This window comes from Lygodium microphyllum, chromosome 13 (genome assembly GCF_053477565.2).
Source record: "Lygodium microphyllum isolate KBCC chromosome 13, Lygodium_microphyllum_v1.1.10, whole genome shotgun sequence".
Lineage (NCBI taxonomy): Eukaryota > Viridiplantae > Streptophyta > Polypodiopsida > Schizaeales > Lygodiaceae > Lygodium > Lygodium microphyllum.
The window spans coordinates 111,733,069-111,877,247 of record NC_141147.1 but is presented as its reverse complement, the minus strand read 5'-3'; the positions used below and the strand labels follow the sequence as shown (position 1 = coordinate 111,877,247).

The following is a 144,179-nucleotide window of genomic DNA, read 5'->3' as shown; positions in this document are numbered from 1 at the left end:
CGGAAAGAAAGAAAGCCTCCTCCAAAGCCTCCTTCATCGGGTATGGAGGAGTCTTGACTGCACTCATCTAGGAGGCAGTAAAGGAAGCACAAGAGGTAGAAGAGGGAGAAGGAGAAACGCCAGAGAGGTCGCCTCCTCACCAGGACAAAGATAGGTCCACCGATAGAACTGAAACAGAAGAAGAAGGGGAGGGACAGAGACTAGCAAAAAGACAATCAAGAAAACCAAGAAGAAGACGATGCAGAGGAAGAAGAAGGATGATGAAGGCAGAAAGAAGAAGAGAAAAGACTTGGAAAGGGTGAAGAAGGAGTCCCTAAAAGAAGCAAAGGAGAGAGAGAGGACGAAGAGATAGGAGGAGGAGAAGGAAAAAGAAGAATTACAGAAAGCAAAGAAGGCGTCGAAATAAGAAACAGAAGAGAAGAAAAGGAGGGAAAAATAAGAAAAAGGGAAAAAGAAGGAAGAGCAGAGAAAAGCGGAGGAGGAAAGGAAGAGAAAAGCGGATGAGGAAGAGGAAGAGGATCTGGCGGAAGCCACCCGCCGGTCTATCGAGCAACAGAGCCGAGCAGATGAACTGAGGAGCCTGAGCCCGCGTAGAGAAGAGGGGCCAGGGTCTAGCACGCAAGTGCCAGAGTTTGTGCCACCTCCAGTCCTTGAGGGCAAGGGTAAGGCCCCGATCCATCTGATTCCTACCCTCCTGGTGCCTTCCGCTGAACCCACCACCATCACCCCCAGCATCTCGACCAGTGCAAACTTGTCAAACTTCGTGGCATGGATGCATTATTTCATCAACAAAGAGATGGTCCATGGACAGAGCACAGAAACCACGGCCATAGGACAGAAGAGTCCAGGCAAGAGCCCAAAAAGCAGAAAGTCGAAGCCTCAACCTCGCGCATCCACACAACGATGACGCCATCGGCTAATTACGATGAATATGTCACCGAGCTACTCTCCCAATTGGAGAAAGCTAAGGAGGAACACAAGATAGTAGTGGCTGAGTTGGCAGCCGAGAAGGAATCAGTGGCCGCCTTCCAGTTAGATAAAACAAGAATGATAGCCTTGCAGTAGAGGGAGATCGCAGATCTCAGACAAGAAATGAAGGCTAAGGATGAGAGGGAGGAGCACTAGAGGCAGGAGCTTGAAAATGAGACACAGGAGCTAGTAAAAATGCAAAGAGAGCACAAGCTCCTAATAGTGCAATACCAGGAGCTTGCTGCAAAATCTGCTCAGATTGATGCACTTGTGGCTTAGCTAAATGCCAGGGACAAATAAAAAAAACAAGGCATGAAGAAACAGCAGGAGGAAATCGAGCACCTGACAGACCAGCTAACCTCTGAAAAAGAAGAGCAAGAGAGGCTAGTCAGGGAATTGGAAGACTATGAGCAAAAACTTATGATGCTAACCCTAAAATAGGGAGAGAGCTTGGAGGTGATGAACAAAAGAGTAGAGGAGTGGGCTGCGCACAATAAAAAGAGGGTGAAGACACTAGCGCGCCGCCTTGCTCTGGCAGAAAAGGAGAAAATCATCGCAGAGAGCAAGGCAGAAGCGGCCCAAGTGGCCTTCAGCACTCAACAGAAGGCCTTCCTCAACATCATCTTGAACGCCACCCACACAGTGCAAGGAGAGCCATTGGAGGTGATGCAGAGAAAGCTCAGCATGGCACGAAGAGCCCTACATGCGCTGGATTGCAGATGCCACCCTTACTTGCGGAGGTTAGGCTGAGCTTGGATGAGCAACGAAAATACCTATTGCTGGCCGGCCTAACCCCCAGGAGATCGACGCCCTCGGATTCGAGGAAGAAGTAGCACACGCAAGACGGCAGGGGGAGGAAGCAGAACTGGAAATCGATATGAATCGATTCAGGAAGAATGTAGTCCCACAACCCCCCTCGTCGCAGTCTCAAAGAGCCACCACAAGAGAACCCATCTGCAGAAAGAAAAGTCGCCTCTAGGGAAAGACGCAAAAAGCTGGTGGAGGAAGCCAGGAAAAAGCTGAGAGCCAAGCCAACTGTGCTACCATCTGCACCTCTCCCACCATGCCTTGATGATCTTCCCGTAGGATTCCATGTAGGACTGGTGTTGTGGGAGATACAAGAACTAGGAAAGGATCCATTCCCCTTTAGTTTCCTCCTACCCAACAGTCTGTGGAGGGTCCTGCCGCTCAAGGTGATGGACAAGGTAATCACGGTTGGTGGCCGGTTGGGGCAAAGATGGCTGGAAGAGCGGGAAAAGACCCCGACCTCTTGGGACACAGAAGCGGCCGACTACGGGCAAAATAAAGTTTTGGAAGTCCCACACACTGTACAGGGCTACAAAAGCCAACCCCTGTGGAGGAGGCGAGTATGCGACATCAGCATGCTCGTCTAGATGGCGTTTTGTAACACCCTGCCATTCGAGCGGAACAACCCTACCTACATGGCGTACCCTTGAAGGGTAGGGGTAGATTTTGATGCCATCCTCCACGGGTGGTACGACTTCCCTATTATTTATAACTCCACTGTAGTATCCTTCGAGCATGCCCTTCTTTTTGCCGCTGAAAGCCTAGATGAGTCTATGATGCGCTTTCTTGTGGATTTCTCCTCATGTCCTGACCCCACTTTTGTAACAACTTGTAATTATCTTAGGTTACTTAGGCTACTTCTTAAGCAGGACCCGACTCCACAAGAGCGCGGCCTACCTCCCCTATTCTTTGATCCTAACGCTGTAGACAACTGCGCCATGGCTTGTCTTATGATGAGAGCTAGTCTCCTTCCCTCTTTTTGCCTAGCCCTCCTAGAAGATATGAATGACAGCCAATTCACTAGGTGCAATCACCCTTTCCTCTCCACCACTTCTCTTCATGTCCGCATGAATCTGAAAGATTACATGCAAAGTTGCCAGTTTTTTAGCAAATCTATCCGACCCCCTTCTCCTCCTCATTCCGATGAAGACAATTAGGCCTATTTATCTTCTTCTTTTTTTAAGAGGCGAAAAAGAAAGAAGAGAAATGCACCACAGTCATTGCACCTAGGGTTTTCCCTAGCCCCCTCCACACTTCACACTTAGGGCACATCAAGGGCAGGACTTTCAGACCTGTCACCCTAAGACTTGCACCGCACCTCCAACAACGCACGAACTGGGTCCTCAAGTGTGGGACATTACCAAGGGCTTGCCCAAGGTTAGACCCATCCCCCAGTTCCACTGCCACGGGCACCATACACTACACGGAGAGGCAGACACCCCTTAAGGAGTGCACAACTTTTCTTGCAGGTTATGTTCGAGTTTCAAGAACTGGCTACTCAGCTCAAGAGGATCACCCACGGCCTTCTTTAATGACCAAAACTTCTTTCCATGTGCCGGCATCCAGCCATCTACCTGCTAATGGCTACCATGATTGAACCAAGTCCAGATAGATCTACCATTGGCATAGATCTTGGAACCTCATCTTCCAAAGATGCATGCCCAATGCCTCAAGATCTACGGATCGCTTATTGATTCCACAAGCCTGAAGAATTTCAACTCAAAGATGAAGACCTTCAACTCAAAGACAAAGACCTTCAACTCAAAGACGAAGACCTTCAAATCAACGACACAGATTTTCAATACGAAGCCAAACCATATCTTTGTCAAGACAAAGTTCGGGGGGGGCTTCTCTAGAATAAATCCCTCCAATACCATCCTCCTCAAGGATTTCTTATTGCTTCAAGCATTTCTGATGCTCAAGGGACGACGGGCTACATAACAGGCACCACAACTGTGTGAAAGATACCGAGCATCTTCATGGAGCCTAAAGCACGCCAGAACCTCTCCTGGTCATCGTCACTAAACTCCATCAACTCTCATTCACACAACCACCTTGGAAGAGGTGTCATCCACCCACCAGTTCCGCCTCGTAGCAACCCTAACTAGCCACTACTTCCCATCGCAGTGCCATGGGACTGGCACTTGGCTAGGAGGGGGGTAATGTTACCGTGTTTCCCGCAGCACAGAGGAGCAGAAAACGGAAAAAAGGGAAATAGCGAAAAAGACGCCTTGACCGGTAACTAGACCCTGAAAATTTTAAAGGTTTGGGCACGACCCTCAGAAAGTCTCAGTGTCACCCCGAGGCGACAAAAGAGTAAAAGGTGCACCATTAAATATGGAAGCGCTCCCGAATCCTTGTAAAAGAGCGCCAGGCAAATTGTACGCATTAGTTGGGAATAGGATGAAATTAGAGTGGTGGGAAATGGGAAAAATGGCCTAGGCTACAGCCGGCCATGTAAAAAAGGAAAAAAGGGGATGACCGCCCAAAAGGGATTTAGGGTTTTGTATATAAAGTTGAAAAGTGAATGAGAAGCTCATTCTTTGGTGTGTGGCAAAAAGAGTCTTCTTCTTTCTCTCTTCTTCTCTCCTTCTTGCTTGTGTGTGCTCTTGAGAGAGGGAGTGTGAGAGTGTGAGGGAGTGAGTGTGTCTGGAAGTGAGGGATCAAGAGGGTGAAGCTCTTCACCATCTCCTCTCCTCTTCTTCTCTTCTCTTCTCTTCTCTTCTCTTCTCTTCTCTTCTCTTCTCTTCTCTTGCATGCGCGGCTATGGAGGATGGAGCTTGGAGATGGAGGAGGCTTGAGGATGCTTGAGCTAGCATCAAGAATCGTGAGCTACCGGAGTGCAAGAGAGGGAAGGGTACTCGATCAAGTATCAAGGTAAGCTCAATACACTCGTAGGATCGACGGTGCGTCGGCTAGGTGAGAGATAGCCATTAGAGCTCGCTTGGAACGCTTGAAACAATAAGTAGTCCGTGGGTCTTGGTGGTTGAGCGAAAGCTCCCACACACAATAACATAGCCTACAACCTTTCCAAAGAGATCCTTTCGCAACAATGTATACATTAAATCAGCATGCTTTTTATGAAACACGTGAGCAGTCAAATCCGGACGGTCATAAGCACTTTGCCCAGGAAATAAAGCATTAGTTATCTCCAACCACTTTGGATTGCATGTCATTGTTATAAAAAGGTCAAGTTTTCCCTTACATCGCACTATAGCCATGGCATCCTGATATAATTGATACATGTGCCTTGGTCCACCTGTGAATGACGACGATGAAACTATCCTCTTGCCAACAGAGGCACCAACAATCGGCATTGCCCCATTATCGTTTGTGCCCACCATGTCTGCCAAGCCTTTGTAGGCCTCCGATCGTAACACTGATTGATTCTGGCGACACCAAGTTAACCTGCACTGCTCTATACTACAATAAGCATCAACAATAAATTGCTGTAATAGTCGACCAGCACGCAATATGCACACCTCAGTATCTTCGTGCACTTGAAGAAGAAATGCATAAAACTGCATCTAGGTAATACAATTTTTATTGGACAATTCATATATGTTAACAGGAACACTAACATTACTATAGGAAACCTTTACATGCCAACCATCATTCCCCATAGGAAAAAGGAGGACATATAGCATTGGCATATATTCCCTATGCAAGTTTGAAATAGCAACACATCGACCACCCCGAGTGTAAACATGAATATCCCGACGATCAAGAGTACCCTCGTCACCCTGCCCTGGCATGATAGCTGCAACCTCAGTTTGCTGCAGGAGCAGAGTATTGTTTACTGGTTCTTTGAATACCAAAAATACTCATTATTAGTTCCTGTACGGGATTATTTTGCAATTGCAAACCCACTAACCTAAAAGCACATGCATATATGTTGTGTCGATGCATCATACATTGAAGCTTCCCTAGCAAGTTTGGTAATAAATCATGCATAACCCCCAGCCTATTAAGCAACTCATGCTCAGTATCATAAACATACAGTTGTGCAAATCTTGGCCTTTCTTGACACTTTACATCAAGAAGCAAAGTACCTATGTGGTGATAAATAGAGCCATGCACTCTAAAGGTGTAACCATTCCCGATAACATGTAGCTCGTCAACATCAGCTCCGAGTGATACAAATGCAAGAGCGTTATTGTATGCTCGTATGTTGTTTTTAAATATCCTACTCTGAGGGTGCATACCATGCAACAAATCATGCAATGGCTGTGGTGGATGTTGCAATGGTGGCAACATTACTTTTCCATTTCGACAACAGTGTCTTCCAAACAAAATCGACCCTTGAACTCGAGTCTCACATCTCCACAACTTAGTTGAACACCTTTCACACATCACACAAAGACTCCCCATGGAATGCACATCTGGCTCTTGAAATAGTAGTGTTGACATTGCTGGGTGAACATCCGTTTGCAAGCAAAGCATTTAAAATGGAGCACAATCCACCACTTTGGGGATCGAAAACAGCAATATTATGAACACATGACTCATTAGCCCACAGAATTTTCCACATTGTGGTGATTTCCAAAATCTAAACCAACATGTTGCTCAACTGGCTCATTATCCCCATTTACAAATTCAACATGGTGAGACACACTCTCACAAACCACTCCACTAAGATTTCCCCCATGTTGGCACTTAGACATTGAAACATTATTAACATGTGACTTGAAAGTCACATGATTAAGACCATTGCAACCACCCACTGATGGCAAAGCATTCGTCAAATCCACATCAAACTGTCGCAGGGCTTGAAATCCCCTAATGGTTCTATCCGGTGATGGCAAAACATTGGCCACATCTATACCAAACTGTGGTTGGCCTAGTTCACGATGACCACTTAGAATCTCCTCATGGAACGTCAAATTTTCAATGTCTCTTTGAATGGATCTACCATGATCTAAAATCCCTTTTCGAGCCCTAAGTCTAGCAACCTGTCATCGCTCATACCTTGTGGAAGTAAGCATGTCCCTACGAACACGCAACACATAGTCTCTACCAGTTGCTCGATGCGAACACCCCATATTGATCAGTTGGCCACAAAACCTATTATCAACGTATAGACACATGTAATATTTAAATATCTAAATATTAAGATTAAATATCAAGACACAAAACCACTACAACCCAATCAATGTATCTGTCTACAAAGACGATGCGCCCGCCCGTTAGAGAGAGAGAGAGAGAGAGAGAGAGAGAGAGAGAGGCACACACACACACACATAGAGAGAGAGAGAGAGGGAGAGAGAGAGAGAGAGAGAGAGCCTGGTTGCTAAGATAGAAGTAACCTTGGTAATAAACACATGCACAATTAATCCATTTCAATTAATTAACAAAAGAAAGTAAACATACAACTGCAGAAACGACTATCAATACACTTTATCAAAGGCATGGTTTGATTTCTAAACTAAATGTATTGCGTAAATTTAATGTACACAATAAATCAAATCAAAATATACCAATCATCATTGGACTATCAAATCTGCTCCATGTAAATATCAAGAAAGAGACATCACGTCATACACACTCAATACATTTTACTCAAATGTGCTTTGTTATATCAAAAGTGTTACACATATTAGCACTTTCCACATAGGCTTTACAAAAAAGAAGCAAATATTATCATAAAAAGTGCTAGCCCATGCACTTTAAAATACACAAGACAATCTGAACCTATAAGTTCCAACCTAAGCAATTCTTGCATTATACAAAGAGATCCTTCCGCAACACATACACATAGTCTCCTTAGATGCGACCATTCATCTGACGGCTCAATTGTTGCAACAAAGCATTAAACCTACTAACATTCATTTGAAACTGCAAGAAGGGCAATCGACAACCCCTCTGGCAGATCACAAGTTCATGGTCATCTCCAAGCCCCCAAACCGAAGCCCACATATCGTTCACCAGTAGATTCATTAATCTGCTTGTCTCAGAAATAATTGCTGAAAGTGCCCTTACTTCACCACCCAGATCAGTCGACACTTGCTGGAGAACACCCTGTGTGTGCTTTGTCTCGCACACAACACCATGACCTTTAGCCTGTTCATGTAACTCCATTGAGTACATGGCAAGCGCACTATCAACACACGTACATAAACTCGTCTACATTTCCATCAACTCATTCATCTTGGCCTCAAGTTTTTTAAAGTCCGAAGCACCCGAAGTAGCCCTTGTGTTTCTTCGAATCTTTGCAACTCTTGTACATTTAGCAACATGCATCTCTTGTCCCCTTGCCACCTCTTTCATTTTTTGCACATTCATTCTATTAGAGCCCATATGTTGGCTGCAATGAAACATATAAACAATCATCTCTAAAAATATAAATAGTAGCACTTTGATGCAATCACAATTAACAAAACTATCTTCCATACCCATGCAAATAGCTCCAAGCTGGCAAGCGTTGAAGAGATAATGTTGTTGCCATTTTGTTTAATTCAACTGAATCCACTACATTCAATGGAGTTGGTCGGGAATATCTCCTATGGCTTCGCTTTGTTCCATGGCTACACCAACTTTAAAGAGAACATAAGAGTTGCATAACAAATAAATCTCAGACCTATTTGCACACCAAACATCAAGACATAAGTGATAGACACATTCACAATACAAAACCTAAACGCACGAAACAATATATGTACACTATGCATGAGTGCTATCATGCACACATGGCACTCACCAAGTACCAACTACGCATTGCCTTAAGGCCCTGCGAATGGATCTTCATTCAAGTACATCCACACAATCTTCTTGAGAGAAAAGAACATGTCCTATACATGAATGTATCCCCAGTCTCGAAATACTTATTGGTGCCAATTCCACAGGACACACAATAACTTACCAACTCACATTCGCAACCACAAATCCTAAATGCGCGAAAGAATATATGTACGCTACACATGAGTACTATCATGCACACATGGCACTCACCAAGTTCCAGCCACGCATTGCCTAAAGGCCCTGCCAATGGATCTTCATTCATGTACATCTGTACCATCTTGAGAGAAAAGAACATGTCCTATATAGGAAGATATCCCCAGTCTCAAAATACTTATTGGTGTCAATTCCATAGGACACACAATAACTTACCAACTCACATTCGCAACCACAAACCCTAAATGCATGAAATAATATATGTACGCTACACATGAGTGCATCATGCACACATGGCGGTCACCAAGAACCAACCACCCATTGCCTAAAGGCCATGCCATGTCGATCTTCATTCATGTACATTAGCACAATCTTGAGAGAAAAGAACATCTCCTATATAAAAAGGTGTCCCCAATCTTGAAATACTTATTGGTGTCAATCCCATAGGACACACAATAGCTTATCAACTCACATTCGCAACCATAAACCCTAAATGCATGAAAGCACATAAGCCACCTAAGTATGAGAGAGAGAGTGGTGCGCAGATCGGTCGCAGAATGCTGTCCCCAAGAACAATGAACTCTACCTTTTTGCACAAAAAACAATGTAAAAGCATGAACGACAAGAAGCAAGAGACCAATTGGGTTCAATCTCCCCCATGCCTTGTGTGAGCGCTTCACAAAGCATGTATTTTATGTATATTTCCATCTTCATGCTCAATAATAGCCCAATTTACAAAAATATGACAAGCTTTTAGCTTTTGAGTTTGCTTTCTACAAAAATAGGAAAATAAAGCTAGTGGACGGTGCCCATAGAGTCTGGCACGCCCAATCTCAATGTCCAAAATAGAAATAACATATCCGTGCGCATAGGCGCATACAAAATAATAATCAATAATCGATGTCTCAATAGACATAACAAAATATAGGCGTGGCGCCTATCAAAATATAATCCAAAGGTCGAATACTCGCTAGACTCCAATGCTTTCCTCCGCCACTGCTGCTATCTCTACACATCAACTGAAGCATTCACAATCGTTAGTAAAATAATACAATTAAACCCACAAAAGTGAATACCTAGCAGTCTTCAGCTACATAAATAAATCAACTGGTTAGAAATAAATCCTAACCTTAATTTATTACGAGTGCGCACTCTAAACTCATAAATGTTTATTAATTTAATATGCATTTTGCGGAATCACCCGCTATGGAATCACCCATGTACACACTAAATTAATGAAATGCCCGAAAAGGACAGGCATCCCCATCAACTTCTCGCACAAAGAATCCTCTTTTTGTATGAGCCCCGGTCATCTAAGTTTACGGAATCCACCGTAAAACCTCACGGAATCCACCGTGGAATATGCCTCCTGGCATCATATCCCCGGGGTGGGATAGCAATTGACCTCAATTGCTATTAGCTCAATGTGGGGCTAACAGAGTGGGGAAAGCATTTAAGTCTCTAGCGTGCATCCATTGTGCTTCCTCTACATGATGGTTCTTAAATTTTACTAGATATCTAGAATACCTTCGGCCAGTTCTAGTGGTCATGTAGTCAGTGTCTATGATAGCTTCTGGTTCAAGTATTTCAGTCTCTTCCTCTAATAAAGGTGGGTTTTCATAAACAGGGTGGATAGGTAATTGGCCTCTAAATGGTCTCAATAAACTAATGTGAAATGTATTGTGAATTTTCCAATGAGATGGCAATTCTAACTTGAATGCATTATTATTAATCTTATGAATAATTCTAAATGGTCCATAGAATCTAGGAGCTAATTTGACAACTGGATGTCTATCTACACTTTGCAGTCTACGCTTTTCTATTCTAAGCCAAACATAATTATCAACTTTGAAATTCATAGTTTGTCTTTTCTTGTTGGCTTGTTTGGTATATGATTGTTGGGCTTTAGCAATCATATCCTTAACCTCATCAAAAATACTGTTGTGCATAGTAGCAATATCATCAGCACTCTGAATTCTATTAGACAAAGATGCAACAGGTGTAGATAATCTATATCCATAAATGACTTCAAAAGGTGCTTTCTTTGTAGATGTGTGCGGTGTATTGTTGTATGCAAACTGTAATAAATGCAAGTGAGTGTCCCATGTCTGAGGTTTAGAGATAGTATATGCAGGTAAAAGATCTAGAATGGTACTATTGGTAGCTTCTGTTTGTCCATTTGTTTCTGGATGAAATGCAGATGAGAAATCAATCTTTGTGCCTAGATTTGTAAACAGTGTAATCCAAAAAATGTTACAAAATCTAGAATCACGATTTGAAATAATCACTTTTGGCAATCCATGGTTAGTAAAAATAGTTTTCAAAAATAACTGTGCTGCTTGTGATGCTGTTAAAGTTTTCTTACATGCAATGAAATATGCTTGCTTACTAAATCTATCTACAATTGTCCAAATCATGTCATGGTTAGATTTAGTATTTGGTAAACCAGTAATGAAATCCATAGATATATGTTTCCAAGGTTTAGATGGAATAGACAAAGGCATTAGTAATCCATACTGTTTACCATGATGTCTCTTTATTCTTTGACAAATCAAACATTCAGAAACGAAATTAGATACATCTGCATCCATATGCGGCCAATAAAAATCTTCAGTTAACATGCGTAATGTAGATATGATACCTCTATGACCTTGATATGGGGGACAATGAATTTCATTCAAAACAAAAGATCGGAATGGAATAGTAACACACAGTCTCTTTTCAAAAAACATAAATCCATCATTATATGACAATGAATCAACATGAATAAAATTATTTTGAACTAATTTTTGCCAATCAGAATGAAAAGTAATATCCTGGTGATATGTATATTTCATAGCAATCAAAGAATCAAAAGATATGATAGAAATATTATGAATTGCAGGTCTTCTACTCAATGCATCAGCAACTACATTTTCTTTTCCAGGTTGGTATTGAATGATAGGATGAAAACTTTGAATGAAGGAAGCCCATTTGATATGACGGTCAGAAATTTGGGGTTGGCTAAGTAGATGTCTAATGCTTTGCTGGTCAGTCTTTATCATGAATTCTGAACCCATTAAATAGTGTTTCCATTGTTTTAATGCTTGTATAACTGCTAATAATTCTTTGTCATAAGTGGAATATTTGAGCTCAGAAGGTTTCAGCTTAGAACTAGAATATGCTATTGGATGATTGTCTTGCATTAGTACGGCTCCTATTCCTGATCCGCTAGCATCGGTCACAACTAGAAAGAAAGGTCTATTAAAGTCAGGCAATTGTAGAACAGGGGCATTGGTTAATGCACGTTTCAGTAAGTCAAAGGATTTCTGCTGATTTTCAGTCCATTGATAAACAATTCCTTTCTTAAGAAGTTTTGTTAATGGTAAAGCAAGTAATGAAAAATTACGTACAAACTTCCTATAGAAACTAGCAAGACCAAGGAATGAGCGTAATTCATGCACCTTCTTAGGAACAGACCAATGCAATATTGCATCAATTTTCTTAGGATCAACTTTAATTCCTTCTTTTGATACAATATGACCTGAATATTCTATTTCTGTCTTAAAGAATTCACTCTTTTCAGGATTTGCAAACAATTGATTTTCTTTCAGTAATTGAAAAACTAATGATAAATGCTCATAATGCTCTTTTTCACTTTGACTAAACACCAAAATATCATCAAAGAAAACAATCACACAATACTGATATTTCAGAAAGATACGGTTCATCATTCTACTGAAAGTAGCAGGTGCATTAGTCAATCCGAATGGCATGACTAAGAATTCGTAATGGCCAAACTGTGTTCTGAATGCAGTCTTAAATATGTCAGATTTATCTAGCCTCACTTGATGATATCCAGACTTAAGGTCAATTTTACTAAATATAGAAGATCCTTGCAGTTTGTCCATAAGGTCATCAAATCTAGGTATAGGATACCTATTCTTTACAGTGATCTTATTTAATGCTCGGTAGTCAATACACATACGATAGGTATTATTCTTTTTCTTGACTAAGAGTACAGGTGCACCGAATGGAGAACTGCTAGGTCGAATTAAGCCTCTATTTAGTAATTCTTCAACTTGACTCTGGATTTCTTTTTGCTCTATTTGATTGTGCCTATATGGTGCTTTGCAAGGTGGTTGTGTGCCAGGAATTAAATCAATCTTATGGTCTTCTAGACGTGAAGGTGGTAAACCTGGTGGTAGGTCTTCTGCAAAACAGTCCTTAAAATATGCAAGAAATTCCTTATGCCTAGGGTGCATATGATTTTCCTTTGCGTGCAATTCATTCACCCAAATGAGATATGATTTAGTACTCTTGCATAGTGCACGTTTTGCTTGAGTATGCGAAAGCAGTGGAAAAATATTAGATGCATGCATACCATATAATGTAATGGATTTTCCTTGAAAATTAATATTCATTGTGTGCGCGGAATAATCTATATTTGGATTATACTGGTGTCTCCAAGGCATTCCTAAAATAATGTCGCTTGACTGTAATGGAACAACTAAGAAATTTCTTCTTTCAATATATGAACCAATTTGAATTTCTAAATCTTGTACTTCTTGTGTGCCATTGTACCTAGTGCCTAAGAATGTAGCTTTTATGCGATAATGCGTAGGTACAGTCTATAATTTCAATTCCTTTACCAATTTTGCTGAAATAAAGTCATGAGTACTACCGTCATCATGCAAGATAGTTCTTTCCTTTCCATGCACCAAACATTTCATAGTCAATAATGAATGTGGAGTAGGCATACCTGGTAAAGTGTCGGAAGTAGTAGTAGTATCATCCTCATCTTCAGTGAAATCTGGCATATCCTCATGCTCGTCTTCGTCCATGGCTCCAAGATAGTTGATATGTGCTAGTGGCTTCTTTGAATGACAATTTGCTGCGAGATGCCCCGGCTGGTGACATTTATAGCATACTATTGGCTTGGCTTTGGTTACATTATTTGCAATGGCTGGAAGTCTGGGTACATTTGGATTTGCTTGTGGAATAGGCTTAGGATTTGGATTGACATTGGATGGTAATGCAGGTGGTTTAGCCCAAGTCTTGCAAAAAGATGGTGATGAGAAACGACCTGGATTAAACCTTCTAAAATTGAAATTGAATTGTTTAGATCCATAATTACCATTGGCTTGGAATTGCTGTGGTCGTCTGTCTCTTCCGCGTAACTTATCTTCAGTGTCATGAGCTAAGGAGATGGCGTCTTCAAGGGTAGCAGGCTTGAACATGTTCACTTCAGCGTAGTAATGTCCAAGAAGTCCAGACATATACTTCCGCTTATGTGTCGTCTCTGGTACGTCTTCAAACATGCATAGCTGTAGAAGTGCATTCCAAAAACGCTCTGTATAGTGTGGAATAGGCTCATGATCCCGTTGTTGAAGTAAATCCCATTGCTTGATAGCCTTCTCATGAAATTGCGGTGGAAGGAAATTCTGCATGAATTTCTTCTTGAAATCTTTCCAAGTAGCAGGACATTCTGTGCTCTTGCGTACTACAGTCCACCAAAGTGATGCTCTGTCTACCAGATGATTAGTAACACACTTGATTTAATCTTTTTCTGGATAAGTTTCCTCATGGAAATAGTCATCAAACTGGCTAATGAATGATAAAACAATCTTTCCTTCTCGTATGCCATTGAAAGTGCGAAATTTGAAACTTCGTTTACTTATCTTGGATTCCTTGCGAATGGTTTGTGCTTCAAGAGTGGCGTCGATGGTACGTCGAATCAAATCTTCAGCTTGAGGTTCTTCTTTGTCGGTGGACGCTCTTTGTAATTTTGTCAATTGCGCTTGCAATGCTTGCCTAGCCCTTCGCTCTTCTTCCAATTGTGGCACGATTAGATCCAGCTTTTGTTCCATGGTAGGCTCAGGTAGGTCGTCTTCAGTCATAGGATCATCCATATATGGGGTCGTCATCCTGTAAAACTCAATAAACCTTTCTCACTCAAAATCAGGTTAGCAGGATGAGCGTAGCTCAAATTCGGGGTTACAAGGCTATGTATTCTTGGGTATTTCTTTCTCAATTTTCAGAAAATCTGCAATATTTACATCTTCGTTTGCTGAAAGTACTTCAACGAACTTGTAGATAGGTAGAACACCTTGCCACGAACAACTTTCCAGTTCAGAGTTTTTGCGTAGGAACAAGCCTTCTAGGAGTTTTGAGCACTAGTCAGTTCTAACTCCAGTTGACTAGTTTGACTTGCAGAGTTGCAAACTTAGCAGACTTACAGAGTTGCAGACTTGCAGTACTTAGGCCGACTTGATGAACTTGCAGGACTTGATTCCACTTGACTTGCAAAACTTGACTTCTGATGCGTAGGACCCGGAGTTTGGTGACTTTGTTGCCCTGTGTGACTTGCAGAAAGCTTAGCTTGACTTAGGTGATTAAGCTTTAAAAGCTTAAGATGGCTGTCGACTGATTTCGTGGGCGGGGGGGGGGGGGGGGGGCGTTTTCTGTGACGGCGCGAAAAACGCGGGCCTCCTCTGATAGCTCGATGTGAATTTGAAGCTTATTAAGCTTCTTAAGCTTCTTCTAAGCTTAACTTAAGCTTAAACTTATGAGAAATAAGAGATGAAATTTTTGTTTTCTCACTGTATAACCACGACTTGATGAAGGAGATGGATGCGTGGTCCTCCGCCTGCAGAGCCTGGTCCTTCGCGATCTGACAGTAGAAACAGGGGTTCTTGATCGCCAGAAGTCTGCCTGTATCGACGGTTCGCGATGAGATTGACTGTAGAGCCCGATCGTTCCTGGAGCTCCGCCTTCGCCGGAGATTGGTAGCGATTGGAAGCTCTTGATCTCAGCTCTGCTCTAATACCACTAGTGCGCAGATCGGTCGCAGAATGCTCACGTAGTGAATCCCAGAAGGTCCCCAAGAACAATGAACTCTACCTTTTTGCACAAAAAACAATGTAAAAGCATGAACGACAAGAAGCAAGAGACCAATTGGGTTCAATCTCCCCCATGCCTTGTGTGAGCACTTCACAAAGCATGTATTTTATGTATATTTCCATCTTCATGCTCAATAATAGCCCAATTTACAAAAATATAACAAGCTTTTAGCTTTTGAGTTTGCTTTCTACAAAAATAGGAAAATAAAGCTAATGGACGGTGCCCATAGAGTCTGGCACACCCAATCTCAATGTCCAAAATAGAAATAACATATCCGTGCGCATAGGCGCATACAAAATAATAATCAATAATCGATGTCTCAATAGACATAACAAAATATAGGCGTGGCGCCTATCAAAATATAATCCAAAGGTCGAATACTCGCTAGACTCCAATGCTTTCCTCCGCCACTGCTGCTATCTCTACACATCAACTGAAGCATTCACAATCGTTAGTAAAATAATACAATTAAACCGACAAAAGTGAATACCTAGCAGTCTTCAGCTACATAAATAAATCAACTGGTTAGAAATAAATCCTAACCTTAATTTATTACGAGTGCGCACTCTAAACTCATAAACGTTTATTAATTTAATATGCATTTTGCGGAATCACCCGCTATGGAATCACCCATGTACACACTAAATTAATGAAACGCCCGGAAAGGACAGGCGTCCCCATCAACTTCTCGCACAAAGAATCCTCTTTGTGTATGAGCCCCGGTCATCTAAGTTTACGGAATCCACCGTAAAACCTCACGGAATCCACCGTGGAATATGCCTCCTGGCATGAGAGAGAGAGAGAGAGAGAGAGAGAGAGAGAGAGAGAGAGAGAGAGAGAGAGAGAGAGAGAGAGAGAGAGAGAGAGAGAGAGAGAGAGAGAGAGGGGAGGGAGGCAAACTATACAAAATGGCCCAACATATCAAAGCTGCAATCATTCTATGTATCTAATCCAATCTAAGTTACAAAAGTACATTAGCAAAATTGCTTAGTAATCGAGAGAGAAACATAGAGAAACAGAGAGAAAGAGGGACTATTAAAATGGTTTAAAAGTAGTTTTATAATTTGCAAGACACATACGATGTGTTTCAAAATGAAGATTTTCATCAAACAATTCATTTAAGAAGTCTTGCAGGAATTATATATACCAAGCAAACCACGACAAAGAAGCACTGGTTAACATTGCCAAAAACCTATTGTGTACCACTCTTCAAAGATGCAACATTCTCTAGTGCATATCAAGGGCAATGATCTCCAGTGCGCCTGCATAGCGATTCATCTGCGTTAACATTGCTGAAAATCTATTCAGATAAACTTTCAAAGAAGTAAGTTGCACATCAAGAGCAATGTTCTCCGGTGCAACTAAGCTCTCATTCTTGTGTGCAATCAGCTCACATACTCCATCCTTTATACGACTTGCACTATCAAGAATATCTTTCAACTTCTCTTCTTGATCGTTCGAAGATCTAGCACGCGGCCACCAAATTTTCTAGATATGTTCATAAATGTCACCTATATAACCCTTGATCTCTTCTAACTCGCTCTGTATCGTTACTGCATCAGCAAGGTGCCCTTCATATTTCTCATCCAACATTCTCTCAATCCTCTGTAGACGGTCACCAATGTTCTCAGAAATTGAAATTGAAGCTTTTTGATGCTGAAATAGTGTCTTCACTTGCTTTTCAATCTCATCCAAGCGACGAATAAACCTTAAGGAACCAACGGAACTATCATGCCCTGCAACATGCTTAAGTGCATGACAAACGGCCTTTTTCCTTGTGGCCTCCTTTATTTTGCGTGCATTCATTTGCACGTTAGAAGTGCACTATATAATATCTTCTACAGACATATTCTTGTTTGCTATAGAAGCCTCCATACTGGACAAAAAGCACGTGTTAGCCTTGAGAGATATATAAAATATTCTCGAAATTTAAAAACAGCAAAAACTCCCATGTCTAATACTGCCAAAGCTCAACTAACCCTCTCTCTCTGCTTCTCCCTCTCCCTCTCTATACACCTAACCAACCAACCAATGCACTAACTAACCAACCTCTAAACTAAAGTAACCTACCAACTAAACTAACTAAACCAAGTAAGGTAAGCAACTAATCTAAGGTAAAACCTACTAACTTACTAATCAATCATCAATTTGTCTACTAACTTACAAAAAACAAACAACCTATTTAACTCACTTACTATATTTAACTAACTTACTATTTAAACCAATAAATACATCAAAACAAATTTACAACCTTAGAGAGAGAGAGAGAGAGAGAGAGAGAGATCACCGAACTAAAACAAACTAACCCTAAACTATATCTAAAGTAACTAACACAAATAACTAAACTATTCGATAGATAATAAACAAAAATAATTTAAACTAACTAATCTAATAAGCTAACGGATCTAACCAATTTAACCCTAAACTATATCTAAAGTAACTAACACAATCTAAAGTAACTACTAACTACTAACTATCCAAATTAACTAACTAAATAAACTAAATAACTAACTAAATAAACTAACTAAACAACCAAAACTAACTAAACTAATTCTCTCTCTCTCTCTCTCTCTCTCTCTCTCTCTCTCTCTCTCTCTCTCTCTCTCTCTCTCTCTCTCTCTCTCTCTCTCTCTCTCTCTCTCTCTCTCTCTCTCTCTCTCTCTCTCTCTCTTACTAACCCTACCTTCCTAACCCTAAATTATATCTAAAGTAACTACTAACTTACTATTTAACTTATCTAATCAACTAACTAAATAAACTAACTTAAAAAATAAAATAATCGAAACTAACTAAATAACTAATTAAATAAACTAACTAAACAACCAAAACTAACTAAATAACTATATAAAATAACTAAATAAACTAACTAAACTAACTAACCACAAAGAACCAAAACTAAACTCTCTCTCTCTCTCTCTCTCTCTCTCTCTCTCTCTCTCTCTCTCTCTCTCTCTCTCTCTCTCTCTCTCTCTCTCTCTCTCTCTCTCTCTCTCTCAAGTAACTAACATATATATAAACTAAAACAAAAAAACAAACTAACCCTAAACTATATCTAAAGTAACTACTACCTTACTAACCCTAAACTATAACTACCAAACTAAACTAACTAAAGTAAACCAACAAAACTAACAACCTATTTAACTAACTAACTTACTATTTAAACCAATAAATACATAAATACATCAAAACAAATTTAAAACCTGAGAGAGAGAATGAGAGAGACACAATCTAAAGTAACACATAATCTAAAGTAACTAAGCAACTAATCTAATGTAAAACCTACTAACTAACCCATAACACATATATAAACCAAAACAAAAAAACAAACCAACCCTAAACTATATCTAAAGTAACTAACACACAATCTAAAGTAATTACTAACTAAATAACTAAATCCATATATAACACACAAAAATAATTTAAACTAACTTATCTAATCAACTAACTAAACTAAATAACTAACTAAATAACTAAATAAACTAACTAAATAAAATAAACTAAATAAACTAAATAACTAAACTAAATAAACAACCAAAACTAACTAAACTAACTAACCACAAATCTAACCAAACTAACTAACTGATGCCAGGAGGCATATTCCACGGTGGATTCCGTGAGGTTTTACGATGGATTCCGTAAACTTAGATGACCGGGGCTCATACACAAAGAGGATTCTTTGTGCGAGAAGTTGATGGGGACGCCTGTCCTTTTCGGGCGTTTCATTAATTTAGTGTGTACATGGGTGATTCCATAGCGGGTGATTCCGCAAAATGCATATTAAATTAATAAACGTTTATGAGTTTAGAGTGCGCACTCGTAATAAATTAAGGTTAGGATTTATTTCTAACCAGTTGATTTATTTATGTAGCTGAAGACTGCTAGGTATTCACTTTTGTCGGTTTAATTGTGTTATTTTACTAACGATTGTGAATGCTTCAGTTGATGTGTAGAGATAGCAGCAGTGGCGGAGGAAAGCATTGGAGTCTAGCGGGTTTTCGACCTTTCGACTATATTTTGATAGGCGCCACGCCTATATTTTGTTATGTCTATAGAGACATCGATTATTTATTATTATTTTGTATGCCCTTATGCGCCTGGATATGTTATTTCTATTTGGACATTGAGATTGGGCGTGCCAGACACTATGGGCACCGTCCATTAGCTTTATTTTCTTATTTTTGGTAGAAAGCAAACTCAAAAGCTAAAAGCTTGTCATATTTTTGTAATTGGGCTATTTTTGAGCATAAAGATTGGAAATATACATTAAATACATGCTTTGTGAAGCGCTCACACAAGGCATGGGGGAGATTGAACCCAATTTGTCTCTTGTCTCATGTCGTGCTTGCTTTTACATGGGTTTTTGTGCTAAAAAGTAGAGTACTTTGTTCTTGGGGACCTTCCGGGATTCACCACGTGAGCTATCTGCGACCGATCTGCGCACCAGTGGTATCAGAGCGGAGCAGAGATCAAGGGCTTCCAATCGTTACCAATCTCGGGCGAAGGCGGAGCTCCAGGAACAAACGGCCTCTACAGTCAATCTCGTCGCGAACCGTCGATACAGGCACACTTCTGGCGATCAAGAACCCCTATTTCCACTGTCAGATCGCGAAGGACCACTCTCTGTCGGCGGAGGACCACTCATCAATTCTCTTCATCAAGTCATGGGAAACAGAGATAAGATTTCTTCATAATCAAGTTTGTTATTATCTTAAAGCTTAGTCTTAAGCTTAAGAAGCTTTATAAGCTTCAAAACTTCGAAACGATTGGCAAGAAGATCATCCTGAAAATTCCGCGCTGTGAAAAAACGGCCCCCCCCCCCTCACGATCAGAAAACGGCGCCTTCTTTTTCTTCTTAAGCTTAACTAATTAAGCTTAAGTTACTTCAAACTCTGCAAGTCAGTGAAGGCAAACAAGTCTGCAAACTCCGGGTCTCGCACTCCAGAAGACAAGTTCAGTAAGTCACTTGGAATCAAGTCCTGCAAGTTCTGCAAGTCGGCTAAGTCCAGCAAGTCAACAACCCTGCAAGTCTGTTAAGTCTGCAACTCTGCAAGTCAGACTAAATCAGAACTGACTAGTGCTTAAAACTCATAGAAGACTTGTTCGTTTGCAAAAACTCAGAACTGGAAAGTTGTTCGCAGCAAGCTGTTTTACCTATCTGCAAGTTCGTTGAAGTACTTTCAGCAAACGGAGACAGAAATATTTCAGAATTTCTGAAAATTGAAGAAGAAAATACCCAAAAATACATAGCCTTGTAACCCCAAATTTGAGCTACGCTCATCCCGCTAACTGATTTTGAGTGAGAAAGGTTTGTTGAGTTTTACAGGATGACTACCCCACATATGGATGATCCTATGGCTGAAGACGACCTACCCGAGCCTACCATGGAACAAAAGCTGGATCTTATCATGTTACAATTGGACGAAGAGCGAAGAGCTAGGCAAGCCTTGCAAGCGCAATTGACAAAGCTACAAGGAGCGTCCACTGACAAAGAAGAACCTCAAGCTGAAGATTTGATTCGCCGTACCATCGACGCCACTCTTGAAGCACAAACCATTCACAAGGAATCCAAGATAAGTAAACGAAGTTTCAAGTTTCGCACTTTCAATGGCATAAGAGAAGGAAAGACTGTTTTATCATTCATTAGCCAGTTTGATGACTATTTCCATTAGGAAACTTATCCTGAGAAAGATAAAATCAAGTGTGTTACTAATCATCTGATAGATAGAGCATCACTTTGGTGGACTGTCGTCCGCAAGAACATAGAATGTCCTGCTACATGGGAAGATTTCAAGAAGAAGTTCATGCAAAATTTCCTTCCACCGCAATTTCATGAGAAGGCTATCAAGCAATGGGATTTACTTCAACAACGCGACCGTGAGCCTATTCCACAGTATACAGAGCGTTTTTGGAATGCACTCCTACAGCTACGCATGCTTGAAGACGTACCAGAGACGACACATAAGTGGAAGTATATGTCTGGACTTCTTGGACATTACTACGCTGAGGTGAATATGTTCAAGCCTGCTACCCTTGAAGACGCCATCTCCTTAGCTCACGACACTGAAGATAAGTTACGCGGAAGAGATCGACGACCACAGCCATTCCAAGCAAACGGTAATTATGGATCTAAACAATTCAATTCCAATTTTAGAAGATTTAATCCAGGTCGTTTTTCATCACCATCTTTCTGCAAGAATTGGCCTAAACCACCTGCATTACCATCCACTGTCAATCCAAATCCTAAGCCTATCCAACAAGCAAATCCAAATATACCCAGACTCCCAGCCATTGCAAATAATGTGACCAAAGCCAAGCCCATCGTATGCTACAAGTGTCACCAGCCAGGGCATCTCGCAGCAAATTGTCATTCAAAGAAGTCATCAGCACATATCAACTACCTTGGAGCTATGGATGAAGAAGAGCATGAGGATATGCCAGATTTCACTGAAGAAGAAGATGATTCTACTACTACTTCCGACACTTTACCAGGTATGCCTACTTTACATTCATTGTTGACTATGAAATGTATGGTGCATGGAAAAGAAAGAATTATATTGCATGATGACGGTAGTACGCATGACTTTATTTCAGCAAAATTGGTAAAAGAATTGAAATTGCATACAGTACCTACGCACTACCGCATAAAAGCTACATTTTTAGGCACTAGGTACAATGGCACACAAGAAGTTCAAGATTTAGAAATTCAAATTGGTCCATATATTGAAAGAAGAAATTTCTTAGTTGTCCCATTACAGTCTAGCGACATTATTCTAGGAATGCCATGGAGACACCAACATAATCCCAATATAGATTATTCCACACACACATTGAATATTAATTTTCAAGGAAAATCTATTACATTATTTGGTATGCATGCATCTCATATGTTTCCACTGCTTTCGCATACTCAAGCAAAACGTGCACTACGCAAGAACACTAAATCATATCTCATTTGGGTGAATGAATTGCACGCAAAAGAAACTCATATGCACCCTAGGCATAAGGAATTTCTTGCATATTTTAAGGATTGTTTTGCAGAAGACCTACCACCAGGTTTACCTCCATCACGTCCAGAAGACCATAAGATTGACCTAATACCTGGCACACAACCACCTTGCAAAGCCCCATATAGGCACAATCAAATAGAGCAAAAAGAAATCCAGACTCAAGTAGAAGAATTACTAAATAGAGGTTTAATTCGACCTAGCAGTTCTCCATTCGGTGCACCTGTGCTCTTAGTCAAGAAAAAGAATAATACTTATCGGATGTGTATTGACTACCGAGCATTAAACAAGATCACTGTAAAGAATAGGTATCCTATACCTAGAGTTGACGACCTTATGGACAAACTGCAAGGATCTTCTATATTTAGTAAAATTGACCTTAAATCTGGATATCATCAGGTGAGGTTAGATAGATCCGACATATTTAAGACTGCATTCAGGACACAGTTTGGCCATTACGAATTCTTAGTTATGCCATTCGGATTAACTAATGCACCTGCTACTTTCAGTAGAATGATGAATCGTATTTTTCTAAAATATCAATATTGTGTGATTGTTTTCTTTGATGATATTTTAGTATTCAGTCAAAGTGAAAAAGAGCATTATGAGCATTTATCATTAGTTTTTCGATTACTGAAAGAAAATCAACTGTTTGCAAATCCTGACAAGAGTGAATTCTTTAAGACAGAAATAGAATATCTAGGTCATATTGTATCAGAAGAAGGAATAAAAGTTGATCCTAAGAAAATTGATGCAATATTGCATTGGCCTATTCCTAAAAATGTACATGAATTACGCTCATTCCTTGGTCTTGCTAGTTTCTATAGGAAGTTTGTACGTAATTTCTCATTACTTGCTTTACCACTGACCAAACTTCTTAAGAAAGGTATTGTTTATCAATGGACTGAAAACCAGCAGAAATCCTTTGATTTACTTAAACGTGCATTGACCAATGCCCCTGTCCTACAATTGCCTGACTTTAATAGACCATTCTTTTTAGTTGTGACCGATGCTAGCGGATCAGGAATAGGAGCCGTGCTAATGCAAGACAACCATCCAATAGCATATTCTAGTTCTAAGCTGAAACCCTCTGAGCTTAAATATTCCACTTATGACAAGGAACTCTTAGCAGTTGTACAAGCATTGAAACAATGGAAGCATTATTTAATGGGTTCAGAATTCATGATTAAGACCGACCAGCAAAGCATTAGACATCTACTTAGCCAACCCCAAATTTCTGACCGCCATATCAAATGGGCTTCATTCATTCAAAGTTTCCATCCTATCATTCAATACCAACCTGGAAAAGAAAATGTAGTTGCCGATGCATTAAGTAGAAGACCTGCAATTCATAACATTTCTATCATATCTTTTGATTCTTTGATTGCTATGAAAGACACATATCACCAGGATATTACTTTTCATTCTGATTGGCAAAAATTAGTTCAAAATAATTTCATTCCTGTTGATTCATTGTCATATAATGATGGATTCATGTTCTTTGAAAAGAGACTGTGTGTTACTATTCCATTCCGATCTTTTGTTTTGAATGAAATTCATTGTCCCCCATATCAAGGTCATAGAGGTATCATTTCTACATTACGCATGTTAACTGAAGATTTTTATTGGCCGCATATGGATGCAGATGTGTCTAATTTTGTTTCTGAATGTCTGATTTGTCAAAGAATAAAAAGACATCATGGTAAACAGTATGGGTTATTAATGCCTTTATCTATTCCATCTAAACCTTGGGAACATATATCTATGGATTTCATTACTGGCTTACCAAATACTAAATCTAACCATGACATGATTTGGACAATTGTAGATAGATTTAGTAAGCAAGCATATTTCATTGCATGTAAGAAAACTTTATCAGCATCACAAGCAGCACAGTTATTTTTGAAAACTATTTTTACTAACCATGGATTGCCGAAAGTGATTATTTCAGATAGAGATTCTAGATTTTGTAATAATTTCTGGATTACACTGTTTGCAAATCTAGGCACAAAGATTGATTTCTCATCTGTATTTCATCCCGAAACAAATGGACAAACAGAAGCCACAAATAGCACCATTCTAGATCTTTTACGTGCATACACTATCTCTAAACCTCAGACATGGGATACTCATTTACATTTATTACAATTTGCATATAACAATACACCGCACACATCTACAAAGAAAGCACCTTTTGAAGTTATTTATGGACATAGATTATCTACACCTGTTGCATCTTTGTCTAATAGAATACAAAGTGCCGATGATATTGCTGTTATGCATAACACTATTTTTGATGAAGTAAAGGATATGATTGCTAAAGCCCAACAATCATATACCAAACAAGCCAACAAGAAAAGACAAGCCATGAATTTCAAAGTTGATGATTATGTTTGGCTTAGAATAGAAAAGCGTAGACTGCAAAGTGTAGATAGACATCCAGTTGTCAAATTAGCCCCTAGATTCTACGGACCATTTAGAATCATTCATAAGATTAATGACAATGCATTCAAGTTAGAATTGCCATCTCATTGGAAAATTCATAATACATTTCATATTAGTTTATTGAGACCATTTAGAGGACAATTACCTATCCACCCTGTCTATGAAAACCCACCTTTACTAGAAGAAGAGACTGAAATCCTTGAACCAGAAGCCATCATAGACACTGATTACATGACCACTAGAACTGGCCGAAGGTACTCTAGATATCTCGTGAAATTTAAGAACCATCCTGTAGAAGAAGCACAATGGATGCACGCTAGAGACCTAAATGCTTTCCCCACTCTGTTAGCTCCACATTGAGCTAATAGCAATTGAGGTCAATTGCTATCCCATCCCGGGGGTATGATGCCAGGAGGCATATTCCACGGTGGATTCCGTGAGTTTTACGGTGGATTCCGTAAACTTAGATGACCGGGGCTCATACGCAAAGAGGATTCTTTGTGCGAGAAGTTGATGGGGACGCCTGTCCTTTTCGGGCGTTTCATTAATTTAGTGTGTACATGGGTGATTCCATAGCGGGTGATTCCGCAAAATGCATATTAAATTAATAAATGTTTATGAGTTTAGAGTGCGCACTCGTAATAAATTAAGGTTAGGATTTATTTCTAACCAGTTGATTTATTTATGTAGCTGAAGACTGCTAGGTATTCACTTTTGTCGGTTTAATTGTGTTATTTTACTAACGATTGTGAATGCTTCAGTTGATGTGTAGAGATAGCAGCAGTGGCGGAGGAAAGCATTGGAGTCTAGCGGGTTTTCGACCTTTCGACTATATTTTGATAGGCGCCACGCCTATATTTTGTTATGTCTATAGAGACATCGATTATTTATTATTATTTTGTATGCGCTTATGCGCCTGGATATGTTATTTCTATTTGGACATTGAGATTGGGCGTGCCAGACACTATGGGCACCGTCCATTAGCTTTATTTTCTTATTTTTGGTAGAAAGCAAACTCAAAAGCTAAAAGCTTGTCATATTTTTGTAATTGGGCTATTTTTTAGCATAAAGATTGGAAATATACATTAAATACATGCTTTGTGAAGCGCTCACACAAGGCATGGGAGAGATTGAACCCAATTTGTCTCTTGTCTCATGTCGTGCTTGCTTTTACATGGGTTTTTGTGCTAAAAAGTAGAGTACTTTGTTCTTGGGGACCTTCCGGGATTCACCACGTGAGCTATCTGCGACTGATCTGCGCACCACTAACAACCTATTTAACTAACTAACTTACTATATTTAACTAACTTACTATTTAAACCAATAAATACATCAAAAAAATTTTACAACCTGTGAGAGAGAGAGAGAGAGAGAGAGAGAGAGAGAGAGATCACCGACCTGAAATACCAATCCTCACAAACAAACTGCACAAAATAAACCAAAATACCAATAAATTTAACCATACCAAGCAAACCTCTCTCTCTCTCTCTCTCTCAAATAACTAACACATATATAAACTAAAACAAAAAAGCAAACTAACCTTAAACTATGTCTAAAGTAACAACTAACTTACTATTTAACTTATCTAATCAACTAACTAAATAAAATAACCGAAACTTACTAAATAACTAATTAAATAAACTAACTAAACAACCAAAACTAACTAAATAACTATATAAAATAACTAATTAAACTAACTAACCACAAACAACCAAAACTAAACTCTCTCTCTCTCTCTCTCTCTCTCTCTCTCTCTCTCTCTCTCTCTCTCTCTCTCTCTCTCTCTCTCTCTCTCTCTCTCTCTCTCTCTCTCTCTCTCAAGTAACTAACACATATATAAACTAAAACAAAAAAACAAACTAACCCTAAACTATATCTAAAGTAACTACTAACTTACTATTTAACTTATCTAATCAGCTAACTAAATAAACTAACTAAACCAAATAACCACAAACAACCAAAACTAACTAAATAACTAATTAAATAAACTAACAAAACTAAATAAACAACCAAAACTAACTAAACTAACTAACAACCTATTTAACTAACTAACTTACTATTTAAACCAATAAATACATCAAAACAAATTTACAACCTAAGAGAGAGAGAGAGAGAGAGAGATCACCAACCTGAAATACCAATCCTCACAAACAAACTGCACAAAATAAACCAAAATACCAATAAATTAAACCATACCAAGCAATCCAACCTCTCTCTCTCTCTCTCTCTCTCTCTCTCTCTCTCTCTCTCTCTCTCTCTCTCTCTCTCTCTCTCTCTCTCTCTCTCTCTCTCTAAACTAAAATTAAAACAAACAAACAAATATAAACTAAAATAAAAAAGCAAACTGACCCTAAACTATATCTAAAGTAACTACTAACTTTCTATTTAGTAAATTACCAAAACTAACTAAATAACTAAATAAAATAACTAAATAAACTAAATAACTAATTAAATAAACTAACTAACCACAAACAACCAAAACTAAACTCTCTCTCTCTCTCTCTCTCTCTCTCTCTCTCTCTCTCTCTCTCTCTCTCTCTCTCTCTCTCTCTCTCTCTCTCTCTCTCTCTCTCTCTCTCTCTCTCTCTCTCTCTCTCTCTCTCTCTCTCAAGTAACTAACACATATAAACTAAAACAAAAAAACAAACTAACCCTAAACTATATCTAAAGTAACTAACACACAATCTAAAGTAACTACTAACTTACTATTTAACTTATCTAATCAACTAACTAAATAAACTAACTAAACTAAATAACCACAAACAACCAAAACTAACTAAATAACTAATTAAATAAACTAACTAAACTAAATAAACAACCAAAACTAACTAAACTAACTAACTAAACTAACTAAACAACCAAAACTAACTAAATAACTAAACTAACTAAACTCTGAGCTTAATGCCTCTTCGTGGATGCAGCAAAGGAGCTTAATGCCTCTTCATGAGCAACAATGCAAATGTGAACAATGGTCTTCTTAGCACACATGGGAATGCAACAATGCAAATGTGAACTGAAAATTAGTGAGCCTAACGAATTAGATTTTCACTCGTGGTTATTTCACCCGTGGTTATTTCATGAACACAAATTTTTTTCTCAAGTAAACTAACTCAAGCAACTAACTAACTCAAGTATAACTAACTCAAGTAAACTAACTCAAGTATAACTAACTCAAATATAGTTAACTCAAGAAAACTAACTAACTCAAATAAATGCAGGCAAGAGAAAGTGGACAGGAGAGAAGTATATTTACTTTACTTCTCTCTCTCTCTCTCTCTCTCTCTCTCTCTCTCTCTCTCTCTCTCTCTCTCTCTCTCTCTCTCTCTCTCTCTCTCTCTCTCTCTCTCTCTCTCTCTCTGTGTGTGTCACAACAGACGTCAGAGAGAGAGAGAGAAGCACACACCAAAAAATATATTGCAACCAGAGCACCTTCGAAATGTCTGTGGCTTGATGCTAGCCTCTAAACATAAAAAATCTTGCTATAACACAACAATAGGGAAATGTTTTTCCCAACTCCACCACTCAACACGCTTCTCTCTCTCTCTCTCTCTCTCTCTCTCTCTCTCTCTCTCTCTGATGATTTCCATTCCAACAAGTTTCCTATGACCAGAACAATATTTTGGCTCCTCTCTCTCTCACGACGGACGTGAGAGAGAGAGAGAAGCACGCTCTCTCTCTCTCTCTCTCTGATGTAGGGCGGACGTTTCGCGCCTAGGTACACGCAAGATGGACAGACGTTTCGCAGGATGGACGGACGTTTCGCGTGTAACAGGTTTCTCTCTGACATCCAACTCGCAGACTCGCAGGACGCTTCTCTCTCTCTCTCTCTCACGTCCGTCACAGAGAGAGAGAGAGAGAGAGAGAGAGAGAGAGAGAGAGAGAGAGAGAGAGAGAAGTAAACGTGCTTCTCTCTCTCTCTCACGTTCATCAGAGAGAGAGAGAGAAGTAAATACACACTTCTCTCTCTCTCTCTAACGTCTGTCAGAGAGAGAGAGAGAAGTAAATACATGCTTCTCTCTCTCTCTCTCTCTTTGACGTCTGTCAGAGAGAGAGAGAGGAGAAGCGTCTCGTCAGAGAGAAGCACGAGAGGTATATTATACGTCAACATGATTCGAGAGAGAGAGAGAGAAGCGTCTCGTCAGAGAGAAGCACGAGAGGTATATTATACATCAACATGATTCGAAGCTGAAGACGTGTGAACTGAAGATGTTAGAGAGAGAGAGAGAGAGAGAGAGAGAGAGAGAGAGAGAGAGAGAGAGAGAGACAGAGAACACAAAAATGCCCAGAGAGAGAGAGAGAGAAAGAGAGGACTGACATGTTGCCTGCTGCTTGCTGGCCTGCCTCCTCCTGTCCCGTGAGAGTGAGAGTGAGAATGAGAATGAGAGTGAGAGAAGAAGAGAAGGTGGTGGAAGGAGACCACGTTTCCTTCTTTCTGCCCCCAATCATGTGACATAAATGGTCACTTACCTTTCCTTCTGCCCTCAATCATGTGACATTAATGGTCACTTTGGTTTGGTTTGGGAGCTAGGTTTGGGAGCACTATGGTGGTTCGACACTTCCTGAACCTGTAGCTCAAATAATAATGTAGTATAGATAGATGCGGTCTTCTTTTAGGGAAACAAAGGATGAGAGCAACACATTGGACTTAAGATAGAATTGCAATATGTGTTTTTCTAAATTTGTAGAATAGTTGTCATTTATGGTGAAGAAAGTATCATCTTTAAAGAAATCAATTGCTAGGTTCAATGGTTTGTTGACATAAATGGGTCAACGTCTCCGTTCCACTTGAACCCTAATATAGACTTCTTGGAACATATCTTTGTAATTATTCTTATACTTTATTGACTAAATCATCAATAATTATTCTATACTCTACTCACCAAATGTTGAGGGTGCGTAGTAACTATATTACTATCTTCAACATTCTAAAATTATGTTGGTTAGTTCCTTGCCTCCCCCACCTTGCTTGTAGATCAAGTAAGTATTAACAAGGTGATTGATTTCAACAAATAACATCATGCTAAAATGTCAAGATGAGCCATGTATTTTTTAAAAAAAATCGTTTTAATTAGTGCATTGCACATTTTTCTCTAAATTGGCTTGTGAAAAATTTGATGTTTTGAGGGGTATATCTAATAGAGTTTTTCCCTTTCAAATTGACCTTTCTTACTTTCTTTTACTTTCCTTAATGTGTTGAAGATCTCTTCTTTTCCAATTACTTCTTTAGTTGTTGACCCACACATGTGCATATTATCCTACTTTAGCAACCAATTGCATTGGTAGGAGTAGTTCTCATTTGTGTTTACAGATCTCTAGCCTTACTTATGTTGTTGAGAACCACCTTACACTCCCATACTTGAATTCTTCAAGTTTTGCATTTGAAGATGTGTAGTACATGACTTATATTTAGTGCTTTTATGTGTTGGTCCCATTGGATGCATTCATAATTTTAAAAATCCATTCTTTGTGCATCCCTTGATTTTATTATGTTTGGTCATGGTTCATCAAATGCACCTTAATTTAAACGTGGCCAATCAAATAGAGATTTGCACACCTACTTCTAATTTAAGTGAGTAAAACTAAATTTTCTCTTCAATTTCATTTCTCATTGGATGCAAGTCTCTTAGATATTTATGTGTTCTTTTCAAGTAACATGAAGTTTAAATGAAGACCAATGCTCATAACCATTCATGTAAGGAATTGACAAAAACTTGTGCCTTTATCTAGAATGTAATCTTTGAAACATGGTCTAAAGAATTGCTACTATGTATTCTATAAAATGTGTTCTATTTTTCCATTGACAAATTGCTGTAGAGTTGATTAAATGAAGAAGCTTGAAGTTTGTTAAAATATTGCAACACTTCATTAATAACTAATCATTTTTTGCATGTGCAACATGTCATTTACTAAGACTTCTTGGTGAGCAAAGGGAAGTAAATTGTATGATAGCGCAGTCAAAAATGCGAAGTGAGTGAGATGTGGCATCATGAGCTTCACAATGATACCAATTGCATGAGGTGCAGGTGCAACTAGGGGGCTTGGTCAACAAGGTTAGCTAGGCCAACTAGTATCTTTAAAGTTGCTTTTGGTCTCTCCACTAAAGCGAATGAGAGAAGATCATTTCTGTTCTCCCCACCTTGCCACATAGCAGCTGCAAATATTGCCACACCACCATCACACACTCCCCTACACCCAAACCCACGTATACTTTTACACCCACACTCTTCTGCACCCAAACCCACATATATTTCTACACCCACACCACACTCTCTCCTACATTCAAACCCACCCCATACCCACACACACTTACCTTTGTAGTGATTGACCTGTAGCACAAAGCTTGACATTTCTTATCACCTTATACACTTCATATTGTTTGTTATGGATCCTTCATATTATTCTAATCATAACCCTTATATCTTATAAATCATATTGTTCATTGTGATGCATTTCATGCACAAAATCATGCTTTGCTTATGGTCCCCCCTCCTTCATATAAAACATTGTACCATATCATATGCTATATTGGAATAGATGGATATGAGTTGCAATAGTCAAGGCACTTTTGACCTGGTCAAATTTTTTCTATTTGTGTATTACATGCATATCTAATACATCTCTCACATTCATATCAATATTTGTGTAAAAGTACATTTAAGCTACTGTGCAATGATGCTAGGATGATTATCCTTTGCTTTGAGTGGACTTGCCCATGTAAGAAGCTTTGAGATCATGGTTGGTCTTTGTAGCATCAAACTTAATAATCCTTGTAGCTATGGGCCTTTTTAGCTTGTGTTTGTTCTAACAACCATTGTATACATTTGGAAATTGCTTCAATCAAAATAAGAGTTTCTCTATGGCATCCCCACCCACATGAATGATTATCATACTATTTTGGGACTTGTGACACGTGCACATTTGTTGGAAAACTTGTACCTACTTTATATTTAAGTATGTATATAATTTTGAGAACTCATTGTTGCTAAGTGCAATATACTCACATTTGCGTTTGTATGTTTAACTTCATTTCCAATGTTATTAGTTCTTGGGAGCTCTTCTCATAATATATGTAGTATCCATTCCATTTGCCTATACAAACTTGTGCATATAAGAAGTCTTCAAAACAATTATTTGTAAAAATACATGCTTAAGAAATGAGCTTAACTCTCCAAATAATTTATGTGTTGCCCTTAGTCAATTGGACTAAATTGAACAACACATATGCCACAAGAAGTGCTTTGAGCGTTACAACACTCCAATGTCCTCTATTCAAGTAGACAGAAAATGGGTACTTCAAACATCACACCATTCTTTCTCCCTAGCCATAAACACATTTAACTTTCATACATAGCCACCATACTCCATTTCGTACACCTACAAAGAAAATGCCCTAACATGGATTGGCACCACACACCTAACCCATTACCTGTTACACAAATAAGGAAACACGTAATTGGATATTCTTTCACTCTCTACACCTCCACTACACTCTTCTCTATCCAATCATGAATCAACATCCAAGCGTAAATGCTTGACCAATGATCGTGCACTCAATTTCTTTCTAGCTCTTTCTTGTTAAAGGGAAGATCAAAATCAATACTAATGCAACATCTTGCTAATAGTTGGAAGTTAACATTAGGTAGCATTTGGAAAGGGCGGCTTGGTCTTAAAGGAGATCACTCTTTACTCATTGTATAGTCTTCTAAAGCTACATTCTACAATTATTTTATTCCTATGAATGAGAATCCAACTTTGTCTTTATGTTGATGGAAGAGGGATCGTATAGGTATATGGATATTTGGGATGGTGTTGCACATTGTTTTAAGTCTAAAGAGAGAACTATAAGGGAGTTATATCTCAATGTTGAAGTGGTTGACTATCTTTGGCAAACTTAATGAGGATTGGCCATCCTCCTTTGCTATTTTTGAAGATAACCCCCTTGCACATTGGGTCAATCACAGGAGGAAACCCTTAGTAAAGCTAAAGGATAGAAGGGACTTTGCATCGAGAAATCCTAAGTGGTTTGCCATGGCTATAAAGTACTGGAACAAATATTCTCCCAAAGACACTAGAAGGTATTGAGGGCAACCCCTCCAACAAAACTTAATCTCTTCATGTGGAGGATATTGATGAACAAGTTACTAGTCAAAGTAAAAGGTATTGAGGGCAACTCCTTCAATAAAACTTAATCTCTTCATGTGGAGGATATTGATGGCCAAGTTACTAGTAAAGTGAAATCGAAGCATAAGTTTATCTCTCCTCCCTTTTGCAAAAGGAGAGATCATGCACATGTTTAGGGTGTATCCTGAAGTGAAACCAATCTAGTCTAGCTTGAGGAAAGCGTTGCATCATGTATTGTAAGTTGTTGTTCTTTAATTAATGTACTAGAAAATACAGTCATGATAGTCCCAACTTTGATCATGATTGTAATTGTGCAAAAAATTGAACATATGAGATAAGAAGTTGAATTTCTCGATAATTGTGGCCAATATAAATCTCAAATATTGACCTTATATATTTATATAATTGGCTTTTATTGTTTCCAAAACAATAATCCATTGGTTTTCCTTATGTTTCTCCATATAGTTTGCATTTAGAAGTTGTACCTTAAGTGCAGAATATCACTTGACCATTCAATGCTTTAACTTTTCCGTGGCCATTCAATCTTCTTTCCTTAAAGTATTGAGTGGAATTGTGGAGGGTTCAAATCTTCTATCTTGCCTTACTAGGGGCAAGTATTGAAAGGGGAGAGAGAGAATTAGGCTCTGTCACATATACTTGTCATTTGGCCATTAATTACAATTGCTTGGCATGTGAAAGGAGCTTTAATGTTACTTCCAATCGATGTTTCCGGTCATATAACATAACACAATGGGTGGATGAAAGCCCTATGTGGCTAGTGCTCACTAAAAACATTTTTTGCAATACATACAAAAACCTCTACTTAAACTTTTGGAGGGATTTTTGAATCAAATTACAGATATTTGCACTTTATCATTGAAACGTTTGGAAATTCTAAGATTCTAAACGGTCATGTATTAACAATTTGCATATCTTTCTACACATGAAAGGATATTGCATTACTTGAATCTCGAGGTTTACATCAATACTTTTTGATGAGGGGTGCATAATAACCTTGATAATCAAGTGAACATTTCCACCATTATGACCAAGTAGGAGGAGCAAATGCACATTCTGATGCCCTTGAAGGTGGCCTCATGGGCTGCCCATGTTAAGAAAGTTCAACCTTGGGTTCAACATACATCCTCACTCTAGCGTGCAAGTAGCCGAGAGGACCTAAAACATATGCCCATTTCACATCACATAATTTATTATAGATTAGAAGGCGTTGTGCTTCGACTTGAGCTAGTGAGTCTTGGTGGTTATCTGTTTCGTTTTTAATTAAACCTCGGTTTGTCGTAAACACTCTATTGGGCTCTTCGTGACATCATAGACCTCGTTCACGTGATAGGGCCGGGGCCTGTGGGGTGGCAGAAGCGCGATCAGCAGAGACCAAAGCCGATCAACAGAGACCAATATCCTTCCAACTCTTTGCTGATCATGTAATTGTCAAGCCGATCAACAGAGACCAAAGCTTGAGATGCAGAAATGATGGCCTGGGAAAATGTTCGGAGCTCGAGATTCGAGAGAGGCATGCACGCAGAGCTGCCTGTCGTAGAGAGAGAGAGCGCGATCAGCATCCTACAGGAGTGCAGGCAAAAGAAGGACCTAGAGCAGGTCCGGAGCCTCCATGCCTACCTGTGCCAGCGTAACCTCGAGTCACACTCACTCCTTGGTAACCACATCGTCCCCGCGCTCGCGGAGTGTGGCAACTTGCCCGATGCTCAAGCCGTCTTCGATAGGCTGCCCCATCGGAGCGAGCATTCTTGGACCTCCCTCATCTCTGGCTACTGCAATTGCGGCGACCTGCAGCATGCATTCCATCTCTTGCGTAAGATGAGGGACAATTTTGCCTTGCCCAGCAGCTACACCTTCGTGACTGTGCTGAATGCTTGCGCTAGAATGAAAGACATTGATAAAGGCAGAGAATTACATGTTGAAACATTGAAACGGGGCTTGGAAAAGGAGCCTCATGTGGGGAGCGCATTGGTGGATATGTATGGTAAATGTGGTTTGCTCACAGAAGCACACAAGGTGCTTAACCAGCTTCCAGTTCGCAATTCTATCTCTTGGACTGCGCTCCTTGCAGGATATGCTGAACAAGGCCTTGGTGAGGAAGTGCTGAATTGTTACAAACAGATGCAATTAGAAGATGTGGCTATGGATGCTGCTACTTTTGTTCTTTGCTTAAAAGCTTGTGGTATTATAAGGGCCCTAGAAACAGGCCAAGAACTACACTATAAGATCACTGAAAGGGGATGGGAAAGAGAACTTAATGTTGGAAATACATTGGTTGATATGTATGCCAAATGTGGCTCACTTGGGGAGGCCCGACAAGTTTTTGACAAGTTGGCCATTCAAGATATGGTTTCATGGACTGCATTGCTTGCAGGATATGCAGAGCAAGGGACTTTTGCTGAAGTGTTGAATTGTTTTAAGGAGATGCAGGTGGCAGATATCCTTCTCGATGCTGTGACACTTCTCTTGTGTTTGAAATCTTGTGGTTCTATGGGCTCTCTGGAAACGGGCAGGTCAATACATACTGATATTGTTACAATGGGATATGAAACAGAACTTCTTGTAGGCAACACACTTGTGGACATGTATGGCAAATGTGGTGCACTTGTAGAATCACATCGAGTGTTCAATGATCTCTCATCACGAACTGCAATTTCATGGACTGCATTGATTGCAGGATATGCCGATAATGGGTTTGGTATGCAAGCACTGGCTTGCTACAAACAGATGCAATTGGATGGTGTGTTAGCAGATGCTGTCACATATGTTCTTTGCTTGAAAGCCTGTGCCATCGGGGGAGCCTTGGAGATGGGCCAAGAAATTCATGCAGAGGTGAGAAAAACAGGCTTAGAAACAGATCTATCTTTAGGCAAGATGTTGATAGAGATGTATGGAAAATGTGGTGCAATTGCAGAAGCGCGAGCAGTGTTTGATGAGCTTCCTGTTTGGGATGTTGAATCATGGACGGCAATAATAAAGGCTTATGGCGAGAACCATGAGGGCAACATGGCTGTGCGATGCTTCGAGAAAATGCAGCAGCAAGGCATCAAACCACATTCTATCACATTTATCTGTGTTCTTGCTGCATGTAGCCATGCTAGTCTGGTGGACAAGGGCCAAGGGTATTTCAAGTCAATGAGAGATGATTATCACATTGAACCAACAGTGGATCATTATGCATGTATGGTGGACCTTTTTGCAAGATCAGGATTCGTTTTTGAAGCAGAGAGATTCCTTGCAGCAGCGCGGTGTGCTTCATCAACAATGGTCCTGACAGCTCTTTTGAGCGCTTGTAAGATCTATGGTAAAGTGGATCTGGGAGAGAGGTACTTTGAGGAGCTTGTGGAGGTGGATCAAGCAGATTCTGCTCCATATTTGCTGATGATAGACATCTATGCAAGTGCTGGCATGTGGAATGATGCAGAGAGTGTGAGAGAGCTCAGGAAGTTAGCTAGGGCAGAGAAAAAACCTGGCAGTGCATCCATTGAGGTGGATAAGCAGCTGCATGAATTTCTTGTCCATGAAAGTCACAGAGAGTACATTTTCAGTTCATGCTGGAAGCGTGCAGGGTATATTCCATATTCAGAAATTAATTGATCTTGCCTTATGAACAGCTGGTATGTTAGAACAAGAGGACTCTTCAGTTAAAGCTTCTAATGATTTTTTGGAGCAGATTGATTATTGAAATAACCTGCTCCAATGGATGCTTTCTAAGAGTGTTTAATTGGCTCTATTTTCCAGGCTATGTCACATCTGCCAATATCCTACCTCTATCCTGAATGTGTGCCTATGAAGAATTAGCAGAATATGATTTCCGAGTACTAAAGTCCTTTGAAAGCACTCTGCCATAAGGTAAAGAGGACTCTTCAGTTAAAGCTTGTAATGATATGTTGGAGCAGATTGATTACTGAAATGACTTGCTCCAATGAATGCTTTCTAAGAGTGTTAAATGGCCTTTCGGTCTACTTTTCCAGGCCATGTCACATCAGCCAATACCTTACTTCTATGCTGAATGTGTGCCTATGAAAAACCAGTGGAATATGCTTTGCGAGTACTAAAATCACTCTGCCATAGGGTAAAGAACTATTTGAATATGGGTATGCTAGACTAGCAAACATTGAGTATTAGGCATGTAAATCTCTTTAGTAGAGGCTAAGTATGTAAATTGCTTTACTATATGAAAGAGGTCTCGATCATGCTATCAGCTGTATGTTTAGGGGTTGCTGTGCATTCTCATGGCTATAGTCTATCGTTGGTGGATTATACACATATGCTACTTAGTAAATTTGGGTATTGCGGACCATCTATATGCCACACCAACTGCATGTTAACTATTCAGAGGTTTGTATATTCCTTCTTAACTGCCCCCACGCTCCTGCATTCCTTTGTGTTGACATGTTAAAAAGCATCCCCAGCAGCCCACCTCCATATACACTCATTCATCTAAACAATATAAAATATCTCCTTGTATCCTTTTGGTTGCTGACACTTCTCATGTCTTAACAAACTTATGTGCCATTTTGCACCTTTATTGGATGTTTTTGACCGTTGCTTCTGCGTTGTCCCCAATTTTTTGGCATAGGAGACTTACACTTGCTTATGTAAAGCTTGCCAGTCATTTGGAGCTTTTTTTCTATCTTAAGTTTATTATTGCAACCTTGAAGGATGATGATATATTCAAGTGTATAGGAAAAGCCGACAACAATGCCTTGGGCTTTACCAGTAGCCAATCTCTATATAGTAGTGCCATCAGATATCTGTGTATAGCTATTAACAATATGTACTTTTTAAATTACTCAACTAATGTTGTGTACTAGGAATGACCTGTATTCCAGGTGTTGAAGTTTGACTTAGAGTTTGCCTTGGTGTCTATTTTGCAAGAAATAGAAAAGAGGGAGAGCAGTTGGAAACAAACGTTGGTAGATATGAATGTAGATTTTATTCAATCAGTGCCATAGCTCCATGAGGCGGAGAAAGAATACGAGCCTTTATTTGTAGGGGTCAAGATTCTAATTCCCAACTATCAAGAATGTGCACTAGATGACTTTGTTACTGTTAACACATGAGACTGATTTTGATTCTTTATTCGCAACAGAGAATGATAATGGTAAGCAGGTTAAGTAGAGTAAGCAAAATGCCTTGAAACAAACGTCAGGTGAGTGCTGTTGGGGTTATTATCATGTATGGCCGAATGTCCCCAGGACAGGTAATAAGAGTTCACGGCACAGAGAAAAGAAAATCTGTAGATGAAGAAGATAAGAAGCAATAGAAATCTAAGAGACAGGAGAATCCTAATTGTAGAATATATTTCTCGTGTATGAGCTTGAGCTCAATCCCTGTACAGCGTATGCATCTACATAATGACCATAAATCTAAGGCTATGGCTTAGTGAAAACCTAATTTAATTCAGCCCATGTGATTCATGCCTGCCATACATGAGATCAAGCATCAAATAATATATACGAGGCTCAAAACTAGTCCCGAACTTGCATCAGATAGACCAATAATGCCCTATTCTCGAGCAATCCAATCCCAATGTAGCCTAGATAGACCAATAATGCCCTATTCTTGGTCTTTCAAAGACCCTTCTTTCAGCCCAAAAATCTTAGTTTTAATATATAACAGCAACAGAACAAGAATACATCAAAACAGTCCACCAAAAGCCCTATTCAAGACAGCAAAGAGCAATAATCTCCTCTAGAATCAAGGTAGATTCAAGTATTCCCTGTACGAACTCCTGTTTCAAGCATGCACCATCTGCTTTTTGCCTTGCTGAACTTTTTGTGCAATATTTCTCAAATTCAGTCCAAAACTTGCGTTGGATTTTAGGGGGGCAGCCTTTGGAGCATTTACACTGATCAATCTCTTCTCCCACTTGTCTAGGATTACTAGAATGGTCACTTACATGTCTAGGAGCAAGTTTTTGGTACTTGCATTCACATTGAGGTACAAAATTTACTTCCAACTTCATGATAGATGACCATAGACAATGTAAATTTAGCATGAATATTGGTAGAGCAATCCCATAGGCACACATGTAAGATATTGCCACTATCATGTTGAGTTAGTTGCAATGGAGCTTCCATTGCTTGGCATTGGCTGTCATTTACTGTCATACAGTTATTTGCCTGTGAATCATAGCTAGCCGTAGTGACAATCATCTTATGCATATCAAGAAGCTTGAAGGAGCACCAACTTTGCAGTTTGGCAAAAGCAGTGCTATAATATCTTGTTGCAGAAGAAACAGAGCTTTTGTGTAGAGATGTAGGTTGAGAGAGAGAAGAGAGAGAGACTCATGATTTGTGGTATTGAAGAGTGTACCTCAATAATGTTTTTAGATAGGTATATGTACTATGTACAACTTGGCCCTTATGGGCGGACATGGGCGGTATTGCTCTTTATCCCAGCAACCTCCCCCTAAAGGCAATGTGCCCAAAGGTAGAGGAAAAGAATCAGCTAAGTCTAAGTATGTACAAAGCTGAAGAGACCATACCTATCCAATACCCATCATCTGCTGGCAATGAGCAAATCTCTCTGCTGGAAGACCTTTCGTGAGAAGGTCTGTAGGGTTATCATCAGTGTGCACCTTGACCAGCTCAATGCTCTTGCTGTCAAGTACCTCTCTGATGAAATGATACTTCACCTGTATGTGTTTTGTCTTTGCATGAAAGACAGGGTTTCGTGCTAATATGATAGCACTCTAACTATCACAGTGGAGAACAGGAACCTCAGTAATCCCAAGCTTAGCAACCAAACGTGACAACCATAAGGCTTCTTTGCATGCCTCAGTGGTAGCCACATACTCTGCCTCCATAGTAGACAGTGCAACACACTTCTGCAGCTTGGATATCCAAGAGACAGATCCCCCTGTGAATGTAGTGGACTTCCTGTAATCCACACGTCCAGTATAGTCTACATCCGTAAAGCCAATGACAGATGTCTTCTGCTTACCAAAGCAGATCCACAAATCCTTTGTGTCCTTGAGGTATCTCATAATACCTTTCATTGCTTACCAATGCTTCTTGCAAGGGTTTGCCATGTATCTGCTAACCACTCCCATTGCAAAGGCAATCTGAAATAATCACTTTTGGCAATCCATGGTTAGTAAAAATAGTTTTCAAAAATAACTGTGCTGCTTGTGATGCTGTTAAAGTTTTCTTACATGCAATGAAATATGCTTGCTTACTAAATCTATCTACAATTGTCCAAATCATGTCATGGTTAGATTTAGTATTTGGTAAACCAGTAATGAAATCCATAGATATATGTTTCCAAGGTTTAGATGGAATAGACAAAGGCATTAGTAATCCATACTGTTTACCATGATGTCTCTTTATTCTTTGACAAATCAAACATTCAGAAACGAAATTAGATACATCTGCATCCATATGCGGCCAATAAAAATCTTCAGTTAACATGCGTAATGTAGATATGATACCTCTATGACCTTGATATGGGGGACAATGAATTTCATTCAAAACAAAAGATCGGAATGGAATAGTAACACACAGTCTCTTTTCAAAAAACATAAATCCATCATTATATGACAATGAATCAACATGAATAAAATTATTTTGAACTAATTTTTGCCAATCAGAATGAAAAGTAATATCCTGGTGATATGTATATTTCATAGCAATCAAAGAATCAAAAGATATGATAGAAATATTATGAATTGCAGGTCTTCTACTCAATGCATCAGCAACTACATTTTCTTTTCCAGGTTGGTATTGAATGATAGGATGAAAACTTTGAATGAAGGAAGCCCATTTGATATGACGGTCAGAAATTTGGGGTTGGCTAAGTAGATGTCTAATGCTTTGCTGGTCAGTCTTTATCATGAATTCTGAACCCATTAAATAGTGTTTCCATTGTTTTAATGCTTGTATAACTGCTAATAATTCTTTGTCATAAGTGGAATATTTGAGCTCAGAAGGTTTCAGCTTAGAACTAGAATATGCTATTGGATGATTGTCTTGCATTAGTACGGCTCCTATTCCTGATCCGCTAGCATCGGTCACAACTAGAAAGAAAGGTCTATTAAAGTCAGGCAATTGTAGAACAGGGGCATTGGTTAATGCACGTTTCAGTAAGTCAAAGGATTTCTGCTGATTTTCAGTCCATTGATAAACAATTCCTTTCTTAAGAAGTTTTGTTAATGGTAAAGCAAGTAATGAAAAATTACGTACAAACTTCCTATAGAAACTAGCAAGACCAAGGAATGAGCGTAATTCATGCACCTTCTTAGGAACAGACCAATGCAATATTGCATCAATTTTCTTAGGATCAACTTTAATTCCTTCTTTTGATACAATATGACCTGAATATTCTATTTCTGTCTTAAAGAATTCACTCTTTTCAGGATTTGCAAACAATTGATTTTCTTTCAGTAATTGAAAAACTAATGATAAATGCTCATAATGCTCTTTTTCACTTTGACTAAACACCAAAATATCATCAAAGAAAACAATCACACAATACTGATATTTCAGAAAGATACGGTTCATCATTCTACTGAAAGTAGCAGGTGCATTAGTTAATCCGAATGGCATGACTAAGAATTCGTAATGGCCAAACTGTGTCCTGAATGCAGTCTTAAATATGTCAGTTCTATCTAGCCTCACCTGATGATATCTAGACTTAAGGTCAATTTTACTAAATATAGAAGATCCTTGCAGTTTGTCCATAAGGTCATCAACTCTAGGTATAGGATACCTATTCTTTACAGTGATCTTATTTAATGCTCGGTAGTCAATACACATACGATATGTATTATTCTTTTTCTTGACTAAGAGTACAGGTGCACCGAATGGAGAACTGCTAGGTCGAATTAAGCCTCTATTAAGTAGTTCTTCAACTTGACTTTGGATTTCTTTTTGCTCTATTTGATTGTGCCTATATGGTGCTTTGCAAGGTGGTTGTGTGCCAGGAATTAAATCAATCTTATGGTCTTCTGGACGTGATGGTGGTAAACCTGGTGGTAGGTCTTCTGCAAAACAGTCTTTAAAATATGCAAGAAATTCCTTATGCCTAGGGTGCATATGATTTTCCTTTGTGTGCAATTCATTCACCCAAATGAGATATGATTTAGTATTCTTGCGTAGTGCACGTTTTGCTTGAGTATACGAAAGCAGTGGAAAAATACTAGATGCATGCATACCATATAATGTAATAGATTTTCCTTGAAAATTAATATTCATTGTGTGCGTGGAATAATCTATATTTGGATTATGCTGGTGTCTCCAAGGCATTCCTAAAATAATGTCGCTTGACTGTAATGGGACAACTAAGAAATTTCTTCTTTCAATGTATGCACCAATTTGAATTTCTAAATCTTGTACTTTTTGTGTGCCATTGTACCTAGTGCCTAAAAATGCAGCTTTTATGTGATAATGCGTAGGTACTGTAGGTAATTTCAATTCCTTTACCAATTTTGCTGAAATAAAGTCATGAGTACTACCGTCATCATGCACAATAGTTCTTTCCTTTCCATGCACCATACATTTCATAGTCAACAATGAATGTGAAGTAGGCATACCTGGTAAAGTGTCGGAAGTAGTAATAGGATCATCCTCATCTTCAGTGAAATCCGGCATATCCTCATGCTCGTCTTCGTCCATGGCTCCAACCTGCACAAAAAAACCAGGAGGCTGTGAAACATAGATCTCCTCCTCAAGGACTCCATTCAAGAAAGCTGACTTGATGCCCATCTGGTAGACAGGCCAACGGTGGTGAGCTGCAAGAGCCAAAATAACTCGAATGGTAGATATCCGAGCTATAGGAGCGACACGGTACAAGCTTCCAAGTGTGATTTTGCTCGATGGAATCGAGCTCTGCCTACATAGCATGTCTCCAAACATCCTGTGCAAGAGCCTCCTCAACAGTGGAAGGCTCGAAATCCTGAAGAATGTGTGACATAAGAGCATAGTTCACACAGAGTGAACTATCCCGCTGGACCTATAAGCGGGCTGATCTTCATGGACCTGAAGGAGCAGGAAAGTGAATAACACCTAAATCCTGCATGAGCCAACGATACCACAAAGAAATCCTAAGAGACTCTTGCTGTTGCAAGGAAGATAGAGTAGCCTCCAGAACTTACAAAGCACCGGTCTGGGAAAGGGATTCCACCTCTCCAAGAGAAGGGAGATCCTTCTTACCTAACGAAGGCTCCCCATCGGATGGCTGTACATCCCTAGAAGATTCCTGAAGGGAGGTTGTAGGGGTGGATGTACTCGAAGAAGGAGGAAGAGAAGGGGGAGGAACCGATGAAGAAGAAGGGGTGCTAAGAGGCAATCTTGAAGGAAGAGAGGGGAGAGAAGCCGGGAGAGGATCAATCGATGATGAAGAATCACCTATAAGAGAGCCATCAATCGGATCTTCAGAGGCCACAGCCTCATCGAAGATCATATATATAGCCCACGAAGATAAGCTGTCTCGACTTGAGTCGAGCTTCGTCTTCCTCTTCTTCTTGTCCACATGGACAAAAGCATCACATCCAAAGATGTGAAAGTGGGACATGGAAGGCTTCTTCCCAAAGAAAGCCTCATAAGGAGTCATGTCCTATAATGCTGAAGTAGGAGAGCGGTTGCGTATATACACTGCCGTAGCCACCGCCTCACCCCAAAGGGTATGAGGAAGACTCTGATGCTCCAACATGGATCGGACCATTTCCACCATGGTCCGATTCACATGCTCCACCACACCATTTCTGATGGTGTATTCGGATGGGAATACCCCACTTGAATGCCCTGATCCCTGCAAAACTGAGAAAAGAGGTGAGAAGTGAACTCGCCACCATGATCAGCTCGAACGCCACGAAATTTGGAAGTAGTTGGTGTCTCCACAAACACCTTCCACTCGTAGAAACGGGAGTACGCCTTGCTCTTGCACTCGAAGAAGTAAGGCCACACATAAGGACTGAAGTCATCCACAATTAGCATCGGATACTTGGCCTTCCTGAGTGAGGCCGTACCCATAGGTCCACAAAGGTCGGTGTGAACCAAGTCGAGCGGTGAAGAAGCCCGCCTGGATGCAACCTGAGGGTGAGGCTAACTGTGTTGCTTGCCCCTCAAGCAGCTAGTGTGAAGAGGAGGGAAATCTGGAAGTCCCTCCACCACCTTCCTCCGAGAAGCCTGCTGAATCGTATCAAGATTGAGATGCCCATAATGAGCATGCCAAAGCAGCCCAAGCTCGTGGGAAGCCGTCGCAGCTAAGGTTGTGAGCTTATAAAGTTCACCCTCCTGTGTACCTGTTCAAAGAGTATCACTTGTAGAAGCATCCTTCACTGTGACGGCATCCTGGGTAAAAATGACTCAGGTACCTAGCTGAGTAAGACCATACACAGACAAGAGGTTAAAACCCAAATCAGGTACATAAAGAACTTTGGCGAAAGAAGGCTGCCTGTCTGAGAACATAGGTAAAGTCCCCACACCTCAAACAGGAACTGTAGAGTTGTCACCAATGGTGACAGTGCCCCCTCTCGAACGAATGTCCTGAAGCCAATCCTTCCTGAAGGTCATGTGAGAAGATGCTCCACTGTCCACGAGCCAAGGCTTCTCCTTAAGTGGTAGAAGCTAGGGTTGTATCCTCCTCAACAAAGACATGCACAAAAGCAAACTTTGTCGTGGTGGGGGCTGCCTTCGAGTCCTTCTCCTTAGGCTTCAGATGAGGGTACTTTTGCCGACACTTCTTCTCAGGATGAGTGCCCTTCCCACAGTGTGGGCACTTGGGCTTCTTCTCCTTCACATCCTTCTTGTCCTTAGCCTTCTCCTTCTGCTGCTTTTTCTTCTTCCCGCCTCGAGTACTTGCAGTAAAAGCCTTATTGGAGCGAGAGCTAGTAGCACCCACCTCTGTGAGACGATCGTCATGCTCCAAGACAAGCGGAAAAAGCTCCTCCCATAAGAGTTTCTTGTGGGTCCTTGAGGTGATGAGGTTGGTATAGAAGACATCGAACCGGGGTGGTGGCAGCTGCATCAAGAGAATCATCGCCATATCCTCGGAAGAGATCACTTGACCTAGAGAGGCAAGCTTACCTCTCATATCCTCCATCTTCGTGATGTGCTCCTTTATAGAAGAAGAATCATCAAGACTGAGCATCCACAATTTCTTCTCCAAAGAGATCTTGTGGGCAAACGTCTTATGCTGATACAAAGACACAGGCTTTTTTCACACTTCCGCCGTGGTCTTCAACTTGTGAACATGAACAAGAATAGAGTCATGAAGACTCGTAAAGAGAAAGGAACAGGCTCGAGAGTTGAGCCGATCCCATAAGGCTGCATGGTCCATAGAGACCCCATCAGAAGGATCCACCGGGGGATGATCGATAAGTGAAGAAACGAGCTCCCATAGGTCGAATGTGTCGAGGATGCACTCCACCTTGCATGACCAGAGGGAAAAGTTGGAACCATCCAACTTGTCTTCCTTCGGAAAGGAAGGGAGTATGAACACTTGTATCAAGGGAATCAAGGAAGGCATATGGATATCTGAGGCAGTCTTCACCAATGGAACCTTCATGGTAGATGGAACCCTCTGAGATGCATGGACTGAAGAAGGACGGGTACGAGGAGATTCCTCTTGTCGTCGATCACAAAACTCCGAATAATCCCGTCTCCACTTAGAGAAATGATGATAAAGAAGCTCATCCTCTAAGTCATCAAAGCCTGAAAACTGGTAAGTCATGTTCCGAATCTGCAAATACCAAAGAATCTGCAACAAATAGTCACAATTAAGCCGCCAATGCCAGGAAGACACAGGAAGTGTCGTTGCCTGCCAAAAGAGGAGGTAGAAGATGTCGCCTGGCTGCTAGAGGACGCCTAAACTCCATATGTCAAAAAAGGGTGCGTTTGATACAAACACAGGTTGTGGACACCTTGGAGACAGTCGCCTGGCTCCAAATGATGATGCCTCTGCTCCTGATGATGAGGACGACTGCAAAACAACTACATTTGATGCAAACGTAGGCAGATGGCTTCAAACAGACTATCGCCTAGTCCTCCAGGGGTGCAAAACACCAAACATAGGTACAAAAAAAGCTTTGTTTCAGCCTTGGATACATGGCCAGATACTAGAAGAAGTAGATAAAGGCTGCAGTTGATGGTGAACTCCTCTGCAATGGAAGCTCACCTCCATGCTCTCAGTTAGGCTCTGATACCATGTGAGAGTGCGCAACGGAAAAAGAAACACGAATAGAGAGAGAGAGAGAGAGAGTATATTAACGTCTCTAAAAGGCCAATATGGCCTATGAGACCAAAGCAATACATACAATGATGGTGTGTTTCTCATCTGGAACGAGAAAAAGATGAAAAACATGCCTATAAGACTGAAAAAAAAATGAAATAGTGTCCTATAAAAGGGAAACATGTCAATGATCTAAAAGTGAGTAGAAAAAGGAAAACTCTCCATCAATGATATGTCTGTTCTCTAAGGAGGTGTATCTCTGCATGGCTGAGGCGTCTCAGCATCTGTCTCCTGTGGCGCTCAATGATGGCTTTAATTTGTTTGTGGTGTGGATGTCTAGGCCTTCGTCCGGGTGGACGTGGGCGCCTAGACCGGCTAAGTGCCACTGCTCTATCCAAAGGGACACCTACAGAAGATGAGGTCCAATGATGATGTACTCCTATAGGCTGTGTGGCAGTAGTAGTGGTATCTGCCATACTCTGTTGTGTATCAGTGAAAAAGTTAGTGACTGCTCTCTGTCTATGTGAGCCGAGCTGTGGGGGCCTCCTACTCCGTAGAATTGTTGCTCTGCGCCTTTGGAGCTCCAAGAGGAAGAATCCCAAGCATCTCTGATCCTCAAACTGCATGATCTGTCTTAGGGGTTCAAAACCCTCTCGAAACAGACAGTGGTATCTACCTCATATGTCATAATATACAGTGCATCGGCAGATGTAGTGGTCCTCTGTCTCTGGCTCTCTGTGCATAGTGGGCATATGGGTTCTTTTGTCTGTATACCCTCCCATCTACGTGTCTCAATCCTCAGGTGGTGGGATGAGGTGCGGATCTGACCAATAATTGTGCGTAGTCCATGAGGCAGATGTGTGTCCATGTAATTGGTTCGGGTGATGAAACCATCCTCAGATACCTGAAGGAAGTGGGTCTGGTAGTGTGCCATCCTTGTGCCATGGGGAGAGGGGGGTCGCGGACCCAGGTCTTCTCCGTATCTAACTTCAGTATGTCTGCTCTGATCACATGGTTTAGCTCTGATCGGCTTAGGTCAAGTGTAGGGCAATCTAGGCTATAGTCAAAGGGGGGTAGTCTGTCAATCTGCAGCCCATGTAGACTCATCCATATACTCATCTGAGCATACCAACAATGTCTGTCACCATCTGCTGCTAGTTGTCTAGAAGAGGCCAGGGCTAGCCGTGGGTATCTATCTTGGGGGAGCTCCCATAGTCTATGTATGAAAGTCATTGCCTGGACCAAGGCCTCAGCCACCATGGGTGATGCTCCCAACTCAGCTCTGATAATCTCATGTGGGGTCGAGCTCTTCGCTCGTATCATACGTGAGATCATCATGACCAGTGGTCTTTCCATATGCTCCCACCCATCATAGTATTCCTTCTGAGGTCCATCCTGGTCTCCCAAAGGCTGTCTCCTCGTGTGAAAGAGACTCGGACCCCAAATAGCTGCCCCATATAGGAGTGTGGGTGTAACCAGGGTGTCAAAAAGCCACAGTTTGGTGCGTGGCTCATGAAATTGTATGTGAGCACATTGCCTCTCCAATGCACCTAAGGCCGCATATGCTTTTGCCAAACGAGCCTCTAATGTCTCTCTCCAAGAGAACTGTGGTCCCTTCAATGTGACCCCCAAATAGACATACTGCCTAACCATCTTCACTGGCTCTCCATCAAAAGTAAACTGGTGCTTAGCTCTTGTCACCCAAGCAGCTGAAGTGTTAAATACCATAACTTTAGTTTTCCCAAGGTTCACCTTAAGATCTCTATCTCTGCAAAAAGCTGATAATGCATCCAAGTGTCTATTTAGTCCCTCAGGTGAGTCAGATATAAGTACAATATCATCGACATAAAGCAGTAATGGTATCAACACTCCAGCTAGGCTGGCTCCGGCCCCACCAGTCCTAGCCACATATTCTGAAATTTCATCTATTTACAGCCCAAATAGTGTCGGTGAAAGTGGACAGCCTTGTTTCACCCCAATGGTGCTATTGACTGTATCTGAGATGCCCTCAGGTGTTCGTACTCTGCCCGTCACTGTCTCATACAAGGCATAGATACTCCACTGTATCTCTACAGGCACATCAATGTTTTGCATTCTTCTCATGAGTCTAGCACGTGGCACTGTGTCAAAGGCCTTGCGGAAATCCACAAAATAACAGTAGATATTTTTCTTGAATGCCTTGCCTTCTTCGACGATTGCCCTCAATGTAAAGATATGGTCTAGAGTTGTATATCCCCTCCTGAAGCCAGCCTGGCGTTTTGATCTCAGGCCATGCATCTCGGCCCATTCACTCAATGCTTGTTCCATGATAGAGCCATATATCTTGGCCAGCATGTGTTCAATCATGATAGTTCGGTAATTACTAGGTAGCGCGGGGTCTCCACTCTTAAAGAGCGGCACAATAATATGGTCTGACCAACAGGTTGGAAATCCCTCACAAACTGCCCTATTAAAGATGTGAGCCAACGTTGGTGCCAAAATATCACAGGCATGTGCGAAGTGTTAAGCCACTAAACCATCATGATCTTGGGCTTTTCCATTTTTCAGTTTCCATATGGCATTCCTCACTTTTTTTTCTGTGAAAAATCTGCAATTTGCTGGTCTTGAGGTTGAGGGGAGTGGCATAGGCTCTTGGCCAGGAACATCATAGAGTGTGCAAGCATATCCATGCCAATCATCCGGTCTAGTAATTTGTAAGGGTGGTTGGTTCTCATGCATCTTTTTCCATGCTCTCTTGCTGTCCTGCCCCAAGAACATGGAATACATTTCTGTTTCTAGTCTGCTCAGATATTCCTGCTTCTTTTTGCATACCAACCGTCTGAAGAGTGTTCGAGCATGCTTATGTGTACATATGCCAAGTGCCATCTCTCACTGAAAATGTGCTCGTGTCTCTCTGCACTCATCATCATACCAGCCATTCTGTGGGGCATTACCTCGTGGAGGTTTATCTGACGGTGTAGTGTGTGGGAAAGCATATGCTGTTGAAGTGTGTATTATCTCGGCCAACTGTCCTGTAAACTCATCCAGAGAGGCCTGTGTGTCTAGCTCCCTCAATGCATCTCACATAGTAGTGCTATATACGTGTGAGGTCGCTTCCACAAAATCATAGCGTGGTAATTTTGGTATGTGTGGCTGTGCTTCGTGTATATGCCCATATTGCATTGTGAAAGCTAGAATAGCATGGTCTGCTGCTAATCCAATTGGTCTGTCTGAGATTTCAAAGCTTTTTATGTCAGGTAGCAAGTTGGGTGATCCAATCAAATAGTCCACTGTGCTTGACCCTTTCTTGTTATTCCAACATGTGAAACCATTAGATCTTGGCCACTGTGGCAGCCCGTTAAGGATGGCCAAACCATGTGCACTTCCCAAAGCCAGTAGGTGTGTTCCATATTTTGTTATCTCTCTATCTTGGGCTGATCTAACTAATCCCACTTCATCTAATGCAATTTCTCTGAACATCTCATCACTAGTGTCAAAGAAAGCAGATTGGTTGTTTCTTGTGCGTGCATTAAAGTCTCCTGCTAGTAGAACATCCCCAATTCTCATGTATCTCATTATGTCCTCATATAGTGGTGTATACGGGGATGCCTCTTTAGGGGCAAACTTAGAGTATGCAGGGGGAAAATAGCATATGGAAATATACATGTCTCGAGTTCTGCTTGTACGTAACCTGATCCACATGTATCTTGCCTCTACATCTCTATGTACCACTTGGACTGTATCTCGAAGCTCTTCTCTAAATAGAATTGCCACACCTCCTGATCCCCTCGTCCCTCCAGGCCGCCTAGGCTGAGGGCGATATACACTTTCCCATCTATATCCATATACATCAGGTAGACGGCTATCTTTACATTGATGTGTCTTAGTATACATAGCAATGTCTATCCCTTTGAAAGTATCCTCAAAATAACCTGCATTTGTCTTAAGGGGGCCATTGCAATTCCACAGTGTGAACTTCAGGGTCTCATAGGCTGCGCACCATCATGCTGTTCTTTTCTCTGTGATGATGACTCTTCCATCTCTGTATACAGCCCATTTACCTGCTTTCTGTGTCTCTAGAACACGTGGCATATTTTCCCTCCTGTGGGCTAACTGGGCTGGGGTGAGGTCTTCATCTAGGTAGATCTTTTCTCCTTTGAGAGCGATCCTCTTGGAGAGGAAGGCTCTCTTCTTTTCCAAGTCTCCAAACTTCGAGATGAGGACTTTTGTTTTTGTGTCAGCTTTCCTGACTTGCCAAGCCCCAATGATGGGTACATCTGTAGCCCCAATTTTGGTGGCAAGAGCTGTAGCATCTTCAATTGGGGAGCTTTTCTCATCTAGTCCAACCACTCTTACGTGGAGTGCGCGTGCCCGTCTTTTTGCCTCTTCTTCCAAGGTGGCATTCCTAACTTCCACTTTGTTGCCATGCATTCCTTTGTTCTTTTTTGCCACATCTATCCATTCTGCATTTTCTTTGACGGTATTCTCAACATTCTCCATTTTCTTTTGGGTGCCTTCCACCACACTTGCATAGGTGTGCATATCCTTTTTTAAAACATCCATTTCTTTTTGTAGTTTCGGTGTGATTTGTGGTTCCTTTTGTGCGTCCAGTTTCTTTTTGCATTCCTCTAGTTCTTCTTGTAGATTAGAGATCATTGAGTCTTTCTCTGCCATGTGTGCATCCAATGTTTGTTGCATCTCCTTTTTTAGTTCTTCTATCATTTCAGCTCGAACCCGCTCTTGTATATCCTTTTCCATTTTCTTCCTCATGGTACGCATTTCAGCACGGAGTATGGTTAACATCTCCTCATATAGTGTTTCATTAATTTTGCGGGATGTCTTCCCATATCTACTCGACCCTGGAGAGACATTCCAATCTCGGGTTTTACGCCCATAGGTTTTGTATCTCGTGTTCTTTGGCGGTGTATGAAACATTGTCTCCATGGTTGGTTTTGTGATTCCTTCATTATCAGTTTCTTCCATCATGATTATAGTATGTGCTATAGCATAAAACTGTTTACAGTCTGACTAGAGTAGTAAACCAGTAACATAAACTATCACTATAGCATGAACTGTCAGTATATCATAAACTGTTAATGTGACTGCATCATAAGATATGACTGTAGTATGAACTGTCAATGTAGCATAGAACTGTCAATCTCACATAAACTGTCACTGTAGCATGAAATGTTAATGTGCGTCAGTCTGAAATCACGCAGGTCTCCAGTCTACACAACATGCAAGGTTCACATCAGTTTGAGCACATCTGCAATCTTAGTACATTCACACAGGTCTGCATTCACGTCAGTCTGAGAGAGTCTACAGATTTGTTATATAGTCACAATCACGACCCAAAACTGTCCCATCAGTCATTGCGTATCTCTGCAGATACTGTTCACAAGGCCCACCACTGTTTACTGCAGGTACATTCCATCACTGTTCACTTAGTACTCATTCGTCACTGCTGCCACAGTACATTCGTCACTGCTACCGCAGTACTCATTCGTCATTGCTGCCACAGTTCATTTGTCGCAGTACATTCGTCAAACTACATTCGTCAAAGTACATTGCTCTGCCAGACACGTGTGCTAGTGTCACGTCTGTCTTGTCTGTATCCGGCTCGTCACGCCTGTCGCATCAGCATCCGTCCGTCGTGCCCATCACACCAGCGTCACGCTTGTCACGATCCCGTCACACCCGTCTCATCAGCATCATGCCCGTCACGTCCGCCAGCTATGGACTGCTGATCAGTCCCTGCACTGACTGTAATGAATGATGAATACAAAACTATGGACTGCTGATCAGTCCCTGCATGCAACATGAAGCGTTAGTGAGGGTACCAGATTAGGCTAGAGATAATGGCAACACCAATGTCAAAGTGGGAACGAAGGAGTGTGTGCTAGAATCTGTAGAAGAAGTGAAGTAGATGGGGAGCATCTATAAATAGCCCTCCATCATCAAAACAGGCCGGTCTGCCAAAAATTGGCCGACTGTGTCCGACTGCACACAAAACGAGTACAAGAAATGCCAGAGCTCCTCTGTCTCCTGCTAGACTCTGATAGGAGCTCATAACCAGGAGATGATAGACTGGCAAAGAAATAAGACAGGCTAACAAGTTTCACATATGGAGGCAATGGAACTACGATTGCTTTCCCTCCCTCCATATTGAAACGCTGTAAAATCTTGGATACATACTCTTGCTAAGATAGATAGAGTAACCCCTTCGATCTTTCTTTGAGTATCCGCATCCCAAGAATGTGATTGGTATCACCAAGATCCTTCATGTCAAAGTTGCCATGAAGACTTTGCTTCAATGAATCCAAGGCATGAGTATCCATGCTAGTAATCAGCATGTCATCAACATATAGAACCAAGATAATCAGGCTGCCATCTTCTGTCTTCTTGGTGTACAAGCAGTGGTCAACTTGACTTCTCTGAAAGCCCTGAGACTATATGAAAGTATCAAACTTATGATACCATTCTCTGTGTGTGTGTTTCAGCCCATATAAACTCCGTTTCAGTTTACAGACCATCGTCTCTTTGCCTTTAGCAACAAAACCTTTAGGCTGCTGTATATATATATCCTCATATAGATCACCATGTAAGAATGTAGTCTTTACATCCATCTGTATGAGCTCCATATCTTTAGTTGCAGCCAAGCCCAAAATGGTTCTTAGAGTAGTCATCTTGACTACGGGAGAGAAGATCTTGTCAAAGTCAATTCCATGCTCGTGCTTGTACCCCTTTGCAACTAACTGTGCTTTGTACTTTGGCGAAGAACCAGAAGCGACCTTCATCTTGTAAACCCACTTGCATGGAAGAGTTTTCTGCCCTTTAGGCAACTGCACCAAGTCCCAAGTAGCATTCTTTTCAAGAGATTCCATCTCTGACAGCATGGCCTTGAACCACTTCTTGCTGTCTGGTCTAGTCATTGCTTCCTTGAAGCATGACGGTTCACCACAATCCGTCAACATGACATAATCTGTAGCATAGTGCACACTAGGAATAAACCTATTTGGCTGCATTGAAGGTCAGATTGACCTACGCAGCGAAGGTTTTGCATTTGTTGGTTGCTGGACCTGCAAATCTGCATTTACAGTTGCTGTCCTGAAATACGGGCTTGTAATTCTGCATATACAGGTTGCTGTCCTGAAATTCCAGCATGCTGTCCTGACAGTTCAGGCTATCCTAACTGCATGTTTTCAGGCTGAAACTGTGGTGTATCATAGGCAAAACCTTGCTGGTCATTTCCAGCATGATTTCTTGCATTTTCAGGAGTATTTACAGCAGGTATACGCTGCTGTCCACTGAGCACAAATGGCTATCTAAAAGGTACATCCTCCTTGAAAACAACCCTCTTGACTTCCTCAATCTTCTCGGGCTACTTATGCATGCGATCTTCATGGAAGATGACGTCATTGCTGGGAACTATCTTTCTTTTCTCGAGATCCCAAAGTCTACACCCCATCTCACCCTCATCACTGTATCCTAAGAATATACATTTACAGGACTTTGGTTCCAGTTTGCTGCGTTCTTGTTTCTGTATATGCACAAAAGCTTCGTAGCCAAACACTCGCAAATGAGCATAAGAAGATGGCTTGCCCGACCACTCTCCCTAAGGGACTCTCCCCCCCAAAGACCTATTCGGTGACCTGTTAATCAGATGAATGGCTGTTATAACAACCTCTGTCCAAAAACCATGGGGTAATGCAGTATGAGACAGCATCGTACGGACCTTACCCTGTATGGTCTAATTCATGTGCTCTGCAACTCCATTTTGGGGTGGATTATGAGGGCCAGTGAGCTCCCTCTTTATATCCTCGCTGTCACAAAATGCCTGAAAGGCTTTGGACACATACTCCCCATTGTTGTTAGAGCGAAGACACTTAAGTGTCTTATCAGTTTGGTTCTCAACCAATGCCAAGAATTTTTGAAACTTGTCAAGCACTTTGTCCTTGCTACGAATAGGGTAAACCCATACCTTCCAAGTAGCATCATCGACAAATGTGACAAAGTATTTCTTTTCTCCTAGAGATAACCCTGGCATCTGACATACATTGGAATGTACTAATTCTAGAGGCAAAGATTTTAGTGAAAGGGACTTTTTATAAGATGTTTGCACATGCTACCATAAACACAATGATCATAGTGCTTAAAATCAGCATAACGAAGACAAAGCAAGTAACCCAAATGAGAAAGTACTTTCATTCCTGTTTGACTCATATGTCCCAACTGGCCATGCCACAAGGAAACACTTGGCTGCTTGGTCACGGTAACAATATGGTCACACACAATAGATACATGGAGAGGATACAAAGTATCGCTCTTTGAGCCTCTTGTAATAACCCTAGATTCTTTGCAGATCTTCCATTTCCCATGGACAAAGGTGGTATGAAATCCATCGTCATCTAGCTGTCGAGTACTAATCAAGCTCTTCTTGAGCTGCGGTACATGCCTTACATTCTGAAGAGTGAAGACAGATCCATGTTGAAACTGCAGTTGCACACTGCAAATGCGTGCAATGTCACATGCATAATTGTTCCCAAGATGGACAACACCATGCCGATCTCCTGTATAGTGTGTAAACCACTCACGGTGAGGGGTGACATGAAAAGAGGCACTTGAATCCAAAATCCAAGTGTGTATGTCATCATTTGTATCGGTTATCAAAGCATGTGCACTGAAACATGAAGAGACAAAGAGTACATCATTCCCACTGTCGCTCTCATGGCTAACTACATTCACCTCTTCGATGTTTACACTGCTCTTCGTAGTAGGCTAACTATCTTTCTTCTCTTTCTTGCTGTCATCCATCTTCTTGCCCTTCCCTTTCTCTTTCTTCCATTTATAGTAGTCACGTTTGAAGTGACTCTTCTTGCCACAGTGATGGCATTCGACATTCTTACCACGTGATTTATTGCGTCCCTTGCTATCAGATTTGCCTTTCTGATGTGATCTACCTCTAGTATGCAAAGCACTAGAAGACTTACTGGGCGCGTTTGGCTGATTTATTTATTCCATGAGTAGAGCACTCTCTACATCACAATACAAAAGCATAGCATTAGAATCGCTTATAGCAGTCCTGAAGGTATCCTAGCTCTCTGGCAGAGTGCAAAGCAAGAACTAGCTTTGAACTCATCATCAATATTGAACTTCAAAGTGGCAAGCTGGTTGAAAATAGAGTTAAACTCACTAAGGTGAGTAGACATTGCAGTTCACTCTTTAGTACCACAAATCGTGTGTCTCTATCTCTTCTCTCTCTCAACCTGCATCTCTACTTAGAAGCTTCAAAATCCACTCAGTAGTATGTTAGGAATGTCCCCAACTATGTAGCAACAAGAACATACATCAGTTCATTGCCCAAAATGTCTCAAAAGCATTCAATGACAGTAGATATACAAATTTTCTAACAAAAAACAGAGTGCAGTCTTGAAATTCTTGACAATACAGTTCAAGAGTGCAATCCTGAAATTCCTGACAATACAGGTGGCTGTCCTGCAATTTAGGAGTGCAGTCCTGACATTCAGGAAAAATCTGTCCTGAAAATTCAGAACTGAAATAACCTCTCAAACTGACTGAGATTGAGCTTCAAAGATCATGCAAAGCTGCTCAAAACATCACCATAATGTTCTAGCATAGAAACATATCAAATTTCCTGACAGTGAGGTATGTTGTCCTGAATATACAAGAAATCGTCATGAATGTACATCAATAGACATGTAAGTAAAGCTGATCCAAAGTGAGATTTAATCACTGCTCAAATGCATTCCGGAATCAAATACAAGCATGTAACATCAACCATAAGCATGAATATTTGGTTTAGAATGCCCGAGACCAAGTGTAGAAGCAAGACATAATGCATACGCAGTCAAAATGTCATTCAGCCATGTTATTCCAGCAACCAAATCTCTGTCAAAATGAGCCAAATCCTTGCCAAGATTAGCTCAAAATGGCCTCAAGACAATGCCACATGGTTCCCAAAGCATCCAGTATCAAGATACATCCAAATAGCCATCATATGAGCATCAATCTCAAGAGAGCAGGTGCTGCCCTGTTTATTACAGATCTGAATACTATGTATTTCAGACCTAAAGCTGAATGTATATCAGCCCCAAGTGTAATACTACACTTCAATGCTCAATGTTAAGCATTCGATGCAAAGTCTGGAGCACAACCATGATGCCAAATGAAGAGGAGTAGCTGTTGTCGGTCTTAAGTATGCCGAAAGCCAAATCTGCATGCCCATGCTGATGACGCCTTCAGCCTTGCAGAGATTGGAATGCTAGTCCAAGTGTTGGAGATGATGGGGAGGGTCTCCAAGTGGCCAATGATGGCTGCCAACAAGCTCAAATGAAGAGGGAAGCTTCAAGATTCAAGAAGAAGCTTCAAATCTGGCTGTCCTGCCTGCAGACTCTTCACAATGAACTCTTCTTCAACTTCCAGCTCCTGCACCTGAAGAAATGCCAAGCTCCTGATTGCCTGAACCAAGCTCTGAGATGTAGGTTGAGAGAGAGAAGAGATGGAGACACACGATTTGTGGTATTGAAGAGTGTACCTCAATAATGATTTTAGATAGTTATATGTACTATGTACAACGTGACCCTTACAAGCGGAAAGGACACTGCCCTTTATCCCAACATATCAGATTGCTTGTAGGTTTTCAACTACTGGACATAGAACCTCACGACATCCACACCCTCTAAACTTGCACATCCTTTGGCATGTGCCACTTATCTTACTCTTCATCACGAACAAGATCTTTTGCTTCATCTTCATTATCTTCCTCTTTCTTTTCTTCTATGTTGTACTGAGTAGTTTCAACATCACCTTCTTTTTCATAAGTTGAAAAATCTCTTCTCACTTGAATAGTTTGATCCGTTTTTTAGTTATGGGTATCTTCAATTCAATCCCATTCAGCTCACAAAGAGAATATATAGCATTATCATATGCATTTTTCAGAACATAAGACCAAAGCATCTCTTAGAGACCTTCCTGAAGGTACTATGCTGATTATCCAATCTTTTGTCGTACCCAAGTACCCAATCTCCTTCTCCAATAGCTCTAGGTTGAAGTTTGTGCCTCTTATTAAATGTGTCTCTGTTTTTTGGCTTGGCTTTTTTCAGTCTTTTAAACTGCAAGCTCTATATCTTTTGGTTTCCTCTCCAATTGACAAATCCTTAGAGCTAGCAACTCCTCTACTTATCCCGTCATCCTATGGCAATATATTTCATGTAGTAGCTATCTCCTCTCTTGGCATAATTGGCTTCTGCCCATACATTCTGTTGGTCTCCTCTCCATATATTCTGTTGTAGCACTGTGAATAATGCGATTAGACCATAAAGCATATGGAAGTAATTGTGGCCACTCTCGAATCTTTCCTCTGCATAACTTTGCTAATGCCTTGATAATTGGTGGATGCCCATAACGACATATCACATCTTCCAATGAGAACTTGCCTATAGCACTAGTTGCTTTTGTCCTCAAAGCTCAACCCTTCAACTTGATTTGTAAGGTCCTCCCACGCAAGCAAAATATATCTCATTTGCCGTAATCCATAGACATGGTTACTAAATCCACAATCCAGTTATAATGTATAGAGAGAGGGTAAGTAGAATGCAAATCATCACAATGTCTCACAAAAGAATACATCTAACATGTATTGCAAGTCTCAATAAACTATAAGACATCCTTGTACATGGCTTTCCACGGGCATCTCACATTACTATACATGGCTTTCCACTAGTATCTCTCTTTGATCTTTTCGAATGTAGCCTAGACACCTCTATGACCAGCCCATAGACTCTCGTGAAATTCATGGATAATCTACAGGCAGGTGGGTAACCTTTTTACACATTACTTGCAAAGGGGTTCCTCTTTTATGCCTTGGATGCTTCTAAAGAAAGCCATTCTTCAAAAAATAGCCATATGCCTTTCTTTCGATCCTCTTGAACTCATCATTTGTCCATCTATCTCTTCTTGTCAAGGTACTCAAATACTACCTAATTTGTAAGTAGTCCCTATCATATAACTCCTCTATAAAATTTTCTACAGAAAAGATGGAACATTTATGATCAAATGCAACTCATGCAATTTCAGCCTCTACATCATCAGCCATCATATCCTATTCATTTTCATACCTTGCTCTAGGCAACACATTAGCCATAGCGATGTTAGGAGTGGAATAACTTGTTGTGAAGAAAAGTGACGGGATGTTATGCACTCATACCATATTGGAGAGACAAAAATATTTGCAAGGAGAAACACAAAGTGTACGACAAATACTGAGAGAAGAAAAACTCAAAAACTCAGAAGGAGAAGAAGATGAATGATGAACATTGAATCATGCTGAATAAATCAAGCTAATACAATGGAGTAAACGCTTGAAGACGATTGTACTGTTCTGGCTGATTAGGAATAGTATTTGTAGGGAGTCTACACCAGCGAAATGCAACCCTCTAGGCAATAGGGTATTGAGGTAAATGTTGAGTGGTGAAGGAAGGACAACCAGCCATAGAGGGAGCAAAACATAGTCCTCAAGGGCTGTTAGAGTCGAGAAAGAAGATCATCAGCAATAAATGTGAGCTTTGGAGGATGGAAATTAGTAGGGCAGCTTGCCTATCGCCAAAACACAGCCACAGCAAGGTTAGGACTGCAAAACACAGCCTCTTGGGGAATGACTGAGCTGTTGTCAATGCCGAGAAGGAGTATGGTAGCAAAATGCAGCTGGAAAGTTGACTCTAGATAGGCAAAAATTGTTGCCAACAGTGAAGGAGGGTTGCAAGACAGCCAAAGGGATGTTGGCACCTGGACAAGGTGATATGCAATCAGAATGCAGCTTGAGGGGTGAGGAACAGGGCACTTGATAGCAAGGGAGCTTGAACCATGAATCACAATGTCCTCATTGCGGGGTGTGAACAATAGTGGAGGCTGGAGATGAGAGAAGAACAAGGGATGAATGAATGACAGTGTGTGTAATGAGGGGAGTCAATTGCTGTATTTATAGTCATAGGCCGTCTTGCAGTGGTGCTCTAGAATGTGGGCACCTAGCCCTTTTTGAGGCTATAGGTGCAAAAATGGAATGAATTAACGAAAAGAAACATAGTTAATGAATGGGTTTCTCAACACTTGTAATCATCCCAAGAAGAGATAAATGATCTGTTTCCACAATCATTGGTGCTCCAATATTTCAAAGCTGTAACCACTCTTCACAACTCTCTTTTAATATGTGGATATCTTCTTTGTCTCTCATTCAGCACCTTTGCCCCAAATTTGAGTGCATACTTGTTCCCTCGTCATCATCTTGGCCAATAGCCTAACCAATGCCTATAGGGCTCGTATCAACAATGATGATAATGGGTCCTCCACTTGCATAATCAGCTTTTCTCAAAGTAGGTGTGGTCTTCAACAACTCTTTTAATCTTCTCATAGCTTCCGTGTTCATTCTATCCCACTAGAAATTTTGCTCTTTTCTTAATACTTAATAAAAAGCATATATAGTATGCGTGTAATATTTTCACACAATAAAAGTTAGTTGGTTAGTTCAAAAGTTAGTTAGTCAAATAATAAGTTAGTAAGATTACTAACTAAAGACTAACTAAGATAAAAACTAACTAAAATTAATAACTAATAATTTTTATTTTAAAAAATTGAGAGTCGTAAATCCGATATTTTTCTCGGATTGACAAGGACCGTAGCCACCCTTCACAGAAGTTACAACGTGAACGAGACTTATGAGCTATATTAATCACTAGTATTAATGTGTATAGTTTGGATGGTCCAAAAATATTAGATTTTGGGTAAAACTAGCATATTTTAGATATTATCTTAAAAAGATATGGAGATTTCTAGAACTGGATGTCATTTAAAAAAAAAGACAAGTGATGTTTTAGTTAGTTTTGAAGATTTTATAAAAATAGAAAAATAAAGAGAGGGATTTGCGAAATCGCGCACCTTGCGATCGCAGTCTACAGACAGAAAACAACACTTCGAATAGAGAAAAAAAGGAGTGAACTAAGAGCTTTCTAAGCAAGTGTCTTGGAGTTTTATCCCCCTTTTGGAGCCAATGAAACCATGAGATTTATGATCTGAGCATCAGATCACTGATTTTTCCAAGATCCCCCTCCACAAAGAGCTCCATTTCTCAGCCACAAGCCCTCTTCTCTAATCCACTATAAATATGAGGCATGGAGAGGCACAAGAGGCATAAGGAGACCCCGAGAGGCTGCGAGAGAGAGGTAGAGAGAATGACACCCCTCCAAGAGATTGTGAGAGAGAGCTTGAGAGAGAGAGAGAGAGAGAAAGAGAGAGAAAAGTCACCTCGAGAGGCTGCAAGGGAAAGAGTTAGCTTAATTCCCTCTATCTCGATCCTTGACTTAACCATATTCTCTTACACTCTCCCATCTCGAATCTATTCCACCTTCTTTATCTCTTGAGTCTACTTGCGGACGATGGCCCCCAAGCGAAGAATGTCACGTGCAGATGATAATCCCACAACTAGCAACGAAGCTTCGGGCAAAGGCATCACTGTCAGTCCAACTGCGGTTCCAGTTGTAAGTAATGTATTTTCAAATTGATAGATGCTTGTTTTGATTCTCGTATGAGATATGTTAGGCCCCATACTATGATGCACGAGTATAGGTCATTGGAAGGGATAAATTTTATCTCACATATTCAAAAGATCGAGCTTGTAAAGTGCATGTATTAAGGAAAGTTAATTGCACCTAGTTGCATATGGCTTATTCGTTGATAGAGCAATTACAAGGGAGAATTGGTTAGGGTTTATGGATGGCATAGTCATGACTTTAAAAATTATGCATACAAGAGTTAAGTAAATTTTACATAGAATCACTCTTTGATCCCAAGGGGAAGAGTAAATATGCGATGGAAATATTATCGCGACTATTCTTGCATTGTTGGGAAGAATACAATTGGTTTTTTTGTTGGTTGATCGAACAACATTCTAAATGCTTTTACATTCAACTGGTTGTAGTTTGTTGTTTGGATGATTGTTCCAAGTACTTGTGATTTTTAGTAGATTCATGGCAAGGGTCTGTGGTGTCAAGTTGTCATGGGGATAAAGGAATGTTTTCCTAGAATTTGATATTAGGACTGAATGCCTTGTTGTGCTGGATTCCTAAAGGATTTAATTAAGAAAGGATATGTTGCACGGGTGGATCACCTCCATGATCGCACCGCGGATTAATCCGAGAGGGCGCTGCTCGATTCATGGGCCGAAGGTCGAGTGGTGAAAAGGCCAACCACGGAAATGATATTTCGCTCCTAGACAGCTTGCGGGTCAGGTGGAGCTCTGGACACCCCTTGCTAGGTTGAGAATGGAGTTGAAGACCTCCGTAGTCCCCAACGTTTGGGCATGTTGGGAGATCCTATTCTGGATAAAGGATTGAGTTTATGGTGGCATGTGATTTGGACCGGTTACTTCTGTAGGGCAGAAGGGATACTTCTGTTGGATAGAAAGGATACATAATTTCTCTTGTATGGGTGGGAGACAAAGATTAACTTGAAGATAAGTTAAGGAACTTGTTTGAACTTGGTTGTCAATAGATTGCTTTGCTCTGTTTTCGTATCTGTGCTGTAAGTTATGCAAACGAACATTGTTCCCTAAAAGGCTTAATTAATGAAGCTGACTTTAAGTATCACACATAAATGTGGTAGGACCTAATTAGAAAACTAAAGCTATTAAGGGAAGCGGGTGGGTAAAACCCCGACAGGTCCGTTCTATGGTAGGGTGGTCCCAGAGAACTGGAAGGCTTCTCACAAGGTTTACCGTCTTCGATCTTAGAAATTGTTAGGATAGAACCTCGATTCATGCCATTTTAGGGGACCGGAATGGGACTATGCTCTACAGGCGGAGAGGTTGAGCTACGCACCCCTCTCGTTTTCCATTCTCTTTGAACCAAGTGAGGCATGGGTCTGCTTCGGCTTGGGTATCTCTACGTAAAGTAGGATGTCCAGGATCGGACTCTAGAATGCTGTTAGGAGACCTTGGCCACTAGGAGTCCAAATTTCAGGTCGATTCTAGTGGGTTCGGCCGTGAACATTCCATTGCGAGGAGGATTCGGAAAACCCTAGGCGACAAAACTCGGAACATTCCATGGGAGTGCTGGGCAACGATGCTTAGATTCATTTCTCGATAGACCGCAAAAAGCATGCCTGGACAATGAATGGGCAGGTATCTTACAATGCACCAAATGAGGTATCCAATCATAGTTGCACTCATACGTAGTACGAACTGGTTCGTACCGTACGAATTCATACAAAAAAACAAGCACTTTTTTTTTTTTTGGGGGGGGGGGGGGGGGGCGGGGAGGGTTTGGGCGTGGTTGTTGTTGTTGGTGGTGGTTTGGGTTGTTGACTGTTGTTGTTGTGGTGGTGGTGGTGATTTTGTAGCCTTGATCGATCAACCAAGAAAGGGGGTGGAAGCTTGATTAGACTCCTCATACATGTTTTGTTATGATTTATCCTAGAGCCAAAGGCCATACATAAGGTATTTAAGCAGTTCCAAACGTTTCTAATTGATGTCCCATCATTTTTCACAATATGTTAGTGTCATCAATAAATAAATTCAGCACCATTTGAGAATCATCAAGTAGCTTAATCCTATTGATTTTACCTTTGTTCACAACTCATTTTGCACCACCCAACCCAAAGCATTAGTACACATTGCTAATAAAACTAGGCCAGAGGATAGCTTGGCCTAATGTACCTTCTGAGAGTACACGAATTAGTGAATGTACCATCGGTAGCTACTTTAGTCTTAGCAATGCCAAACAAAACCATAACAAAATTCATAAATCTTTTACCAAAACCTTTGGTGGTTTGTTTGGTAACTGTTGGTCTCACAAGTCATTTTGGCCTCTTGTAGATGTTAATAAAGCATCTCATGTCATTTCATCTCTTTTTTTTCGTAAAAGGTAATTGTATTAATTACAAAAAAAGGTACAAGTTTGCATGATTACAAGATACACGATGGCTCTACCCCATCATGTGTACACACTGACTCTCTACAAGAACCAGAGAACCAAAGAGTTACAAAGTCATGGCAAAGACACAGAAGAAATTGCCATATGCCAGGGACGTAAGTCCTCCCGAGGGAGCATGTCAGAGTGCCGGAGAAGATCTATCTGCCAATACAAGAGGCCTTTAAGCTGTGCAATATGCCGCTGAACATTAAAGGCGGAATCAAAAAGAAAAGCACGAATGGTCCAGTTATGCCAATAGCCCCAATATCGAAGAAAGTGAAACAAGATCTTCATATGAGGTTGTGTCGGTGTGGGATATTTGGCCCGTGCAAAAACCCAATCAAATGGACGTAGCGAGAAACCAACCACCGCTCGCCAAACGGCCGACAAGAATGACCAGATTTTTTGAGAGATGGGGCAAGAAATAAAACGATGACGAGCAGATTCCACAGTGGTGGTGCAAAAGAAATAGTTGCCGTTGGAGATTCGACGCTTGGAAAGGGCTAAAGCAAGCGGAAGACCACCAATCATCACCCTCCAAAGAAAGACCTTATATTTGAAGGGTGTCTTGTTCGACCAGCCCTCCATCACAGTTACCCTCCACCATGACCTGGATTTATGCAATCCCCATAGAGTATTAGCTTTAGTAACCAGCCATTGATGATCTTTAATCAGAAGATGATACATCTGGTTAGCTGAAGCCTTTTCTAAATTCAGCCGGCCTGCAAAGTCCCAATCCTACTAGGGACGATCCGTAGCAAGGGCAGGAAAGGGTTGTCTGCTCTGGAGCACCATCAAAAGCTGTTCCCATAAATACCTGTATCCACGAGAGATCCGGAAAAGCCTCCTGGCTGTACAAAACGATATCAACACATTGCGACTGGCAAGGGTGGCATCCGCTACCAAAGTTAAGCCCAAACGTGCCATGCGGTTGAATTTAGGTCGAAGCTCATGTTTACCTTCCCACGAAATCAACCGCGAGACTGCCAACAATTCCAATTGAAAAGAATTAGTAGCTAAGCGATCCTCTGCTGGATGCCACTACGCCTTCTGGAGGATCTGTCTCCAGGAACACACCAAATGGGCAAGCAAAGATGAAGAAGAACTGGAGAAGCGAGAATCGGCATTAAGAACATGCCACCAAGAACTCTGGATTTGAGTATTACCATGCAGAAGCCCGTGATCCTCAATAAAATAACGGGCTATAATGACCCATGGATGATGATCCGAGCACATGGTGCGAAAAAGAGACCAACAGAGTGCTAGTATATGAGTTTGGGCATCTAAAATAGCCCCTCCACCCATGCGTTTGGGGGTGCACGCATGCGACCAAGAAATCCAGGAAATGCCTGCATGCAAAGAATCCTTCTTCCATAACATGAAACGAATAGACTGAGTGAGAGCATTCAGTGTAGTAGTAGTCCAGGGCAGCAATGGCAAGAAATATGTGAGCATTGGCAACATAATTGTCTCGGCTACTTTGAGGCGAACAGGGAAGGGCCAGGCCTGAGACTTCCAATACATAAACTTAGCCGCCAGTTTCTGTGAAATCCACTATAGTAGCTGCTTTGGGGGAACATCAACATCCAAAGGGTACCCAAGATGCCTGACAATGGAGCCATAGGGAAAAACCATTCCCTGCCAGTCCAATGACTGTAAATCCAACTCCGTGCAGCTGAGAATGGCTGATTTCAAAGCGTTGATGCGAAGACCGGAAGCCTGACCAAAGAGAGCCCAAACATCTAATGCTTTGCGAAGGTTATCCTTGTCCGCACGTAGAATCATAAAGCTGTCATCAGCCAAGGATTGACTAATGAAGTGCTGTCCAGAGGGAAGCGACAATCCAGCCAACTGAGAAGAAGCTGCCATGTGAGATAGCATCAAAAGAACTAGATGAGTCGCAAGGGCAAAGAAGAGGGGACTCAAAGGGCACCCCTGTCTGACAGAGCAGGCAAGGACAATTGGCTTAGTAATGCCTCCATTCAGCATGACGCGTGAAGACGCTGCATCACTGATAGTATAGATCAGACGAGACATCCGAGCACCAAAGCCCATAGTAGACATAAGCTCTGCAATGAAAGACTAATCCATATAATCAAAAGCCTTTTCCAGGTCCAATTGAACCAGTACGACCTCCTGATTAGAATGCCTTGCATAATCAATCGCCAGTTGCGCATTTAATACATTATGCAAAATGTTTTTGCCCTTAATGAAACCATATTGAAGAGGATGCACAATGGCAGGAAGATGCTTATGGAGCCGGTTCGCCATTACTTTGGAAAAGATTTTATACATAGAACCCATCAAAGAAATTGGACGCCACTGTTTCAACATGGACGGCGAAGGAACTTTTGGAAGCAGTTTAATAAGACCTTCTTTCCATGAGGACAGCATGATCCCCATTTCCCACACCTGCTGAAACAAAGCCGTCAATGGTTTCGCGAGCTGGGTGGCAAAAAACTCAAAGAACTCATTGGTGAGACCATCCCAGCCAGGACTTTTATCCTTGGGCAAGTGTAACAGAACGTCCATAACCTCCGCCTCACAAATATCTGCCTCCAGAGTAGATTGTATGTCCTGCGGAACCTGATTGTGGACCAGATCATAAAAGACTGAACGAGCATGAGCAATTTGGCCTGAAGGAGAAGTGGAACCAAGAAGGTCGAGAAAATAATTCCTACACATATTCACAATAGTCTGCGGATCAAGGACCATTTGCCCGTCTGCATCCTGGAGTCTAGTCATATTCTCGCGAGCAGGAGAGGCATGGAGAGCTCGAAAGAACTTATGAGTCTGACAAGCACTATCTTGTAAAGTCTCCGTCAGATGTTGCAATTTGACCTACTGATAAGATTTTAACTGAAACTCTTTACTAAGATCAGCCAGACGCATTGCCAGTGACTGCAAAAATACATCATCTGGAGAGTCCACCAGCAAAGAACGAACCAAAGCCAGGAGGTCCTCCGCTGCATGTCGACGCCGCTGAGAAAGAGAGGCATGATGAATCCCATACTGCCGAGCAACCCGCTGCACATTAGAGAGAAATCTTTCAAACGAAGTAGTGCCCTGAGATGAGAAATCCAATAGGAATCGATCAATCAATTGTTGCATATAGCCCTGAAAGATTGCATGCTTCAAATAAGACGAGTTAAAACGCAAAGGGAGTCTATCCAAAAATTGCTTGAAATGTGCAATGGGTTGTGCAAGGAGCTCAAGCTGGAGAGGGAAATGGTCTGACAAGGCATATTGTTGCAACACTTTCATTTCGAGCATCTTAGGAAGGAAATCATCATTCTGCATGATGTAAATGCGGTCTAACCGCGACCATGTTGTAGCATACTGGGCTGAATGGAAAGTAAACCGCGTAGAAGAAGGGTGCAGCCAAGACCAGAGATCTTGCTTAAGAACGGCAAGAGCCAACTCCTGCCATATACGACGTTCCGGCGCATCCATTACCGAATGCTCTGATGTGGACTGTGAAGAATCAACACACATATTGAAATCCCCCATCAAAAAACCCTGTCTGCCAAGAGACAAGGAAGTCTGCAAAGTATGCCAAAGCTCCCGGCGAGATAAAGGATCATTCGGAGCATAGAGGCCAAGTAACCATAGGATCTCTCCTTCGAATAAAACTTCAATGACCACAAAGCGGCCATGTACATCATTCTTAATAAGAACCGGCTGATATTTTTCATGTACAATCATAAGCACCCCAGAATACTGCCTGGCATGTGTCCCTGCATAGAACAAACAAAAGCCATGGCAATCCACAACTTTTCCTGCTTCAGCGTGACTCTTGTGCTCAACAGCACACAAGACATCCCACTGATTCTCATGCAATACAGTCCACATGGCATGTTGCTTGTGGCGAGAACAAATCCCTCGCACATTCCACATGGCGATCTTCATGCATATTCAAAAGAAAATCAGGTACGAGGCACAGCTTGCCTCGATTTGACCTTTTCTGCGAGAATGTCCAGGACTCCCTCATCCAAAAAATCGGCTAACACAGCAAAAGAATTTTGACGACCAGCTTTGGAGGTAGATGGCATATCCGCTGACTTGGAGTTGGGACAGGGATAACGACGATCCCATGGGGTAATAACGTTACCTTTAGTATCAAAAGCCAGCTTAGTAGGTGGACCCTTTGGACCATCCGAATACACTCTCCTAGGTGGCTGTTGACGGGGAGCAGAAGAAACCATAGCAGGAGCAGAGGGCTCTGAAGACAACATTTCTTTCCTGCGCATATACGTACGCATGGAATCTCGTGAGGCAGTAGGCACAGTATCCACCATGCCAGCAACAAGCCTATTGCCTATTTTCGTGCGTACATCCACCCAGTCATTGCCACGAGAATCCAAACCCGAGACCTATTGTTTTCCTTTATCCAAAACTTTAGGTGGCTGGGTGGCATTCTACGACGGAGCATCACACACCATGTCTTCCATGGGCAACGCAACATGCTCAGCATCTGAAGTGTGGTGCTTCTCTGGGCATTCAGCCATAAAATGCCCCAATTTTCCACACGAAAAGCAATGTCCTGCAAAGTTGCCCCATTTCAAACGAAAATGTAAAGGATGCATGCCATAGCAATTGATACGTAACCACGCAGGCCTTTTCCTAGCAGTATCCCATAACATGCACAGACGGTTGCGATTCATGGCCCTTAGGCTTGGGGGGACCAGAACAATGCCCACAGCGGCCATGGCGTCCTTTAACAGTGGCCAATAAACAGCCGGACAGTTTTCCACTTCAACCCACACAAGGCATTCAAGTTGCAGCAGGCGCTGAAAATCTGCCATTGGGCGCCATGGCACAACATGGACCAAACGGCGATCGACGAACAGTGGCAGTTTAGACAGGAGAGCAGCACGGTGTGTCTCAGATTTCAACAACACCTCAAAAAACCCCCAAGGCCCAACAAAAATCTCTTCAACACATTCCCCTTGTAGTAGACTGTGCAACCATTGGCGAATACGGGAAAGCAGTGGGATCCGACCAGTGAAGAAGAGTATCACATCACATTCATAAAACACTAAAAAGGAGCGCAAGACATGTTTCGGGTCCACAATGGCTTCCAGAACATCTTCTGTTTGCAGAGTCAGAAAAGACTTCCTGATTATGTTGAATGTAATCGCCAAGTAGAGTGTTGGCAAACTCCAGCAAATGCTCCCAGTCAACATCCTGAGAGTCCACAGAATCCAAAGCAACCTGAGCATAGGAATGATCCTAATGATCCATTGTGTCAGCCGAGGTATGCTTGGTACGTTTGCCCGCAGGCTGGAGGTCAAAAGCAGGGGGCAGCTCCTCTGTGCACGGAACCATATCCTCCGGTTCCTCGGTATCAGAATCTGGACCAAGAGCTGCCACCGTTTGGTCTATAAAATCCAGATCCAGGCCCGCCATCTTGTATCAATATGTATGCCGGTCAGAGGCCGATTGAAGAGCTCACGGGAGGCAGATACACGCAGGCCTCTCTCTCTCTCTCTCTCTCTCTCTCTCTCTCTCTCTCTGTGTGTACAGGAGCAGATTAGTTCTCTAATCTATGCAGGATTGCAGTCATGTGCTGCTAGGTTAGGGTTCCCTGACTCTGTCGCGGCCCAACAAGATGCACAGGGCAAGCACCCGCAGGTAGACGCCGTGCAGATGACTGACAGGGCAACAAACGAGAGGTACCTGTTTCTGCAAACGAAAGGCGTTTAGTCTTCAGGCGTCGACGGGGCCACAGGGCACTGCACGCTGATGCAGGGGAAACGATCACAGGCGGCTCAGGCGGGCAGTCGTCAAGCGAGCAGGTTCAGGCAAGCACAGGCAAACAGGGGCGGAACAGGCGGGCAAGCTGGAGGCGTCGGCGGTACGCTCTGTCAGGACGCGCAAGTCCAGGCGACGGCAGGGGCAGGGCTAGGCTGTCTGGCGACGTGGCGACGGGGCAGCCTGGCGCGTGGGCGACGAGACGCACAGGCGACAGGCGGCTAGGCGACGAGGCGCTCAGTCCTGCAGAGGACGTGGCGACGGGACACCCAGGCGAGCAGACGACACGATGTGGGCGACAGGACGCACAGGCGGCAAGCGGCTAGGCGACAGGCGCCGGACGACCCCCGCTCAGATCCGGCGAAGAGCTCCCCATCGTCGCACTCCCACAGTTCTCTCTCTCTCTCTCTCTCTCTCTCTCTCTCTCTCTTTTTTTCGTAAAAGGTAATTGTATTAATTACGAAAAAAATACAAGATTACTGGATTACAAGATACGTGATGACACAAAGCCGTCATGTGAAGAGGTTTTCTCTTTCTCTCTCTCTCTTTTTTCTGATTACAAGATACACGAGGGCCCTAGGCCAACGTGTGGGAAAGCCCCGTAGTAATGCACTGAAAAGGTTACACCAATCATGGCAACGACCCAGAGGCAATTGCCATATGCCACGGATGCAAATCCTCCCGAGGGAGCAAGTCGGAGTGTCGGATGATATCTAGCTGCCAATGCAAGAGCCCTTTAAGCCTGGCAATATGTCGGGGTACATTAGAGGCCGAATCAAAGAGAAAAGCATTGCGCGTGGTCCAAATGTGCCAGCATCCCCAATATCTGAAAAAGTGAAACAAGATCTTCTCATGCAACTGTGGCGGTGCGGGATACTTCGGGCGCATAAAAACCCAGTCGAAAGGAGTTAGCGAAGACCCCACCACCGCGCGCCAAATGTGCGACAAGAGTGACCAGATATTCTTGGCGAGCGGGCAAGAGAGAAAACGATGTCGGGCCGATTCCGCCGGTGTGGTACAGAAGAAACAATTGCCATTCGAGATGCGACGCTTGGCAAGGGCCGAGGCCAGAGGAAGACCACCAATCATCACCCGCCAAAGAAAAACCTTGCATTTGAAAGGTGTCTTATTTAGCCAGCCCTCCATCAGCGTTTTCTGCCACCATGACAGCGATTTCCGCAGTCCCCAAACAGTATTAGCTTTCTCTCCCAGTCATTGGTGATCTTGAACAAGAAGATGATACACACTCTCTCTTTTTTCGTAAAAGGTAATTGTATTAATTACGAAAAAGTACAAGATTACTGGATTACAAGATACATGATGACACAAAGCCATCATGTGAAGAGGTTTTCTCTTTCTCTCTCTCTCTCTATTTTCTGATTACAAGATACACGAGGGCCGTGTGGGGAAGCCCCGTAGTAATGCACTGAAAAGGTTACACGAATCATGGCAACGAGCCAGAGGCAATTGCCATATGCCACGGATGCAAATCCTCCCGAGGGAGCAAGTCGGAGTGTCGGATGATATCTAGCTGCCAATGTAAGAGCCCTTTAAGCCTGGCAATATGTCGGGGTACATATACACACTCTCTCTCTCTCTCTCTCTCTCTCAACCTTCTCTCTCTCAAGCATACATGCCTCTTATTTGTATGATCATTCATGTATGATGTATCCACTCCTATGTATGTACTTGTAAGTTGTAGCGCATGTTGCGCATCGAAACCTCAATTCACCCTAAATCGTTTTGTTTTAGCTCTATTGCTCCAGCTAATGCTCTTATGTGGCTTGACCTTTTTACTCTCTCCTGTACCTTTGCTATTGTTGTCCATCTCCATCTACTTTTGTTGGAGATGGCCTTCTGCCATATGGACCACACATGTGTCCCACAATCGAAACCTCAATTCACCCTAAATCGTTCTGTTTCAGCTCTATTGCTCTAGCTAAAGCTCTCATGTGGCCTGACCTTTTTACCCTCTCATGTAGCTTTGCTATTGTTGTTGCGCATTTCCTATTTTCATTAGAACTTGAGAGATTTGCTGCCACAATTAGGATCTTTGCTCCTATTCCTTGAAGTTCTTGTGGTTCACTCCTAATTTATTGTTATTGTTGCCTTTTATTCCTACACCAAAAATTCCTATTGCCATTGCTAATTGCTCATCTTTTTCTTAGAAGATGACATGGATGCAAGCCTGTCAATCAGGATAGCCCTGTTTAAAATTGCTTGTAACTTTTGATCCATAACTCAGATTACTGAGTTTTTTGAAGGAAAAATGTAGCTCCCCTCCAAACTACAGCTTTCTTAGACATTAGGGGCAAATTCTTAAAGCGTATGCCTCAAAATAACTCCACAGCCTGTGATACCATTTTCTTGCATGCAGTCCACTACAGTTGTCAAGCTTGCAGAGCATACATCTCTCACATCCTTGCTCGGTTTGCCACCAAGCTTGGTAGGGCTGCTCATCAGGTGTCAAAGCACACTTTAGATATGGTACGCACCATCAGAAGCTCTCTCATCAACACCAGATTTCAGAACATTAAATCTGTCCAAAATTGCTAACCACAACAATCCTCTCTATAACCTGTATTTACATTACTTACAGCTCTTGCCATAGCCACCCCTTAGGTCAAATGACATAACAAGTGGTTCCCAAAGCGACATGAAGCACTTGTAGACCAAATGGCATAGCCTTTGAACATGCAGCCCAGTTGATCCCCAATATCCTGAGGTAAACAACAGGATATGACATGCTTTTCACTACAGCATAGGACATGCTCTTGCACTACAAGTCAAAGCAAAAAAACAGCTCTAATTGGGTTTGTTCACCATTATCAACCTCATTGTTAAACAATTTAGTAATCCATTCACTATAAATGGCTAGTATTCTAATGCTGCCACGGCTTGAGTTTGTGTACAGGTTGGACTCCAAGCCTTACACTTCCAACTAATAAGATCGAAGATAGATCCTCAGTAGAGGAACCAACCTATGGTAGATGAATTCCTTGGCTAGCTTCTAGCAGCGTCAAACTCAACATCATATGAGAAAAGCTAAAAATTTCCCTACCAGTAAGCAATCCACACAGACACATTAGGATCTATCCTGCAGGCTGCATCGCCTAGTCTACACAGTTTCTAAGCTCTATATAGCTAGTCTTCCCTAGTATATGGTATAACCATAACCATAATTTCATCCCAAGTATCCAAATACTAGTGGTCTAAATAGGCGGATCTCTCCAAGATTTGGAGTCTTCCAACTAATAGACTGTAAGACAATTGAACATACCCCAAACATACAGGTTTATATTAAAAACCATTTTCAAATTTATGTAAGCAGAGCTACTATAGTCTCATTGATAATTGTTGCAAGCCAAAGCTGAATTTTATTCAGTATCTCTGAGGTCAAAGAGATTAGAGCAGCCTCATATATCAACAAGGTATAGAGGGTATTTGAACTTGCAATTCAACTGGTGCTGGTACAATCGTAGACAATTTTAAAATAGTAGGCACAACAGCTACAATGTGATTTAAGCATTCAATGTATCCCAAATGTAAGGAACATTCTATAGTAGTTCAGATTTAGACATATCGTTCTGCGGTAAATGGCCCATTTCCAACAAGACATTCCCTACAATTACGATAGTTTTCAGCTCTATTACTCCAGTTAAAGCTCTCATGTGGCCTCTGACCTTTTACCCTCTCTTGTAGCTTTGCTATTGTTGTTGTAGATTTCCTATTTTCATTAGAACTTGGAGATTTGCTGATACCATTAGGATCACTCCTCCTGCTCCTTGAAGTTCTTGTAGTTCATTGCAGCTGCGACTTTATTGCTGCTGTTGCCTTTTATTCCTACACCAAAAATTGCTATTGTGCTTCTACTGCCACTGCTAATCACCTCTCATCTTTTTCTTAGAATATGACATGGATGCAGGCCCTAAAGGTCATTGCAAATGAATCAAAATCTGCAAACACCATATTGGGGAATATGGGAATTTCCCATAAGTTTGGGACACGTGGTCAAATATTTGTATTTATCATAACTTGAACACTATAGCTCCAAATCGAGTGCTCTATAGCTCAATAGATTCCATTTTTCAAGCGCTTTCCAATGATAGGTCACATCATATGGTTTTGAGAAACTTATGGGAATGTTATCCGGGTGCCACCTTTTTAGTATTCAAAAAATGGGAATTGGGAGATTCCCAAACTCACTAATATTGTGTTTGCAGTCAATGAATATGGATCTCTATTAAAAACTTTGTTTCTCCCTGGGATAGATCTATAATTTCAGCTGCTTTTATTGCTATGTATGAATCATCACTTGCTTCTACTTACAATAAGTGTGATTAACCATGAGATCTTTTTGGTGTTAGTGCATAACTAAATCAAACCTGCTTATTTTTAGCATTAAGAGGCATGCATATCTGTAGCATCCTCTTGATTTATCTCTAGGTACTAAAAATATCCATATCCAGGTTCCATGTCTTGTCATAGGTTACATGCAACGAGCGAGTCATCAAGATCACATGGGAAAGCACAACATAGTATGGCTAATATCAATCTCTTTGGCTTGTCAACATGGCCTAATCTCTCAAAAGATCCAACTCCATAGCTTGTAATCATGAGCTAAGTAACCCCAGCCCTCATGATGAGTTGGCCTAGGTGCATGCAATGAGAAGATAGATTTGATGTAAAACAGTCTACTCTTGCCCTTTGAAACATTATATAGCTCTATTTGCCTCATGATTGTCGCTATATGCATTTATCATTCCATGATATATCATCTCATTTGCAAATGTGATGGACAACATGGGAAAAAGGATGAAGGTTAGCAAATTCATACCAAGAGATGAACATTTTTTCAATTGTGGAGTTGTGTCACGAACATGCCATGATCAAGTGTACGGATTAATTCTTGCTCATGTCATATGAATCCACACTCCATGCGAATGCACCTTAATAGGACATCCTTGAGCCAACCATCCGAATCCACCCTTTCCATGTCATCATAGAATCTTCTAGAAGATATGCCATGTCATCGCTTGCATCATCGATGATGGCATCATGGAACATTCTAGAAGATTTTTAGCCGCCTTCCAACACCTATAAAAGGAGGGGCTTGCCATAGGAGCGTCTTGCCAATGCGAGACTTGGGAGCTCAAGGAGTTGAGACCTCTAAGTAAGTAACTTCGAGTTCCAGTTCTAGTTCTTGTCTAGTCATGGTATCTAGTCTTGTCTTGTCTTCCATTATACTCCTGTTGTCTTGTCACCTTGTAATCTCATAGTACGAGATCTTGTCTAGTACTGTCTTGCATTTTGTTTATCCCTGTCAAGGGAGATAGCATCCATGCATCTACCCAGCAAACTCCTTTCTTTGCAAACTATGGCCAGCATTCAAGGATGGATGTACATCTCTCCAATCAAGTAAAGAACCTTGCCACCCGAGATAAAGCTCAACACCTAGCACAATAAAAACCAAGAACTCATGCAAGAAATCCAAAAGGCTCAAAATAAGTACAAGCACTATGTGGACCAGCATTGTCTTCAACATCCAACATACAAAGTCGGTGATAAAGGATGGTTACTCAAGCATAACCTCTAGACAACAAGACTCTCCACCAAGCTAGATCACTAGAGATTTGGGCCCTTCACTATCGTAGCCAAGATCAACCCAATTTCTTACCAACTCCAACTCCCCAACACCATGAAGATCCACCCAGTCTTCCATATTTTCTTGCTTGAGCCGTATCATGGCTCACCTCTGAGGGGGGAGAGATCTCCCCCACCACATGTCTAGATTGAAGATTATGAAGAATTTGAGGTTGAATACATCTTCGACTCGAGGATCTCCCAAGGTCGATTGAAATATCTTATTCATTGGAAAGGATATGACATCGATGATTGCACTTCGAAACCTGCAGAATATCCCCAAAGAGCATCTCTCAAAGTTAAAGAATTTCACAAGAGGAATCCAATGAAACTTGGACCAAACCACCAAGTTGCTCCTCGTGGAACTTGCTACTAGAGAAGGGGATGATATCGCGGACATGTCATGATCAAGTGTACGGATTAATTCTTGCTTGTGCCATATAAATCCATACCCCTTTTTAACTTCCAAAACTTTTGCTAGACGAAATGGGTGACACATCTCATCATCCTCGACCTGTGTTGTCACAAGTGATCCTACCTTAATATCATTAATATCACCCTCCCCTATTTCTTGTAGCTTCTCAATTGTTCTTGATTTTCTACTACCAAGATATAGTTTTTTCTCCTCAAGATGTAAGATCTTTTGTATCTCCTTTGACATTTGTACATCTCTTCTTAAAATAGGATTTGTAGTACTCAAAATTTAGGCCATGCAAAAGGTTTTGCTAGCTATCAATCATCATTTCGTAATTTTGTAAGCATTTTCTCTGTGTCTTAGAAAAAATCCTCCCACTAAGTCACATCCTATGTGCCTACATACTTTCTCGCATTTTCAATGAATTTTTACTTTCTTATATACACGTGGCATGATGAATCTCTTGACCCTTTTTGGATGCTTATTAGCCTTCTTCAATGGAATCAAGTGGTTCTTGTTTTGTTGCAAAGATTACTGTATTTGCGACATATCTCAAGAACTTAAGTCCCCTTTGGAAATTGCACTAAAAGCAGATTTTACATTTTCTTCTTTCGAGCCATACGTAAAAAGCTTGATGTCATATATTTCTCGTAGGTGTATGTAAAAAGCTTGATGTTATATATTTCTTGTAGGTGTATGACAACTGGTTTTGGTGTATAAGCATTCTATATGATACACATCATTTTAGACAATCTAAAAGCATTTTGTTAAGATAAATGCTAAGAAAATGTGGTGAAATTTTGATCAATATAATCATGTGTATGACCCACCATTAAAAACTTCACTTTCATTTTTTGAAATATGCCCATGTGTACAAGCATATTGAGGTATCACAAAACTATGTAATTTTTGTCCTTTGCTATGTTATTCAACTGTAAATAAAAAAGTGGTAGAGCATCCTCCCAGCTAGAGAGTACAATGTTCAAGATTGCAACCATAAGGTTAGGATCATTATGAATATTTGGATACATAATAACACTTTAGGGTAAACCCTTCCCTCGTACACAAGGCATCCCACTGAATGCATTTGCACAAGAGTTTCTTAACTAACATCCTTTGAAAATAGTCCCGTTTGTACTGCCCTTTTTTTCCACAATGATGGCACTCCACATTTATTCCACGAGACTTGTTGCATGCTCTATTTTCAGAACTGCCCTTTAGCTGAAATCTACCTCTTGTGTGCAATGCATTAGAAGACTTGTTTGCTGAGTTATTTTGCCTATTGAGTTCTTCCATCAGCAAAGAACTCTCCACATCAAAGTATAACAGCTGAGCATTCGAGTTACTCAAAGTTGTCCTAAAAGTATCCCAACTTTCAAGCAAAGTGCATAGCAAGAAAGTAGCCTTGAACTCATCATCAATATGGAAATCCAAAGCAATCAGCTGACTGAAAATTGAGTTGACCTCGTTCAAATGTACAGACATGGCTGTACCTTCTTTCATGCAAAAGTCCATCAAATTTTTCAGCCAATAAACCTTGCTAGCTACACTTTTCTGAGCATATATACAATTCTTCAAGCCACTACCACATTGCATATGCTGAATTCAGCTTCTTAATGTTAAAGAGTAAGTTGTCTGACACTGAGAGCTCAATGGTAGAGCGGGCAAGCTCATCCAAGTCATCCCACTTGTCTTGTTCCATGTCCGCTGGTTTGACACTCTTTGTTTTGATGGGCTTTACATGTTTCTTCTACACCAAGACATTGTAGTATTGTTTTTGCCAAATTGCAAAATTATGTGCACCCTCAAGCTTCTTGATGTGCAAAAGATTACTGCTGTCACTGTTTCCACCCATAATTTGCAATTCCAAATTGACTAGCTAGTCACCAAAGGCAAGCCCAAATGTGACACAAATAACCAACAGTACACTAAAGTACTAACCAGCAATAAAAATCCCAAGATTGCAGAAATTTCAGATCTGCAAATAGATTTTCAGAATTAAAAGGTGTCTATTGCTGCATTCCTCAAGCAATTACTGACACATTTAGAGACCAAGCCACATGTTACATGTGAAATCTCCAAAATTTCATTGCAATTTTTGCTCCAAAGGCATTCCTAGGTACAAATTTTACCATTTTGATCAAAAGCCCCAAATTTTTAGGGGGTAATCCATCCAGATTGCATCAATACACGTACCCAAGTGCATATACCAAACATTTGTTGCACAAATTGAAGGGATTTTGCAAAATCCCCAATTTTCTTGGATTCAGAGTGCACAAATTTCAGTCAAATTGAAGAAATTCCATTAAAAAGTGAGAAGCCCCAAAATTTCTCGAGCAAATGTGCATCAAATGTGCAATTTTTGAGTCAGATTGTCTTATCCTGAGCTGAAATCCCCAAATCGAAGAAAAGCCCTAATTTTCTTGGGCAAATTGCACATTGTGCTTGTGCGTGTGAATGCTCGACAAAGGGGAGACAAAAGAAATGGCAAAAATTAAGGGAAAATGAGAAAGAAGAGAATGTCATGTCCTGGTGTTGACCAAGAACTCGTCGAATTTGCCACCTGGCTTGCGAATTATCGCCCGGACTATCTTGTTGCCGCCGATAAACCTACGACCTTCTGTAAGACCTACCGCCTGGCCTGTGGCCTATCGCCCCAACTGTCTATTGTCTACCAACGTGCCCACCTGCAGTCTGTCCATCCTTGTGAGGTGACCATTAGACTCAATCCAAGGCGCACCTTTTTGTAGTCCATCAGTAGGTTTCCTAAATAATGCCGCTCAGGCGCTCCCTTGGAGTATCACGGGGTTTGTCACTTAGGCCCTATTGAGTTCTACATTGCAACGGAAGAGTTCCGGCTAAACCCACTAGGATTGACCTGAATTTTTGGGTTCCTAAAATCAAACAATCTCTTAACATCTAGCTAGTGTCAGTCATTTCGAGTTCTCACTTCCTACAGGATTACTCGAATTGAAGCGAACTTTCCATTACACTTGGTTCAAAGAGAATGGGAGACGAAGGGGAGTGCGGTACGTCAACCCTCCTGCCCATAAGGCAAAATCCCATTCCAAACCCCTAAAACAATGCAAGTCGGTTCTATCTAGTGACTAGTTGGTCAATTTATCGTCTTCCTATTTCTATCACCGATTTAGAAAAGCTCCTAGCTAACTGAGACCACCCTACCCGTCAGGGGTCACGCCCACCAGCTTTCCTTTGATGATAGTATCATATTTAGTTTTTGAATTACCTACAACACATTTATTGAAACATATACAACAAACTTTCTATGTCTTTCTGGCATTGGCAGCTTCGTTGTGACTATTTGTTTCAGATTCTTTGGTGTTTGCATATTTGGAAAATATCTTATCAGTTTTCAGGCTTTGATGACTCAAAGGATGAGCTTCTTTTTCATCATTCCTTTGAGCGAAGACGGGCTTATTAGGAGTTTCGTAATCGACGATAGAAGGAGTCCCCTCCTACCCGTTCTTTTTCAATCCATGCATCTCAGAGGGTTCCATCTACTGTGAAGGTTCCATCAGCAAAGACTGCCTCAAATGTCCATATGCCTTCCTTGATTCCCTTGATACAGGTGTCCATACTCCCTTCCTTTCCAAAGGAAGACAAGTTGGATGGTTTCAACTTTTCCCTTTGGTCGTGAAAGGTGGAGTGCATCCTCCACACATTCGACCTATGGGAACTGGTTTCTTCACCCATCTATCGTCCCCTGGTGGATCCTTTTGATAGGGTCTCTATGGACCGTGCAGCCTTGTGGGATTGACTCAACTCTTGAGCCCATTCCTTTCTCTTTATGAGTCTTCATGACTCTGTTATTGTTCATGTTCACAGGTTGAAGACCACGGTGGAAGTGTAGAAGAAGCTTGTGTCTTCGTACCAACATAAGACGTTTGCCCATAAGATCTCTTCGGAGAAGAAATTGCTGCTACTCAGTCTTGATGATTCTTATTCTACGAAGATGGAGGATATGAGAGGTGAGCTTGCCTCTCTAGGCCGGGTGATCTCTTCCAAGGATATGGCAATGATTCTCTTGACTCAGCTGCCATCACCCCGGTTCGATGTCTTCTATACCAGCCTCATCACCTCGAGGACCCGTGAGAAACTCTTATGGGAGAAGCTTTTCTCACTTGTCTTGGAGCATGACGACCATCTCAGAGAGGTGGGTGCCAGTGGCTCTAGCTCCACCAAGGCTTTTATTGCAGGTATCGGAGGTGGGAAGAAGAAGAAGCAGAAGAAGGATAAGGCTAAGGACAAGAAGAAGGAGGGCAAGAAGGATACGAAGAAGAAGAAGCCCAAGCGCCCACACTGTGGGAAGGGCACTCATCCCAAGGAGAAGTGTTGGCAAAAGTACCCTCATCTGAAGCCTAAGGAGAAGGACTCGAAGGCGGCCCCCGCCATGACAGAGTCTACTTTTGTGCATGTCTTTGTTGAGGAGGATACAACCCTAGCTTCTACCACTCAAGAGAAGCCTTAGCTCATGGACAGTGGAGCATCTTGTCACATGACCTTCAAGAAGGATTGGCTTCAGGACATTCGTTCGAGAGGGGGCACTGTCACCATTGGTGAGAACTCTATAGTTCTTGTTCGAGGCGTGGGGACTTTACCTATGTTCTCAGATAGGCAGCCTTCTTCCGCCAAAGTTCTTTATGTACCTGATTGAGAAGGACTCGAAGGCGGCCCCTGCCATGACAGAGTCTACTTTTGTGCATGTCTTTGTTGAGGAGGATACAACCCTAGCTTCTACCACTCAGGAGAAGCCTTAGCTCATGGACAGCGAAGCATCTTGTCACATGACCTTCAGGAAGGATTGGCTTCAGGACATTCGTTCGAGAGGGGGCACTGTCACCATTGGTGAGAACTCTATAGTTCTTGTTCAAGGCGTGGGGACTTTACCTATGTTCTCAGATAGGCAGCCTTCTTCCGCCAAAGTTCTTTATGTACCTGATTTGGGTTTTAACCTCTTGTCTATGCATGGTCTTACTCAGCTAGGTACCTCAGTCATTTTTACCTAGGATGCTGTCATAGTGGAGGATGCTTCTACAGGTGATGCTCTTTGATGGGGTACACAGGAGGGTGGGCTTTATAAGCTCACAGCCTTAGTTGCGAGGGCTTCCCATGAGCTTGGGCTGATTTTGCATGCTCGTTATGGGCATCTCAATCTTGATACAATTCGGCGGGCTTCTCGGAGGAAGATGGTGGAGGGACTTCCAAATTTCCCTTCTCTTCACACTTTATGCCCCAACTACTTGAGGGGCAAGTAGCACAGGTAGCCTCACCCTCAGGTTGCGTCCAGGCGGGCTTCTTCATTGCTCAAGCTGGTTCACACCGACCTTTGTGGACCTATGCGCACGGTCTCCCTCGGGAATGTCAAGTATCTAATGCTGATTGTGGATGACTTCAGTCGTTATGTGTGGCCTTACTTCTTGGAGTACAAGAGCGAGACATACTTCTGTTTTTGTGAGTGGAAGGTGTTTGTGGAGATGCAAACTACTTCCAAAGTTCATGGCGTTCGAGCTGATCATGGTAGCGAGTTCACTTCTCACCTCTTTTCTGAGTTTTCTAGTAATCACCGCATTTAGGTGGAGTATTCCCATCTGAATACACCATCGGAGAATGGTGTGGTGGAGCATGCGAATCTGACCGTGGTGGAAATAGCTGGAGCATCGGAGTCTTCCTCATACCCTTTGGGGTGAGGCGGTGGCTACGGCTGTGTACATACGCAATCGCTCTCCTACTTCAGCATTGCAAGACATGACTCCTTATGAGGCTTTCTTCGGGAAGAAGCCTTTCGTGTCCCACTTTCACATCTTTGGATGTGATGCTTTTGTCCATGTGGACAAGAAGAAGAGGAAGACGAAGCTCGACTCTAATTCGAGACAGCTTATCTTCGTGGGCTATAGCACAACCACGAAGGGATATCGGCTCTACAACCCGACAACACGGAAAATTGAGGTGAGCAGGGATGTGATCTTCGATGAGGCTGCGACCTCCGAGGATTCGATTGATGGCTCTCTTACAGGTGATTCTTCGTCATCGATTGATCCTCCCCCAACTTCTCTCCCCTCCCTTCCTTCCAGATTTCCTCTTAGCACCCCTTCTTCTTCATCAGCTCCTCCCCATCCTCTTCCTCCTTCTTCGAGTATATCCACCCCTACAACCTCCCTTCAGGAGTCTTCTAGGGATGTAAAGCCATCCGATGGGGAGCCTTCGTCAAATAAGAAGGATCTCCCTTCTCTTGGAGAGGGGGAGTCCCTTTCCCAAACCAGTGCTTTGTAGGTTCCAAAGGCTACTCGGTCTTCCTTGCAGTAGGAGGAGTCTCTTAGGATTCCTTTGTGATATCGCCGGCTCATGCAGGATTCAGGTGTTACTCACTTTCCTGCTCCTTCTTCAGGTCCACGCAGATCAGCCCACTTACAGGCCCAGCAGGATAGTTCACTTTGTGTGAACTATGCTTTTATGTCACAGATTCTTTAGGATTCTGAGCCTTCCACTGTTGAGGAGGCTCTTGCACAGGATGTTTGGAGATAGGCTATGCAGGCAGAGCTCAATTCCATCGAGCAAAATCACACTTCGGAGCTTGTACCATGTCCCAAGAAGCAGAAGGTAATAGGTGTGAAATGGGTCTTTGAGAACAAGTATCTTGCAGATGGTTCCTTGGACAAGCATAAGGTTAGTAGGCTTTTTGCCAAGGGTTTTGCATAGTGGGCAGGATTGGATTACTTTTGAGACTTGTGCTCCTACAGCTCGGATGTCTACCATTCAAGTTATTTTGGCTCTTGCAGCGCACTACTATTGGCCTATCTACCAGATGGACGTCAAGTCAGCTTTCCTGAATGGTATCCTTGAGGAGGAGATCTATGTTTCACAGCCTCCTGGTTTTCTTGTGCAAGGAAAGGAGGATCATGTCTACAGGTTGCCGAAGGCCCTTTATGGCCTGAAGCAAGTTCCTCCTACTTGGTACCAACAGCGAATTGATTGTTTTTTTCTACAGAGTGGTTTTCAGCGCTCCGATCAAGACCCCAACCTCTACTTTCAAGTTGTGGGTGACCTTTGTGTTTTACTGATCTTGTATGTGGATGATCTTATCATTACAGGGAGTACCACTCAGGCGGTCGATCACACTCGGTCTCTTCTACGACAGGAGTGATTCTAATTGGGCAGGTGATGTGGATTTGTGATGATCCACTACAGGCTATGCTTTCACCCTTGGATCCAGTGTTGTCTCTTGGAGCAGCAAAAAGCAACCTGCTGTGGCACTTTCTTCTACTAAGGCTGAGTATCAGGGCTTATGTTCGACCACTTATTAACCCCAACACGAAGAAAGCAAAGCAAAAGGAAATAAAAAAGACGCAGGGCAAAGGCGGAAAAAAGGTAGCCCGATTGAAGAAAGAATAGGAGAAAAGGCCAAAAGCGCAAGGGCAACCTTAAAAGTCAAAGGCAAATGCAAAAGGGGAAAGGTGCATTTTAAAATAAAAAGGCGCACCCTGAAATCTTGTAAAAGAGCGCCGGGCTCTCACCTGTGCAATTTGTAAATGTAGACGGGCGGTGGAAAGAAAGCTAGGAAGATAGAAGGACAATGGGAAAAAGGGCCTAGGCTATGGCCGGCCATGTAAAAAGGGGAAAAGGGGATGACCGCCCAAAAGGGATTTAGGGTTTTGTATATAAAGTTGAAAAGTGAATGAGAAGCTCATTCTTTGGTGTGTGGCAAAAGGAGTCTTCTTCTTCCTCTCTTCTTCTCTCTTTCTTGCTTGTGTGTGCTCTTGAGAGAGGGAGTGTGAGAGTGTGAGGGAGTGAGTGTGTGTGAGAGTGAGGGATCAAGAGGGTGAAGCTCTTCACCATCTCCTCTCCTCTTCTTCTCTTCTCTTCTCTTCTCTCCTCTTGCACACGCGGCTATGGAGGATGGAGCTTGGAGATGGAGGAGGCTTGAGGATGCTTGAGCTAGCATCTAGGATCGTGGAGCTACCGGAGTGCAAGAGGGAGGAGGATACTCGATCGAGCATCAAGGTAAGCTCACTACACTCATAGGATCGACGGCGCATCGGCTAGGTGAGAGATAGCCATAGGAGCTCGCTTGAAATGCTTGAAAGAATAAGCGGTCCGAGGGTCTTGGCGGTTGAGCAAAAGCTCCCACATTTTGGTTCCGTTGCCGGGACCAACGGATTCAAGCTTGAGCACTTGCGCGTCTCATATCGAGCATCAAAGTAGGGTATTCATCCCCGAAACAAAGCTTGAGATAGGTAGGAAGTTGGGTGTTTTCAATCTTCAGAACATGTAAGTATTTTGGGATATTCTGGTTGTTGATGATTGGAAAACATGGAGAAACTAGTTCAGTGTTTTGCTTTCGATTTATGTTGTGTTTAGGGTAGATTAACAGTAGGAAATCACACACGAAGAGGCAGAGGGTTGCTGCTGTGAAACAGGGAGAAAATCGCAGAAAACAAGGGGGAAAATAGAGTAAATGCGAAGGTAACTGCGTAGGAAATGCCAGGAAAGGGATCTGTGGTGTTCAGGGAAGAACCAGCGGGGTATAAATTCTGGGAGGGCAAGAGAGCCCCCATTTCCAACCAATGGAGAGAGAGAGAGAGAGAGAGAGAGAGAGAGAGAGAGAGAGCGAGTTTGGCAACCGTCCGATCGACCAGGGCATGGAGGACATTGCGTTCGGCGATCCCCAGGTAACCGATCTCCCCCTCACCACTCCAACTCCATCGCTGGTGAATTTCGTGGTCAATAGTAATAGACATCTGGAGATATTTGGGCGAATCCGTGTGCGCAAGCTCATCGGACCGGCGGACTCGGACGTCCGACCCAGTGTCCGATTCCCAGAATCGGACACTCGGACAACCGTCCAATCGGACCAACCTATCCGACTACTAGAATTGGACCAACCCGTCCGACTCGAACGCTTTGACTCGGATCCACCCTGTCCGATCGGACGAATTAATACACGTCACCAATCGGACTACCTGCCCGGTCCGATTCCCAGAATCGGACCTGCCCATAATCGGACCACTAGGATCGGACACTCGGACCAGTCTGCCCGATTCTAGAAATCGGACCACCCTGTCCGATCGGACCATTCGGACGAATCGGACCACTCAAAATCGGACCAGCCCAGAATCAGACTCCCCTTGTCCGATTCATCGTTGCCTGTCCGATTTTTGAGAATCGGACACTCGGACCTTGAGACTGCCACTCAACCCTGATACACCTGGTCCGATTCCGGACCACTGGTAAATCGGACCACTGGTAAATCAGACGTCCGATTCCCAGAGTCAAACCAAAACAAAAACCTGACCCATCCAGGGATACACTGGGGCACTCCCTAGCGACTCACCCCCGTGCGAACAACAGGAAGCAGCACAAGACCCTAGAACCCGTAGGAAACGCCAGGACTGGAGTAGCAAAGCCTATCAGGCCCGAAACGAGCGAGAGTGAGTGAGACGCCGGGGAATTGCTCGCAGCACTCATGTTGAATTTCCGCACTTGAAGTACACTTGGGAAAGCTGAAAGCCTGATTGAGCACAAGTGTACGAGGAATAACACACTCACGAGTGACCATAAGTTGAGCACTGCATTCAAAAATTAAAGGAACTCACTCAGATAAATCGCCCAAAAAAACCCACCAATAGGAGAAGACCCAAGGTATAGGCAAACGCGCGAAGCGCAGGGTAGAATCAAGCAAGGAGCGTCAATGACAAGGATCTGTCTCACGACCGGGCGCAAGAATTCAACCATGACAGAGGGAGGCTCAGACCATCGGTTTACAAGGGAGCTCGATGTGAGCGCATTCCCAGACGCTATATAGCAGATGGTGAGCAGTTACGATGCACATGCCCGGTGCGAGCACTGTGGCAGGACGGCAGATGCAATCATTGCGGACCCAGAGGAGGAGAGAAGGCTAGCCCGCAAGGCATTGCAGGGCATAGCCGAGTATAATAGGGACCAACAAGCCAGGAGCCTAAGGCAAAGCATGGAGCATGACATGCAGCGAGTGCTGAACTTGGCTGGCCGGAACCGGATAGACCAGGAAAGAGCACTAGAGGAAGACCTGACGCTGGGCGAGCTCCTCATGAAACGGCTGCTCAATAACACCGCGGTAGAGCAGAGTGCCACTGCGCTAGCAACATCGCTACTTGCAGGGTTGGGGGCAAACCAGGGCTTAAAGAGCCAAGCCAAAATACCTATTGTCGCCAACCAACTCGACAAGTACCAACCACCTGATGACCCGTACAGCTTCGTCGAGCAGTTTGAGCAAGTCTGCGAAGCCAATGGCCTCAATGACCAGGCTCAACGTTCGCAAGCATTCGGACTTTGCTTAAGCGATAAGGGTAGGACGTGGTATACAAGCCTGGACGCCATAGAACGAGCCAACTTCAATAACCTCAAGGACCTTTTTGTCAAGAGGTTTGCCGAACCCGGATACTCTGACAACCTGCTAGTACGCCTGATGAACGTCAAGCAGAAGGAGAAGGAGGGCATCTGCAACTATGTGACCCACGTGAGAAGCCTCCTTAAAAGAATCCCCTTAGGCGAGAGACCGACTGACAGGGCAGTATCGACTGTATTCATCAGCGGAATTCGAGATAAGGAATTGTACAAGGCACTGGCAGGCAACTCAAGCTTGCAACGAGACGTGGTGGCTAGGGTTTTTAAGGAAGCCATCAGGGTCGATGACCAGCTGAAAGAGCGGAGCTCCAGGAGCTCAAACCTAGAAGAAACCAATCTAGCGAGCGATCAAACCCATCATCCCAAGATAAGGAAAAGACCACCGAGACGGACCACGGCTTGGCCGAGGTCAAGACGGAATTGGCCAAAATACAAGACATGTTGAGGCGACCGACGCGTCTGCACGTCCAGTGCATGTACTGTGGAGGAAACCACCTGCCAGCAGAGTGTCAAGACCCTAGGTCAAGACCCTGCGCTAACTGCGGTAGGTTCGGCCACGATGCCGCACACTGTAGACTACCACGAAGACTACCATACGCGCAACCCTACGGCCAGCCTTATCCGGCTAACAGGCCGCAGCCATTCTTCGGACGGGAAGCCCCGCTAGCCCTACCTGCGCCTAACGATATGAAACCAGCTCTCCCTAGGCTGGACATAAATCCTACCGGCATTCCGAGGCCGCCTGGTCCCTATGTGACCCACCCACCGAGCGACGCTCCCGTACACTACATAGAGGAGCCCAGTGACGAAGAGACCTACCTATATCCTTACGTCTCGCATGACGACGAGGGCAATGCGGTCCTCATGGATTACCGACCCGTGCCGGTGATGGCATTAGGACGAGAACGGGGTAGAGGCCTAGGAGGGCAGCCATAAGATCCGGTCACTTGTTGGACTTGTGGACATCCCGGTCACGTCTCATCGCGCTGCCCCGAAAGAGAGCAGCAAAACAGGGACAAAGCTGACCAAAGGTGCGCAGAGTGCGGAATCACCCATCTTTTCATAGACTGCCCAAAACGAAAGTCGCCCTCCGGTTCAGCTAATTTGACATCCGTCCCGTTGGGGCTGTTTGCTGTTGAAAACCCCGATGGGGAGGCCACACCTATTCCCTTGCGAGTTATGACCCGAGCACAAACGAAGCAGGTCGGCATCTCTCTGCCAGGACCTAGCAATCTTGATGCGACCTCAGTAGGAAAGAAAAGCCGTAGGCGGAAAAAGAAGAGATCGGAGGCTAAGGTCGCACTAAAAACCGACAGTGTTACGACCTTACCTCATGGGAAGAAAGTCTCAGACGCAGAGACTTCAGCCCCTAAAACTGCCCAAAAGGGAAGCGCTAAGATAGGGGAATACCCACACCCCAAGCGGCAATTAGAGGCCATAGAAAAGGTGAAGGAATGGGTGAGGGAGGCTCAACAGCACCTCGAGGATGTTGAACCCATCACGGAGGACGAGATCGATGATCTCTCCAGCATAAGCACGCCAATATCACCGCCTCAACCTAAGTCGGCCGCGGCTACTATGCCACAAGCAGTGCCATTGAGGCCAAGCCTAGACACAACAGAGCCGCAGATCAGCCGCAGCCATTGGCCCAGACAGTCTAGGCTAAGGGAAGGACGAGTGTTTAGCAATCTCCTGACCACGCTAGTGACCACCCCTGTAACGTTTGGCCTGGGAGATCTGCTTAAGCAGCACCCTACCCTGTGGCAAAATCTCAAGCAGTGGCTCGAGGGACCGCAAGGTCAGGCCCCGGCAGATCCTCAAGACCAGGATGCGGAAACACAATTGCCAAGTTTGACGCTACACTCCGGGCCTAAATCCTTGCACGTCAACACCTTCTGGGAGGGCTCGGAGATGCACGCAGTCCTGCCGGTCCTAGCCCTGGGGGACGCAACGAGGAAGGGAATTGTAGACACAGGAGCTGGGGTTAGTGTGCTTAGCCACGTAGTGCTGCAGACATGGGGAATCCCGCCTGTCGAAGCTGCTCGGTTTAATGTCACGCTAGCAAACGGTATGCGAGTGAAGCCATTCGGGGTCTTGAAGAATTGGCCAGTAAAGATTGCAGGAGTCCAGTTCTCTGTCGACTTTATAGTCATAAAGGGAGTGGACTATGATATCCTATTGGGTCGACCCTGGATGCGCAATGCTAGAGTTATCGAAGATTGGGGTAACAGCCTGATCTTCCTTGGCAACCGAACTGACGCCGTGAGAATAGAGATGGACACTTGGAAGACCTCGCCAGTCGACCTAGACGCCATCTCTACTATGCTCAAGGGGAACACTCAGGTCAAGGAACCCTATGGGTCCTTAACTAAGTATATCCCATGCCCAAAGGACGAGCGGGATTGGATGCACGTTCTCGCTACACTTGACCTGCCGTTCTCAGACCATGAGGCGTACGAGCAGGCTGTCAAAACATTTGACAAGCCAAATGAAACACTCTCTACACCTGTCTACATGATGGCAGCAAGCCTCCATGAAGGGCCTAAGCCTGTCATCTTCCAAGTACCTTCCAACAAGAGGGAACTCCAGGGAATACTGGAGCACTTAACGAACCGACTGGCAGGCAACGCAGCCGCCAATCTCAAGCCACTCCAGGATCTCTTGGAAGAGTCTGAGTGGAAGTGGACCAGGGTACACGAACTGAACCTCAGGTATAACTGGGCTTTGGTTCCCGACCAACAAGACGAGGCAGAGCAAGCCTTGGGAGACGACGAGCAGTCGAGCGATAAAGATTTCTGTGATGAATACGAAGATTGCCAATCCTTCGATGATGAAAGTGAGGGTGAGGTAGATACCATCGAATACGACACCGAAGGGCGAGAAATTGAGCAAATCCGGGCAGATGCTAAGCCGCAGAAGAGACAGGCCCTTAGAGTGGACCAAGAAGTTATGTGTACGAAATGTGATCGTGCTTGGTTGGAACGGATGGGAGCAGTAGACCTTGAGCAAGCCGGCCTAGCCCAACCAGGAACGGCAGTACTGCTTAGAACCGAATCGCCATCTGAATTGCGGCCACCAGGGGAGACCACCTCCTCTAGTGAAAATGGGGGGTTCAACTCTAAATTGGAAGTTACTTTGGATAGTGACCCAGAAATCCCTAGGCCACCCATGACCAGACGCACCAAGGGGGACTTACCTGTCCACCTGAGGCGCAGACGGTTGCGGCAGGATGAGGCAAAGTGTCCCAAGGATGCACGATCAGAGGAACAAAGGAAGCCGCAAGACCTCCCTAACGCTTCTCTAAATTCAAAAGAGGGGACAGGGTAGTGGTCCTGCTAAGTGCCAAGCGCCAAGGGCAAACCAGCGAACCAATCGAAGGGCCAGCCAAGGTCAAGGAGGTAAACCTACCCCTGGAAGGGTAAGTACCCCGACCAGTGTTCATTGCCGAGGACTTGACCACTGAAGAAGAGTCCAGTCTTGTCACTCTTTTGCAGGAGTACATGGACGTATTTGCTTGGTCCTTAGATGAGCTACGAGGGGTAGATCCGAGTGTTGTGACTCACAACATACCCATGACGACGGATGCAACACCGGTCAAGCAGCGACCGTACCCCATGAATCCAAAGCACGCTCATGCTGTCAAGGAGGAAATCGACAAGCTGATGAGAGCTGGATTCATTTACGAAATTGAGCACACAGACTGGGTGTCGCCCATAGTCATTGTGATGAAGAAAAACGGCAAGATTCGAGTGTGCGTCAATTACAAGAAGGTGAACGCTGCTACAAAGAGAGACAACTACCCCTTACCGTACACCGAGCACATGCTTGAGAGAGTGGCAGGTAAGGAAGCCTATAGTTTCCTGGATGGCTTCTCGGGGTACAATCAGGTGCAAGTGCATCCTGCAGACAGGCACAAGACCGCCTTCGCCACTGAGTGGAGCGTCTTTGCGTACGTTGTCATGCCCTTCGGGTTAACCAATGCCCTCGCCACCTTTCAACGCCTCATGTGCACCATATTCAAGGACATGCTTCGCAAGGAGTTAGAGGTCTTTGTCGATGACCTGTGTGTCCATTCGGACCTGGATTGAACATCTAGACAAACTCCGCGCGGTCTTTGAACGGTGTCGCTTATACCGTCTCTCCCTGAACCCCTTGAAATGTCAGTTTTGGGTGAAGCACGGATGCATCTTAGGACACGTGGTATCAAAGAACGGCATTGCCACGGACTTCTCGAAGGTCAAAGTTATCGTTGACCTTCCACCCCCAGGTAATTACAGGGGAGTTCAATGCTTCTTAGGTTACACAGGATACTATCGGCAGTTTGTACTGAACTACGCGTTGATCGCTAGGCCATTGTACAAGCTGCTAATTGTATTCAAGTGGACCGAAGCATGCCAACAGGCGTACAAAGAATTGAAAAAGGCTCTAACAACGGCACCTATTTTACGAGCCCCAGACTGGACCATTACTTTCCACGTACACATTGACGCCTCTAAGTTTGCCATGGAGGCAGTGTTGTGCCAACCTGGTGAGCATAACCTAGATTACCCATTGAGTTTTGCTAACAGGCAACTCACTGAGACGGAGATGAATTATTCGACAATGGAAAGGGAGGGATTAGCCATGGTGTTCGCCGTGAAGAAGTTCCGGCATTACCTACTGGCCACCCCCTTCACCTTCTTCGTAGACCATCAAGCCCTGCTCTATTTAGTGAACAAACCTTGTGCTACAGGACGTATAGCTCGATGGCTTCTCCTGCTCCTAGAGTTCGATTTCTCCGTGGTGGTGCGGAAGGGAAAACAACATTACATGGCTGATCATTTGTCCCGTATACCCATAGGAGAAGCCGCTGGACAGGGCATCATGGACGAGTTACCGGACAGCCACTTATTCCATCTGTCCAGCGAAGGAGACCTATTCAAGGCCGATCTGACACCATACTGGGCAGACGACATAGTTCAAGTGCTCGAGCATGGGTTGCCCGAACGACCAATAGAACGGGCACGGCTTAGGCGCTTGATCTTGAAAATCCAGCCCTACCAGCTGATTGCAGGCCAGCTCTATAGGCTGGGGCAAGACGGATTGCTACGTAGGTGCGTATGTGAGTATGAGATGCACGATGTGCTCTCAGAGGCGCACAACGGTATTGCAGGAGGACACTTTAGCGGAGACACGACAGCACGGAAGGTGCTGCATTCCCAGCTATGGTGGCCCACACTTTTCCGCGATGCTACACAATTCGTCAAGCATTGTGACGAGTACCAACGGACAAAAGTCCCGATTCGTAAAGATCAAATGGAGTTAACCCCTGTTATTGCTCGCCAACCCTTCGAAAAATGGGGGATTGACTTCATAGGACCCATCAGCCCCGCGGCGCAATACTCACAAGCCAGGTACATCGTGGTGGCCACGGATTACCTCACCAAATGGGCGGAGGCGAGAGCCACGCGGAGAAACGATGCTAGGACGACTGCCAAGTTCTTATGGGAGCAAGTAATCTCGCGTTTTGGTTACCCCATCGAACTGGTTAGCGACCAGGAAACGCACTTCATCAACGAAGTGATAGCCCATCTCCTATCCGCCTTTCTCATCATCTATCGCAAATCCTCACCATACTACCCTCAGGCTAATGGCCAGGCGGAATCAACCAACAAAATTCTCATCAATGTCCTGACTAAAGTGGTCTCAGCCTCACGAAGCGACTGGGATAACAAGTTGATGGCAGCCTTGTGGGCCTACCGAACAGCTTATAAAACGGCCGTCGGTCAAACACCTTTTAGGCTAACCTATGGGACTGAAGCCATTCTCCCATTAGAATTCTTCGTCCCTAGCCTGAGGATAGCGCTCCAAGAACGGTGGGAAGGGAAGGAAGCATGGAGGCAACGCTTGGTTGAGCTGGAACGCCTGTCAGAGGTTCGTCTTCTAGCCACCCACGCACTTATCTATGAGAAAGCCCGACGCAAAAGCTGGTTTGACAAACATGTCAAGCAACGGGAGTTTGAGCAGGGTGACCTAGTGCTCTCTACTCAGTTAAAGGACATAAGCAAAAGATGAAATTCAGAGGTCTCGGACCCTTCAAGGTCCGGGCAATCAGCCGAACTAGTAATGTCGAGCTGGAAACACTGGATGGTGAAGGAATGGGCTTCTTCAATGGCAGCCGGGTCAAGAAGTACTACCCGCCCACTCATCCTTTGCATGAGCCACCAATGATAGAACCACCCGTCAAAATACGAGTAGCCACAATTACGGAAATCTGCGAGAATGAGGAGCCTGTAGAACCTGCCTACCTCCGTGTCACGGTCACTGCCAAGCAGACGTGCTCCTTCGACGCCCTGATTGATGAGGGGGCGGATTTTAACGTGTTAACGCACGAGCATTGGATCCAGCTCGGCAAGCCAATACTTCATTCCACAACAGCCAAATTAAGCCCATACGGGGCTCAATCCTACCCGCTTCTTAGCACATGCCGAGTCGCCGTTTCTATCGAGTCTGAAACTATCCCCATGCTGTTTTACGTATTGCCAAATATCATGGATGCAAGCACAGAGTCATTGCTCGGGCGAACCTTTAAAAAGCAAGCCCACTGCAATGTTGATTATGAGTCGCAACGCATCCACTTAACGATCGGCAACGTGCGTATTGTCACGACTTTCAGCAAGGGCCTCACAACCCTATCACTGCTCACAGGGCCACCGATAGAAACAGCCGTACGTAGGACTAAGGAGGGGGCCCATGCATATCTACCGCACCCAGATCCCCATAAACCGCAGCCCGCAGCACCCAAAGCAAAACCCCAACAGCCTCACTTGCAATGGGTACCTAAGCAGCCTCGAGAACCGCCTAGAACTAGACGCGCATGTCTGCGGAAGACCTACAAATCTAAACCTAGGAAACCAAGACGCCATCATCGCAAGTGCCGCGTGATTAAACAAATATGGGTCCCTAAAATCCTCCTGCGTGCACAAGGCTACTATGAGAGGAATGCCTCGCTGTGGATCCCTAAAATCCCGATTGTCAAACGCACTAGTTCTACGTCGACCTTAAGTCTAATCAGTCCTTGTCCCCCGATGTCTCAAGACCATGAATCGCAGGGCTCACCCCACTCATCCGACCCCTCTACGTGTCAACCCAAGAGTGTCGCACACGCCTATCGGCCCAAACAACAGCCATCACCACAAGTGGCATCATCCAACCAACTCAACCCGCCGCTCCGCAGCCTAGCTGACTGCAGCAGCATAGCCCCTGAGATCAAACCCAACCCATCCATCTTGCCAACACCCAGGTTGCCGACTCAAACGGACCCCCAGCCGCAACTCTGTACTGTCAGAACCTCCAGCTCCAGCAAACCTCAACCACCCGCCGACCTTAAGCCCTCCTATGAACGAAAGTCATTTCTAATGCTGGCCGCTGACCTCGCAGAGGACACTGGAGATGATGTGGTGGACTGCATCAAACAGCTCGATGCCACCTTTGTTGCACTGGCTCTCAGCTATGATCGCCTGGACTTGGGACTATTAGCAAAACCCTTTGCAACAGACGTGCGCAATATGTCTTGCTCTCGGGAGACTTTTGAATTCGCCTTTGCACAGGCTTCTCGCTCTGCTGCCGAGTTGCTCGCTAGCGAGGTCTCCAAAGAGCAAGCCATTAAGCAACGCCTCATCACATCATTTGACCCACGGACGTCGTCTGCCATCACTGACCAAGAGAGCGCAAGGTTATCCAACCTGGCGGATACGGGATCACCCTTCTTGAAGCAGTGGTACGCTCTTAGGTTGAAATGGGAAGTCGATGGATGCCGCATAATGACCAACGCCGAACAACGCCGAGCCATCAAAACGGCCGAGTATGATCCCACCTACGTCGCGCCTACCTCGTATAGAGTGTTAACCACTCTTCGGGGTCAGCCCATGGACGATCATATCTTAGGGCACCCCTATCTCGACCGCCTCTTAACAGAGGAAGAGCTCCACATCGCAAGTCGGGTCGACTCCGGTGATTTGCTCACAGATGTCCTCACGTACATCATGCATGTAGGCATTCGACCCTGTGATCTAGACTGCGCTGCACACCTGGAATATAACCCCAGGGGCAGTAAGGGGATAAACGAAGTTAAATCTAAAAAGTAAACCAAGTGTGAAAGGCTCAAAATTGAAATTCATATAAAAGGAGGTGATAGAAGTCTGAAATGAAAAGTTAGGGCTATGAGCAATAAAATCTGCTATGCTTTTGGTCGTCCAGCAAATTAGTTGCCAAAAAATACTAAAAAGGGAATTGGCTAAATGTGCAGGTGGCGACCATGGCAAGCCAAGACAAAGCCGGCAAGCTCCCCTTCTCGGAGGAAGAACAAGTGAAGTACGGCCTCACGGTGGAAACAAGAGCGTTCAACCAGCTAAAGTTCCGCCACATATTCAACCTGGAAGACCTAGTCATCGAAGAACCGGCGGTACGTCAAATTATAGAGCAATGCCACCTCTACAGAGGTACCTGGACGCAGTGGGCCAGAGGATAAACTACACCCTGTCCGCTGAGTTCTTGTGTACCTTCAACAGAAACAGGGGCACCGTCACGGTACGGGACAGGGAAGCTATCAAACAGGTGCAGGTCGAGCTAACCCCCGAGCTGGTGGAAAGGGCACTAGGGCTGCCAAACAAGGTGGAAAGGAAACCAAAAAGAGACGTCTATGCCATGTTGGGGATGGATAAAGTGAAGGTCCACACCAACGACGGAATTAGCCTGGCAGACATCCCCAACCAAGAGATTCAGCTGCAGGCAAAGATGATGCATGCCCTGTTCTCAAGCCAGCGGTACAACAGCATTATGACCAGAATCAATGTACCTCTGCTCAACAGCATCGCGGCGCAATCGCTGGACGAGGTGAACCTCAATGGGTTCGTAAGAAAGACAATTGAGGCTTCGGCAAAAGACCTGGCGACAGGAGGAAGAGCCATGGCAGTAGAATCCCCTTCACCCCGATCGACCCGCAAAGCCTTATCCTCCAAGGCCTCCACCATAGGGCTTGGAGGTGTCCTTACCGCAATCATTCACGAAGCGATAGGGCAGGGACAAGCAGGAGAAGACAAAGAGGAAGGTGACGAGAAAAGTGGCGAATCACCGCCGTCGCAGTCCCAGCCTCACGCGGAAGGGCAGTCTGATGAAACGGAAACGGACATCGACGAGGAGGGAGAACCCCAGGCTGCACCAAAAAGGAAGGCGGAACAACGAGAACTAAGGCCCTACATGGAAAAAGAGAGGAAGAGCGAAAAAAGAAAGAGAAGGAAGAGCTCGAATGGGCCCAAAGGGAGTCAGTAAGGGATGAGGAGGAAAGAAAAAAGAGGGCCGAGGAGGAGCTGAGAAGGAAGGAAGAGGAAGATTTGGAGCTGGCAACCCGTCACTCCATCGAGGAACAGCGAAGAAGAGACGTGGAAGGAGCAGGGGGTCCGCACCAACCTGAGGCACCCGGTCCCAGTACTGGTGTGTCGGAAATTGTGCACCTGCCCCCTGCAGAAGGAAAAGGAAAGGACCTAATCAGGCCAGCTTCCCCTCTCCTCATGCCACCCATGCAAGCCACCCCTATCATGGTGACACCCCTTGCCACCGCCACCCGGGGGCACACCCCAAAAGTCGACGAGAGCAACGTGGTCACCTGGCTGCAGTTTCTAGTGGAAAGGGAGCTGGCAAGGGAAGCGGCCGTGGCCACCCCAGCTTCAGGAGCCAAAAGGGCAGCCACGGCCGAACTGGAACCAAGGTCGGAATTGAAAAGACAAAAATTAGAAGAGGTTGCTACCACTACAACCATGCCCCACCCCCCACCTCCAGCAGGCCACTACGACGAGTACGTGAAGGAGCTGCTCGCACAGTTGCAAAGAGCCAGACAGGAAAGGAGGATAGCTGTGGAGGAGCTGGCAGCGGAACGAGAATCACAAGCCGCCCTCCAGCTGGACAGAGTAAAGCAGATAACAGAATATCAAAGGGAAATCTCTGTGCTCAGGGAGGAAGCCAGCACTAAGGAGGCAGAAGAACTAAAAGCCCTGAAGGAATGCGACGCTGCCTGGGAGGGAAGAAGGAAAATCCTGATGGAGCGTCTCAACGGGGAGAGGGAAACGAATGCCCACCTTCGGCGCAAGAATGATCAGTTATCTGCAGCCAACCTGGAAGCGCAAAGCCAGCTTTACAAAATCAGACAGGAGGCTACAGAGCTGGATCAATTAAGGGCAGAACAGGTGCGAAGGATGCAGGTGAAGCTGGACTAGCTCAATGCGCAAATCGCAGAGGAACGCCAGGAGCAGTCCCGCCTGCACCGTGAGCTCGAGGCCCAGCAGCAACAACTCATGGCAATGACCCTCCATCAGGGGGAGAGCCTGGAAGATATGGAAAGAATGGCAAAAGAATGGTCCGATCATAACGAGCATAGAGTACGGGACTTAGCACACCGGCTAGCCAAGGCCGAAGGAAACAGGGTGCTGGCTGAGAATCAGGCAGAAGCAGCCCAGCTCTCCATGATAGCCCAGCAGCACACCTTTCTCAATACGCTGCTCCACGCCACCAGACCAGAAGGAGATAAAGCCAATGACCAGCTACAAAGGAAACTAACCATTGCGCGCAGAGCTCTCACAGCAGGCCTGCACGTGCTGCTGCAGCTAGGAGGCCCGCCGCAGAGCCGAGAAAAGCAGAGAAGATATCTTGCTCAGGTAGGCCTGACGGCACAGAAGATAGATGACCTCGGTTTCACAGAGGAAAAAACACAAGAAGACGAGCAAGCAGAAGGGGGTGAACCGGAGCTCGATCTGGGACCTCAGGAGAAGGAATACGTCCCACCACCCCCTCAACCACAACAAGCTGAAGTACAGTCCCCTGATACATCTGCCGAGAGAAGAGCGGCCCAAACCAACCGTAGGAAAGAGATGGTGGAGAAGGCAAGAAGAAAGCTGAATGCCAGACCTGTCCCGAGACAGCCTGCCCCCCTCCTACTGCGCACCCAAGACTCCCCTGCCGAATTCCGTGCTGAATTGATTATCTGGGAACAGCAGGAGTATAACCGCGACCCCTTCGACTTGCGCTTTGAGTTTCCCCCTGCCTTGAATAGGGTACTGCCCATTCAACTGGTGGAGGATGTCATTACCATGGGGGCAAGGCTCAAAGCCAAATGGTTAGCGGAGCGTGAGGCTCACCCAACTGCTTGGGGAGCCGAGGACCGCGAGTTTTGGCAAGATAAAGTCCTCCAGGTGCCTAGATCAGTGGAAGGCTATAATTGTCAACCCACTTGGAGGAGACGCATTTTTTACGTCAACCTGGAAGCGTGGATGGCATTTTGCAACACCCTCCCTTCAGAGAGAAACGACCCCACTTTCATGCCGTATCCTCGAAGGGTAGGAGTGGACTTCAATCCGTCCATCCACGGCAGGTTCGATTTCCCCATCATCTATAATACCAATAGCACCTCCCATAGAAATGCCCTCCTTTTCACCCTCCCCGACTTGTATAGCTCTATAAATAAATTTCTTAGCGAATTCACCTCTTGCCCCGACCCCGCATTCATCACCACTTGTAATTATCTTAGGTTAATTAGGATCCTAGTCCACCAAGAGCCCGCACCCCAAGAACGCTACCTCCCACCTCTCTATTTTGACCCCAACGCCATAGACAGCAACACCATGACTCGCCTCATGATGCGTGCTTCTCTTTTGCCATCTTTCTGTGGTGCACTACTCGAAGACATGAACGACAGCAAATTCACCCAATGCAACCACCCCTTTCTTTCTACCACCACCCTCAAAACCCGCCTCCACATCAAAGGCTACTTGTTGAGTCGAAAATTCCTTAACAAGGCCTCCCGCCCTCCACCAACCCCTACCCACTATTCAGATGACGAGGAGTAAACTCCTGTCATGCCCTTGTATACTATAAATTTTTTTATTTTTTTTTTAAGAAAGAAAGAAAGAAAAAACACACACGATCACAGCACCGCACCTAGGGGTCCTCAAATTAGGTATGACTAGCGACCTTGGTCGGCTGGCTCCGTCCCTAATCCCCTAGCCCTTTCATACATCCCCCACAATTGATGAGGGCACATTAAGGGCAGGGCATACCTAGGGAGCTCGCCTCGCCCATGATATTCTTTTGCACTCATCTCAATGCCATTACAACCCACCGTGGTAAGCAAGGCTTGAAAGACAATGGAAAGACCATAATGACATCTCCAGCAATCTTCAAGTGTACTCCCCGTCTTCATTGACACATTTTTCCATCAACTTAGCCCCTTGCTTCACCGACCCCTTGCTATACAAGGAACCAGGCCGACAGTCTTCTAACTAAGTAATATCTAAGTATGCACAAGCACTCACATAATGCCTGCACTGAAGTATATTCACAGTTTGGGTCCTCAAGTGCAGGACAATACTCTCAGCTTGCTTAGAGTTCGACCTGTCTCCCAAACTAATCAAATATGTCTTGTGCACAATAGGGAAGACTAGCACTACCCTTAGGGAGAGACCACCTAAGAGGTTTTCAATTGCAGGTGTTGAAGACCACAACGGAAGTGTCATTCGTTCTTCATCATCACCCAACTCTGACTGCTCACCCCTCACCATCCGACAAGCCCGGAAAGAATAGTCCTGTGCAGAATCCCCAACAAACCAACACGTGTGCCGGCCACCAATGCAAACCCCATGAAACCACAGGCGTCCTTGTCACCCACGTCTTCGGTGCATGCTACCACCTGCTACTTACGACAATGAGTGCCATGGGATTGGCACTCGTCTAGGAGGGGGGTAATGTTAACCCCAACACGAAGAAAGCAAAGCAAAAGGAAATAAAAAAGACGCAGGGCAAAGGCGGAAAAAAGGTAGCCCGATTGAAGAAAGAATAGGAGAAAAGGCCAAAAGCGCAGGGCAACCTTAAAAGTCCAAGGCAAATGCAAAAGGGGAAATGTGCATTTTAAAATAAAAAGGCGCACCCTGAAATCTTGTAAAAGAGCGCCGGGCTCTCACCCGTGCAGTTTGTAAATGTAGACGGGCGGTGGAAAGGAAGCTAGGAAGATAGAAGGACAATGGGAAAAAGGGCCTAGGCTATGGCCGGCCATGTAAAAAGGGGAAAAGGGGATGACCGCCCAAAAGGGATTTAGGGGTTTGTATATAAAGTTGAAAAGTGAAGGAGAAGCTCATTCTTTGGTGTGTGGCAAAAGGAGTCTTCTTCTTCCTCTCTTCTTCTCTCTTTCTTGCTTGTGTGTGCTCTTGAGAGAGGGAGTGTGAGAGTGTGAGGAAGTGAGTGTGTGTGAGAGTGAGGGATCAAGAGGGTGAAGCTCTTCACCATCTCCTCTCCTCTTCTTCTCTTCTCTTCTCTTCTCTCCTCTTGCGCGTGCGGCTATGGAGGATGAAGCTTGGAGATGGAGGAGGCTTGAGGATGCTTGAGCTAGCATCTAGGATCGTGGAGCTACCGGAGTGCAAGAGGGAGGAGGATACTCGATCGAGCATCAAGGTAAGCTCACTACACTCGTAGGATTGACGGTGCGTCGGCTAGGTGAGAGATAGCCATAGGAGCTCGCTTGAAACGCTTGAAAGAATAAGCGGTCCGAGGGTCTTGGCGGTTAAGCGAAAGCTCCCACACCACTATGGTGGCATTTTGGCTCCGTCGTATATTGGTGGAGATTGGCTTTCCACAATCTGGACCTACGGAGCTGCGCGTGGAAAACCAAAGTGCCCTTGCTCTCGCGAAGAACCCGGTGTTTCATGTTCGTACAGAGCACATTGAGGTTCAGTATCACTACGTTCCGGAGCAGATTGTGGATTCGGAGCTGGCGGTGGCCTACTATCCCACGGTGGACAATGCAGCTGACCTCTTCACGAAGCCTCTGCCTCAGGCTTCTTTGCTTTATCACATGCGGTTGTTAGGTCTTCAAACTCTCCCAAGATCTGAGAGGGGGTATTAGCCTGTCTTATTTCTTTGCCAGTCTGTCATCTCCTGGTTGTGAGCTCTTGTCAGAGTCTGGCAGGAGACAGAGGAGCTCTAGCATTTCTTGTGTTCATTTTGTGTGCAGTCGGCCCATGTTTGGGCAGGTCATGCAGTCGGCCAATTCCTGGCAAGTCGGCCTGTTTTGATGATATGGGGCCATCTATAGATGCCCCCGTGTCATTCTACTTCACTTCTTCTGAAAATTCCAGCACACACTCCTCCATTCCCACTCTGACATTGGTGCTGCCATTATCTCCAGCCTGATCTGGTGCCCTCACTGACGCTTCAGGCTGCGTGTAGGGACTGATCAGTCCACAGTTTTGTATTCAGCATTCATTACAGTCAATGCAGATTTTCTTCCTTCATTTTTTGCTTTCTCTCTCTCTCTCTCCCTCTGTGTTCGTGTTTCTTCTTCCGTTGCGCACTCTTAGAAAACTCAGTGTAGAGGACAGCCCTACATCTGATGATGAGAAGGCTGAAATGGCCAAGATTCCGTATGCTTCAGCCATTGGCAGTTTGATGTATGCTGTGGTTGCTACACGTCCTGACATTGCCTTTGCAGTGGGAGTGGTTAGCAGTACATGGCAAACCCTGGCAAGAAGCATTGGGAAGCAGTGAAAGGTATTATGACATACCTCAAGGGCAAAAAGGATTTGTGCATCTGCTTTGGTAAGCAGAAGACATCTGTCGTTGGCTTTACGGATGCAAACTATGCTAGACATGCGGACTGCAAGAAGTCCACTACATTCACAGGCGGATCTGTCTCTTGGATATCCAGGCTGCAAAAGTGTGTTGCACTGTCTACTATGGAGGCAGAGTATGTGGCTACCACACTGAGGCATGCAAAGAAGGCTTATGGTTGTCACGTTTGGTTGTTGAGCTTGGGAGTACTAAGGTTCTTGCTCTCCACTGTGATAGTCAGAGTGCTATCATGTTAGCATGGAACCCTGTCTTTCATGCAAAGACAAAACACATACAGATGAAGTATCATTTTATCAGAGAGGTACTTGACAGCAAGAGCATTGAGCTCGTCAAGATGCACACTGATGATAACCCTGCAGACCTTCTTACGAAAGGTCTTCCAGCAAAGAGGTTTGCCCATTGCCAATAGATGATAGGTATTGGATAGGTATAGTCTCTTCAGCTTTGTACATACTTAGACTTAGCTGAATCTTTTCCTCTACCTTTGGGCACATTGCCTTTAGGGGGAAGTTGTTGGGATAAAGGGTAGTGCCCGTGTTCGCCCATAAGGGCCAAGTTGTACATAGTATATATACCTATCTAAAATCATTATTGAGGCACACTCTTCAGTACCACAAATCGTGAGTCTCTATCTCTTCTCTCTCTCAACCTACATCTCTACACAAAAGCTCTACTTCTTCTGCAACAAGATATTATAGCACTGCTTTTGCCAAACTGCAAAGTTGGTGCTCCTTCAAGCTTCTTGATATGCATAAGATGATTGTCACTACTGCTAGCTATGATTCACAGCCAAATAACTGTATGACAATAAATGACAGCTAATGCCAAGCAATGGAAGATTCATTGCAGCTAACTCAACATGATAGTGGCAATATCTTACATGTGTGCCTACGGGATTGCTCTACCAATATTCATGCTGAATTTACATTGTCTATGGTCGTCTATCATGAATTTGGAAGTGGATTTTGTGCTCCTAGACATCTAAGTGACCATTCTAGTAACCCTAGACAAGTGCGAAGAGAGATTGATCAATGTAAATGCTTCAAAGGCTGCCCCCATAAAATCTGACGCAAGTTTTGGACTGAAATTGAGAACTACTGCATGAAAAGTTCAGCAAGCCAAAAAGCAGATGGTGCATGCTTGAAACAAGAGTTCATACAGGGAATACTCAGATCTACCTTGATTCTAGAGGAGATTATTGCTCTTTGCTGTCTTGAATAGGGCTTTTGGTGGACTGTTTTGATGTATTCTGGTTCTGCTGCTGTTATAGATTAAAACTGAGATTTTTGGGCTGAACGAAGGGTCTTTGAAAGACCCAGAATAGGGCATTATTGGTCTATCTAGGCTACATTGGGATTGGATTGCTCGAGAATAGGGCATTATTGGTCTATCTGATGCAAGTTCAAGCCTAGTTTTGAGCCTCGTACATATTATTTGATGCTTGATCTCATGTATGGCAGGCATGAATCACATGGGCTGAATTAAATTAGGTTTTCACTAAGCCATAGCCTTAGATTTATGGTCATTATGCAGATGCATATGCTGTACAGGGATTGAGCTCAAGCTCATATGCGAGAAATATATTCTACAATTAGGATTCTCCTGTCTCTTGGATTTCTATTACTTCTTATCTTCTTCGTTTACGGATTTTATTTTCTCTGTGTTATGAACTCTTATTACCTGTCCTGGGGGCTTTCGCAAATATACGATAATAACCCCAACAACACTCATCTGGCATTCGTTTGAAGGCATTTTGCTTACTCTACTTAACCTGCTTACCATTACCATTCTCTGTTGCGAATAAAGAATCAAAATCAGTCTTGTGTGTTAATGGTAACAAAGTCATCTAGTGCACATTCTTGATAGTAGGGAATTAGAATCTTGACCCCTACAAATAAAGGCTTGTATTCTTTCTGCGCCTCATGGAGCTATGGCACTGATTGAATAAAATCTACGTTTATGTCTGCCAACGTTTGTTTCCAACTGCCCTCCCTCTTTTCTATTTCTTGCAAAATAGATACCAAGGCACACTCTGAGTCAGACTTCAACACCTGGAATACAGGTCATTCCTAGTACACAACATTAGTCGAGTAATTTAAAAAGTACATATTGTTAATAGCTATACATAGATATCTGATGGCACTACTATATACAGATTGGCTACTGGTGAAGCCCAAGGCCTTGCTGTCGGCTTTTCCTATACACTTGAATATATCATCATCCTTCAAGGCTGCAATAATGAACTTAAGATAGAAAAAAAGCTCCAAATGACTGGCAATCTTTACATTAAGCAGGTGTAGGTCTCCTATGCCAAAACATTGGGGGCAATGCAGAAGCAACAGTCAAAAACATCCAATAAAGGTGCAAAATGACACATAAGTTTGTTAAGACATGAGAAGTCAGCAGCCAGCAAGATACAAGGCGACATTCTATATTGTTTAGATGAATGAGTGTATATGGAGGTGGGCTGCTGGGGATGCTTTTTAACATGTCAACACAAGGAATGCAGGAGCCTGGGGGAAGTTAAGAAGGAATACACAAACCTCTGGATAGTTAACATGCAGTTGGTGTGGCATATAGATGGTCCGCAACCTTGATACCCAAATTTACTGAGCAGCATATCTGCATAATCCACCAACCATGGACTATAGCCATCAGAATGCACAGCAACCCCTAAACATACAACTGATAGCATGATCGAGACCTCTTTCATATTGTAAAGCAATTTACATACTTAGCCTCTATTAAAGAGATTTACATGCCTAATACTCAATGTTTGCTAGTCTGGCATACCCATATTCAAATAGTTCTTTACCCTATAGCAGAGTGATTTTAGTACTCGCAAAGCATATTCCACTGGTTCTTCATAGGCACACATTCAAGATAGAAGTAAGGTATTGGCTGATGTGACGTGGCCTGGAAAAATAGACCCAAAGGCCATTTAACACTCTTAGAAAGCATTCATTGGAGCAGGTTATTTCAGTAATCAATCTGCTCCAAAATATCATTAGAAGCTTTAACTGAAGAGTCCTCTTTACCTTATGGCAGAGTGCTTTCAAAGGACTTTAGTACTCGGAAATCATATTCCACTGATTCTTCGTAGACACACATTCAGGATAGAGGTAAGGTATTGGCTGATGTGACATAGCCTGGAAAATAGAGCCAAATGTAATTTAACACTCTGAGAAAGCATCCATTGGAGCAGGTTATTTCAGTAATCAATCTACTCCAAAAAATCATTAGAAACTTTAACTAAAGAGTCCTCTTGTTCTAACATACCAGCTATTCATAAGGCAAGATCAATTAATTTCTGAATATGGAATATACCCTGCACGCTTCCAGCGTGAACTGAAAATGTGCTCTCTGTGACTTTCATGGACAAGAAATTCATGCAGCTGCTTATCCACCTCAGTGGATGCACTGCCAGGTTTTTTCTCTGCCCTAGCTAACTTCCTGAGCTCTCTCACACTCTCTGCATCATTCCACATGCCAATACTTGCATAGATGTCTATCATCAGTAAATATGGAGCATAGTCTGCTTGATCGACCTCCACAAGCTCCTAAAAGTACCCCTCTCCTAGATCCACTTTACCATAGATCTTACAAGCGCTCAAAAGAGCTGTCAAGACCATTGTTGATGAAGCGCACCGCACTGCTGCAAGGAATCTCTTTGCTTCAAAAACGAATCCTGATCTTGCAAAAAGGTCCACCATACACGCATAATGGTCCTCTGTTGGTTCAATGTGATAATCATCTCTCACTGACTTGAAATACCCCTGGCTGTTGTCCACCAGACTAGCAAGCATGGCTACATGCAGGAAGAACACATATAAATGTGATAGAATGCGGTTCGATGCCTTGCTGTTGCATTTCCTCGAAGCATCGCACAGCCATGTTGCCCTCATGGTTCTCGCCATAAGCCTTTATTATTTCCATCCATGATTCAACATCCCAAACAGGAAGCTCATCAAACACTACTCGTGCTTTTGCAATCGCACCACATTTTCCATACATCTCTATCAACATCTTGCCTAAAGATAGATCTATTTCTAAGCCTATTTTTCTCACCTCTGCATGAATTTCTTGGCCCGTCTCCAAGGCTCCCGCGATGGCACAGGCTTTCAAGCAAAGAACATATGTAACAGCATATGCTAATACACCATCCAATTGCATTTGTTTGTAGCAAGCCAGTACTTGCATACCAAACCCATTATCGGCATATTCTGCAGTCTATGAAACTGCAGTTCGTGATGAGAGATCATTGAACACTCGATGTGATTCTACAAGTGCACCACATTTGCCATACATGTCCACGAGTGTGTTGCCTACAAGAAGTTATGTTTCATATCCCGTTGTAACAATATCAATATGTATTGACCTACCTGTTTCCAGGGAGCCCATAGAACCACAAGATTTCAAACACAACAAAAGTGTCACAGCATAGAGAAGGATGTCTGCCACTTGCATCTCCTTAAAACAATTCAACACTTCAGCAGAAGTCCCCTACTCTGCATATCCTGCAAGCAATGCAGTCCATGAAACCATATCTTGAATGGGCAACTTGTCAAAAACTTGTCAGGCCTCCCCAAGTGAGCCACATTTGGCATACATATCAACCAATGTATTTTCAACATTAAGCTCTCTTTCCCATCCCCTTTCAGTGGTCTTATAGTGTAGTTCTTGGCCTGTTTCTAGGGCCCTTATAATACCACAAACTTTTAAGCAAAGAACAAAAGTAGCAGCATCCATAGCCACATCTTCTAATTGCATCTGTTTGTAACAATTCAGCACTTCCTTACCGAGGCCCTGTTCAGTATATTTTGCAAGGAGCGCAATCCAAGAGACAGAATTGTGAACTGGAAGCTGGTTAAGCACCTTGTGTGCTTCTGTGAGCGAACCACATTTATCATACATATCCACCAATGTGCTCTCGGCATGAGGCTCCTTTTCCAAGCCCTGTTTCAATGTTTCAGTATGTAATTCTCTGCCTTTATCAATGTCTTCTGTCCTAGCGCAAGCATTCAACACAGTAACGAAGGTGTAGCTGCTGGGCAAGGCAAAATTGTCCCTTTGCATCTTACGGAAGAGATGGAATGCATGTTGCAAGTCACCGCAATTGTAGTAGCCAAAGATGAGGGAGGTCCAGGAATGCTCGCTCCAATGGGGCAGCCTGTCGAAGATGGCTTGAGCATCGGGGAAGCTGCTGCACTCCGCAAGCACAGGGATGATGTGGTTGCCAAGGAGTGAGTGCGACTCGAGGTTACGCTGGCACAGGCAGGCCTGGAGGCTCTAGACCTGCTCTAGGTCCTTCTTCTGCTTGCACTCCTGTAGGATGCTGATCACGCGCTCTCTCTCTACGACAGGCAGCTCTGTGCGCATGCCTCTCTCAAATCTCGGGCTCCGAACATTTCCCCAGGCCATCATTTCTTTATCTTAAGCTTTGGTCTCTGTTGATCAGCTTGACAATTACACGATCAGCAAAGAGTTGGAAGGATATGTGATAAGGGATTCTCTTAGTGAGCCCGGATATTCCATTATTGTGGAAGATGGCCAGTTTACTTGGGATGAGGAGAAGACCAAACCAATCCTACGTGGTATTAATCTGAAGATACCACAAGGACATCTAGTTGCTATTGTTGGAACTGTAGGGGCTGGAAAATCTTCACTACTATTTGCTTTGCTTGTTGAAATGCCTAAGCTTTCAGGAACAGTGAGTTTCTTTTTCTAAAATTTTGAATAGATCAAAGTTCACCTATCTCTGTTTCTAAAATTTTGAAATTTTCTTTCAGGCACGTCCAATATTTTAGGATGAGGTTGATGCATTAAAATAGAAATTTTCCGCTGGGTCCTACATTTTAGGATGAGAGGTTGACACATGAAAGTAAACTGTGTTTTGCTATAACTTTAGAATGAGGTTAATAGTAGACGACTGCTTAGCACTTCACAGTGAAAACCAGTTAAAACAGTTGCCTCAGAGGTGAAATATTTGATTATTGCACTCTCTCATTTTGTTTGCAAACAAATTGCGCCCAGTTGCATATTTATTTCATATTATGACTTTTGTGGCAGGTTCTAGTTCATGGTAGAACAAACAGAGATAGGTGAACGTGGTATCAACCTTAGTGGTGGACAGAAGCAGAGAGTCCAGTTGGCAAGGGTTGTGTATCAAGATTCTGATGTTTACTTTTTGGATGATGTCTTTAGTGCTGTTGATGCTCACACAGGCTCTGCTGTTTTCAAGGTCTTTTTTCATTGGGTTTCTTGTCGATGTAGTTTCAAAAATGCAGCATTGGCCTCGTCGTCGTGAAATTGTGTACTGAAAAGCTCTGGAAAAGAAGACTAGAGTTCTTGTAACCCGTCAAGTAGAGTTTCTACATAAAGCCGATCTTATTTTGGTAAGACCCTCCTTGGCAAGTCTCTTATGTGTAGGAAGAATTTTGCTTTTGTATTTGGTTGCATGGTTTTGTGTTTCTCTAAGTCCAATACTGGACTGTAGTTGGTATTTTTGTTTCCTAATAAACAATAACAATGTGGCATTGTTATTGTAGAAACGAATTGGGTCGTAATCAAGATTCCTTCCTTCTTGTTGAAAGTGAAGTAGCTCCCATCAGAGGGTCATTCTTAGTGATCTATTTTCTCCATTTCTATTGGACATGATAAGGTGGCAAGATTGTTGTAGGATGTTTTGTTTACCACATTGGTAAGGCCTAACATTTGCTTCAACTTTCCTTTGAGCGGGTGCCTTCTACATCAAGCCAGTGGAGGGCATGCACTCGAAGCAATACTATTGTAAGAATGCTTCTTGTTTGAGGTAAAACGTTTCTTATGAGATGCTAATAGCATAAGCAACTAAAAATATTTGGTTTGTGAGGTTGTCAAGAAAATAACAAAGAGACCAGAGAAATTGTAGGGTTTGCAAGGAGAAACATTAAGTGTCTACAGCAAACATTGAGAGGGAAGAAAAACTTAGAAACAAAAGAAGCATACGATGATGATACATTGAATCATGCTATGAGAAGAAAAGCTACTATAGTGTAGCCAAAGCTCAAAAGATAACTGCATTGTCCTGTCTAAATTAGACGGCAGTACCTATGGGGAATTTGCACAGTGAAGGACAACTATTGAGGGAGCAAGAACTACAGTCCTCTGATGCCGTTGAGTGAACGTGGACAACAAAACGTAAATCATAGTGTGTAGGAACTATCAAATGTAGGGGGAGCAGCCTAGATGTTGATGCTAGGGGATGGATGATGACACCAGAAGAAGGACAGCCACTAGGAGGGTAAATGCAGCTAGTGAAGGCTTGTCAACCCAAAGATGCAGGTACGTGGGGCTGTAGAAATTGATCCCATATATGGGGTGATGCCAAGCAAGCGAATGTTGATGCTAGGTTGGGGAAGGTGATGCCAGATGTGAAGGGGGCCTCCAGGAGTGCAAACACAAGCCTGTAGCCTGAAGCCAAGGTGTGGATGTTGTTCCTAGGTGGAGTGAAGTCACCAGCAATTTGATGATGACGCCAACAAGGTGGAGCCTCCAAATGCAAGATGTGAGTGATGGGACAAGGTGCTTGAAGTAGAAGAGGAAGAGTGACCATGAACTATGATGTCCTCCAGTAGGGATATGGGCAACAATGGAGCGAAGAGGGAAGAGTGTCAGAGTGACGAAGGAAGAGGGGTGAAGAATGACTGGAATGGTGCAGAATGAATAAAGTGGCTGCCTATTTATAAGCATAAGCTGTCTAGGGTGGTGCACCACTGTGTGGGCACCCATTGACAAAATGTAGACACCACCCCTTTTTGGGTTTGTCAACGCAAAACGCTAAATGAAGTGCGTAAATTGAAGAAGTGGTATCTCAACACCCTCTCTTAGGTCCAAAAAGGGATTAAGAAAGAGGAGTAAAGAGAGATACGAAAAAGGTATAGAGGATCTCAGAGGTCCTAGATCTCCACTTGAAAGGTAACCTATAGTTAGGAACAGTAGACGGGATAAACTGTAGAATCGAACCCAGCTTGGGAGAGAAGCCATTAGCTTTGTAACTCCATGCTGGAAGGAATTTGAAGGCCTCATCACCAAGTCACAGTTGAATCTCCAAGGCCCCAATCTAGGTAGAATTTGAAGATCGCGGGTATCAATAGGTGAAATGAATGGTGGAAGACAGCCATCCCAAAAGAGTAAATGGTAGGTGACGAACTTCATGATGAGTAGGTGTCCCTCCCCCCCTTTCAAGGGTGGAGACATAGGGACCCCCTCTAAAGCTGAAGAAGAAGTAGGAGCCTATGTGAAGGGCAAAAAAAAAAAACCACTCTGAATCCCCCTTTGTGAGAGATAGGGAATCTAAAAATTCATGGATCATGGACTCCGAATCATCAAATGACGAAGGAGTGGCCTATTGAACCTTGAGTAGTTGAGGGTGGGGAAAGGTGAGGCTCAACTGGAGCCAAGGGTGGGTAACAATCGTTGTCTCTCAACGGAGTGGATTGCAGAGCTGAAGTAATGGAAGGCGTCGAATAGCCACCGTCTCATGAAGGAGCAGACTACTGAGGGGACGGCATCCAATAATCATTGCTTCTTGGCAGAGTGGACTACAGAATCGCAGATTATCAAGGTGGCATTCTTGAAACCCTAAAAGAAGTAAAATTTGTAAGAGTACGCAACGGAAGAGAAACACGAATATAGTAAGAAGCTGAGAGAGAGAGAGAGAGAGAGAGTAGAGTACAGTAGTTTATTATCGTCCACAGAAGGCCAAATTATGACCCATGGGACCTTTCTAGATATACAGTGATTCTCCTCCCCAGTGGTAGGAAAGGGTAGCTACGGTGAAAGAATGATCTATGCACCCCAAAGCATCGAGAGTCGGAGTGTGCACTTACAAAGGGAAGACTGAAGACTGAAGAGTGTGTGTGTTTGCCAAGTGGAGGGTTGCAGCTATAAATAGCGGGAGTACCAAAAAATTGGCAAACTTAATTCGAGAGAGAGAGAGCAGAAGATGAGGGAAGAATATTGCACTGACTGAAGAAGAATGTTGATACAATGATGATGGATTGATCAATCCTTGCATACAGCCCAAAGCATCAGTGAGGGCACCAAATCCGGCTGATGACGATGGCAGCATCAAGCATGGAGAGTCGGAGTGTGCATTTGCAAAGGAAAGACTGAAGACTGAAGAGTGTGTATGTTTGCCAAGTGGAGGGTTGCATCTATAAATAGCAGGAGCACTAAAAATTTGGCAGACTTGATCCAAGAGAGGCCATACATGCTGGTTGACTAGCATTAAATGTTGGTGACATAGAAAGAAATGCTAAAAAAATAGGGGACACCCTAGAAAAATCCCAGATGGCAATGACAATGTCTAGCAGGTGTAGGGAGATTATGGAAGGCAATAGCTGGCATAGGAATGCACACACAAAGTTGACAAATAAAGAAAATGCACCTAAAATGCCAGAGCTCCTACGACTTCATCAAACTTTGATAAGAACTCACAACTAGGAGAGGATAGATCGACATGACTAACACAGTCAGGCTATTAGAAGCATCTTCTGGAGCACATTGCATTGGTTATGGGGAGGTCGTGGTACCAGTCGATCCTCCTATGGCTCAAAAGGGCTTAGTGTGTATTGGATGCAGCTTATTACCTTGAGATTCATATTGGCCACAATTATTGAGAAATTCAACTTTTTATCTCATATGTTCAAATTCTTGCACAATTACAGTCATGATCAAAGTTGGGACTATCGTGACTATATTTTCTAGTACATTAATTAAAGAACAACTTACAATACATGATGCAATGCTTTCCTCAGGCTAGACTAGATCGAATTCACTTCAGGATACACCCTAAACATGTGCATGATCTCTCCTTTTGCAAAAGGGAGGAGAGATAAACTTATGCTTCAATTTCACTTTACTAGTAACTTGGCCATCAATATCCTCCACATGAAGAGATTAAGTTTTATTGAAGGAGTTGCCCTCAATACCTTTTACTTTGACTAGTAATTTGTTCATCAATATCCTCCACATGAAGAGATAAAGTTTTGTTGAAGGGGTTGCCCTCAACACCTTCTAGTGTCTTTGGGAGAATATTTGTTCCAGTACTTTATAGCCATGGCAAACCACTTAAGATTTCTCAGTGCAAAGTCCCTTCTATCCTTTAGCTTTACTAAGGGTTTCCTCCTGTGAGATTGACCCAACGTGCAAAGGGGTTATCTTCAAAAATAGCAAAGGAGGATGGCCAATCCTCATTAAGATTGCCAAAGATAGTCAATCGCTTCAATGGTGAGAGATTACTCCCTTATAGTTCTCTCTTTAGACTTAAAACAATGTGCAACACCATCCCAAATATCCAAATACCTATACGATCCCTCTTCCATCAACATAAAGACAAAGTTGCATTCTCATTCATAGGAATAAAATAATTTTAGAATGTAGTTTTAGAAGACTATACAATGAGTAAAGAGTGATCTCCTTTAAGACCAAGCCGCCCTTTCCAAATTCTACCTTCTAATGCTAACTTCCAACTATTAGCAAGATGTTACACTAGTATTGATTTTGATCTTCCCTTTAACAAGAAAGAGCTAGAAAGAAATTGAGTGCACAATCATTGGTCAAGCATTTACACTTGGATGTTGATTCATGATTGGATAGGGAAGAGTGTAATGGAGGTGTAGAATGAAAGAATGTCCAATTATGTGTGTCCTTGTTTGTGTAATAGGGAATGGGTTAGGTGTGTGGTGCCAATCCATGTTAGGGTATTTTCTAGGCATACAAAATGGAGTATGGTGGCTATGTATGAAAGTTAAATGTGTTTATGGCTAGGGAGAAAGTATGGTGTGATGCTTGAAGTACCCATTTTCTGTCGACTTGAATAGAGGGCATTGGAGTGTTGTAACACTCAAAGCACTTCTTGTGGCATATGTGTTGTTTAATTTAGTCCAATTGACTAAGGGCAACACATAAATTATTTGGAGAGTTAAGCTCATTTCTTAAGCATGTATATTTACAAATAATTGTTTTGAAGACTTCTTATATGCACAAGTTTGTATAGGCAAATGGAATGGATACTACATATATTATGAGAAGAGCTCCCAAGAACGAATAGCATTGGAAATGAAGTTAAACATACAAACACAAACGTGAGTGTATTGCACTTAACAACAATGAGTTCTCAAAATTATATACGTACTTAAATATAAAGTAGGTACAAGTTTTCCAACAAATGTGCACGTGTCACAAGTCCCAAAATAGTATGCTAATCATTCATGTGGGTGGGAATGCCATAGAGAAACTCTTATTTTGATTGAAGCAATTTCCAAATGTATACAATGGTTGTTTGCGCTTCCGAAGATGTTAGGTGTTAGAACAAACACAAGCTAAAAAGGCCCATAGCTACAAGGATTATTAAGTTTGATGCTACAAAGAGCAACCGTGATCTCAAAGCTTCTTACATGGGCAAGTCCACTCAAAGCAAAGGATAATCATCCTAGCATCATTGCACAGTAGCTTAAATGTACTTTTACACAAATATTGATATGAATGTGAGAGATGTATTAGATATACATGTAATACACAAATAGAAAAATTTTGACCATGTCAAAAGTTCCTTGACTATTGCAACTCATATCCATCTATTCCAATATAGCATATGATATGGTATAATGTCTTATATGAAAGAGGTGGGACCTTAAGCAAAGCATGATTTTGTGCATGAAATGCATTGCAATGAACAATATGATTTATAAGATATAAGGATTGTGATTAGAATAATATGAAGGATCCATAACAAACAATATGAAGTGTGTAAGGTGATAAGAAATGTCAAGCTTTGTGCTACGGGTTAATCGCTACAAAGGTAAGTGTGTGTGCATATGGGGTGGGTTTGAATGGAGAGAGTGTGGTGTGGGTGTAGAAATATATGTGGGTTTGGGTGCAGGAGAGTGTGGGTGTAGAAGTATACGTGGATTTGGTGTAGGGGAGTGTGTGATGGTGGTGTGGCAATATTAGCAATTGCTATGTGGCGAGGTGGGGATAACAGAAATTATCTTCTCTCATTATCTTTGGTGGAGAGACCAAAAGCAACTTTAAAGATACTAGTTGGCCTAGCTAATCTTGTTGACCAAGCCCCCTAGTTGCACCTCATGCAATTGGTATCATTGTGAAGACCATGAGGCCACACCTCACTTACTTGGCATTTTTGATTGCACTATCATACGATTTACTTCCCTTTGCTCACCAAGAAGTCTTAGTAAATGACATGTTGCACATGCAAAAAACGATTAGTTATTAATGAAGTGTTGCAATATTTTAACAAACTTCAAGCTTCTTCATTTAATCAACTTTACAGCAATTTGTGAATGGAAAAATAGAACACATTTTATAGAATACATTGCAGCAATTCTTTAGAACATGTTTCAAAGATTACATTCTAGATAAAGGTACAAGTTTTTGTCAATTCTTTACATGAATGGTCATGAGCATTGGTCTTCCTTTAAACTTCATGTTACTTCAAAAGAACACATATCTCTAGGAGACTTGCATCCAATGAGAAATGAAATTGAAAAGAAAATTTAGTTTTACTCACTTAAATTAGAAGTAGGTTTGCAAATCTCTATTTGATTGGCCACACTTAAATCAAGGTGCATTTGATGCACCATGACCAAACATAATAAAATCAAGGGTTGCACAAAGAATGGATTTTTTAAATTATGAATGCATCCAATGGGACCAACACATAAAAGCACTAAATATAAGTCATGTACTACACATCTACAAATGCAAGACACGAAGAATTCAAGTATGGGAGTGTAAGGTGGTTCTCAACAACATAAGGCTAGAGATATATAAACACAAATGAGAACTACTCCTACCAATGCAATTGGTTGCTAAAGTAGGATAATATGCACATGTGTAGGTTGACAACTAAAGAAGTAATTGGAAAAGAAGAGATCTTCAACACATTAAGGAAAGTAAAATAAGTAAGAAAGGTCAATTTGAAAGAGAAAGACTCTATTAGATATACCCATCAAAACATCAACTATTTCACAAGCCAATTTAGAGAAAAATGCATTATGCACTAATTAAAACGATTTTTTTTAATACATGGCTCATCTTGATATTTTAGCATGATGCTATTTGTTGAAATCAATAGTCTTGTTAATACTTACTTGATCTACAAGCAAGGTGGGGGAGGCAAGGAACTAATCAACATAATTTTAGAATGTTGAAGATAGTAATATAGTTGCACTCACCCTCAACATTTGGTGAGTAGAGTATACGAACAATTATTGATGATTTAGTCAATAAAGTATAAGAATAATTATAGAAGTCTATATTAGGATTCAAGAGGAACGGAGATGGTGACCCATTTATTTCAACAAATCATTGAACCTAGCAATTGATATCTTTAAAGATGATACTTTCTATATCTTTAAAGATGATACTTTCTTCACCATAAATGACAACTATTCTACAAATTTAGAAAAACACATATTGCAATTCTACCTTGACTCCAATGTGTTGCTCTCATTCTTTGTTTCCCTAGAAGGCCACATCTATACTTTATCATTTGAGCTATAGATTTAGGATACACCAAAGCACCAAAGAGCTCCCAAATCTACAAAGGTAAATGAAAAAAGATTAATTTGAAAAAGGTAATGAAATTTTTGAATTTTTTCGGCTCCTCATTAACAAAAAGGTTAATGATTGGTGATGATTGGCTAAGTGATGGAAACAATGATTGTGAAGGTACATTATCCCATCATCTCTCTCTCTCTCTCTCTCTCTCTCTCTCTCTCTCTCTCTCTCTCTCTCTCTCTCTCTCTCTCTCTCTCCCCCCATAATCTCTCTCTAATTGGGCTTATAAGTCATGGTCACCTGTTTGACTCAGTACCAGTCCATCAACTCAAGCACCTCGTACATTGCTTCTACCTCTTCCTTATCCATGCTCGCATCCTAGTCCACTATAGTACATCTCCAACTCAATCGCGTAGCCATTGGCGTGTAGCAGCTAAACTTAACATCACACTGTCTCATAGTGCTCTTTAATACTCCCTGAGTAATGGCTACATTTGATCTTGCAGCTCAGTTTAAGTTGATGAGCTCGCTCTGATTGGTATAGAGACATGTGTGTCAAAAGTTGTGGTCACGAGGATTGATTACTGGTGTAGGTAAGGGGAGCGAGTTTTTGCTAGGAAAAGTCACCAACTCGTCCATAGGACTAGTCTAGTGTAGTGTGTTTGGCTTGGCACCAATTCTAGAGTTCGTCGCCAATCACCCAGGTTAACCTACTGCTAGCTCACCTCTGCCACCATACCCATTGCCAGTTCGCAGTAGCTGCCACAGAGAGAGAGAGAGAGAGAGAGAGAGAGAGAGAGAGAGAGAGAGAGAGAGGTTTGGTAAGTTAGTTTTGGTTTTGTTTGTGTGTGTGTGTGTGTGTGTGTGTGTGTGAAAGAGAGAGATTTGTAGTAAATTGGTAAATTTATGTAGGTTAGCTGGTTGGTTGGAGAGAGAGTGTGTATGTGTGTGTTTTGTTAGTAATATTGTTAATTTTTTATTTGGTTTATTATATTATTAGTTAGTAAGTTTAATTTTCTAGTTAATTGGTTAGGATTATTTTAATCGTTTAATTTAGTTGTTAGTTGTTAGTTGTTAGTTTCGTTGTTAACTAGTTGTTAGAAGGTTTTATTAGAACACAATATTAGTGAGTTTGGGAATCTCCCAATTCCCATTTTTTGAATACTAAAAACCATAAGTTTCTCAAAACCATATGATAAAAACCTATCATTGGAAAGTGCTTGAAAAATGGAATCTATTGAGCTATAGAGCGCTCAATTTGGAGTTATAGTGTTCAAGTTCTGACAAATCTAAAGATTTGACATGTCCCAAACTTATTGAAAATTCCCATATTCCCCAATATGGTGTTTTAGAGAGAGAGAGAGAATATTTGTAAGTTTTTTTAATGTTAGTTGGTTTGTAGTTTGGTTGAGGTATTGGTTTATTTTTTTAGTTTGCTCGGTACAATTTAATTTATTACGCTTCTCTTTGTTTGTGTTTTGGTTACATTTTTGTGAGCACACGAGTTTTGTTTGCAAGGATTGGTCTTTCAAATAGTTTCTTATGAATGTGGTCTAGGTTGGTGATCTCTCTCTCTCTCTCTCACTCTCTCTCTCTCTCTCTCTCTCTCTCTCTCTCTCTCTCTCTCTCTCTCTCTTAGTATGGGTTGTAATTTTGTTTTATTAAAATTATTAGTTTAGTTACACACACACACACACACACATAGAGAATATATTTTAGTTTAGTTGGTTTCTACCTACTTAACTAACTAACCTACCTACTAACAAAACTAACACTAACATAAACAAAACACACACACACACGCACACACACACACACACACACACTCTCTCTCTCTCTCTCTCTCTCTCTCTCTCTCTCTCTCTCTCTCTCTCTCTCTCTCTCTCTCTCTCTCTCTCTCTCTCTCTCTCCAAAAGGACTTCCATCGAGTGCTTGATAACCTTATTTTGGCTCAATAGATGTAGGTGTAAATAGTGGAAATGTAATCAATATCGGATATTCGCATAGATTGTACAATGTTTCGAGTGATAAAAAACATATCATTTGATTTTAATACAATGTCAAAAAATTCATTATATGAGCTAAGTGAGATGATTTGGAGATTCACTTAGAAAATCACTTGAAAATCTAGCCCCCTAAGACTTTAGAACTTTGCCGAAATTAGATTTAATGCATTAGAATGCTAATCCAATGCCATCTGGGAGTTTTCACTATTGCTAAATTTTGAGAATAGTTTATATACCCCTTAAGGTTAATATATGTATTTTGTGCAGTATGGAGGCTTCAACAACAAAGAAGAATATATCCATAGCAAATGTTGTACACTGCACTCCTAATGTGTAAGCAAATATACACAAAATGAAAAAGGTCACAAGGAAGAAGGTAGTTCATCGTGCGCTTGAGAATGTTGGAGGGCATGATAGCTCTATTGGTTTCTTAAGGATCATTTGTCACTTGGATGGGATTGAAAAGCAAGTGAACTCACTACTTCGGCATTTAAAAATATTGATTTCTCTTATTAAGAACATTGGTGGCTGTCTACAGACGATCGAGACAATATTGGAAGAGAAAAATGAAGGGAACCTGGTTGATGGAGTAATAATACAAGGCAAGTTAGAAGAAACTAGGGGTTATATGAGAGACATATATGAACACATCCAAAAATATTGGTATGTTGGATCTTTTAGATGATCAAGAAGAGAAGGTGAAAGACCTTATTAATAGTACAAGTGGTATAAAGGATGGAGTATGTAAGTTAATTGCTTACAAGAATGAGAGCTTAGTTGCATCGAAGAACATTGCTCTTGATGTGCAACTTACTTCTTTAAAAGTTTATCTTAATAGGTTTTTGGCAATGTTAACCTAAATGAATCATTGTGTAGGCTCATCCTTATGCATAAAAGAACGTTGCCCTTGATGTGCAATTTACTTCTTTGAAATTTTATCATAATAGGTTTTTGGCAATGTTAACCTAGGTGAACTACCACGTAGACTCATCCCCAAACCCATAGTTATTTGATGAAAATCTCTACTTTTGAAATGTATTATCTATCTCTTCCAAAATATGAAACTATTTTCAAACCATTTTAATAGTCTGTTTTTCCCTCTAGCTCTTTCTCAATTGCTATTATTGTGACCTAGCCTTAAAGTAGTTTCATATACTAATATTGAATTTTAGAACATTTTTCTCATTTAAATTTTGCATGTTAAATATTTTAATGTTTCTTTTAACTAAGAAACCTACATAATAGCACTCATGAGATTATAATATTCCCGTGTTAAAGCTTATATAACAATAAATTGTCTCATTAGGTCAATCCTGATGAATAGAATTTGACTCATTGGGTAATGTATTTTATCGGAATCCAATGAGAGAAAAAATGAACGTTGCAAGGTTTTTAAGTGGAGAAACGATATCACACTTAAAAAGTGAAGTCAAGGTTTGCAGTTGCATTTGTTGTTGAAAAGTCATATCTTGAAACTCGACCATTGCATTGTCGAATTATGTATTGCCATGTCGCTCATACTCATTTCTTCTCCAAGGATCATAAAATGTTACAAAGGGAAAATGGTATAAATACAAGTTTTTAGGTGTTCTAGAAGTAAGTAATGATACACTTATGAGTTTGTAAGCTTATAACAATAAATAGTTACATTAAGTCGATCATGTCTTACTTGAAAAGTGAAGTCAAGGTTTGCAATTGCATTTGTTGTTGAAAAGTCATACTCTTACACTCTACTACTACATTCTCGAATTATGTATTGTTGTGTCACTCGTGATAGATACAATTTGACTAAAGTGCTTTTATAACTTAGATTAGATACATAAAATAGTTTAAGCTTGAAGGGGTTGAAACACAAAAACGACTTGATAATGTGTTTTATTGTAATCTAATAAGACAAAAAATGAATGTTGCAAGGTCTCACCTTAAGTTATCTCATAATTAGCTAGTATCCTATTTGCTATTGAGATTAGCTAAAGTATCAAGTGCAACACAAATGATGATGGTGGAATCTCTCACCTTAAGTCACCTCTCATTATGATAGTATTTAGGTTAAGCTCTTGCTTTTGAGTGGACGCTTTATATAGTTTGATCTTACAACTAGAGTACATATATATATATATATATATATATATATATATATATATATATATATATATATATATATATATATATATCTCTCTCTCTCTCTCTCTCTCTCTCTCTCTCTCTCTCTCTCTCTCTCTCTCTCTCTCTCTCTCTCTCTCTCTCTCTCTCTCTCTCTCTCTCTCTCTCTCTCTCTCTCTCTCTCTCTCTCTCTCTCTCTCTCTCTCTCTCTCTCTCTCCAATGTTTAAATTTAAATATAGTAGAGAAAAGCAAATGTTTATCATGTTGAATAACCTTCTTTCACATTATTGGCCATGCATGGCTATGCAAAAACTAATGCATCTGTATTCTTTCACTTTCGAGTCTCGGACACCTTCTTGTCTAATATATTTTTTTTCTTCTAGGAAAAGTGCTATGTATAGCTATAAATGAATGAACATCCATTATCAAGGCACAGAGAGAGAGAGGGAGAGAGAGAGAGAGAGAGAGAGAGAGGGATTAGAAAATGCTTGGCTCGTCTCCTTTAGTGAGCATCATGTATGCATGTGCTCATGCATGCTGGAGCTAATGCATCTCTATTCTTTCACTTTCGAGTCTAAGACACCTTCAAACTTAGGATACCTTTGAGTTTAGGAGTGATGCTTTTGGGCTTATAACACCTCCAAGTTTAGGTGTGATACTTGGTAGGCCTTCGATGAGTGCCATGTGCACATGTAGATGAATGGGTATCCATTAGAGAGAGAGAGAGAGAGAGAGAGAGAGAATGCTTGATTGGCCTTTAGGGAGCACCATGTATGCATGTGCTCATGCATGGCCATGCATGCATGTACTCATGCATGACTACTCTTTTGCCTTTGAGATGAGGACACCTTTGATTGAGGGTTTGTAGTTGTCTTTATCACTTATATCTTGAATAGTTTTAATATCTATTTGTTGAGACTCTTATCTTCTCTTATAGGTTTCGTGTAGTCATGGAATAAAGCGAAGCCATGGGAGATAATGTAGAGGCGAGCTCATGCTCAACCGCCAAGATGACCCCCAAACCACTTATTGTTCAAGTGTTTCAAGTGAACACCTATTGCTATCTCTCACCTAACCAACATACCTTTAATCCTACGGGGATATAGTGAGCTTACCTCGATGCCCAAATGAGTTGCCTCCTCCCTCAAGTACACCAATAGCTCCATGATTCGAGATGCAAGCTCAAGCAACCTCAAGCCTTCACCTTCAAGCTCCATCCTCCATAGCCGCGCATGAGACAAGAGAAGAGAATAAAAGAGGAGATGATGGAGAGCTTCATCTCCAAGATCCCTCACCCTCACACACTCACTCCCTCACACTCTCACACTCCCTCTCTCGAGCACACACAAGTAAGCAAGAAGAGAAGAGAAGAGAAGAAGATAAGTCCACTCTACCACACACCAAATAATGAGCTTCTCATTCACTTTTTGAGTTTATATACAAAACATTTAATTCCTTTTGGGTGGTCATCCCCTTATCCCCTTTTTTACATAGTCAGTTGTGGCGGCCTAGGCTCTCTTTCCTATTGTCCTTCTATGTTCCTAGATTCCTTCCTACTGCCCATCTACCTTTCTAATTTGCACAGGAGGAAGGCTAGCGCTATTTTACAAAATAAATCATGGTGCACCTTGTGCTCTTTTACAAAATTATTGACTTGCACTTTTTCTTGTGCGTCTCTCTCCTTGATTTAGGAATTTTTTGCACTTCTTGTGTTTCCAGATTTTTATTGGCGTGCCTTCGTCTTCCGTTTCACTTGCCTTGTCTTCTACTTTAGATTTTCCAAATTTCCCACCTTGCCCTTTTGAGGGTTAACATCACCTTGTCTTTCGCATTAGATTTTTTGGATTTTCCACCTTGTTCTTCCAAGGATTAACATTACCCCCTCCTAAACAAGTGCCAGCCCCATGGCACTCTCCGTTGTAGGTAGTAGTAGGCTTTGGCATGCACCAAAGACATGGGTGGAAGGGACTGTTGTGGTTTGCCTTGGAGGATTTTCGGTGATGGTGCAGATGAAGGTTGTTGGTGGCACTTTGTTGACCTGATTGGCTGGTGATAGGGTTACTGTAGTTGGTGATAGGGCTACTCTTTGTTGGGAGTTGCACTCATGGTGGCTGGCAGAGATATTGGTGTTTTGGGGATTCTACTCGTGACAATTCTTTGGTGGGCTTGCATGATGATAAAGGACAAGAGTTCAGAGCTGAGTGTTGATGAAGAGCTAATGGTATTTTCGTTGGAGTCTTCAATACCTGCGATTGAAAACCTCTTATATGGTTTCTCCCTAGGGGTTAGTGCTAGTCTTCTTATCGTGCACAAGACGTAGTTTGATTAGTTTGGGAGATAGTTCGAGAGTATTGTCATGCACTTGAGGACCCAAACTGTGTATAGATTATGGTGCAAATATTATGTGAGTGCACGTGCATACTTAGATATTATGTAGTTAGAAGATTGTTGGTTTGGTTCCTCGTAGTAATGTGTGGATGAAGCGAGGGTTCAATGGGGTGGAAAATTTTGTCCATGTTGAGGAGAAGTACACTTGAAGGCTTCTTGAGACATCATTTGTGATTTTGACAACACGATGTAGCATAATTGAGCTCATTGACACCTTAGCTTTTGGCAACTGGTGGCTACTTGTAGTGTTTGAAGAATACAGTGTTCTTTCCATGGTCTTTCGTACATTGCTTACCACTGTTGATTGCGATGGCACTGAGATGGAGTGTGAAAAAGAATTGTGCAAATATTTAAGGTGATAGGTCTAAGACAAGCTCCCTAGGTATGTCCTACCCTTGATGTGCCTTGAACAATTGTGGGGGATGTATAAATGGCTAGGAGACTAGGGACGAAGCTAGCCACCGACCAAGGTCACTGGACATACCTAATTTGAGGACCCCTAGGTGTTGTGTTGTGATCGTAGGTGCCTCTTTTTTTTTCTCTCTCTCTCTTTTTAAAATAAAATGAATACAGTCAATACAATACGTTGAGGCTATCAACCTTTCATTTGGATTGAGAAATATCGAGATCCAAAGGTTGTGAAAAATTGATATTACAAAGATGATTGTGTTACTAGCCTTGATGCTAGAGGAACAATTGTTGAGATGAAGAGATACACTTAATACTTTGCAAACCTCTTTGTAATCTATGAGACATTAGAACAATTGAGGTAGCAATTGGAGTGAGTTATGCATGGACAAGGAAGAGAGCATCTGGCAAATTGAAACCCGGTTTATGAAGAAATGTTTGTTATTGTTGAGAGTGTGGCTCCTACTTGGATGTAGAGTTTGGCCAAGAAAGAGAGAGCAATCAATGGCTATGCTTTGGGCCATGCTCAAATGCAATGTGTGCTTTCTGCAGGGTTGATTTTCTCTTCCAGCGGGGTTTTTGTCACGGCTCTTTGTTTCTTGGTATTTCTGTCACTTTCTCCATAATGGTCCTTCGTGGGGTTAGTAGTATTGTGGTGACTTGGACATTGAACGCCTTCATACAAAGACCTATGTCATCCTACATTCACTTGGCAACTCGTGAGAGTACATGCAAGTCATATGCTTCACCCATAATGAACAGGTGTAGCTCAAAAATATAAGAAACTTTGTTTTCGGATTATCCGCTTTTTAGATCTGGACTAAGGTCCATGGTCAATCGGCTTTGCTTGTAGTATTAAAGAGTCCTCTCAAACTTTGTTATTCTGGCAAGACCCAATCTACATTAGTTGAGAAGAATACTTAAGGAAAATTCATTGCAAGTTATAATTGACATTCCTTACTAGAGTATCTCTAATCATTTGCAAGTTCTTGGCTCAAAATAGATGCAACTCATATTACTCGGGTTAATTGTAGTTACAAGAGTAAGGTTTATTTCATCTACGAACCATACATGTACCATTACGAAGTTTTGGCTCTAATACCAACTGTAATGTGCCCACCTATCGACTGTCCAGGCATGTTTTTAGCAGTCTATCAAGAGACGAGTCTAAGCGACACTACCTGGCACTCCCATGGAATGTCATGGAGTTTGCCGCCTAGGGTTTTCCAAGTCTGCCTCGCAATGAAATGTTCGCGGCCAAACCCACTAGGATCAACCTAAAACTTGAGTCCCTAGTGGTCTATTATACACAATCACAAAACACATTGTTTATTTATGTACACACTTATGAATCCATGTCACTTCATGAGGATAAAAACCAATTGTAGAACTCAGAATTGTACTGGAGTGTGGCATACATATCCAGTAATCGTGGCAACCTACTTAATAACAATAGATATTTTGCAACATCGAGTAGCATGGTACCTTGTCCGAGTCTACTGGCAACATATAGCTCCTCCTCAGTGAGAATTTTATCAATCATGAAGTTCTCTTGTCTAGTTCCAGCTAAGTCCATACCTTGAATGGTAGTCAATACTCGAAAGGAAGTTGGCACCACATAGGTCGCGTCTCTTTGAGACCACCATTTGGCCAATCACTCCTATGAGACGGTCATAATCTGGGCTCCAAGTTCCGCCATTGTAGCGTGGTTTTCAAACAACATTTTTCAAATTGACTTTAACCCTCTGATTGTCACTTTAGCTCTCTATCTCTAAGAGATTTGGTTGGCAAAGTGCTTCTTTGAATGTCACAATTAAGTGTAGTTCGCCGGCTTCCTCATTAGAGATGAGTTGCATGCGTTTATGTAGGAGCTTGTCATAGTGCCCGTTAAGATATTATTACTCTTTCGAGGATAGTGGGTATGGCAAATATTCCTCATGCTGCTCCCTAGGGAATGTGCCCATGTCCGCAAGGATGTAGGCACGTGCGAATAATTTGAGTCTAGCATCCAACTCGGTCAAGTACTCAGTGACACTTCTATGTTCTATGAGGGCTTGCTCGGTTGCTATCTCATGCAAGATTTTGGGAGTTTCCTTAGGCTTTAGCATAGCTGGGGGCTTATGCCTAGATGAGCAAGATTGGCCAACACTCTTAATGAGGTTGGGGTAATGTACATGGGATCATGTATTGATGTCTAAAGGGCTTTCCTTTGCTCATTGAGTGTCATTAGTCGGTGGCCAATTTTGGCTATCAAACTTTGGTTGGAGTACCATTTTTGCACAAAACTACCTTTTCCTTTCCCTTTTTGTTTGATTGCTTTGAGCTTTTCCTTGTTTGTCTCAAATTGAGCAATATAGAGTGAGGGTATCAAGCACAATTCTCTAGCTGTGGCTTTTGGGATGTCCTTTATGACTTCTTCAGTGACAATTACATAGCAGGAGCAAACATGTTGTTGATCATTGTCCCAAGTCAAGGGTTGGCTGTGAGCTCTGTGTGCTTTGGTGTTGGCCTTCTGATGTCTACATGGATGTGCACACATGTGATGGCTATCAACTTGTGATTAAGCTTCATCATGCACTTCATCTCTAGTTCATTGGTCAGATGCGCTATCTCTTTGGCCAAATCTTCAAGATATTTTTCCTCAATCCTATGCTTTAGGTGCTTCGAAAGTGCTGGTAGTGTCAAGGATGTTGGTTGCAACATCTCTTCTGCAGGTGAATTGCCAAGGACACATTCCGCAAGAGGGGCATCATCATAGCCAAAGGCTGTGAGTGCTGTGATTTCTGATTGGAAGCAGTGGTAGCTACTTCAGTGGACTAACTTTTCTTACCCTTTGCGCATTCACTTGTGTAGATTGAGCATCAGTTGAGCTAGTCACAGTGGATTACACAAGCATATCCTTAGGCTGAGAACTAGAGGTGGTGTCATGTCCCACATCTCATACATTTGGAAGCTCAGATGGAGATAGAGATTGGGATTAAGCAGTTACACTTGATGAGTGCTATTGTGCTTCTTGTGTCTGTTTAGGGAAAGAGGGTATAGGAGATTTGGGACTCTCAGGTAGACTTGGCACTGGCTAGAAGATTTGCTCGTGGCTATTAGACGATTCTGCCATTTGCTTTATTTTGAGCAACTAGCCTTATCATGAGCAACGTTGCACATGTGGTGCTCATTATCCTCTTGGGAAGTCAAAGGCTCCTTGGGCACTAGTGGCCTTTGTGCGCACTTGACGATTACATCTTATATCCACTTATTAAGCATACTAGGTTAAGGATCTACCTTTCGAATAGTTATATCTGGTTTTTTTATTTCAATCGTGATGGGCTCAGTCACTCCAATGTTGTTGACTCAAGACTTGGATTTTCGTTTAGATTTCCTCTTGTGTTTCTTTACTTTTCATATGATATGGCCTTCAGACAAAGATAGTTTAGCATGGGGTTTTGGTACCCAAATCCATTGGTTACTTGCATAATATCCTTGAGCACGTAGCAACATTTTGGATATCTATCGCGGCGTTGTGTTGGCTCTCTATTGATGCTTTTGTCTATAAGGCTTGGGCTTCTTTTGTGGTCTTCTACGATATTTGTAAGTCCAAAACCTATCCTTGGTATTGTCTCCTAACCTTCTTATTTGAAGAATGGCCTCGCTCACTAGTTCTCTCTGTTCAACATGCGCTTGTAACAACTCTTTCAACAAGTCCTTGCTCTCGTTATTAGGCTTGCCTGGTATGTCAGAATATTCCTTGTCTTTTCCTCGAGGTTTGATGAGGTTACCCTTGCTAAAGGTTATGATTATCCTCACACCTGGTAGTGTCAAGTGTATCATTTTTGCTACATAATCGGCCTCACACTTCATCACCCTTTTGAAGGGTTTTCCTAGGAGGTTTCCTTTCCACAATTTGCACTATTTGGAGGAACATTGAATAGGATAGGCAAGCTTTCAGTTTCAATAGTTACAAGGATCCTACACTTCCCTATAAGTGCTTGTGGATGTTCCTCGTAAGGATTAAGAGTTGCATTGGTTAGTGTGATCTCTAGTTGGCCTAGTCGACGAGTCCATGCTTCGTAGGTCAAGATATTAAAATATGCCCCTTTATCGATGAGCACATTGATACTGTGCTCTCTTTTTGTGGTGAGTTTGACCCTAAGATAAGCAAGCGGTACTATGTCTTCATCTTCCGAGTCTTGGCTTATAAGTTTGAGCCTTCTGATACATGCCTTTGAGTCCCCAACTGCACAACTAGATGTGGATTCTCTACTGATATCTTGGGTCATCTATGTAGTGTCGTTCAAGGTGCATCTATCATTAGGACTATCATGTCTAGTCATCCTCGTAGTTGTAGCTTGATGTTGTTGCATTCCGCTTTGACTAGATGCAGTTTGAATGCAATGTATACATGTTTTTGTGGTGTGGCCTTTTTACCCTTGTTGGCTAGATTGGTCCATTGAGGTTCTAGGGTCTCTATTTGTATTTGTTTGGGTATGGGCTTTTGGTTGTTGTTTTGCAAGTGAGAATCTATGCTTGTGCATAGCCATTACTAACTAGGCTATAATTTGGAGGACATGTCATGGCATGTGTTTTCTCTCCAGACCCTACTTGGAGAAGGTGCGGAGGGGGCCCCCCTCTGCAGGGGTCTAGGGGGGCAGTCTCCCTCGGCCCGCAAGGCCGTTATGCTAAATACCATGCATGATTTGAAGGACCATTCATAGCCAAGTTTTGAACTACTTGCTCTAGATTTCAGTCAAGTGATAGATCTATGATATGTTTTTGGCTCTATATGGTCTTTAGGTCGGTTTCAGGGGTTAGATGTGTCAAATTTGTATTCTGTTCACCTGTCCGATTTTGACAATTTTCTACCTGATTCTCAGAGGTTTGATTCTTAGGAGTCTGATTGTTAGAATCGAACGTCCAATTTTGGGTTGGTCCGATCGACCGATTGGACGGTCCAATTTTGGTTGGGTTTGATTTTGGTGGTCTGATTTTTATGTGTCCCATTTTTGTGAGTCATATTTCTAAGTAGTCCGATTTTGGGTATCTAGTTATCTGATTGTCTGAGCGTCTAAATCGGACGAGTCTTGTGTGTCCGATCAAACAGGTTTTTAGGGTATCCGAGTTCGAAAATCAAACAGACCGATTCTAGGAATCCGACTGTCCGAGTCTGATTCTAGGAATCGAACTCTGGTAACAGTGTCTGATTCATGCGACGAGTCTCCAAGGATGACGAAAATCAACTCGATTCTAATAATTTTGGTCATGAGGGGTCACACAGACTTCCAGAATAATGTAAGAATAGACCCTAATGAAGGATTACATATACCTGGAATAGAAAATAAACTCAAAATACAAATCGGCAAACAAATTAAACCATCTTGCCCTATTATGACAGTAGAAACCCTAGTGCTTGTTTTCTTTTTTTTTCTTTGTTTTTTCCTATCCTGATGCATCCAAATCACAAAGCAAACACCTATACTACTCCAACATACTTTTTCAAATCCCAAAAACCAAAAACTTACTTGCTAAGGGGATCTAATACCTTTTCAAACTCCCTCGCTTCCTAGCTATCTAACTCAAGCACCGGTTCAAAAAAAACCCTACTTCAATGCCTCAATTCGAAGCACGCAAGCACTGAAGACTTGAATTTGTTGGTCTCGAAAGAACAGAACCAAAATATAGAGGTGAGCGCATGCTCAACCGCGAAGACCCACGGACCGCTCATTGTTCAAGCGTTTCAAGCGAACACCTATGGCTATCTCTCACCTAGCCGACGCACCTTCGATCCTACTGAGGTGTAATGAGCTTACCTTGATACCCAAACAAGTTGCCTCCTTCCTCAAGCACACCGTTAGCTCCACAATTCGAGATGCGATCTCAAGCAACCTCAAGCCTCCACCTTCAAGCTCCATCATCCATATCCATCCATGAAATGAGAAGAGAAGAAGAGAGAAGATGATGGAGAGCTTCACCTCCAAGATCCCTCACCCTCACACACTTTCTCACACTCACACTCCCTCTCTCAAGCACACACAAACAAGCAAGAAGAGAAGAGAAGAAGAGAAGAAGATGAGTCCACTTTGTCACACACCAAAGAATGAGCTTCTCATTCACTTTTTAAGTTTATATACAAAACCCTAAATCCCTTTTGGGCGGTCATCCCCTTATCCCCTTTTTTACATGGCCTAGGCTCTCTTTCCCATTGTCCTCCTATCTTCCTAGCTTCCTTTCTACTGCCCATCTACCTTTACAATTTGCACAGGAGTCAGTCTGGCACTCTTTTACAAAATAAATCATGGTGTCTCTTACGCTCTTTTACAAAAGTATTGACTTGCGCTTTTTTTTTTGCATCTCTCTCCTTGATTTAGAACTTTTTTGCACTTCTTGTATTCCTAGATTTTTCTTGGCATGCCTTCATCTTCCATTTCACTTTTTCCTTGGCCTTGTCTTCTGCTTTAGATTTTCCAAATTTTCCACCTTGTTCTTCTGAGAGTTAACATTACCTTGTCTTTTACTTTAGACTTTTCATATTTTCACCTTGTTCTTCTGAGAGTTAATATAGATATTCCAAACACAATGCTTTCGACTCCATTAAAGGTTATGAATTCACTAGAATTAAACAATATTGCCAGAACATTATCTCTTCGATGCTTGTCAGCTTTTGGAGCCATTTGCATGGGTATGGAAGATAGTTATTTTAATTGTCCTTGCATCAAAGTGCTATATATTTTTTGGAGATAATCATTTATATATTTTGTTCTAGCCAAAATGTAGGGAATGTATAAAAAATAAAAGAAGTAGCAAGGGGACAAGGGACACATATAGCTAAATGTATAAGAACTGCAAGGGTTCGAAGAAACACGAATTGCTTTCAATTCACAAAGAAACACAGACTTTAAATATCTTGAGACCGATATGAATGAGTTGATGGAAATGTAGGCATGTTTATGTGAGTGCATTGATCATGCACTTGCCATGTACTGAGTCGAGTTACACAAATAAGCTAAAGGTTTGTATGGTGTTGTGTGTGAGACAAAGCACACCTAGAGTGTCCTTCAGCGAGTCTTGATTGATGAAGGTGGTGAGGTAAGGGCATTTCTGGCAATTATTTCTGAGACAAGAAAGTTAATGAATTTGATGGTGAATGATATGTGGGCATCATATTGAGGGGCTTGGAGATGACCACGAGCTTGTGATTTGCCAATGGAGTTGTCGATTGCCATTATTGTAATTATAAATGAATGTTAGTAGGTTTAATGCCTTGCTGCAATAATTAAGTCATCATATGAATGGTTGCAAAAACTAAGGAGGAAGACTTGCTCAAGATGAAACGTATAAGCTCCTATTGTGTGACATATTTATTGGGCCAATGTTTTTTAATGATTATAAACGCTTCTTGTTTGAGAAGCTTGCATTGAATGTGCTGAGATGTGCAATGCTTTTGATGTAGCAAATCTAGATTGAGTAAAATGTATTGGGTATGTACAATGCGATGCCTCTTTCTTGAGGTTTGATTCATAGAAATAATTATTATCTCCTGCAATCTAAAGAGAACTTTACTAATTTTTGCAATATAATGTATATGGGAGAGTAATTTTCTCTATAGAATGTGGAGCAATTTTGATAATCTAGTGATGCTTAATCTTGCTTTTGAGATGCATCTATATTAGGGATCTACAAAGAGTGCTTCAAGATTGAAGACTTTTGAAGCCAATTGGAATCAAGAGAGAATTATGGACTAAGAATTTGGGGAAATGCTTGGATCAGCATGTGCCTTCATCATCAAGTTTTGAAGATCGTTAGAGAGCTTTGGGAATGAACATTGAAGCTACCTTCAAGCTATTTTGGACACTGCATTACTCCATGGAGCACATTGAGCTTATTATTCTCCATCAATAGGTACTCTTATTCATGCTTGAATATCTCTTGATATGCAATTACTAAGCTTCCTTCCACTTATTAAAAGGGATCCAGTCATTAATTAGATTCTCAATTCAAAATACATTTTTTGTTAAAATTGCTAAATTCAATGAATCAATGATTTAAAAGGCTCTCTATAAGCATATATAACTAAGAATTGCATGAAGAATGAAATGTTGTTGAAATCTTGATTCCAATCTCTAATCCCTAATATTTTTTCCTTTGAAAATTCCATAAAGAGAGTAAGTATACATTTGTAATGAATCAATAAGTCACTCACCACATGTACAATCTCTATATGAAGCCTTCATTCTCATTCATTCATTCCCAAATTTCCTTTCAAATTTTCATTTCTAAACTTATTTGATAAAAATCTTAGACTTATCTATTTTCACTGATTGATGCGAAAAAAGTTGGATGCCATGGAGATAGTGAGACAAAAGAGAGGTGACCCTCCCTCACTATCAAACATCTCAAAGGGGTGCAACGAACTAACCTAGGGAGGTACTTTGTTAGTCCTTAAGTAATTTAGAGCCCTTATTAGGATTTATCTTATAGGTACAATGAGTGATTCATTCCTTAGATCATTTGTGTTAACCCCAGTACAAGGCAAAGAAAAAGAAGACACGATAAAATACAATAAAAATCTAAAAATGTGGACACAACATAAGAAATGGTGACGAAGTGTAAGGACAGTCCCCGAAAATCCAAGGCAAGTGCAAAAGTCGGAAGGTGCATGTTTAAATGCAAGGCATCCCTAAAAATTTTGTAAAAGAGTACCCAAGCTCCCTCTTGTGCAAATTGTAAAATCTGGACATGCATAGGTGAAGGGATAGGGTGGAATAGAAGGGAATAGGAAAACAAGACCTTGGCAAGATGCTCGATCATGTAAAAAGGGAATGGGTGCCCAAAAGTTTAAGGCTTGTATATAAACCCAAAAAGTGAAGGAGAAGCTCATTCTTTGGTGTGTAGCTAAAGTGGTATCTTCTTCTCCTCTTGTCTTCTCTTCTTCTTGCTTGCTTGTGCTTGTGCTTGAGAGATGGAGTGTAAGAGGGTGAGGGAGTGAGTGAGTGAGGGTGAGGAACCATGTTGGAGAAGCCCTCCATCTTCTCCTCTCTTCTTCTCTTCTTTTCTTCTCTCGTCTAGCGCATGCGGCTATGGAGGATGGAGCAAGGTGGAGGATTGAGCATGCTTGAGCTTGCATCTCAAATCGTGGAGCTATCAGAGGGCCTCAGGGAGGAGGTTACTCCATCGAGCATTAAGGTAAGCTCACTACACTCGTAGGATTGAAGATGTGTTGGCTAGGTGAGAGATAGCCATTTATGCTCGCTTGAAACGCTTGAGCAATAAGCAGTTTGTGGATCTTGGCAATTAAGCGCAATCGCCCTCTACATTTTTGTTCCATTGCGGGGACCAACGGATTCAAGCTTGAGTACTTGCACGCTTCAAATTTAGTGTCAAAGAAGCATTTATCCCCCGAACCAGTGCTCTTTGTAGGTAGTAGATTTGAGAGTTTAATCTTTGAAGAAAGTAAGTATTTTGTGTTTTAAATTATTCGAGAAGTAGGATGAATCATTTCAGTACTTTGGTTGTGATTTTTGTTGCACTTACAGTAGCCTAGGATTTGGAAATCAAAGCATATAGTTGTAGGGTTGATGTTGTAAACATGCCCAAAACAGGGGCAAAAAGTGAGCAAAAAAGGGGCAAAAATCCATCGAAAAAGTAAGAGCAAGCACGGGGCAACCCTCGGGTGTTGGCTCAGGGATATAAGACCTAAGGAAGAGGGAAGGAAGGCTCATTTTCAATATAGCACAGAGAGAGAGAGAGAGAGAGAGAGAGAGAGAGAGAGAGTCAGGGTTTGTGACGAGGCACCGCGGAAGTCGATTCCTTGATCCTCGCATAATAGGGGTGTTTTCATCATCCCAGGGAATTTGCTAGTCATGGAAAGACAAGGAGGAGGAGATGGAAGTGAGACTCAGCCTGGACCTAATTAAACGATCCTTAGGATTGGTCCACAAGCCTGAAAGAAGGCCTATAAGAGATGTGTACTCCATGGTTGCAGATGGATAAGGACAAGATACACACTAATGATGACACCAACTTGCAAGATATGCCAGATAGGGAGATAAAAATGTAGGTCAATAGCACATACCCTCTTCTCTAACTGTGATACAACGTGGTAATGCATAGAATCACTATCCCCATGTTGGAAAGTGTGGTAGCTAGGGCTCTGGATGAAGTGAACTTGAACTCATATGTGCGAAAGACAATCCAAGCCTCAGCTAAGGCACTACCAGCAAGGCAGGAAGGAGGAGAATCCTTGGCATCAACCACAGAAAAGGAATGAAAAACCCTGCATCAAAGGTCTCATTCGTTGGCTTCGGGGGGATACTCACGGCTTTCATTAAAGATACATTGGGGAGGTAGGACCCGAGCACACAGGGGACATGCCGGATAGGTCACTTTCTTCAGAGCAAGATGTATCACCAAGCCCTAGAAGCTTGCTGCAGTCTCCAAAGACGAGAAGAAAACAAGAACCAGAAGAAGAAATGATGGAGAAGGAGAGGGCTGAAAGACGCACCAAGAGAAGGCAAAAGAGGCCAAGAACGCCGTCAAGTGAAAGAACTAAAACTGATAGTGAGGAAAAATAGACCCGGTCAACCCAAAGGAAGCCCCAAAGACTAAGGAAAGAGACTCCCCAAAAGTAGCAAAGGGAAACTAAAGAAAGAATGACAAAGAAGGAGAAGGAAGAGCTACTAAAAGTGCAAAGAAAGTCCAAGAATGATGAAAAATAGAGAAGAAATAAAGAGAATATTGAACTACATAGAATAGTAGAAGAAACAAAAAGGGAAGAGGAGGAAAGGAGAAGGAAGGTAGAAGAAGAAGACAAAGAGTTGAGGAGGAAGGAAGAAGAGGACTTGGCACGAGCTGTGCACATGTCCATTGAGCAGTAATGTAGACATGACAAATTGGCAGCAATGAGCCCACCAAGGCAAGACCAATGGTCAAGTTCCAGAAGACTTGCCTTCGCCCATTCTAGAAGGAAAAGGCAAGGCCACACTCCACCCGATCCCACCCACCATATTGCCAACCACCCCAACCATTGCAGCGACACAAGGCACCCCAACCGCAGTTGATGCCAGAAACCTCACGACATGGGTGCAATTCTTAGTAGACAAAGCACATACCCCAACGCCCGACTTTAGTGCAGGAACCCCAATGACAAGAATGAAAAGACCGGTAGCTACAGATGCGGAATCCCAGTAGGGGCCCAAGCGACAAAGAGTCAAGGTTACCACCACTGCAGGGTTGGAGCCCCCACAGCCCACTGATCATGATGAGCATGTCAAGGAGCTTTACGCTCAATTGGAAGGAGCAAAGGAGGAGAAGAAAGCCACGGTGGCAAAGCTAGAAGCTGAAAGAGAAATGTCAAGTGATTTTCAACTAGAAAATACATGCCAAGTGGCCATACAACAAAAAGAAATCAAAGAGCTAAAAGTAGAGCTCAAGGCCAAGGAAGATAAGGAGAAATACTAGCAAGAAAGACTAGAAGAAGAGAGCCAGGAGCTAGTAGGAATGCAAAGGGAGTATAAGCTCCTAGTCCTACAGCAAGTAGAGCTCAAAATGCGGATAAGAAGGCTCCATGAGGACACGGAAGAGCTCACTGCACTAGATGCAAAGAGAGCACAAGAAAAATAGGAACATCAAAGAGAGAGGAAAGAAGTGGAGTATAGAGTGCAAAGGGAGATAGAAGAACAAAGGAGATTGGAAAGAGAGATCGAAGGCCTAACAAAGGAGAAAGAAAAAATGGCATAGAAATGCAAGGGGCAGGAGCCAACGATAATGGCCCTATCACAAAGGCAAAGTGAAGGCTTGGAAAAAATGAAAAAGAAGGCAAAGGAATGGGAGGCCAAGAGTGAGAAGAAAGTGAAAGACCTGGCAAGTCGTTTGGCCCTTGCGGAAGAAAGCAGAATACTGGCAGAAAGCAGGGTAGCTACTGCTCAGGCAAGTCTAGAGGCCCAGCAACGTGCCTTCCTCAACACAATCTTGGAAATCACACTCTCTAAAGAGGAGGTAGTTGATACACTTAAAAGGAAGCTGAAAATAGCTTGCAAGGCGATAAGGCAAGGACTATGCTCCCAAGTCCGGGCAACAAGAGTCAGTCTAACTTGGCAGACCAAGGAGAAAATCTGTTGAGAGTGGGCTTAACGCTGTAGGAAGTGAATGCATTAGGACTCCAAGAGGAATGGCCCCAAGAAGCATAAGCAGGATCAAGCCATGAAGGGGCACAATGAGATGAGGAGTTGGTCCCACCACCTCCCTCGCCACAGCCAAAACCTCCTCAAGAACAAGATACCATAGCAGAAAGGAAACCCAAGGCTAAAAAAAAAGAACTAGAATGCTTGAACAGGCACGCAAAAGAGCAAAAGCGCAACCCGCCTGCAGTCCCAGAGCCTCCCATCCCACCGACGAAAGATTGCTTACCCATTAACTAGAACACGGAGATATCAGTGTGGGAGCAGTGGGAAAACCATTGACATCCCTTTGATTTGAATTTTTGATACTAGCGGCCTTGAGAAGAGTGGTAAAGGAAGTGATCGACATGGAAAGAAGGCTTGGTGACCGATGGCTCGCTAAAAGAGAGAAGAATCCAACCGCATTGGGGATGGAATCTCCAGACTACTAGGAAAATAAGGTTGAGGAGGTATCCCATACAGTGAAAGGCTATAAATCCCAACCTCAATGGAGGAGAAGAGTTTGGAATGGTAATGTCAATGCCTCAATGTCATTTTGTAGCTCACTGCCCTTCGAGCGAAATGATCTGACCTACCTACTATATCCTAGGAGGGTAGGAGTAGATTTTGATCTTGACATCCATGGCCGATATGACTTCCCTAAGATCTACAACATCAACACCACAAAGCTTGAGGAAGCACTCACTTTCTCAAAAAAAGATTTAGGGGACTCCATCGCCCACTTCTTAGGTGAATACTCTTCCTTCCCAATCCCCGCCTTTGTAACAACATGTAACTATATTAGATTACTTAGGACACTCCTCAACCAACACCCTGTACCTGCAGAATACCATCTTCCACTGCTCTTTTTTTATATTAATGTGGGAATAGATAGTTGTGCCATGACTCTCGGCTAATGCTGTGTGCTACTCTACTCCCGTCATTTTGCATAGCCCTCCTTGAGAACATGAACGACAGCCGTTTCACCATCTGTAGCCATCCATTTTTGTCCACCACTCCTCTCCATATTAGGATAGGCCAAAAAGGGTATATGCTAAGTAGGAACTTCCTTAGTAAATCATTGAAGTCCCCTACCTCCCCATTCCATATCATACATTAGAGGATGTTGAGTCTCCATATACATGCTATCAATGCACCCATAAACAAATACATAGCAACATGCCTGCTCTTTCAAAGTCCATCGCATGGGAAGTTGTTTCTGATAACCTTTTTACTCTTCATCCAACATAAACTATCTCACTTGCATTCAACACATTCTCACCATCACCAAAAATAGTGAAATAATCCATATATTGAAGCATCTTAGAATTGTCAATCAAGGTCTCTGTCAAAGCATCTGAAACATTTTCAAGCTGTAAAGCATTACATCTATTATCTTGTAAATGCATATCCTCGAGCTCATGAATTGTTTCAGAAACGATAACTTTATCATCCTGTAAATCATGTGCATCCAACAAGTCAGCAATCTCTGTTTGAGTCCCTGTATCAAGTAAAACATAATCTTCACAAACCTCTTCAAATGCATTAAGAAAATCTATAGGTGCAATGGCTGAATCTTCTAGTACAGGATCTTCCAAGGCATTCATGGTTGTCTCAATATTAGACTACAACTTATATCTTGGTTGGTTGCTCTTCTTTTTGCCCTCTTGTTTGATATCATATTTTTGCTCCTGATTGACCTCTTCCATAACATGCTTGGGAGGTGGATCATTTGTAGATTTAGACAAAACCACACTTCTTCTTGTCACTTCCGTAGATATCCCTGCATTATCTTCATCTCTCATCTGTTTCCCTTCAACAAGTGCATATGCTTTTTGTCATTTTTCTAAATATGCATCCACTGAATATGTATATACCAGTGATTCCCAATCAATTATGTCACCAATTTCTTGCCCTACATGAGATATTTCACTATCATTAACTTTCCTCTTTTCAGCTGCATGTAAAGCATGTGTCCATATCTCAACCTTTGGAGACACTTGGTCATACATTCTATCCAACTATAGACCAAAAGTAGAAGCATGTACCGCCACATAAGCATTTCGGACATCCAATCTTCCAACAACTTCTGCATACCTCCCTTTCCAAAATTCAAAGCAAGAGGCAATCCCATTTCTTGTGCATGGATCTTGCCATCTTTCCAAAAGATGAGTCGTCATGTGCCAGGGTCTCCTAATAGGCATCACAATCCTTTCTCTCATGCTGCAAACTATCACACCATGTACATCTTTTTCATGGCTTAGGGGCTACTGCCCATCCCCTTTCCTCTTATCCTTTTTCATCCAATTTTGCAACCTTCAATTGAAGATCCCGCATCCCTTTGACCAATTCATCTAAGACATCTTCCCTAACAGATGGAAACAATAGCAAGTACAGCCATAGGGTTAGCCATAGAAGCGGATGGCTTACTAGATACTTCAACTGTTTTGCCCATAATAGTGAGGCTAGAGACATGCAATCTTTCTCTTCTTCTATGCTTTTTCACAAGTGCAGTAACAGCTTCCTTGACATGTTTCCACTCTATTTTCAAACCTATCTATGTAGTTTGATCCTCCAACAAATCATCAAGCTTCTCTTGAAGCTCAAGATCAGTTCAATTTTTGACTTGCAAGAGCTTGCTATTCTGCAAGATCCAACTGCTCAAATCGACTTTCAAATTCTCTTAAGAATTCTATAGCCAGAAGACCCTTATTGGGTTGTAAAACCCACTCCTAAAAAGTCTTTCGCATAATCGAATTGATATCTTCAATGTAAAATTCTTCCCTAAGTGTCTTCCTTGAAAGCTACCCAATCATCATCTTGCATGTATAATTCAGTGATTCGCGCTTTCAATACATGTACAGTGATCCGAACAAAATACCAGCTCCATGCAAGTTGAGCCACTCCAAAGAATTCTATCTTTTGAGCATAGGTATGTACATATGCAGATACATTCCTGCCATTGAATAACATCATCTCACGCTCAACTGCTTGCAGAGCATTCATCACAATACTTTCTGTTTGAGCAGAAGCATGCATCACATGTTGTTGTTGTTGTACCTGCATAAGCATATTCATATTTTGCACCAATTGTTGCAAAACATCACTGGAGATTGTGTTCAAAGGTTCTCCCATCTTGTCTTTCCTTCTTCTAACGACCTTTCATGTTGGGTTCACTAATGTTTGAGGGGTTTTTGTCAAAATGTCAAATCCACTAGGGATCAGAGGTAGAAGGAAGCAGAGATAGAAGATGGAAGAGAAAAAAAAGAATAGACAAGAGGTAAACACGACAAAGACAAAGCACAATGAATTGAATCAATATGTATTGACAAAACCCGAATTCTTTTATCTCGCACTGCTCAAAAATAGTCTCCAGGCATTAGATCTCCTGGAGCTCCTTCATAGACTAAAAACGTGCATCAAAGTAATAGCTCCTTCTCTGCTGCTTACAACCCAAATTTGATGGCTTCTTTGGCTTCGAAAGCAGGGTAAAACTACAGGACACCTGGTTAGGGATCTCCTAGTTCACTCCTTCTTCTTCTTCTGTTCAAAGTGTAGTTTTCAGCCTGTCAACAGTGATCGTGATGTGCGTAATTTCATCCCTTTGTCTTTTTTATGAAAAATCCCATAACTGGCTGAAAAAGCAACTTGCTTTTTGCATGCCATCCTAATCTAGAAGCTTTTCTTAGCTTTCTTGGATATTTACAATAAATAATATGCTAAAATTGTCCAAAAATCTAATATTTTTGGACCATCTATGCCACTCACATTAGTACTAATGACTCACATCACATTGACTCTTTAGATCAATAAATAAGTCAAATGATGATGCACTCCAGAGTTTTTCACGTTATGCCCGCGTAGTGGCACGACAATGGGCAAGTACAAGATATCTCATTTTCCAAAGACCTGTAGGCATTGTGACTAAATCCACCACCCACTTAAAATGAAGAGACAAGGGATATGTGGGCGCTGTAATCCATCCCGATGTCTCACAAATGAATACATTTGACATATCATACATGTTTCCACAAAGTGAGAAACATGCTTATGCATACCCTGCCACCAATATCTTTGCAAAAGTTCCCCAACCACCTATATGGCTAGCCCATAAGCTTTCATGAAATTCTTGCATAACATTTACTTGTGAAACTCTGTCACCCAAAACTCGCAATGGCATACCATGTTTCTTTTTAGCATGTTTCCATAAGTATCCATCTTTTAAGAAAAATCCATAGGCTATCCTCTTGATCTTCTTAAACTCCTCATCTAACCATTCGTCTCTCTTTGTTAATGTAATGAGGTATTAAACAATTCTCAGCCACTCTCCTGCATATTTGTCTTTCATAAACACTTCTACACAAGATACAAAACATCTAAAGTGTCTTCTCTTTGTTGTCCAAGCTTCTATTAGTGTTGTAGCAACTCCTTGCATTGCTAAATTCACTCTTACAACATCATTTTCAACTGCAAGAAAGTCATCTTCTTCCTCCTCATCCATCATCCCATCTTCATTCTCATAGCATGCCCGAGATAACATGTCTGCCACACTGGATTATCTCTTCCTGCAATATGCTGAAATTCAGGGTTCAAAGATTCGATGTATACAATCCACCAACGCATAGCAATGTCCGAGGTAGCACAACTAGTAATCATACCCAATACCGACAAACAATCCGTCTCTGACTACACGAGCACCCATAAAATACTTCTTATCACATTTAAGGGTTGTCACAATTCCCCATACTTCTCTTTTTACCTGTGCATACCTTCTCTATCGTTCAGTCCATACTTTAGCACCAAATCGAATTGCATATCTTTGCCCTTCCTCGTCATCTTGCCCAATTGCCCATCCAATCTTGATTGGGCTTGTATCAACAGTCATAATGATAGGCTTTCCATGTGCACAATCAGTCTTTCTCGATGTAGGAGTAGATTTCAAGAGCTGCTTCAATTTCTTCATTGCTTTCTAATGCTTCCTTTCCCAATGAAATCTCAGACCTTTCCTCAAGAGCTGATATAAAGCATCAGCTACATGTGCAAAGTGAGAATCCATATCAAATAGAACACACATGCTCCCAAGAATCTACGCACCTCTAATACATTTGTGTATACATCTTTTGCATTCTATCAATCCCATCTATTTTTGTTGGTGATGGTCTTCGCCCATAGGGCCCACACATATGCTCAATAATAATCAAAGCCTCTTCACCTCCAAACACACAGACTTTTGTCCAGAAGAGTTAAAATCCTTTCACAATCCATAATATGGTCTACAACAAACTGTCTGTACCCATGAGCATCCATCTCTTCATTCTTTTCATCCACTACACACCCTTTCATTGGAACATCATCCAAGAAGGGCATTGTTAATTATGGTATAAAATCCTTGAGTACCCTATTCATAACATTTGTTATGTGTGCCACTGAGTTTGTTGCACCATGTGAGAGAGTATGTATCTGTACTAACCCCAAGGGATCTTCATGGTTGTGATATCCTTGCTCTCAACTGCAAGCTAAAACTGATCATACCCCAAGTAAAGATCACCCAAAGAATAGATCGCTCTGCCTACAAAAGCCTCTACAAATTCATCAACCATAAGACCTACACCCACATTTCTTATGGTCACTTTATTGACCATAGGTTGCATGTCTTGAATAAATCTCAAAGCCCCATTCTTTTTTAGCACAGTAAACCAACAATTTGAGTACGGGGCTGAAGAGGGCTCCAAGATCTTCATGCAAATCTTTTCATTTAGAAAATCCATTAGCTTTAGCAAGTAAGCTTTAGGCACTAGAATAAGCCTCAAGTTCCATGGTATATGTGGCACAGTAAATATTGCAATAAGAGAGACAACATTTGGATCCACATAACCTATTTCAGTTGGCTGAAATGCAAATGTTTTTCCATGCCTAGCCAACATCTACATAAAACAATCTCTTTCAGCAAACAAAAGAAACTCTTCTGTACCAACTTTCAATTCATGTAATGTTTCAAATGTAAAATGATGACCTATATCTCTAGGATCATGTAAGCTTGGCTACCTTAACACTTTGTCATACAGATCCTCACTTTCTGATGGAAGCAGCAAAGCAATTGGTTTCACCATTTTGTCAATGTCTTATACTTTGTCTCCACAAGTGCTTCAATCCATTGTAATCCTTTCTACTGAGAAAACAATGATATAACATCATACATGTCCAAAGAACATACTGACAACACTCTGTTTTCAACCTCTATTTTTGCATCTATGGTTGCTAAATTTTCAGCCATAGTGTCATTAATATTCAGCCCATAAAAGATGCCTGAAATGCCTTCATTTTTAGCTAATAGTCCCAATGCTCTCAGTTCCTTAGTAGCTCGTTTCATAGATATGCGTTCAACCTTACACATAGCTTTCATAGGCTTAAACCAACATGAACTATTTGCTGTAAACTGAGAATAACCAATAGTGAGTACATGCTTCATTCCATCGAGAGGCGAGCACATCCTTTAAACAGCACTACTGTAGCATGGCATTACAATAGTGCTTAATGAAAATCCAGGTCTTTGAATTCCCTTGCATTTGGAGGCAAAGGAGACTCTCAAAGTGTATCTCGATTTCTAGGGTGATTAACACAAACAGTAAAAAATTGGACTACTTTCCTCCCATCCTTGCTTCTGACTCTTGTATAAGCAGAACTATCATCAAGCACCTTTGTTTCCATACGCATTCATGTAATATAGGGCTATCCCAATATCACTGCATATGAGGAATTATCTTGCACAAAGAAGTGTTTCTCTTCTTGTACATCACCAATCGTCACCTTTACATTAGAACATGCAACATAGAGCTCCCCCGAAGAATTATTTACAGTCCTCATACGCCAACCATGATCAGTGTCCACAGGCCATGCACCATTTTCATACAATCCACGCTCAATGACATTAATCTCAGACCCATGGTCAAGTAAAGCAACACAAGGAGTTTCACACTCCCCTATTTTCACCGTTCTAGTGGTAGCCTTGGCCCAATGATTTCTTGTGTAATAACTTTGAGGAATAAATCCTAGAGTATCTTTCCCATATTGTTGCATTTGCCTTACTCCACCATGCATACTGCTACAAGACAATGCATTTTCAGCCACTTTCTTCTCTTTTCCACATGATGTCCACCACTGATTAGTAGCATCATGCATAGATAATCCAGTACTTACTTCATGCTCTTATTTAGCCTGAATACCCAACAAACCAATTTCCTCTTCAAATTGCAGCAATGCACTAGTGGTATCACCAAGAAATTCTTGCTTGGCGATGCCAAGCACCTCTCCCAAGGTGAATTCCACTCGATTGTTTAAGATATATTCTTCAAGAACCTTCTTAAGATCTATGGTTGTCTTAATGTCAGACTCTGCAACTTATATCCTGGCTACTTGCCCTTCTTTTTTCCCTCTTGTTTGCTATCTTGTTTTTGCTCCTTGAGTGACCTCTTCCATAACATTCTTTGGAGGTGGCTGATTTGTAGCTTTAGGCTGATCCATACTTCTTATTGTCACTCTTTTAGATGTCCTAGCATTATCTCCATCTTTCTCCGTTTCTCTTCCACACGTACATCAGTGTTTTGCACCTTTGCTAAATATGCATACACTGAATATGCATCTACCAACCAGTTATGTCATGAATGTCTTGCCCTGCATGAGACATTTCACTATCAGTAACTTTTCTCTTTTCAATTACATGCAAAGCATGTGTCCATATTGTATCCTTTGGACTAACCATCACTTGGACATGCATTCTATCCAACTATAGACCAAAAGTAGAAGCATGTACAGCCACATAAGCATTTCTGACAGCCAAGTCTTCCAACAACTTCTACATACCTCCCTTTCCAAAATTCAGAGCAAGAGGCAAAGCCATTTCTTGTACATGAATCTTTCCATCTTTCCAAAAGATGAGCTGTCGTGCAAAGACCTCCTAATAGGCAGCACAATCTTTTCTCTCATGTTGCAAACTATCACACCACATATATATTTTCCCTGGCTTAGGGACTACTAACCATCCTCTTTCCTCTTGTTCTTTTTCATCCAATTTTGCAACCTTCAATTGAAGATCTCACATGCCTTTGACCAATTCATTTAATACATCTTCTCTAATAGTGGAAACAATAGCAGTGGCTTACTGGATACATCAATTGTGTTGCCCGTAACAGTGGACAAGCTAGAGACATGCAATCTTTCTCTTCTTCTATGTGTTTTCACAAGTACAATAACAACTTCCTTGACATGTCTCCACTCTGTTTTAAGACTTGTCTTTGTAGTCTGATCCTCTAGTGAATCATCAAGCTTCTCTTGAAGCTCAAGATCTGCTGCTTGTAGAAACAATTCAATTTTCTGACTTGCAAGAGCTTGTTGTTCTGCAACATCTAACTGCTCAAATTGACTTTCAATCCTCCACGATGTTGTACATGTGTGATGAATAAAACAACACGACATGCACCTACGTGGGCTTTGAGACTTGAAGCATGTGTAAATTTTCTCCTCAAGCTGAGTTGTGCACCCCTTCGAGATCGTCAATGTGAGGAAGGGTCACCTCTCTTTTGTCTCACATCTCACCCAGAATCTGCTTTTCCTCATGGGAATCATAGATATGGCAGTAGCATTCTATGCTAAACCAATCAACATTATATGCACGAACTTGAATCAAGGCTTTCAGTTTTCAATGAGATGCAATGAAACTTATAAAAATTTAGAGTTAAAAATAGAGATTTACTGTAGATAGGCACTGACTCACTACTATCACTTACCTTTTACAATGGATTATGAATTTTTATTGATCAAAACAAACACCCGCTAATCCATAGTGAAAGTTAGAATGAAATTACAACCCCGTGAGCTTCTATGAGTAACACCTAGGCTAATTGTAGAGATTAAATACTAAAGAGCTTGCTGATTTGAAATGAATGAGCATTGAAACAATCATAGCTTCAAATTGCAAAAAGACTTACTCCTTGAGTCTCTCCAACAATTGGATTGAAGCACAGGAATAGGCTTTTAAATGAGAAACTAAGAACTGAGAAAATATCTCTAATTAGGCCTAAAGTTAAATACCCTTAATAAGCAATGCAATTGGATGCATTCATTTGGTGTAAAGTCTTCAATGGATGTCTCCCATACCTCTCCCGCAATCAATAGGTGAAGATTGCTCCATTACGAACAAAAGCCCCAAAATATTGCTTCAAGTTTAGACTCAATAAAGCTTGATGAAAAATCAAGAAGTTATTCTCCAATGGAAGCTTGATAAACTTCAAGAATGCCAATAAGCTCCAAATCTTTCAAAGATTTTGAAGAACCTTAGTATAGGTAAACTCCAAAAATGAAAAGGATGAAAAGCCCCTTAAAACGGACGAACTTGGATAAAGCTTTAATGGTCACCCTGTTTTGTTAGGATTGCTAAGCTTCAAAAGAAGAATAATACTTGCCTTCAAGAGGAGCAATGGCTTCCTTAGATTATAGCCATGATGTAGACTAATATTGAGCAAGAATAGATTTTGTCATGCTTCAAATCTTGAAAAAGATTAAGATATTTGTTGCTACCCTTGAACTCAAATAGTTCTTGAAGAGGTAAGAGCTTAAACTTGTGTGATGGAGCTTGAAGAAGAGTAGTAAGATCGTAAGGCTTTCCTTAAGAATGCTATGGCTCTCTAAAGAGCAACCAAATGTTGCATCACTTAAGCTTTAAATCTAGGTCTCCACCTTGCAGATCGCACAAACTATGTTGAACTTCCCTAATCAATAGCGCAAAATTTGGGCTACAATCTTGGTCAAAATGTGTTGATTATGCTCCTAGAGAGATAAGCTTTCATGCTACAAGGTGTTGGTATAGAGAAATGACCATGACAAAGAGATCAAAGGCTCCAAACATTCATGGAGGCCAAGATAAAGTTCAGAGAAGAAGGGAAAGAGTCTTTTTCAAAAAGAAGTAACTAAGGTTAAAGCTTCAACTTAGTCTAGTTATGCCTCTTGATACCAAGTTACCTTCAAAAATGACATACAAGTTGACCACAACCTACTATTTAGGCCACAGTTTGGCTAAATTCCTCCATGATTTTTGTTAGAGCTCCTAGATGGGCCTCTACTTTATATAGACAACCTACAAGTACCTACCATGTGTCTCCTATATGTCAGAGATAGGATTTTATAATGAAAAATAGGAAAAATGTGTGGGAAATGAAAAAATCAAATCAACCACAAGCCTAAGCTCTAATATCACTTGTAAAGAAAAAAACAAGGAGGTGAGAGGAAGACTGCATAAGAGAGAGAAAGGTTAGAAGTAGAGAGAGAAAGACGTAAAGTAAAGAGCGAAAAGGAAGAAAGCCATGGAAGTTAAAGGTTCTAAGCGTAGAGATAAAGAGGATCTTGTATTATTCACTAGATTGATAATGGTTGAATAACCCCTTACATCTTATATACTTGTGTCATCTTAACAAGAAGTATTTATTGAAATATTCCTAAAATGTATCTCTAATTCCTCTTCATTACAGTCAAAAATCCCAACTATGCTTCAATAGGCTACCAATCTTCTAAGTATGAAGGATATATATCTCCAAATACAAATGTAAGACAATCTTAGCAAATACCTTCAACACATAACCTAATGTGAAGCCTTATTGATTCAAGTTAAATTACACTTTGACCTATAGACTAGCATGATAACAATGGGCTAATTTCATAAGTGAAATTCCAAGTGCATATATATATGTTGTATAAGCACTTCATTGATTTTTTTCCTAGTCCTTCACGTGTGAAACCTTTGACTTTATGCTTGCAAGTGTTAATAAATTTTGTCCTATGTCTTCTCCTCTTCTTTGTGTGTAAAATAATCCAACTATCAATAGATATGTGGCAAGAATGCACCTGTGGTTATTAAGATCAAAATTATTGTGATTGAAACAAAAGATAGATTAAAAATAAAAGTGAGAACAATAAATTGCATGTAAATTATTTGGAGAGGGAGCATTTCCTTATAGTATCCAAGAAGTTTGAGAAAAAGATGGGGGGACTAAAATGGAGAGAGAACATTTCCTTGAAGTATTCAAAATGTTTGAGAAAAAGATAGGGAGGCTATAATCGAGGAAAAGCATTTCATGAAAGTATCCAAGAATTTCAAGAAAATGATGGGAACACTATAAGGGGGTAGAGAATTGACAAAAAAAGACCAATATCCATCATCTTAAATAATCCTCACTTCTCTTGTTTTTTGCCTCAACAAATTTGTCTTCAAAAAGTACACAAAATGCTTTATGTTAAGAATCTTGAAAAACAAAATAAGATACCAAAAAATGAAAACAATCATTTTTTTTCCATCATAATCGCTCTTCTAATTGTGTGAGCTCTCTCTCTCTCTCTCTCTCTCTCTCTCTCTCTCTCTCTCTCTCTCTCTCTCTCTCTC

General features: G+C 42.2%; 3 protein-coding genes across 6 annotated transcripts; 1 reads left to right on the top strand and 2 right to left on the bottom strand.

Moving 5' to 3' along the window:
- The first annotated feature begins 34,357 nt into the window (after nucleotides 1-34,357).
- Nucleotides 34,358-106,813, top strand: LOC148027060 (pentatricopeptide repeat-containing protein At3g03580-like). 4 transcript variants are annotated; one of them, XR_015692927.1, is made up of 4 exons: nucleotides 34,358-36,754; nucleotides 36,879-36,989; nucleotides 106,203-106,528; nucleotides 106,682-106,813. XR_015692927.1 is itself a non-coding variant. In XM_087691581.1 (2 exons), the coding sequence occupies exon 1, from the start codon at nucleotides 34,608-34,610 to the stop codon at nucleotides 36,732-36,734; it is 2,127 nt and encodes a 708-aa protein (XP_087547707.1). In that variant the 5' UTR covers nucleotides 34,358-34,607; the 3' UTR covers nucleotides 36,735-36,754; nucleotides 36,879-37,610. The 4 variants fall into 4 exon arrangements, 1 of the variants encoding a protein (XP_087547707.1); XR_015692926.1 differs by having other exon boundaries at nucleotides 34,358-36,989; XR_015692928.1 differs by lacking the exons at nucleotides 106,203-106,528; nucleotides 106,682-106,813 and adding an exon at nucleotides 40,861-40,938 and having other exon boundaries at nucleotides 34,358-36,989.
- LOC148027062 (putative pentatricopeptide repeat-containing protein At3g49142) lies at nucleotides 103,433-104,534 on the bottom strand. The gene is made up of 4 exons (XM_087690379.1): nucleotides 104,516-104,534; nucleotides 103,991-104,356; nucleotides 103,738-103,941; nucleotides 103,433-103,641 (listed from the first exon to the last, which is right to left on the bottom strand). The coding sequence occupies exons 1-4, from the start codon at nucleotides 104,532-104,534 to the stop codon at nucleotides 103,433-103,435; spliced, it is 798 nt and encodes a 265-aa protein (XP_087546505.1).
- LOC148027061 (pentatricopeptide repeat-containing protein At1g03540-like) lies at nucleotides 104,709-105,209 on the bottom strand. Its single transcript, XM_087690378.1, has one exon. The coding sequence runs from the start codon at nucleotides 105,207-105,209 to the stop codon at nucleotides 104,709-104,711; it is 501 nt and encodes a 166-aa protein (XP_087546504.1).
- Nucleotides 106,814-144,179: the final 37,366 nt, after the last annotated feature.

Coding starts and splice junctions, on each gene's coding strand:
- LOC148027060 (XM_087691581.1), top strand. CDS start 34,608: ATGATGGCCTGGGAAAATGTTCGGAGCTCGAGATTCGAGAGAGGCATG.
- LOC148027062 (XM_087690379.1), bottom strand. Junction 103,942..103,990: donor CGAGGAAATGCAACAGCAAG/GCATCGAACCGC, acceptor TCCTGCATGTAG/CCATGCTTGCTAGTCTGGTG. Junction 103,642..103,737: donor GACAGCTCTTTTGAGCGCTT/GTAAGATCTATG, acceptor TACTGATGATAG/ACATCTATGCAAGTATTGGC.
- LOC148027061 (XM_087690378.1), bottom strand. CDS start 105,209: ATGCAAAGGGACAATTTTGCCTTGCCCAGCAGCTACACCTTCGTTACT.